The following is a 144,179-nucleotide window of genomic DNA, read 5'->3' on the forward strand; positions in this document are numbered from 1 at the left end:
TCATTATTTTGGGTAGGGCCGTGAAATTTGCTAAAACGGCTCCTCCCTAATTCTAAGCAATTAACTGTACATTTATTGAGGGCCCCGAAATCTATACATTTCATTAAGCGAGGCTCATCTCATTTATTTTAAATGGACAAATCTTAAAGCGACTACATTTTTTCTATAAAAATTAGTCTCTAAAATAAAGAAAGAAAAATCCTAATTAATTACTAGCTTTTATAATTTTAAGAAAACATGACATGCTAATTGCTTGGTTAATACAAATATTGATGAAAAAAAAAATTTTATTCTTAATTTCGAAAATTATAAATTAAATAAAAATTCAACAACTAATATTCAAAATAAACAAATATAGCTAGATTAAAACTCAGCATTGTTATTTTTTTAAAAAAATATTATTGAGATTAATTATTCACAATCATTTGAAACTAAATTTAACCATAATTACTAAAGCTTATTAGAAAGTTTATTAGACTTAAACGTTCTTCTAATCTTGCTTAAGCTCAAGTCATGCCTTAATGCCTAATTTACGATGTTTAATTTAAATTCATGTTTTAACTAAATTTAGCTACTTGTTCATGATCAACCTACAATCTTGAAGCCTTCATAGTTAGTGAATTAACCTGTTTTGCCGAACTGATTTATTACAGACTAACTTATGATATTATTTTCTTATTCCAGCTATTATTTAGTAATTCATGAAATAGCTTAAATACAATCAACAAAAGAAACAAAGAAAAAAAACGAAATTAAAACTTCAAATTTTCATTCTTCATATGTATTCATGCTTCATATTTCGGATTACAATAACCAGCTTTTCAGTTGTGTACCTGATATTGGAAGCAAAAGAAAATGAATATGAGAATCAGCAGCAGCAGTAAAATCAGTACAACACAGCAACAATAGCCCAGCAACAGTAACAAACCAGTGGAGTAGTAATCCAAAAAAAAACAAAATCTTCCAGCTTTGATGAAACAACAATTAATTCTGATTTCAAACAACAAAAGAAAGCAGAATATTTTTTTTTAGTTTTTATTTTTATTTTTTGAAAGCTTAAATATTTTTCGGAATTTTCTATCTCTTAAATGTTCAGCCCTTTTCTCTCTCTTATTTTCAGATTTGTTTCTTTCTCTCGTATCTGTGTATTTTTTTCTATCTCTCCCTCTATCCATTCTGATTTCAAGACTTTTTATAACCCATCCCATAAACCTTTCAATTAATTAAAATCCATACTTTTCTCTACCCAACCCATTATCTTTCCACTCATCCCCATTACATTAAATAAACATATCACACCACCCCATTTCATTTTGTCCCCCATGCTTCATTTAAAATAATGCAAGATTCCCCTTTAAATTAAATCTTGTCCCCCCTTTATATTAAATAATCATATCACAACCCACCCCATTTCATTTTGTCCCCCATGCTTCAAATAAACAATTACAAAATGTACAATTCCTAAACTACCCCTTCCGACCTTACTGAAATTACCAAACTACCCCTGAACGTATTACAAATTTACCAAACTACCCATCAGCTATAACACATCAATTAATCAAACCTAACCAAAATATAGACAATATGATCAATTTCTAACAATGTTCAAACAACAATATGAACACGGATGAACATCATAACAACAATATCGCATGAACATGATTTTAACAACATTTCAACAACAAATCACATGAACACAAATTGAAACCAAGAACAACTAAAATTTGATTGAACAATATTTTTAGCAACAAACAAACCTATTTTCGGATTCAACAACAACAACAAACAAGTATATTCAGATTTCTAAATTCAATAATATTGAACTTAAAATCAACTCTAACAACATTGCAACCAACAATTCCTATATTAAACTTAAACAAGATTATGAGACAAACTCAAGAAATAATCATAAATGATAAACAATAAACAAGAAAATCAAACTATACAAATTTCGGATTCAAGAACAATCAAACAAAGTATGGACATGAATTAAGTTTACAAAAACAACATGACGGATTCAAATGATTAAACCAACATACTTCCCTATTACAACTAAATTCTTTTAGGCAAATAACAAAACAAAACCTAAGAAGAAACAATTATGGAATTTAAACTTGAACTTAACAATATTAACAATTTCTGGAAAATACATAAAATACATGAAACAAATTGAAGAAACAATTAATTAAACTTCAATTTGTATCTAACCAACATTAAACTAACAACATTTACCTAAACAATAAATAAGAACAATGAAACAAACATGAAACAAACTGAAAAATTAATTAATCAAAGTTCCATTTGAATCTGCAAATTAAATTAACAAAACATATGAACAAACTAGAAAATTATTTTAACGACGAACAAACAAAACAAGAATCGAACATTTATCGATTTTTACTTCGAGAAATATAAAAACGAAATATGGACAAAAATAAAACTCAAAACCAACTAACCAGAGATGAATCAACGACGAACTTGATTGTAAACAAATCTGTCCGGGCCTTAACTCAACGAAAGACCTTCGAACTTTGATGAGACGAAGAAGATGAAGCAACAGCGGAAACGTGAAGCAGCAACAGCTAATCGACGCCGAACAGCTGCAGCAGTGGCGTGTCGAGCTCAAACTCGAAGAAGATGAAGTGAAGCAGCAGTGGGAACGTGAAGCAGACGCAGCTCGACGTTGAGGCGACGTAATGGCAGCCATGGCTGCCTGCGTCGTTGAGGCAGCAGCTGGACGAGCTGGAAAGGCAGCAGCAACGGTGGCGCAGGCAGGTTGTTTGGTCGCCGCTGGTTCTCGTCGACTGTGGTCGGAGCTCGCGATTATGGTCGCGCTGGTTGGGGTTCGACGACGACGATGATGGAGCTGTTTGACTGGAGGGGGAAGCAGCTGGTCGATAGTTGTTGTTTGGTTGATGGGCTGGACGCGATGGCGAGGTGGGGGAGGGTGGAAGCCATGGCAGCCTGAGCTCGACGAAGAGGACGCGAGGAGTCGTTTGGACGTGAGAATGGAGGGGAATGGGAGAGGGAAGCCATGGTTGGAAGGTTTGGAGCTTTTGGGGAAGAAGAAACAAAGGTGGGGGGGGGGGGGCGGACAACTTAGTATATTTTTAGGGTTTTCTTTTTTTTTTTTTTTTTGTTTTGTAAAAATGAAAAAAATAAAAATGAAGAGGGGGAGTTGGGTTGTTGTTACTGGACTGGGTCGATCCAGTTCGAAATGGACTGGGTTGTTTGGGAAGATTGGGTCATTTTTTGGGCCTGTGGCTTGAAATCGAAGAAGAGGCCCAATTCCGACTTTCTTTATATTTTTGCTCTCTTTTCTTCTTTTATTTTTCTAAAACTAAATTATAAAAATACTTAACTTATTATTAAGAACTAAATTAAGTTATAAAAGCGCAAATTAACTCCCAATAACAATTAACGCACAATTAAGTAATAATTAAGCATAAAATTGTATATTTGGACATTAAATGCTAAAAATGCAAACGATGCCTATTTTTGTAATTTTTATTTTTTGTAAAACAAATTTAATTACTAACAATTGTAGAATTAAATCCTACATGCAAAAAATGCGACATATTTTTTGTATTTTTATTAATTTAACAATTAAACATGCACAGACAAATACAAATAATTATTCAAAATATCACAAAATATCACAAAAATTGCAAACCAAGAAAAATTACTTTATTTTTGAATTTTTTGGGAGTAATTCTCATCTTGGGCAAAAATCACGTGCTTACAATAACAATACGCTAGTTGCGTTAGGCACGTCTTTAATAATTTATCTTCCGTAATTTGGGTGCACATTTATGTGACCCAAATCCAAATCTCAACCAAGTCGAGATATGTCAAACAACCACGGGTGCATTGATGTAACGTGGTTCGAGGTATGTTTCCACGACGTTTCAAGTCATATAAAAATAACAGTAAATGATAAAAGCGGTTGAAAGATAAAATTTGCACATAAGTTCATATTGTATTTAAAATCAGATGAATAAGCCAAATATAACAGTTGAGCGACCGTGCTAGAACCACGGAACTCGGGAATGCCTAACACCTTCTCCCGGGTTAACAGAATTCCTTATCCGGATTTCTGGTACGCAGACTATAATATAGAGTCATTCTTTTCCTCGATTCGGGATTAAAATTGGTGACTTGGGACACCCTAAATCTCCCAAGTGGCGACTCTGAAATAAATAAATCAATCCCGTTTCGATTGTCCTTTAATTGGAAAAAACTCCCTTGCGCCCTCGCGGGTGCGGAAAAAGGAGGTGTGACAGCTCTGGCGACTCTGCTGGGGATGAAACACCCAGAACCACTAGTTCAGGGTTAAGAATTCGAGCTTAGAATAATTGTTATTAGTTGGCTATATTTATTATCTGATTATTACATGTTTTGAGCCTAATGTGCTAAATGCTGCTTTTACCGCTTTGATATTATTTGAACTGTATATAAACTATGCCGAAACCTTTCTCTTCTTACCTCCGGGGATGTGCTTACTGGTTGAGACTCCCTATTCTGTTAGTGTCATACCCTGAATAAAAGAGGCTCGGAAAGTTTCTAAGCCGGCTGGCCTTTTGGTTCCCGGAAAGGAGCTCCTTCCTCAGCTCGAGTTGTCCGCTCGGGTACACCATCTAGAACACCGACCCAGGTTTTTGAACCTAGTATAACAAAGCCACATGCCGGATCCCTAGTAGGAACGTTTATTTGCATCATGTACATTTGACTTAGGGGACTCAACATAGGGGTTGGGTCTGTCTAGGACAAGCAACCTGAAAATAATAGACCATCTTTCGGCATGCTATATGCTACATGTTGTATTTAGTCAAGGGCGAATGGGTCATTTGGTCATTTCCAGCATGGTGTTATTTTAATCAAAGCATGAAGAACATTTGTGGAATCCAAGAAGCCTTGGAATTCCCTATGTTCAAAATAATTCTGATGGATAAAATATATATGTATACATATAGAAAGAAACATTGGAAATTCAAAAAAAAAAAGATTGTGTATGTTTTCATCATCCACAAACTAGACAATAGTGGGAAAAAGGAGAAAATAACAGTGTAGAGATGTGGCTACTTATTGTTAGAAAAAAGAAACCAATGTCCGAGTAGTATCGAAACTCTGCCGAAATTTTGAGAAAATGAAAAAAAATGTCTTATTAGTTTGTTATATTAAAAGCAAAGGAAAATAGAGAAAAAAATCATCATTGTTCTGTCTTGTTTTTTTTCAAAAAATATAGAAAAGAAAATAGTTTGTTTTGCCACGAAAATGAAAATGAAAAAAAGTCTGGTTTTTAAAATGTTTTATTTTATTTTATTTTGTTTGTCTATGAAAATGCCAAAAATAAAAATAAAAAGAGTCGGACGTTGAATGTGATTTTATTATTTGTTCCAAAATAAGTATATATATAATCCAAAAAAAAAATTTCAAAAGAAAATTCAAAATTCAAAAAGATAAAATAGATAAATAAAAAATCCGAAAATATTTTGATTCTTCTTTAGAAAATTCAAAATTCAAAAAAATACTTTTTTAAAGCATTTCTTTTATTAAAGGTAAAAATTCCAAAAAAAATTCTTTTTCTTTGGAATAAGAAAAACAAATGAAAAAAAGAAGGAATGTTTTACGTTAGTTAGTTTGTTTGTTATGAATGAAAATAATAATTTGTTTGTTTGCTATAAAAAAAAGAATAGAAAATGGAAAAGGGTCTTCTCAAAAATAGTTTATTGGCCCGAACTACGCGGGTTTGATTCTCACCGGATGTGAGATACGTAGGCAACCCTCATCGGGTCCAACCCCACCTTTTGCTAAACTAACCAAAAACAAATAAATAAAAACATGTCAAAATTTTAATTTTTGTCATAAGTAAGTCGGGTGATGCTGTTTTGTCAAAAATAGTCGAATGTTCTCGAAAAGGGACGCCGGAAGGCTGACTTTGCACAAACGGCCACTTTTGGGTCATATTTAAGATTTGGTCCAGTTGACCCACACAGCCTTAAAAATCTTCGTCCCCGAGACGTTGAAAGGCCGTGTTTGCAATATTGAGTTTTCTAAATTTGAAAAACGATAAAAAGAGTCATGAATAAGTCAGGTGATGTTGTTTTGTCATAAATAGCCGAATGTTCCCGAAAGGGATGCCGGAAGGCTGACTTTGCATAAACAGCCACCTTTGGGTCATTTTGAGATATGGACCCACACAGCCTTAAAAATCTTCGTCCCCGAGGCGCTGAAGGGCCGTGTTTGAAATACCAGGTTTCTTATAATTTGAAAAAAAAAACAAAGAGTCGGCGGTCAGGTGAATACCGTTTGAATTTTTGTCATAATAAGCCGAGCCAGCTTCGGCCGCGTCTTAAACCGTTCTTGCCGAAATAGCCTTAGAGTATCTTTCAATTGTCAAAAGGTTATTTTCGTAAAAGAATGGACAAGTTTGTAAAGTGTCAAAATAATCCTCTCCGGCCTCAAAATTCATGTGCAGTTTGACAGGGGCCACATTTGCAAAAATAACCGTTTGGTTGCATTTGTCGAACAGAGGGAGCTAACCTTTTGTTTTTGATTTTGTAAATATTTTGACTAGAATATATGGGTTGTTTGATTTTTAAGTTTGTTGGTCATCTTTCAAACCCTTAAAACCCAATTTGTTTTATTATGAAAACTGATAAAGAAAATGTTCCATTGCTTTTACCTTTCATTTGGTCACGAACTACGCTCGGTCTGATTCACGCGGGGATGTGATACGTAGGCAATCCACATAAGATTCTATCGCCATTAATAAAGAAAAAGAAAATACAAAATAGGATAAAATACAGGGGTTCCCAAAGTACTTTAAAGGGGCAAATAAGCAAGCCGGGATGACACATGTTGTTCGAAGCAAAGCATGTTAGAAATGGTTAACTGCCTAGGAACATTGCATCCTCAATGTGTTGTTATCAAACCTGTTAAACTCTAACGCTAACAAGTTTGTTGTTTTCCGACATCCAAACAGTTAGTTGTTAAAGAATTCTGGCAACACACCCTTACCAAACTAGATCCAAAGGACCGATAGCAACAAGCATGACTACTTCAGAGAATAGTACCGATGAAGAAAGGCCGATGAGCCAGTTGTTAAAGGAAGCGATGGAAAAAATAGAAAGGATGGGATTAGAGATGAATGCAATGCAACTAGCTCTAGCCAAAGCACAAAAGACCCCTGAGCCACTAGGGCATATGCCGGAATACCCTCACTCTGGCCCTTCAATTAGCCTCCCGAATCACCGTTGTCTTCAGGAGAGAAGCCCCCATGATTCCCAAGCTCCACCGCCCCATCAACCTCTCCCAATACCAAATGTCCCCACTTTTATGGGACCCACATCAGCCACCCTGCAAAGATCAAACAGCGAGCCATTGCTTCAGGCTCCCGATACGCAATATTATCCCCCTGAGCCTACATCCCATGCCCCCAAACCACATGCCTACAATCCACATTTGGAGGCACCGACAGAAATTGAAAAGCCGGTTAAAGCCCCAGAAAAAGATGAGGTATTGAGGAAATTCAAAAGCCTGGAGCAGTCCTTCAGGAACCTGCATGGATTGGGCAACCAGGTCAGCATGGCCTACAAAGATCTATGCCCTTTCCCGGATGTCCAACTCCCGGCTGGGTTCAAGATGCCTAAGTTTGATCTATATGAAGGGCACGGTGATCCCATGGCGCATTTGCGGGGATTCTGTAGCAAAATGAGAGGGGCAGGCGGCAAGGATGAGCTGCTGATAGCTTATTTCGGCCAAAGTCTAAGCGGATCGGCATTAGAATGGTATACCAGGCAGGATTCCAGGAGATGGTACACTTGGGATGATCTGGTGCAGGCTTTCGCAGGTCATTTCCAATACAATCTCGAGATAGTCCCTGACCGTCTCACGTTGTTGAGGACCGGGAAGAAGCCTGGGGAAAGTTTTCGCGAGTACGGGTTCCGCTGGAGAGAGCAAGCGGCCAGAGTCGATCCTCCTATGAGAAAAGGTGAAATGGTGGACTACTTCTTACATACCTTGGAGCCAACTTACTTTGGTCATCTAGTGACGACAGTTGGTAAATCTTTCAACAAAGTAGTAAAAATGGGCGGTATGATCGAAGAGGGACTCAGGTCCAACAAAATCTTGAGCTATTCGGCAATTAAAGCAACCACTCAGGCCATCCAGAGCGGTACTGAGGGGGTACTTGGGAAGAAGAAGAAAGAAGATGTCACGACTGTTGAGTCTGGAGCCTGGTTCGGATCTAGAGGCCCGTCACCCTACTATAACCAACCACGACCCTACCACAAAAATTACCCCCGCACTCCATATAGCCCTCCACGACATTATTACTCACTGCCAGATCCCCATTTTTCCGTTCATCATGCACAAACCTATACCCACTCTCCAGCACACGCACAATGGCATGCGCCGGCTCCCCAAAATACATACCCACCTCCACCAAACATATATCCACTTCCGAGGGCCTATAGAAATCCTCCAGGGTCAGGTTTCCGGGGGAATCAAGCTTTTAAGAATGAGAGGAAGCAGAAATATACTCCGCTGGGAGAATCCTATACTACCGTGTTCCACAAATTGAGGCAGTTAGGCCTATTGAATCCTATTGAGCCCAAATTACCAAATCCTCTTCCTGAAAATCTTGACCCTTCAGCAAGTTGTGAATATTGTTCGGGGGCTCCCGGACACGATACTGAGAGATGTTGGAAGTTGAAGAATGCCGTGCAAGAGCTTATTGACACAAATAGGATCGAGGTTCAGGTCCCAGAGCGGTCAAACGTTAATTAGAGTCCGCTACTAGTGCACCATGAGATCCACATGATCGAACTAAGGCACAAGGAGTTTAAGCATCCCTCGCAAACGGTAATGATGATCCCGGCCGATGCTTCTGACCCAAAAGCATGCTCGACCATTGGATGGCTACTCCTCTTCCTATCCGAAGGGAGTCTTGGTAGTGGGCTCTGATTTTTCTTTCTTGTTTTGGATTATTGCAGAGTTGTAATCCAGTTTTGTTTTAGTGTGAAACTCTGTTATCCTTTATTTTTATAAAGCGAAAGCTTTTCTCTTCTTATTTTGTTTTTAAGTCTGTTTTCTTCCTTTTCTCTTTCTAAACAATGCTCTTTATACTGAATCCAATAACATATCATGCATAACGGATCTTCAACTTAGTCTAAAAATCAATCTGATTCCGAACTGATTAAAACAAAAGGTCAATCACGATGACAAATCGGGATACGATGATAATAAAGCATTCAAAGAGACAAACAGAGAGTTAAGCTAGTTGGAAGAGAAATCCAAGCCCAACTTAAATGACGCATAAGACGTCAATTTAGGGGATGCAGACGATATCAGGAAATTTGAAAAAGGACAGCAAGTGTTGAAACGGATCCTCCCACATCAGGCCAAAGCAAAATGGCAAATTTGTCCCGAATTGGCAGTGGCCGTCTATTGTGACCAAGATGTTATCCAGTTACGCTTTATGTCAGACAGATGTCGAGGGAAGATGCATCGACATGGCTATTAATTGTTGTTTGTTTGTTTGTTTATACTTGGCATTTATCGGAGAATGAAATGACGGAGGCAATTTTTTCTTCTATCCAAACATTTTAACCTTTGCTTCCCCGTTTGAGCCTTATTTATTCTTTCACACCCCTCTTTTGGAATCAGTAATGAAAATAAGAAAAAGAGAAGAAAAATATAATGATAATAAAAACAAAAGAAAAGTCAAAAAAAAAAGGGAGTTGTGAACTACGTTTGACCTGATTCCTCAAAAAGGATACGTAGGCGCCTCACGGCTCGGTCATAGTGTAACCAAAAAATAAGAATCCCCAAGCGAGAAACTAGGGCAGAAGTTATGTTTGTAATGTTGGGAAAGAAGTTCGATTCCAAGAGTTGTAATGGTTTTTACCCATCAGAATTATTTTGAACCCTTTTTGATGCCCTCTTTTTCTTTTTAGCCATAAACAAAAAAACCCATGTTGATGTCCAAAAAAGACCTCCCGATCAGAATTCAAGGAAAGACAAGTCAGGCAAATAAAAGTAGAGAAAGTCGGCAACGAATTGATAACCTAAAGAATCCCCAGCAAAGAGTCATATCGACACCATAAGGCGACGAGAATTGAGAGAAATGAGAGAGTCTCATCAGTGAAAACCCCTCGAAGGGCACTATGAGGCGACAAGGATATAAAGGGGGTTTAGCAAGACAAGATTGGCAAAAATGATCCGTATCCAGCGAAAGTTAGGCTTCTGCGCATCCCCCGCAAAGTAAGGCCGTCAGAAAAATTGATTGATATAAATAGACTGAGTTGGTTAATCCGGAAATGCATGACATGATCATTGGGATTGATTGTACCATTCAGATAAGTTCTTTTCTTTTTCTTTCCCCAACATTTATTCAGAAAGACTTTTTCTTTTATCCTTTTAAAGTCATCACTTTTCATTTTTGGGATTAAAGTGTTTTTCTCCAGTAGTTTGTTTTTAGAAGGATTTTGTTTTTCAGAGCTTACTACTAATTGCCAAAATGCTGCGAAGCAAAAGGCGAACAGGACATGCCAAAGATAAGGCAATGAAACGGAAAAGACATTTGTTGCAAGACCGAATGATGAGTTGGTCTAAATGTCAAGGGGGTATAATGAAAAAGGGGTCGAGATGCAAGAGCATCCTCGGCCGATCATCGACCAAATTCCAAAAAGGTCGGACAATGCGGAGCAAGGAAAGAAGAGGGGGAAAACCACCCCCATCGAGAATGTGATCACCAGCAGGGACATGATCCCCAGCAGTAATATCATCCCCCAATAAATAGTACCGTCCCCAGCAAGTTCTGATAGTGTACTGGAACACCGAGCAAAAAAAAAAAAAAAAAAGACCAAACAAACAAACATCCCCAGTAGGAGTGGCACGACCACCCACCATGTTTTTTAACTAACAAAATCTTTCTTTGATTTGAAGCAGGGAAAAGAAATGTTACAGATGACGGAAGGACATGCCATAAAGAAGATCATCAAACCGGGGCAGAAAATTTTCTTATCGCGAAAATTTTCTCAAAAATCAGGTACCCACTAATTTTGAAGGCAACGCAGGAAAGAACAAGGCAATGATGGAAGGCAACGCAGGTCTGGATAAAGTGATATCCCGAGCAATTTTCGGAGGAATGAGACACTAATCTTGAGGAAAGAAGTCTGAAGGGAGATGATTCAAGTAAGAGGAAAAATGACTGAGGAGGCAGGAAAGAATAATGCAAACAGAATGTTATACTTTAAGGAATGTTGAAGTTGGGAGCCCGCCCATATAACAGAGAAATACATTTTAGTACTACTTCCAGAGTTGAAGTTGGGAGCCCGCCCATAATAACAGAGGAATACATTCAGTCTTTACTTTCAAGCGTTGAAGTTGGGAGCCCGCCCATAATAACAGAGGAATACATTCAGTCTTTATATTTCCAGAGTTGAAGTTGGGAGCCCGCCCATAATAACAGAGGAATACATTCAGTCTTTACTTTCAAGCGTTGAAGTTGGGAGCCCGCCCATAATAACAGAGGAATACATTCAGTCTTTATATTTCCAGAGTTGAAGTTGGGAGCCCGCCCATAATAACAGAGGAATACATTCAGTCTTTATATTTCCAGAGTTGAAGTTGGGAGCCCGCCCATAATAACAGAGGCATACATTCAGTCTTTTCATTTCAAGTGTTGAAATTGGGAGCCCGCCCATAATAACAGAGGAATACATTCAGTCTTTACTTTCAAGTGTTGAAGTTGGGAGCCCGCCCATAATAACAGAGGAATACATTCAGTCTTTACTTTCAAGCGTTGAAGTTGGGAGCCCGCCCATAATAACAGAGGAATACATTCAGTCTTTATATTTCCAGAGTTGAAGTTGGGAGCCCGCCCATAATAACAGAGGAATACATTCAGTCTTTACTTTCAAGCGTTGAAGTTGGGAGCCCGCCCATAATAACAGAGGAATACATTCAGTCTTTATATTTCCAGAGTTGAAGTTGGGAGCCCGCCCATAATAACAGAGGAATACATTCAGTCTTTATATTTCCAGAGTTGAAGTTGGCAGCCCGCCCATAATAACAGAGACATACATTCAGTCTTTTCATTTCAAGTGTTGAAATTGGGAGCCCGCCCATAATAACAGAGGAATACATTCAGTCTTTACTTTCAAGTGTTGAAGTTGGGAGCCCGCCCATAATAACAGAGGAATACATTCAGTCTTTACTTTCAAGCGTTGAAGTTGGGAGCCCGCCCATAATAACAGAGGAATACATTCAGTCTTTATATTTCCAGAGTTGAAGTTGGGAGCCCGCCCATAATAACAGAGGCATACATTCAGTCTTTTCATTTCAAGTGTTGAAATTGGGAGCCCGCCCAGATAACAGAGGAATACATTAAGTCTTTACTTTTCACATGTTGAAGTTGGGAGCCCGCCCATATAACAGAGGCATACATTCAGTCTTTACTTTTCAAGCGTTGAAGCCAGGCGCCCACCTGTATAACGAGAGGAATACTTTTCAGTCTTATACTGCAGATTTTGGAAATCAGTAACCCCACCGTAAGGTAGAAGACTACAACAAAAATCCCCAGCATTCAACCAAGTTATAAATAGCAGAAGCTCGCCTCAAGAATGCGAGTCAACAGGCTGAGATGGTCAACAAAAGCTGGTCACAAAAACAAACAAAAAAAACAAGAAAAGAAAAAAAAAGAAGAGGAAAAAACAAATCCAAAGCACGGAAGTGGAGAATAGATGTGGTCTGCTCAAGAACTAGCACCTACAACTAGCAAGTATCAAGGTTCAAATCCAAAGTCTGTATGAAGCACCATTCAAGAGTCAAGATCAAGTTTCAGAAGACTTAAAGATAAGAATCCTTGTAACTAGTAGCTGATAGGCTTAGTTAGTCTTTTTTAATTATCATTTTGATGTAATGACAGGACCGCAGACCGGAACCTCAACGGAACGGCACCTAGATCGGCTCTTCACCTCGGTACACTTCTACCATCTCTCTCTCATTTCCGAACTACACGTGGCCTGATTCCTGTAAAACCAAGGATATGTAGGCAGCTCAGATACCAGGGCTCGGTCATATTCCCTCCCTTTCCTTAGTGTAGTCCGTCCAAGTAATGGTCGGGTCAAAAACATGTCTAGTCATTCTTTGTCGGAAAACTCTTCGTGTTTTCAGTCAAAGAGGGGCAGCTGTAGACACCTGATTTTTGACCCTCCCCGAGAATTTTCACATTTTTAGCGTGAATATGTGAAATTGAGTCTAATATAGCCATTTTAACTATTTTTACTTTATTTTGTTGCAAGAAAGAAAAAATCACAAAAAATACATATATATATTTTAGTGTATGTATTTCTCATAAACTTGAAAAAATACAAAAATTGTACTTTATTTTGGTACTTTATATAAATTCGAAAATTACAAAAAATAATTCTATTAATGTTTTGTAGTCATTTTAATTTTTGAAAAATACAAAAATACTATTTTATATTTTATTTTTATATAAAAACGAAAATTACAAAAAAAATAGTTTTATTAATATTTTGTAGCTATTTTAAATCATGAAAAATATACTTAAAAGATATAGTTTTGTTTAAATATTAGTCTTATTTTTGGTAGTTATTTTCCTTGCATAAGACTAGTTAAGCAACGTCGTGTCCTTAATCGGGTCCGAGAAAAAGAATAATATTCGGGTTCAAAATTACCCGCTTTTAGGCCTAATTTTCGGACCTAGCCCATAACAATCCGAGTCCGCCACACGTGGGGAACACGGACGGAATCCCATACACGGGGAACCCCACCACGCGTGGGGAACACAAGCCTCGAACCCCACCACGCGTGGGGCTCATTTTTCGGGACAAATGGGCATTATACACAGACAAAACATTTTGGAAAGAGGAGGATTTTTGAAATTTTGGACTGGGAAATTTCTTGGAAAAACTGGTGCACTGTTCACCATCTTCTTCAAAGAAGACACCAACGAAACCCTACCACCAAGACTCCAAACGACCACCTCCATCGACGCGTTAACCACTGCTCGTCGCCACCACCAAACGACCACCCCGTCTCCTCCCAAACTCCCTCGCGACCACTCCGTCACCTTCCCTGGCACCCCTACTGTCGCAGCCAAACCTACTCCAAAACCTTGACTCCCTCGTATTTAAACGACCCCTTCACGCTTCATCTTCCTCACAGCTTCAACCAGTTCCCTCCGTCGTCGTCACTGCCCATCGATCACTACCCAAAAACCAACCAGTCCGTCACCTTCTCCATCACCCTACCATCGCGAAACCTCCACTCCCTCACGCCGGAAACCCCAGCTCTCGACCTCGACGACCATCCAAACTACCAGCCTCCGTCGACCCACTGTCGCAACCAAACAGGTCTGTCACCTTCCCCAGCACCACGACCAACAGCAACAACCAGCTCCCTCCATCGTCTCACACAGCCCACGACCATCACTTCTCCTCCTAGCTCCATCGTTGCACCCCCCCCCCCCCCCCCCCCCCCCCCCCCCCGTCGTCAAACGCCACCGCCCTCACGTCCAAGAACCAGAAAAAACCTACCCGTCGCCACTGCCCAAACGACCCCTCCCTCCTTGCCACGACTGACCAAAAAAAACACACGCACACGCCAGTTGAAACTTAACCGAAAACATTCGAAAAGTAGCCCAGAAGTTCTGTCCGGGGCGAGGTCGTTGAGGTCGTCTTTGGTTCACCGAGGTCCGATACGTCGAGGTCCGGTACGTCGAGGTTGGTCGTTGAGGTCGATGTAGAGGTTTGGTCCATGGCTCTATGCGTTTATGTTTGTTCAGGTTAGTAAACCTCAATGTATTAGACAAAGAAATGCTATTTTAAATGTTCGAAGATGCAATATAGAAATTGGTATGATAATTTTCTGCTTATGTTTCACCGTATGCATTTTGGTTCATCTTTGTGTTATGTTATTATTGTTTACTTGATGTCATTTGATTTAGTTGTATTAGGAGTTCTAGGACACAGTTTGACGTTGATTCGTTTTTCCCTTCGTTTTCTTAGTTTATTTGGACAAAATTAGTATTAGTACCTGTTGTTACTACGCCCGAAACACTCATTCGCTTAACTTCTTTTATTAAACTTTTGACAAGTTATGAGATTTTAGTTGTAAAGAAGCGGTAAGTTTTAGTATGGTTAAAGGAGTAAAAATGACATCCTTTCAAAATAAAAATAATAATAAATAAAAAAAAACGAGACTAGCTTCGCCAAAATAAAAATGTGCAGATTGCGGAGCCCTCACAAAATATATGTATTAAATGCTTATATTTCGGGACGTGCCGTTTAGCAAAATTCACGGCCCTACCCAATATAATAATGCACTAGTTGCTTTAGGTGCGTCTTTAATAATGTTATCTCCCTAAACTCGGGTGCACATTGATGCGACCCAAATCCAAATCTCAACGAAATCGAAATGTGTCTCTAATCACGGGTACATTGACTGTGACGTGGTATGAGATGCATTTCCATGACGTTGTAAATCCTTTTAATAATGAAGGAGACGAGCCTCGACAAACAAAAAATGCACAAGTCGCGGGGCCCTCTAAATGTATATATATTAAAACACTTAGAATTCGGGACATGCCATTTAGCGAATTTTACGGCCTTCCCCAAAATAACAATACGCTAGTTGCGTTAGGCACGTCTTTAATAATTTATCTTCCGTAATTTGGGTGCACATTTATGTGACCCAAATCCAAATCTCAACCAAGTCGAGATATGTCAAACAACCACGGGTGCATTGATGTAACGTGGTTCGAGCTATGTTTCCACGACGTTTCAAGTCATATAAAAATAACAGTAAATGATAAAAGCGGTTGAAAGATAAAATTTGCACATAAGTTCATATTGTATTTAAAATCAGATGAATAGGCCAAATATAACAGTTGAGCGACCGTGCTAGAACCACGGAACTCGGGAATGCCTAACACCTTCTCCCGGGTTAACAGAATTCCTTATCCGGATTTCTGGTACGGAGACTATAATATAGAGTCATTCTTTTCCTCGATTCGGGATTAAAATTGGTGACTTGGTACACCCTAAATCTCCCAAGTGGCGACTCTGAAATAAATAAATCAATCCCGTTTCGATTGTCCTTTAATTGGAAAAAACTCCCTTGCGCCCTCGCGGGTGCGGAAAAAGGAGGTGTGACAACACTAACTGACCAAATACTGACTATTGGCCTGGAAATGAATCAATTACACTTCGATGAGATGAAGTGATACATGACTTTAATTAGCACGCTACAACCACTGATATGTATTCCAATTGAAAGTTACTAGCCATTCCAATTATGCTTGACATTTAGCAGAAATCAAAACCAAGCAAACACTGGTTTTAACAAAGCCAAAACAGATATGAACCCTTTTTGCTGTAGTACTCTAACAGGTCCATTCTAGACTTAAACTCATATAGGCTAATTGGCTAAAGATCATAATTCAGCCATTATTACAAATCAAAACTGAAACAGAAAATGTCAAACGTAACAAAGAAACTAAGCTAATTGTAAAGTCTAATAATTTTCAGAAATATAGGAAACAACATTTGATAAACATAGATTGCAACTTAATCAAATAAACTCGTGTTCTTCCATTTCATATGCCAAAGGGCTGAGTAATACCTGATCACAACAGCAAAAACCAACAAGAAAAATGAGCTGGGAGTATACAGAAACAGCAGCAGTAGTAAGCTCAGAAATGACCAATAAAACCAGCTTTGAACCCAACTTTAAACCAGCAGAAATAACCACTGATACCCAGCAATAAAAAAAACGACCAAAACTTGAACCAAACTTGGAAAACCAACCAAACTCAAATCATTTTAGCATTGATGGTTTAGTGATTGTTTCAGAAATGAGAGCCTCAAGAATTATGGAAATCTTTAATGAAACAGTAATTTGCAGTGTTCTTCCAGTTGTTCTGATTTCTCTTGTATTTTCAGCCTTTTAGGCATCTTCCTTTTTTTTTCAATGCAAAAAATGATGCCTTTATAGGCAAGAAAGTAGGGCAACCTAATTAATCAACAGATTTGCACTTCGACCCCTTTTGAATTTTTCTTTTTGCTTAAATACCCTTAGCTTAAAACTCAGATTTTCAGATTAGCCCCCCACCCCAGCTTCCTAGAAGCTTCCTTTTCAGTTACAAGAGATTCCCCCACCTAAATTTCCTATACTAACCCCCTAAAACCCTGTTATTATCCTCTATATACCAGGCAGGACCAGGGTCCAATTGACCCGAATTAGTGAGTCTGAGCAGACCCAAATCAATCTCCTCTTGGGCTAAACAATCTTTGTGACCCAATTAATATGCAGAAAAACTCAGAAAACCAGATGTTCAAATTTAGAAGCCTAATGACTCGGAGCCAAATTAAGCCCAAAACGAGCATGCAAAATTCAAACTACCCAGACTAAGAAACAATTGATAATCAAGCACACCCTAAATCTAGCATGCGGACACAGATGATAAAAATAAAATAAGAAAAGTAAAATAAAATAAAAAATGAAACCAAACAGAAAATCAAAACAAAAAAATGAGAAGGAGTAGAAGAAGATGGGGAAAAGGAACACAAAATAACAGGGTAAAGAAAGAATACCTAGGAATTTCGGATGAACAAGAAATATGGAAGAATGCCTTAAATTCTTCAATTTCCGGATTTTTCGGCCAAATTGATATTAATCGTGTGTTCTTATAAAGAACACACGATAAAAATCAAATTAGGCTTGAAATTCCTTCATAACCCGATTTGGAGTTTCTAAGGTTCGTCTTTTGATATAAGATTCGAGGAGATTCAGGGGGATTTGAAACAAACGGAGTGGGGATTTGAGATTAGGGGAGTGAGGTGGTTATAGGGTGTGATTTTGGGTGGGATTGGGGTAGGCGCCGCCACCAGAGGCTGGGGATTTGGGGGCTGCTCAGCTAGGGTTTTCTTCCAAAACCAGATTCGAGCCGTTCTAGGTTGATTCGAGGGTGGGGATTTGTAGATTCGGAAAGAGGAGAAGGAGGGAGGTGTTTGGTGTAAGTTTGGTGGCGATTCACGGTGGCGCCGCCGGGGGAAGGCGGTGGAGTTTTGAGGCGGCTCAGCTAGGGTTAGGTCTGGGCCTTCTAATAGACGGGGGTGTTTGGGACGACGAAATGAGGGGGTAGGGCGTTAGTATATATATATATTAAATGACCCAGGCTTCTCGTCCGTTCGATCAAGAGACCTCGACGGTCCTGATCTGATGCCCATGAAACGACGTCGTTTCGCTTAGTTGGGGGGATGGAACGGGTAGAGGCGGGTTTTGGCCGGGTTTCTGCGTGATTGGGGTGGGTAGGCTGATGATGTAGGTTTGGGCTGGGGATTGGGATTGATTTTGGCCCAAATTTCCTTTTCATTATTTCCTTTTTTTCCAATTCCTTTTTCTTTTTTAACAAAATCTTTTTCTTTTTCCTAAATTGAAATTAAAACTTAAATTGAATCCTAAACCAAATTATCCTACCACATTAAATTAATTAACCGTAATAATTGTTACTACCAATAATTAAAAATTAAATTAAAGGAAAAAAACTACCAAAATTCGACATTAAAATTAAAAGTGCAAAATAAACTATTTTTGTGATTTTTCCATTTTTTATAAAACAATTGATTTGTCTATTAATGCTAAAATGTAAAACTAAATCCTAAATGCAAATGCAACATGTTTTTTGTATTTTCTCATCAATTAAAATGCACAAACAAAATGCAAACAATTAACAGAAAATGCCACAAAATCCGACAAAATTGCAAACACTGACATAAATTATTTTGTTTTGAATTTATTGGAGTAATACATATAAGGAAAAAATCACGTGCTCACAATGGTTATCATAATACAACTTTAGCGTCGATGCATCGAGTATTGTATCAGTCATTGGACGGATCAAAGATACTAGATCGCCCAAACCCCTACAACCCGACCCGACTCAAAGAAACTCTAATCAAATATGCAAATACCATGGAACCCATGGTCACAAAACCGAAGACTGCAGGCAATTAAGGGATGAGGTAGCTTGTTTATTCAAAGAAGGTCATCTTCGAGAGTTCTTGAGTGACCGAGCTAAAAATCCTTTCAGAGACAGGGATGCAAACAAGAAAAACAAACAGGAGGAACCGCAACACGTGATTCATATGATCGTTGGTGGGGTCGATATTCCTTAGGGCCCAATATTTGAACGCACCAAAGTTACAATCACAAGGGAAAAACGTACTTGGGACTACTTACCAGAAAATACCTTAGATAAGGCAACAATTACAATCTTTTTAAGTACCGTTTCAAGCTAAAGCCTTCACATTTTCACCCGCCGTTTTAACCAAACATATAATTTTCAATTCCAAATGCCTCAAGTTTCAACTACAATGGCACTCAAGACAGAAAAAATTAACAAAGGAGAAGAAGTTTAATGGAGAAGATGATCTAAAGGTAGAAAGCTTTTCTTTTCCCACTTTTTCATCTTAACGTAGAAAGTTTACTATGGCAACTTGGCTAAATAATGTTTTGCCATTGAAGTATTCATCATTTCTATTATGCATAACAAAACTTATCAATTCTAATTTATTCGAGAACATATTGTTACTTTTAAATTCAAATCCCTATATATAATATGTATCTTCTATAGCTAAATAAATTGTTTCATGGCTTGACCAGTCACTATAAGACGTTTTGATACTAATTACATAAGTGTGACGATACTGTCATTTTATATCATGTATGGGTTTGAGTCATGAAGATAGAGTTTGGGTGCCAATTAAAGTGGTTGGTCTATTAAGTACTATTATAAGGTTTTATACCAGACATTTTATAAATCATCAAACTTGGTTCTCTACTAATTGTTCAGTTTACTGCTTTGATAGGGGTTTAGAACAAGTACTTCAAAATAAGGAAACGAGTACTTTCAAGATCTTTAGAAACATGAAAAAAATTGTCTGGATGGGTAACTAAGACGGGGAATCCATAGAACTTGCTTTTAATCAGAAGAAGATAGAAGCAAAGAAGAATTGGCGTAGACAACTTGAGTTTGGGACCATTAATACTTTTATTATAGTTTGATTAGCATACATCCAAAATTTCCTAATTTGACTGATCATTGTCTATTTTTTATGCTTTGCAGCTTGATACCGATCGCTTTTTATACACTCAATCTGTAAACCAAGAATTTATTCTTTTTCAATGGATGACATTCAAAGGTCAATTTCATCAATGCTTGATGGTTTGAAACCAGATCAAAAGAAGATTATGTTTTGTGCCTTTAAAGAGGAACTTTGTTAATTTATATCAACATATTGTACAGTAGAAATGGCCTTTTTCAAATAGTATTAATACATTTGTTTAAGAATCAGAATATGGTCAATCATCCAAGATTGTATTTTCTTATAAATGCTTTCCTCATTAACTATTTTTTAATGGATACATATGTTCCCTTATGACTTGAATGCTTGAAAATTCAGTTGATTTACATGTGCATAAAATAATAGCATTTGCATGCTCCTTTGTATCTACCATATTTTCTTATAAAAAATTATATTTAATATTCACCGCGCAATGCGCGGGTACAAATAGGCGAATAAGAATTAATTAAAGCATGTCAGTTACACCATTGTGACATAGCACATTAAATGTTTTATTTTAATCTAAAAGGTAATAAAGCTTGCAATAACATACAATACATTACTCCTACTAATCTCACTAACAAGACCTGACATGAGAGTACATGTCGTGATGAGTAAGAAGAGCGCTCGAAATTAATATGAAGATGTTACTGATTAAATTTTTTTTCTAGGAGTTCATACCCCAACAAACAAGAGATAATAATTATTAAGCATCTTAAAGATCTCTATCCCTGGTACACTCTGGAGGAAGGGTAGGGTACCTTTTCCTATCTGTACAATAGTTATAGATGGTGTATTTTTGGCGAACCCATTGAAGTCTTCTATGTTGAGGGCCATCTAATTCTTGGAAAGCCTTTTGTAGGGTGTGCATTCGTATCGGTTTATCGATAAATCGAATCGATTATTTGTTATCGGTTAATCGATTTATCGATTTTGATTTCGAAATTTTCCTTATCGAGTTATCGATTTCGATTTTGTCCTCTTCGGTTATCGGTTTATCGATAAACTGATAAGATATACTTAAAAAAAATTTTTTACCATTATTCTATAATACCCTTTCCTTTACCCTAAGTCCCTAACCCTATTATTTCATCTACCACATTTAAGGAATGATCATATTTAAAGCTCAAGGGAATGAAGTTCAAATTAATGGAAAATAGAATTAGCCGTGACGATGTATTTTTTTTATACCGTTGGAGTGTTGATGACATACATTTGATCCTCTTAGTTTAGTTTCGTTGCATGTGCTTGTTGACACAATTTTTATGTTATAAACGGTGTTCGTCTTATTTTAGCTTCTTTTTGTCCATATTAGTTAGACGCGTTTATAGCGATATACTTTCCGTGAAATCCCACAAATTTTCTTATTGGTGTAATCGATAACCGAATCGATAAGCCCCAAAAATCGTAAATCGAAATTGAAAAAATTAAAACCATATTGAAACGATAACGATAAGCATATGTACATATCGATAACCGATAAGTAATTATCGATAAGGGTCAAAATCGAATCGATAAATCGAATGTACACCCCTAGCCTTTTGATCCCACCATTTCATGCCATTTGTATTACAAACTTGCACTTCTTGTGGGGTAACTGCCTCACAGCCATCTATGTGGAATGAAGTGTAGGAAGCAGTGAATGGTGCTTTTGACCAATCCGTTTTCTCTAATCCTCCTCTTGTAGCCCAGTCGTCAGCATTCCACAGGCTTGAATAGATCTTCATCGGCTGATTGAATGGGAATTCCACACCTGTCTTTCGAATTCTTGAATACTCGTCGTCCACAAAAATCCTGCAATCCACAACCTAGATTAGCGGTTGAAATTTAAAAATAGCCAGATTTACAAGTGATCATTCAAAAATAATCGAAATTTAGCTATTTTTCATGTAAAGATAAATTTGAATAAAAACACTGTTTAAAATCCGAAAAATACTCCATCATAATATACTGGAATTCCAGTATAATTTACTGGACTTCTAGCATAATATAATGGAGTTCCAGTATAATATACCGGTCCAGCATAATATGCTGGAAGTTCATACACAAGTGCATTGATCTCCCGTATATTACGCTGGAACTTTTCGTGTTGCAGCAAAATAGTGACTATTTTTCAATGACTTTGCAAACGCTGATTATTTTTGAATGACCAATCCGAAAATTGGCTAGCCCGTCCTATTTTAACTAGATTAGCTGGTGATACAAGGCTCAATTGCAAAAATAAACTTTTTTGGTTAAACCTTCTTTAAGATTAAAATAGTTACTCCCTTCTGTCCAAATAAGTGATTTTTTGGGCCTTTTTTTTGTGGTCCAAAATAAGTGATTTTTTCAGATTTCAAAAATGAATTAACTATTTTTTTCCTGCATTGCCTCTAGAGTAAATAGTGTTGGAGTGTGTGTTAGGAGTGGTTATATGAAGAGATAGTAAAGGTTAATATGGTTAATTTCATTACTAATTAATATTAAAAAATAAATTTTTTTAATCTGTGTGAAAACAACTAAAAATTCACTTATTTTGGACCGGAGGGATTACATCATATTTCAAGTTCATTTTAGGCACGAGATACTAAAAAGCAAAAAAGAAACACTCTATCCATATATCTGAAGTATGAGAATCTGACCATTGATTTCTTAATTACTGCTATTTAAAAACTATTCTAAAATTATATCCTACAGTTAGAAAGGGAAACAATTCGAATCCTGTTTTTTTTTTCTTTTCTTGGAGGTCCGAATGAAGTAATCAGTTCCTCTTTTATTTGCTCAAAATACTTAGATATAACTAAACTACAAGAAAAGGAGGATACAGCGATACTTAATTAGTCATCTTTCTATTTTAAAAAGAATCTGACCATTGTCTCTGTTTTGTATATTTAGAAATGTAATCCCAGGAAGGTAAAGGAAGTTACACAATCTGAAAGGTGTTCCAGAGAACGGAATATGAATGGAAGTCGTTGGTTGGATCAAACCAGAGATAGATCCTCTGCTCCCTGTCTCCTTTACCTCCTGTAAATACATTGGTCTGTAATATGTATGGCTCACCTGTCCTGTTCCCTAGGAATTCAAAATCTATCTCATCGTGTTCTGCGTTGTTTGATGACAGCTGAATATATATATATATATATAACCAACATATATCACTTTCTTCTTTTTTATTTAATTAATGACTAGACTCAATGTGATTTTTAAAATCTCACGTATATAATATAATACTTGCATAAAATGCAGAGACAACACCAGCAGAATCACCTCCAACAAGCTTCATTTTCATACTAAAGTGCCCAAATAGATATGATTTCTTTGATTGAAATCCAGCTCCTTCAATCATACAAACCCCCGGAACGAAGTCAGTAAACTAGGCAGGCATATATAAGTAATATATATATATATATATATATATATATATATATATATATATGGCATTTAATTAATTAATTACCTGAAGATTTGTCAAGAAGAAGCTCAGCTGTGGTGCCACCCACACCATTGAGGTACTTGATATGGTGACTGGACCAACTGGGTTCATAGTTGTTCCAAAAAGGCACATCCAGTGCCTTCCTCGGCGCCCCACAACTGCCCAGTATTGACAAATTTATCAAAACAAACCAACTAAAAATCCCTTCATACCCATTATCCTAGCTCTCTGTGATGTATGTCTATTTTGTACTGTTAATGGATGAGGGAAGTTAAAGGGATACTATACTAGTTCATTATTTATAGGGGATTTCGAGTGTTGAAAAAGAACACTGGTCATGTGTGTCAACAGAACGTTGAAGCAAGTGAGATATTGTCAGATTTTTCGGTGCTATGTTTAGACTTCCAACTGTATAGTATAACTGTCCAAGCGCAAGGCTTTTGTCTGGTGCACATTGGGCGAGTAATGCACATGTTTTCAACCAAACGAAATTAAGAGTAATTTAGCCTCACTTAAATCTCTAGCGAGTGGAACACAAGCTCTCATCAACCGACAGACATATTATTGACGCACCTAGCTAGGAATAGAACTAAACCATGTGTGTGGATCGCTTTTCTGCCTAAATTTTGACCGCTGCTACGGCTCCCTATGTGCTGTGTTACACAAGGACCAGTAGGGTGCCCGCCGCGCAAAATCATTTTCTCTGTTAACTTCTTGCCGCGTTCTTGGTTTGTTTTATTCATTATTAGGCTATTTCGATAGCATTACTATTGGAATTGATACATTAATATCTTCCGTTCACCTGTTATGCTAAAATATAAAACATAAAGTAACAATATAAATTTAAGATTTTGACTAATATAAAATATATTTATTTTAAAGCAATAATATCGGGTACCTAGTATTACATATTATTGACATGATGATTTAAATATATTAAAATATATCATTCAATATAAATTAAGAATCTACTATTATAAATCACTATATCAAAGAAGAGATCTATTTATAATAGAGAGAATATTCTAAATAGGAATAGGAGAAAGAGAATAAAAAACAACAAAAATAAAAAAGAGAAAAAGGTATGGTAGAGAAAAATTAAATTAATAAGGGATAAATTAAAAAATATAAATTTATTGAAAGAATATTTTTGTCTTGAATAAATTAATTTTCTGCTTTTGCTTCTTGGAAGAAGCAAGAATTTCTAGCTTTTCCCCAAAAGCAGAAAAACTGTTTCTGCTGCTGCTCAAAAGCACTTTTTTTTATCCTCGCCAAACATGTAAAAATTTTCAATAGATATTTTTTTGAGCAAAAAAAGTACTTTTAACCTTCAAGAAGCTTGGCCAAACAGGCTCTAAAATTACTTCTAAGATATTTTTCCGGCTTAACTTTACCCTTATGATTAACGGTCAACACCAGATAAAAATAATATTATTTGATTTTCTTGTGGCATTTTATTACTGATCGTTGATCTTTACATAAATAGCCGATCATATTAATTATTTATTTTTCTAGCCATATACATAAATTATACATGATTATACACATGTAATACATAAATTATGCAGGCTATTTATAGTTTAAGTGGTAGAGTAGACGGCTATTTGGATTACTTCTTCTTAAATAAATTAGTGAACACACCCCAATACTTGATTTTCTGACTTACCCGACCCAAACACTAACACAATATTTGTGCTTCTTCTTCTTTCGCTTCTAATTAGAGTTCTTCCCAACAATTTATTTAACAAACACCAAATAAAAAATAGCACGTAGTAGCAAAAAAAGCTAAGCACTATTAATTTCCCCCAGCAACATACCATGGGCTTACCCGCAAAACTGAGCAAAAGGGTAGCTCGGTGCACTAAGCTCCCGCTATGCGCGGGGTTCAGGGAAGGGCCGGACCACAAGGGCCTAGCGTGCGCAGTCTTACCCTGCATTTCTGCAAGAAGCTGTTTTCATGGCTCGAATCTGTGACCTTCTGGTCACATGGCAGCAACTTTACCAGTTACGCCAAGGCTCCCCTTCTACCAGCAAAACTAAGTGAATGAGCAAATAAATAAATACATAAATAAATAAATCCTATTTCTCATTGACGTCTCATTCTATGAGCTCACTTTCAAAAGAAATATTAATATTTTCCGTCAAAACTATATCAAAGAATAATTGCAATTTTGAGGCTCAAATTTGGGCTGCTAATTAGGCAAAGTGAAAGAGACCACGCCATGACTGCAAAGGTACCGATTGTCAAATCACATATCAACTATGCCCGAAAAGTTTTTACCTCAGATAAGAAAATTTTATCACTGTCCTTAAGAAATGATCGCATAAGTTTAAAGAATTTTAGGATGTTTTAAGTTAGGCTCTGTTTGACCAAAAAGTACGAAACTCTTTGTTAAACTAATTAAATAAAAGATAAAGGGCTAATCCTAGTTAAAGATAATAATCTTGGACCTAAAACGGGCTTATGCGGATAACGCGGGGACCATGTTATATTGATTTAATGCAATACACATTAAATGTTGCGGTTATTAATAGAGTGAGAACAATAATAAACAATAAATACAATAAATGACACTAAATATAAATAATGAGGAAGATTCACTCAAAATTGAATGAAGTAGAAGATTCCTTCCTCTAACAATAAGAAATGACAAGAATGTAAGAGAATATGAGACACATTCTTGAATTTGGTGGAAATGACAATAGATAATCTAAAGAGATTGAATCTCTCTAAGAAAGTAGTTCTTTGTATTTATCTAGAGTGCTTACTTTTCAAAAGTATTTTTATCATGTGGAATATTACATACCTTTTACTTTATCTCTCATACTATTTATATGGGATATTTCAAAGAACCCTAAAAGATACAACAAAAGAAATATTCAATAGAATATTCCCTTTGAAGGTTCCAAAGCTATACTAGTCATTACTTCTGTCCTTGTTGCTCGACCTCGACCCTGATGAACCACTCAACGGCTTATTTTGTTGACCGCTGATCGACCTCAGCCAAACTGCCCATGGTAAGGCACAAATTTCACGATAATCACCTCTTTGTGTCTGAATTTTTTCGGTCGAATTTTGACCCATACGGCTCATGAATAAGAATGAGGTCCAAGTACTACTACTAATGATAATGATTTGCTGTCAACTGGAAGCTCTCAGATTTGTATCAATAGCATTGAGTTCTCTGGCATTTGTTATGGCTGCAAATGACTGAAATTCAAGTTGCCCCACAAAGGTACATGCAACAAAACTCGAATGCTCGTTTTCAATTAGCTCAGCAAATACAAAAAGTCGGGTTAAGAAGAGAGATGTTGGGTCTTTTAATTACAATCAGGTACGGGTCTTTTATAAGAGATGGATCTTTCCATATGGGTGGGTCTAACTTAATGGGGTCAGAATTTAAAATGGACCAGTAATAAAATGCTACGTGATAATTAAGTACGTAATATTTTATTTGGTGTTGACCGTTAGTCATAATGGTAAAGTTGAACCGAAAATATAATGTTGGGGCAATTTTAGTTTAATAGATGGATGGAAAGTATTATTATACCAATTCCAATAGTTTAGGGGTAATTTTGATCATTTTTACGTTTATTTTATGTAACAGTATATTACTGGGTATGACTAATTTTATGTTATTGCGAGACGGGGGTAAATTGGATTTCTATAGACTAGCTATTTCTAGCTTCTATAGTGGTCTTGGCATTTTAAAATTATATTATATTGATACTGAATAAACATATCAAACAGAGGTAGGTAGTATAAGTACTTTAAAAAAGTTAGTTAACTCTAAAAGTTAGGCTGTTACTCCTATGAAATGGACAGTATTCCATTCTCAACGCAAACACTTCTTAGAGATTAGACGACAAAAAGAAAAGTGAATGTTATTATCTAAGACAATGCTGATCAGTGATAGCTTGTAGTGACAACTTACTCATTGATGATCATCTCAGCAATTCGCAATTGTTATTCATCCTAATTGATCACGTTGCATGAATTGTAACCTCGCATATGATTCCATTATACAAACATATAATTTCATTCCGTTGATAACTAGATTATTTTTCAGATAGCATTACATATAAACAACGTTGTTAAGAGTGAAGTTTAAAAGAAATAAAGATCTTTGGAACATAACAAAAGTATTATTACTAACTTGTAGTTAGGGGTATACATAGGCAGGGTTGGTTCGGATTTTACAATAATCAAATCAAATCAATTGTGTCGGGTTATTAAATCTAAAGACCAAACCAAACCAATAAAACTCGGGTTTTTCAATCTCGATTTTTCTCGGATTTTCGGGTTATTCAGGCTTTCTCGGGTTTTTTTCCCGGTAAAATCTTCGTAGAACAAAACATATAATGTATGCTCAAAATATTTCTTTAATCCTAGTAAGATACAACTATATAAAGTATTTTCTAAGAAAATAATACGAAATATGAGATGTGTCATGGCATTATCCTAAAATATTTAACAATAAAGACAATAAAATTATGTAATATAAATATTGCTAATTAAAAGGCCATAATAAAAATAAATATAATCTAAAAGTACTAAGTCATGCTAAAATAAATAGACTAATAAGGGAGTATTAATTACATGACTAAACGCTAAAGAAAAATAAAAATAGGTTATGCATTTTTTCTAAACTATTGCGAAACAAAAAATAGATATTCAATATATTCCCGTTCGTAATATTGAATTGAATGTCTTTTGTTAGCATTAGTATTGATTTGATTTTGGTTTGGACTTTTGTTAGCATTATTTAATTAACTAATATTAATGACTATAAAACTTATTAAAACATTCAAAAGTTCTAAGTCCAACCATGAAATAATATCTTAAAAGATAAAATTATGAAATTTTTATAAATTACATCACAATAAGTATAATATATTTAAAATTTCTATATATGTAATGTCGGGTTGGTTTGGTTTCGGTTTGACTTTCTTTAGTTAAAACCAAACCAAACCAATTATGGTTGGGGTTTTTTTCCTAACACCGAACTAAATCAAACCAAACCATAGTCGGGTTTTTTTTTTCCGATTTAACTCGGATTATCGGGTTGGTACGGTTGTCGGTTTTCTTTGTACACCCCTATTTGTAGTAATAATTTTAAATATTTCATGACATTTATATGGATGAAATGTGAGAATAAAATCAAAGAGCTTGTCGATACAGAAATTAAAGATTCATTCTTTTAAAAAAAAAATCATAAAATAGAAAAGATGAAACAGTAATCTAAGAAATATTTATAAGAGAATATATAGTAATTGAAAACGTAAATGGGAAAGAAAGATTTAAAACAGAATATAGAACATCAAAGCTTTGGAAGTTGTTGTCTTCTTACATCGTAATAATACAAATAGGCAATTCCCCTAGCCCATGTTACGTTAGGGAAGATGAGATAATTTGATTGATGATATGTTGGCTAGCATCTGTCCTTTTTTAGATATGTGTCGTCCGTCTATTCACGCCCGTGAAACTAGGGCGAGACATGCTGAAATTTGACCTACTTAATCCGCCGAGCCAATTTTATTTTAACTAACTGAAGATCTAAACTGATCATAATTATCTCGAAATTTATTACAAAATCATTATTAGTTTGTAGTTGGAATACTGAGTCTTAATTCATCATTAGTTTGTAGTCTAAAAGCCACAAGCAAAGTTAAGTGCCTCCATTGAAAATTTGAATGCATAAGTCTATGGGGCATTTCCCTCATATAAATAATAATATATTTAAAAGAAGGGGGAGTAAGAAAAAGACTGTTACTGTCGGAATAAATCAACGGAGCTTGCATTCTGAGTCTAATAAATCCGTCTCTAGCCGCGTACGTCCTCACCTGCGCACTCAATATCTGTGTCAAAATTGCTTTCGTATTTGGTCGCTCTCATTCAACTTATACCCATTTTTTTTAAAGTTTTAACTTGTACCCACTTTTTAAATAATTTCAGTCCTCTTTCTCCTCCTCCTCCTCCTCCTCCTCCTCCTCCTCCTCCTTCTTCTTCCTACTGTTACTGTTGGTGCTGCTATGAAACTTCAGTTCATGGGATGATTGTCATAAGTATGTTTATCAGATTATTTAAAAACAAATTATAAATAATTACGTAAGTTAGTAGACAATAATTTGTAAATATTTTCATGTACGGGAAGTTTAAGGTCACACTTAGTGATTCTTTTCATGATAATTCTGTTCTTTTCTCGTTTATTGTTTCCAAAATTTATGATTTAGATACTGTTGGCAATATGATTATTTATCTAGTATGTTAGAAAGCTTTTTCAAAAACTTCAGCTTATTTAGTGCTGAAGTTTTATAAATGAACTAAATAACTTCAGCATCTTCTATTGAAGTTTTTGAAAAAGCTTAATGACAAAACTAATGAATCTAGGACAAAAAAACTTCAGCTTATTTAGTGCAATTACAAACAAAAACTTCAGCAAATAGAGAACAAAACATCAGCTATTATGCTTAAGTTCAGCAATTACAAACAAAAACTTCAGCATATAGAGAACAAAACTTCAGCTACTATGCTTAAGTTCAGTAATTACAAACAAAAACTTCACCACACTTGGTTTAGCACACTTGTTACTTCAGGCCCGTCTACTAGAATGCTGAAGTTTTGCGTGATTGTTTTTGCTACTTCAGCCCCGTATGCTGAAGTTATGCGAAAAAGTGGGTACGCTTGTATTTTTTTTTTGCAAAGTGGGCACAAGTTAAAACGTGACCCAAAAAACGGGTATAGATGCAAATACCAAATATCTATCATATAGTATAACAGGCCCAAACAAACTAAGTACCTCAAAAAAGAGATTTTTACATTGTAGGGCTCTTATAAAATAGTATTTATATTAATGTTATCATATTTGAATTATTTCAATAATAGCACATTTTATTACAAATACAACATATATAAATAAAGTACTAGTATTTAATAACATATTTATTTTCTAACTCTTCCTAAAAACAAGGGATTATATTTAAAAATAACGGCTGAGAAGATTTCTCTTCTCTCCTTGGGAGAAGTTTCATGTCTTCCCTTATTTCAGTAGAAGTTCTTCCCATCACTTATCAATTTAACTTTACTTTTTTGAAAATTATGCTCAAATACTATTGTTACTTTCTCACAATCTTCGGCAAGTTGCACTCTTCTAAGAAATTACCAACGCAAGATTTAAACCAAATATTTCTTTCTCCTCGTACTTTTTATTCTTTAATGATATATAATTTGGTGTATTATACATAGTATCACCTGCCACACGACCAAGTGTTCGAGAATAAATTTCTTTCTAATATGTTGTCATTGCTAATCGGTATGGCAGATTTTTCCAAATATTTGATACAACATGTCTGTTTTAAAATATGACATATTAAATAGAAATATTTATAAAGACTTATACCTATAATATACCAAAAATATTGCATAACAACATTTGAATTAAAAACATACCTTATTTATACTATGTTTATAATGAAATTATACCTCCAAAGTATATTTATACAAAGGGGATTTCTGTTAGTTCTTTTCAATATTTTATTTTTATGTTGGACAGTTTTATTTTTTTCAGCAAAATATACATTTAATATATTTATAATATATTATATTGTAAAAGTTTTCTATAATTTTAATATTCGTTCAATAAAATTGTTTACCCTAAAAATTAGATAACAATTAAACTTATATGTGGTTTTAAGGATATGGGATTTTACCTAATACCAATTAATAAACGTAAAGATAAGTGATGCAAATTGACAATAATATAAAGCAAACCAGCATTTGGACAGAGCCCTCGAGCTTGGACACCCTCAAACTAGTTATGCAAGAACAGTTAAAATACAACGAGCTAATAAACAAGAGAATATAAATTAAAGAGAGAATATTATATTGCTTTGATCTATGTGAATGTAAGGTGTCTACAAATAATGGGGACTCCTCTTTATATAGTAGAGGAGTCCTAATTATGGTATACTCTAATTACATAGGTAAATCCCATGATTAGCCTAAACAACCGCTCTTGATCTGATCTGTTCCGAGATTTTCGATGTGATCTTCGACCGATTACGGATATCTCGTCTTTTCATTATTGCGTTTCGTTCGAAGTCCGTCATATATGGTCTTGATTGATGTTGGCCTCGATCTCGACGAGCACCTCGATTCTTGAGCTTGATACTTCATCTTCGTGCTCTGACCTGATCCATTACGAGACTGATCCTCGACGTGATTCCCTGGTATCGATTAAATGGCAAAATCAAGCAAGCCCTATTTTAACCGTATACAGATAGTCCTCTCGTTTCTTGGAGTGTAATGAGAAGAAACGAACTGGGCCTTTGATTTTATACCTCGGCCAGTTATGATGTCACCCTTGTGACGTAAGTGACCGAAGCATTAAGTTGGTACAGTTCCCAAGATCATTAATGAGTGCCAGTTGATGGTCGCCAATTAGTGCCTTTGAATCGTCGCCGTGAATCCTTAAATAGGTCTTCTTCTCACTTCTTTAAACTTTACTTTGAATTTTTCTTGCACTAATCTTCAAAATCCTTCTGAGTTTTTCAAGTTTTTCTGCAAATCTTCAAATTTTTCGTATCTTATCAAGCCACTCCGTTCTTGCACAGTTTCTAGGCCTCGTTACCAACCTTTCTTCAAACTACAAATCTCATCTTCTTCTTTCTCTAAATCCATATAAAAATGGCAAAAACATCTAAAACCGTTCCTCAAAAGGAAAAAGCTTCTTCATCGTGACCGGCCAGCGATAAAACACCAGTGGAGCTGCGCCCTAAGGAATGTGTTCCCGAGATGGGGTGTGATCTCTCTTCCGACTTTAACATCGAGAAAAATTCTTCTGTCCCTGGCCAGTGTGAGCCAATGTCTAGGTACATGTGCTCGATAACTGAGAGCGACCTCGAGCAGGTTAAGGAAGACTACCATTGGAAGAAAAAAGAGGTGGTGATTCTGTCTCCCGAGGAAGATATTACTACCCACATGGAAGGGTTTCTTAAATGTTTACACTTATCCTTTCACGTTGGGCCCCGTCGATCCCATTATCATTATCATCGACTTCTGTCGCCAATACCAAATAACCCTAGGCCAGATCCACCCTTCCTTTTGGCGGATTGTCATTTTGCTTTGATTTTTTTGCGAGCAAAAAATAAGGAACGCCTTTCACCCTCGACCACCTCATCAGGTTGTATAGGCCCCGTCTTTTTGAGGTGGGTTGATAAAGCTTTAGCGTCGGGCCACCAAAGTGTTGTTCTCGAGCATAAACGAGGACAAGGATCGAGTATGGATGGGTCGGTTCGTTCGAGTGAAAACTTCTGACCTAATTCCGGCCGAAAAGATGCCATTTCCCGAGAAATGGAATATGGAGCGTAAGTTTGATTCCTTCTTCAGTTTTTATTTACTGTTTTGTTCCCTTCACTTCTTTTTTGCCGACACCCTTTTCTGTGATGTAGCGGTCGCTTGAATGCCTGGTGTGATTCCGGACCTCGAGATGAACCGGACTAAGGCGGCTAACTGCCATGTTAATCTTTGTACAGCGTTAATGTTGTCTACGACTTTGATGTCTTCGATTGCCTTGATTTTATCGAGGTTGATCTCGATTCCCCGATTTGACACCATAAAGACGAGGTACTTGCCCGAACCGACCCCGAATGCATATTTCTTCGGGTTGAGTTTTGTTGTATTTTCTTAATATGTTGAAAGTTTCCTTAAATGTGCCAAATGGTCCTCTGCGCGCAGGGACTTAACTAACATAATATCAATATAAACCTCCATTAATTTACCTATTTGTCTTCGAACATTCGGTTTACTAGGCGTTGAAAAGTAGCACCAACATTTTTTTAGTCCAAACAACATTACATTATAGCAATAAGATTGTACCCGGAATTTGATTGTACCCAAAATAGGCATCGAGGAAGCTAAAGATCTCGTAGTCGATCGTGGAATCGATCATGCGATCGATGTTCGGTAGAGGAATAAAGTCTTTAGGACATGCTTTGTTTAAATCTTTATAATCTACGCACTTTCTAAGTTTGTTCCCCTTCTTGGGGACTACGACTACATTTGCTATCCATTCGGGATATTTTACCTCCCGAATGGACCCTATTTTCAGAAGTTTGGTTACATCATCCTCGATGACTGCATGCTTAACCTCGGATTGTGACTTTCTCTTTTGCTTTACCGGTCTGAACTTTGCGTCCAAGCTCAATCGATGAGTGGTAATTTTTGGCGGGATCCCTGTCACGTCAAGGTGGGACTAAGCAAAACAATCCACATTTTTAATAAGGAATTTAATAAGTTTTTCCCTGAGCTTGGGGGTAAACCCCATGCCCAGGTATACCTTTCGATCAGGTAGATGCTCAATCAGTATGACTTGTTCCAACTCTTCAACAGTTGACTTCGTGGCATCAGAATCATCGGGGATTACAAAGGTTTGAGGTATCATATAATCATCATCCTCGATAATTTCCTGCTGTTGGTCGACGTCGACGACTGTGGTTGCTATTTGACTTCCTGCTTTTCCTTTGATTCTGGTCCCTTTGTTGATGTTAGCGTTGATATTGGTATTACCTCATTAATTGCAAACATTTCTTTGGCTGTTGGTTATTTGCCATACACCATTTTGATTCCTTCCGGTGTCGAGAATTTCAAGACTTGATGAAGCGTTGAAGGTATTGCCCTAATATTGTGAATCTAAGGTCTTCCGAGCAGCGCGTTGTATCTCATATCACCTTCGATTATATTGACCTTTGTTTCCTGGATAGTTCTAAACATGTATACTAGCAAAATAATTTCCCCTTTGGTGGTTTTACTTGCCATGTTGAAGCCGTTGAGTACTCGAGCTGCGCGTACAATCTGATCCTGAAGGCCAGGCTGCTCTACGACCCTTGATCAAATAATATTCGTTGAGCTACCTAGACCAAACAACACACGTTTAACTTGAATTTTGTTCATAAGGATAGATATTACCAGTGCGTCGTTGTGAGGTTGTTCGATCCCTTCTGCATTCTCATCGTTGAAAGTCTCCTTATTATTAGGAATTGTAACTATAATTAAATGTGACTTTTAAAATTTGATAATAATTGTTTGATTATTCTTAACGAAAAAAATCTTAAATTCCAATTCTAGTGAATACATGAAATAACTGCCGAACATGGGAGGCAGTTCGTATCCTTTTTTTGTGAATTCGTTGGATGATTTTTTTTTTTTGGGCCTATTTTCTAGTTCTATTTTCAAATTTTAAATTTCAAATTAACTCCAACTTTATTGGAAATGTGTCTTAAAAAATGACACTTGTTGAATTGTAGTTATGCCACTTGACATCATTACATTCTTTTGCTTCTCATTTTATATAAAGATAGATTTCTTATCTTATACTCCATCCGTTCACTTTTACTTGACATGTTTTGACTTTTCACGCTCTTTAAAAAATAATAAATGAAGTGCATAATTTGTCATGATACTCATATTAATTGATGCATATTTTATTGGATTTGAGAAAATGATTTGAAATGAGTAATAAATATTGTGGGTATAACATAATTTTTTTTTTTCTTGATATGCGTAAAGTGCCAAATAAAAATAAAAATTTATTTTTAATATACATGCCAAGTAAAAGTGAATGGAGGGAGTATATAAGAGCATTCACAGTTCTTTGGCGGAAACTATTGAATGAATTTTAAACCACTCAAAACTTAGATGCTACAAAAATTTAATAAGTTAAAAAGGTAGTAAAATAACTGAAACCTCAAATTCCGCCAATAAAAGAGTAACACTTGTCTAAAATGGCATTACAGAGAACGTATTTGATCTCTGTTCTTTTTTCCCCCTTCTAGTAATTAGTTTCAATGAATACTAACCATTATGTTAACGAAACAAATATAGTATTGAAACTCTGGCTTGACTTAAATGGGGCAGAATGGAGCACTACTATAATATATGAGTTTGCCAGAATTCTTTTTACATTAATCGTGAAGGCGTGCCACACTAGCGAGCCTTCTTTTGTAATATTAACACCCAAGCCTGACGGACCGTTAAATATAATTTGAGAAGAAGGCGTGCTGACTAATCGCATCTTCAGTGTTGTTTACCCTCAAAATCGGATAACAATTGAATTTATACGCAGTTTTAAGGATATATGATGTAACTTGATACAAATTAAGAAAACAGATTAATATTGAAATTAATAATAAGAAAATGAATGCGAACCATACAAATTGAACAACCTTAGCCTTTGAGTTTGATCACCCTCGAGCCAAGAAATGCCTCAACTGATATTAGAACAGAATAATAAGATGACTAGAAATAAACAGTGTATTGCTTTTTGGCGTGTATTACAATGTGTTTTATGAATGATCAAACCTCACTTTATATAGTAGGGGTGTCATACTCTTGATACAATTCTATACAAGGTAAAAAATCTCATGATTTGCTAAGTAATCGGCCTTTCCTTGATACGTGCCGAGATTTTCGTCATGATCTCCAACCAATCGCGGATATTCCGGCCTTCCGTTATTTGGCTCGGCAAGTTTTCCTCGATCTTGTTCGGTCTCAAACTTGTTAGTCCTGGGGTCACGAGCTCGGCGATCTAATTTCGCGCCTTGGTTTGATATAACCCGAGCTCGAGCTTTGACCTGTCGTGTTTCAGCCTCGATTGGTCACTCAATAGGTGAATCCGATTTTGATCGTATACAAATAGTCCCTTCGTTTTTCGGAGAGAAGATGACGAGAAATGATATGAACTTCCGAGCCTTGCTTCGATAAACCATGACGCAAGCGACAAAAAGTAACTGAAACATCCCATCGGTCCAGTCTCCAAGGCATTAAATGTATGTAAGTTGTTGGTCAGCCATTACGGGTTTTGAACCGTCGTTTGCAAACTATAAATACTTAACCCTTCCATTATTTAGAACCTTTACATTCAAAAGTTTGTTCTTGTGTTTTTAAGAAAAAATTTATCACCTTCTTCCTCTTATTTTCTGGTTCAAGTTTTGAAACCTTTTCCTTTGCAGTTTTCTGAAAATTTCTATAAAGGTATGAAGTGACGCTCTACATCCAGTTATCATAGCCTTTTGTAAAAGGTATGAAGTGACGCTCGGGCTGATCCATCCTTCATTTTGGAGGATTGTTATTCTGATTCGTTTCTTTGTGAGCAAGCTCAACAAGTGCCCCTTCGCCATCGACCATCTTATGCGTCTGTACAGTCCCCAGCTCTACTGAGGGGGATTGATAAAGCTTGCCCGTCGGGCTATTAAGGCCCCATTTTTGAGCATATATGAAGACCAAGACCGAGGATGATTGGGTCGGTTCATTCGAGTGAAAACCTCGGATCTAATCCTGGCTGAGGAAACGCCATTCCCCGATAAATGGAATGTGAAACGTAAGTATTGACTTTACTTTTAAGATTTTACTCATTACCTTTCCCTTTCCTTTTACCTAATCGATATCTCGCGGTACAACTGTCGCTTGGATACCGGATGCAGTTCCTCGACTCAAGGAGCGGGTCGAGGGCATCGTATCACTGAAGCCCTACTCCGAGCGCGCATGCCATGAACTTTCAAAGGTCCGGTGGGAGGCCCGTTCTCACAGTAAAATTCATGGAGAATACCGTGGAACTTTCACTTGATGGTAGTCAGGTCTCAAATCAGGCTTGGAGAATACCGTGGAAACCTGAAGCTGCTCATATAAATCATCAATCTGAGATAATGAGTACTTATTCTTGTAGACATGTGATTTTTGACCCTCCCCAAAAATTTTCATATTTTAGCACGTAAATATTTAATTTAGGCCTAATATAGCTATTTCAACTATTTTTGACTTCTTTCCTTTATTTTCGTCATAAAAATGGAAAATTACAAAAAAATATGTTAGCTTACGTATCTTTCATAAATTTAAATAAAAAATATACAAAAAATAGTACCTTATTTTTATCCTTACATAATCTTGAAAATACAAAAAATATATAATAGTTTCATGTCAGCTTTTGCATTATGTAATATTTTTATCTTATTTTAAAAGGAGTCGATTAAGGTGTTGGATCATAATTTTAAGAGTTTTAGAACCTAGTTCTTGGCCCAATTCGGATTAGACCATTAAGCCTAGGGACCCTTCTAGACTCTTCTTTGGAATAAAAATAAACAAAAAATACCCTAGGGACCTAATACACAAAAGACCTAGGGACTAGTTGACAAAATATACAAAATATAGACCTAGACCTAGGGAATATAGAGGAGGGGCGAGAAAATCTGAAGGGGGGGGGGGAACCTAAGGAAAAAAGATCCGAAAGATATCCTAAAGCTAGAGCGCCGCTTTTAGAGAACCCCACCCCCTCGATCGAGTATCTTCTTCTTCTTATGCCATTTTCAATGGTTTCGTCTGAAGCAAAGAGCAACAACTCCATGAGCTACTGTTCTTGAACAAAATTGAGACCCTAAGCATCAACTTCCTTTTATCCAAAAAGAAAAAATAAAAGACCTGAGCAGCTAGAAACGGGAGGGATCGAAAATTTTCACCAGTTTCTTCATCTCGTAACTCCGACGACCCTCCATTGAGACCGGCGAAAGCCGAGTTCGAACCCAGCAGTAAACTCACCTACAAAACCATCTGAAACAACAGCTCAAAGCAGCACGAAACACACACAAAATTAGCCAAGGTTTTGAGTCGAGCCCGTCGAGGTCGCCCGTTTGGTGTTCCAGTCAAAGGTTTTGTTTTCAATTTCCAGTAACCTATATTGCCGAGGTATTTACCTGGAGTTTCTTTTCCGTTTGTTCAATCAACTACTGAAGAAAATCATTGCTTATTGAGGTGCACTTTTATTTGATATTTTTCTTAGCATGCTTTGCTTGTATGTATGAGTGTGTTCATGTCATGATTCATTCATTGTCTTTATATGTTGGGTCATATTGATTTACTGCCTTCCTAGTGGTGTATTAAAATTCAGAATTTTGTTTTGTTTGCTTGTTTCTTTTGTTTTGATGAAGTAGTTTGTAAAACACTTGTTGAATTTTTATGATTAATTTGGAAGATGAAAGATCTGTAGACGAATTCTAATATCGGCCGTACGAATTGCATGATTTTGTTAGCTATAAGGGGCTGTAGGCTTGGTTTGGATCCTTAGAAGAATTGATGTTCAAGTTTAAGTAAAAGGGTTGCATAATAATCCCACAGTTTAGTTCAGCGCTAGTTGCTTTAGGCACGTTACAATAAAATTATCATAGCTACGGGTACGGTTCCCGTGACGTAGTTGTGATACATAATCCCAAATTCGGGGGTACATTTCATGTAACCCGATTATAACAACTTCGAATAATGAGACCCTGTGAAATAATTTGAGGCGTGTTGTGCCAAATAAAATCTTAAAATGTATGACTCTGACTTAATTAGTATTTTAAAGTCCTTAGAATTTGAGGCGTGCCATGTAGCTAATTTTTATGGCCCCCGCAAAGTTGCTAACGCGTAGTTGCTCTAAGCGCGTCATTTTAATAAAACTACCTTCCTAAATTCGGGTGCGCATTTATGCGACCCAAATCCAAATCTCAACAATATTAAAATATGTCAAAGACCACAGGTGCATTTAGGGAGAGCTAATGTTTGTTGGGTATTTTGGTTTGACACTGCTTCACACCCCCAAAAAAAAAAGAAGGGAGCTACGTCTGAGTTAAACTTGGAGGTGGAAGTCTTCTTTCCTTTCTCGACGGTGAAGTAAGACCAAGCTTATGAGCTTATTATCCTAGGTCGGAACAAGTTGATAGGACCCCCTTTTTTACGTCCCCATGTTCCCCCCGTGTGGTGTCATGGGGGCGAAAAAGGAAAGAGAGGGATGGGGTTTCTCTCGCTTTTGGCATAGAGGGCCCCCAGTGGGAGGCTCGCTATGTGACGTGGTTCAAGACGTGGTTTAATAACGTTGCAATCTTCCTAAAAATAAATAAAAGCGGTTAAAAACTAAAATTTGCACATAGGTTCATAATTGTTTAAAATCGGATAATTAAGCCGAATATAATAGTTGAGCGATCGTGCTAAAACCACGGAACTCGGGAGTGCCTAACCTTATCTCTGGTTAACAGAATTCCTTACCCGAATTTCTGGTTCGCGGACTATTAAACAGAGTTAATCTTTTCCTCGATTCAGGATTTGAACCGGTGACTTGGGACACCATAAATTATCCCAAGTGGCGACTCTGAATTTTAAATAAAATAATCCCGTTTCGATTGTCACTTTAAGTTGGAAAAACTCTCTTATACACCCTTCTAGGGATGTAGGTAAAAAGGAGGTGTGACAGCTCTAGCGACTCTATTGGGGAGCAAACCCAGAATCTCTGGTTCAGGGTTCAAGAATTCGAGCTTAAATGAATTGTTACATTTGGTTTTATCTGTTATCTGATTTTATTACATGTTTGAGCCTAATGTGCTAAATGTTGCTTTTTTACCACCTGGATATTATCTGAACTGTATATATAAACTACTACGAAACCCCCTTTTCTCTCTCTTAAGGAGTGCACGCTGGTCGTGACTTCTTTCTGTTAGTGTCATATCCCAAATAGAACGAGGTTCGGACAAATTGCAAAGCCGGATGATCTTTTGGTTACCGGTACGCAGCCCCCCCCGGCTCGAGTTGTCCGCTCGGGTAAGCCAGGTCTAGAACAAATAAACTCAGGTTCTAAACCTAGTATAACAAGACCTCATGTCGGATCCCTAGTAGGAACACTTGTTTGCATCATGTGCATTTTGACTTTGGGGACTCAACACAGGGGTTGGGTCCGTCTAGGACAGGTGTACCCAAAATAACAGACCATCTTGATGCATCCTATGTGCTACATGTTGCATTTCTTCGAGGGTAAAAGGGTCATTTGGTGGACTAATGATAGTTGAGGGCAAATGAAAAAAAAATGAAAATAAAAAAAAAAGAGAAAAAAAGAGAGGGTGAAGTGTGAGGAGAGTGGGGCTCAATTATGTTTTCTGTCACATTTTTTGTTAAGGAAAAAGAGCTTGAAAATTCAAAAAAAAAAGATTTTGCACCTTTTCATCGTTTTTTGAAAATCAAAAATCAAAAAAAAAAGAAAAAGAAAATCCAAAAAAAAATGTTGCATATTTCATCATTTTCAAGGAAAAGACAAAATATATATATTTTCTCTAAATTAGTCGTTTTTGTTTAATTCTCGCCTGTATCCAAATTGCCCGATCTACGCATACCCGATTCTCGTCTTTCGGGGCGTGATACGTAGGCAACCCACATAGGGTCCGGTCTTCCTAGTAAATCTTAGGTTCTTGGCTTTGTGGAATCTTAGCCAAATTTTGCACTTCTAACCACTTTTTGGCCAAATAAGTCATTTTGCAAAAATAGCCTCAATCATGGCTTGCATGTGTCTAGTAGGGAATGTTATTGTCTCACATAGTGTTGGTTTAAGTTTTCTCACACAGGTGTGGATCCACTTACCGGAGTTTGAGCATGACAGATACCCCAGGACCACCGCATTGAGGAGTTGCTTAAGGAGATTTTTTTATATTTGTTATTTTTATTTTATTTTTATGTTTGGAGTATGTTTTCTTTACGTCGTCTTTTACTTTCTAGTTTTGTACAGCAATGTCGAGTTTTTTGTTATTGTACTTTAATTTTGTATTTGAAAAGGTGTGGTGTAACTCAAAATCCAAAAAAGATATTTTGCGTTTTTATATTTCCGTTAGAATTTTCTTTAGAAATACTACTCCTAGAAATCAAGAAGAAAAAAAGAGAAAGTTTAAGGTGGTTTTATTTTAGGAAGTTAGTATCTAGAATTTTTTTTTTATAAAAAAAATTGCTTTTATACTTCCCTTAGTATATTAGGACCAAAATTAAAAAAAGAAAAAGAAAAAAAGAGAATTTTCTTTTAGTACCTCTTTAAAAGTTTTCTTTAAGACATTAATTCCATAATCCAAAAAGATTTTCTTTTGAGGTGTTTCTTTGGGAAATAAATGAAAGATGAAAAAAAATTCTTTTTTTTTTCATTAGAACTTTAGGATACTGTATACTTTATCTTTTGTTTATCATTAGAATTTTTTCTTTAGGCAATCAAAATTGAAATCCAAAAACATTCTGTTTTATCTTTTTCATTGCTTGCTTCGAAATCTTACGTCAGAATATCAAATGAAAATTCAAAATATTTTCTGTGGTTTATTCTTCCGATCTTCTTCCTAAAAAAAAGAATCAAAAAATATTTTTTTCTCTTCTAGGGTTTTTTCCTTAATAATTTCCCATAGAGTGTTCATTTCAAAAAAAAGAAAAAAAAGCAAAAAATATATGCTCATTAAGCTTGAGTTTGCAATAGGTTATAGAACATTAAGTCTAGAAAATTCAAAAACAAAAAAAGAGATTTGTTTCTTTTATTTCCCTTTTCTCGTCAGAGTCATTAAGGTAAAAAGAAGAGAATGTTAGTTTGTTTACTTTATTCCCGATCTTCCAGAACTACACAAAGATCTGATTCATGCGGCGTCATGATACGTAAGCAACCTACATAGGGTTCGGTCGAATCATTTTTTTTATTAAAAGAAAAAAAGGAAAAAGAAAAAAGAAAAGAAAAAAAGAGGTGGAATTGTAGGATGTGAGATATGAGAGAAAAAAAGAGTGATGATTAAAAAAAGAGAAAGGAAGGAAAATGGGCAAGCCAGCAAGTGCTAGAAAAGCAAAGAAAAGAGAGGTTGAAATGAACAAATTGGGATGATGCCAACTGACCTTTGTACCCTCGAAGTCATTTTAGAACTGATAACTGTGGCTAGGTGCATTGCACATGAAGTGAGATTATCTTATGTTAAATGCCCTAACGCTAACGTGATGGTTTCATTTTGTTATATTCATACCAGAAGGGTGGTTGGTTTGTGGTTTTTAAAGTGGTAACTCTTCTCTACAACACAAAGTCAAAAGGCAATGACAGACAACAACAGAACTGAGTTGGTTGATACCGGTGCCTGAAAGCAGCTAGTTGAACAGGATAATGGGTTGGCTGAAGAGGTAAAGATGGTGTGATAGCTCTGGCGACTCTGTTGGGGACAACACATGGCAGACATGTATAAGGCTTGGATGACTGGGAAGGCACCACCTTCGCTACCACCTAGCTTCCTAAATGTTGCCCTTACCCAAATACCGGTCACAGTGCCAGATGATCTCCCATACTCTCCAAATCCACCCGCTTATCATGGCTTTCCCCAACCACCCTAGTAGCTCAATCACTCATCTTCCAATTACCTTTCCCAAAAATTGCCCTCGGTCTTATCCACCATCCCCAACAATGAACACCCACTCAAAGCTCACGATGCCCAATATTACCCCTCAGAGGTTGCCCACAAGGTTCCCAACTCATACAAGCAGGGCCCGCGGGATGAGCTTCATGGTGAAAATGAAAAGTTCACAAGAATAAAAGGGCGAGATGGGATACTCAGGAGGCTGAAAGGCATAGAACAATTCTTAAAGAACAAATAAGTAAGGGGAGACCAGGGTAGCATGGCTTACAAATAACTGTCTGTATCCCCTGGCGTTCGCCTACCTGCAGGGTTTGAAGTGCCAAAATTTAACTTGTATGATGGGTGTGGGGATCCTGTAGCCCACCTGAAGGTTTATTGTAGTGAAATGAGAAGTGTTGGCGAGAAAGATAATTTGTTGATGGCGTACTTCAGTGAGAGCATGAATGAGGCAGCTTTGGACTGGCATGCTCGTCAAGATGTCGGTAAGTGGCCTACATTGGGTGACATGGCTCAAGATTTTGTTCAAAACTTTCAATACAAATCAGGCGTTACCCCAGACCGATCCTCCATATCTAGAATGGGAAAGAAGCCAGAGGAAAACTTTAGAGAGTTTGGGCTCAGATGGAGGGAGCAGGCTGCTCGAGTCAATACCCAGATTGGTAAAGAAGAAATGGTTGAGCTTTTCCTACAAGCCCAGGGGCCCACCTACTTCAGTCATTTGATCCCGGCCCTGGGGAAGCCTTTCAATGATGTGTTAAAAATGGGGGAGCTAGTAGAAGAGGGAATCAAGTCAGGCAAAATCATGAGTTGTTCGAAAAACATTCAGAACATCCCAGTAAGCTTGGGTGGACGAAAGAAAAACAGAAAAGATGATCCAATGGGCTTTCCCGATCAACACTTCCAGCCTCGACATCGTCCCCGTGGATATCCTTATGCACCAGATGAGCCTCCCCAATTCCACTTCTCTCCACAGAACTCCCAAAGTCGTATATCACTCTCCTAGTACCCAGCTCCACAAAATGCCTATCTACCCCCACGAGTCTACCGAAACCCCCGGGATCAGGTTTCCGGCCCAATCAAGCATTTAAGAACGAGAGGTTGTGGAAGAAGAAAACCTTCACTCCATTGGGAGAGTCATATGCCAGTCTATTCCAGAGGCTACGGAAATTGGACACGTTGAAGTCGATCCAAATAAAAATGCCAAACCCCCTTCCAAAGAAGTTTGGTTTTTCTCAAAGGTGCGCATATTGCTCAGATGCCCCGGGGCATGACATAGAGAAGTGTTGGAATATGAAGAATGCAATTCAGAAGCTTATTGATGCAGGCGACATTGTCGTGCAAAATCCAGACGCAGCAGACACTAGCCAAAGTCCGTCACCTGTGCATAATGAGACGCATATGGTGGGTATGATTTATTTTTAAAAGGAATGTGAGAATTTTTCTGGGATCCTAGGAAGTCCACGTGCTACTAAGCTTTCAACGCTATCAGGGGTTGATCTTAAGAACGAGCCGGCAAAAGGAACCCAAAAGCAATTTGTTAAGAACAATGTGATGAAGACTTGTGAAATTCCTAGTATTGTTGATGCAGAAGTTAGTGGCTAAGATGTTGAGTTGGAGGATTGGAAAGACGCTCTTTTCTTGGTTAGCCAGGGAGGAGCTTTGGTGGCTTAGTTTGTTGTCATTTCTGTTGTTCGGGTTATATAAGGGTTGTAATCCGGATATTGTCTTGTGACTCAAACCCTTCTATCCTTTTATTCTGTCTAGTTCCTTTAGTCGTAGTATCTCATTTAGCGATGTCTAGGTTTGTTCCAGGGTTGTATCCCATCTTGTTTTACTTGTTTTGTTATTCGAACCGTTTCACCGTTTGTCTAATACAATGTCCTATCTTTTGTTATTTCCAGTCATTTTCTTTGTTTAGTTCTTTTCTATCCTTTCATTTTGTCTTTTGTCTAAAATGCTGGTTCTAGTGACATGACATGCATGCAAAATTCTAGGCCTGGTCTTAAAGTCAGTTTAGTTATGAAGCAATGGAATAATTTTGAAGATGATAGGGACATTTAAGGGAAATAAGTAAAGGCATTTTGAGATCACTTAAAGCCCGAACCATGTGAAATTGGGGCAGGTAGAACATAAAGAAACCCTATTGAAATGGATCATGCCGCATCGGGTGGAAGCTAAAGGCAAGTTTGCCAAATCGACAGGGGCCGTTCGTGGTAAGGAGAGTGAGAGTATTGTCCAAGGGTGCTTTGTATTCAGCAGATGTAGAAGGCGAATGTGTGGAGATGGTTATCAAGGCTGGCGCAATCAAAAGATGTTACGTATGTTTTTCTTGATTTGTTTAATTGTGTTGTTTGTACTTGGCATGTTTTGAAGATTGTAATGACGAAGGCATTTTGTTCTACTATCTAAACACCTTATCCTCCGTTACCTCTTTGACCCGTGTTTATTTTCTTTCATACCCCTCTTTCGGAATCAATAGCAAAGATCAGAAACACAAGCGTGAAAGATAAGTAAAGAAAAAGGAGAAAAGAAAAGAACGAAAAGGGAGAGAAGAAAAATGAAAATACAAAAAAGGAAAAAAAAGAATGAAAAGAAAAAAAGAAGAAAAACAACAAAAAGAGAAAAAGAAAGCAAAAAAGAGAAAGAAAAGAAAGAGAAAAGAGAAAATCACAACAACAAAGTAATTCCTATGTCATGAACTACGTTCGACCTGATTCCTTTTAAGGATACATAGGCATCCTTACAGTTCGGTCTCATCAAAAAAAAATCCAAAAGTCCCCAAGCAAGAAACTGGGGCAGAAGTTGTGGTAAGAAATCTGATTCCGAAAGTTGTGATTTTGAACCCATGTGAATTGTTTTGAGCCTTTGATATCCTTCCTTTTTAACCCTATCCAAAAGCCCACGTTACGGTCCAAAGAAAGACCTTCCGATCAGTCTTCGAGAGATGCCAAGTCAAGCAAGGAGAGGTAATCCATATCAGGGGCAACACTCTCGTCCAAGCAGAAAAATAATGAAAATGAGAGAGTCTTATTGGTGAAAACCTCACGGGCAGCGAAAGGTGATGGAAAGCTGAGAGAAATAAAAAATGAAAGAGTCTTATTGGTGAAAACCCTCACGGGCACTGTAAGGCGACGGTAAGTTGAGAGAAAGAACAAAATGAGAGAGGCTTGATGGTGAAAACCCTTCGAGCACTATAAGTCGAATAAAGATTGTGAATCAAATTGGATAATTGGAGCATTGAAGCCCAGTTTCATGGTTTAGGGGGTATAACAGGAGTTGAACATTAAACTTGCTCAACAGAATACGCTACATGTGCATGTCATGGTCATTAGAGTTGGTATCCACATCTGATAGGTTTCTACTTTGTAGTTTTCTTGTTAGGGATCATTTCTTTCCTTTGTCCTTTACTCTGTTCCTTTTGTCTTGTTTACTTCCTCTTCTTGAGTCTGTTCGGTCAAAATAAGTGAGAAATGACTTCAAAATTTGCCACCAGCTTTCCAATTTCACAAAATGGGATCTGGCCAGCACATCAAAGTGGCATAAGTCAGAAAAAAACAACAAGTGCACTGAGTTGGTAACAATCAACATGCTTTGGGGCCCATGAGAAATACAAAGGTTTGGTATATTTCAATTCGTGAATAATACAATAGATAGAGGATGTTGGGTGAACAGGTCAAAGGTATTCTCTGTGATGAGATCAACAAAGAAAGTGTTTAACTAGTGACAAGCGAGGTCTGCCAAGCAGAAATCAAAGTTATCATGACAAGTGAGGGAACAATAGACTTCAAGGCCAAGGCCAGTGATTTAAGTCAGGAAAGAACATCATGTGCACTAAGTGGATGACAATTAACGTGCTTTGGAATTCATGAGAAACACAAAGGTGCAGTATACGTCAACACAAGAGCACGATGCGACAGATGGAGGGTGTTAGGTGGACGGATCAAAGGTATTTTCGGTGAAACACAAAGGTTGGTAAATGTCAGTTCATGAAGCAATGCAACAGATAGAGGGTATTGGGCCTGAACGGAGAAGAGGTATTTTCTGTGATAATGATGACAGAGAAAGTGGTTAGTAAGGTCTTCGGTTGGAAGTCAAAGTTATCATGGGAAGTGGAGGAGCAATCGCCCTCAAATTCAAAGCCACAAACCAACCACCATATTTTAAACTAACAAGATTTTTCTTTGATTGAAACAGGGGCAGGAAATTTCGGTTGTTCCGGAGAAACCCTCCGTGGAGAAAGGCAGGCACCAAACATGCTTGATTTTGATTTTCAGGACCCTCCTAGAAAATGAGACCTAATTTAAAATTCAAAACAATTATGAGTAGTAGGATCTAGCATAAGTGCGCCCCAAAGGAACATAAGTAGCTGCAAAGTTTGCATGTTTGAGATAGGATTCAATTAGGAGCTTTCAGGACCCTCCTAGATAATGGGACTTATCTTAAAGATTTCCATTGGATAACAAGGTTTAGAGTAAGTTCTGTTGTAGGGTAATATAATTGAGCTAAAAATTGTCACTCTTAGGATAAGACTTGACTTGTGATCTTCAGGACCCTCCTGGATGATGGGATGTAGCTTTAAGACCCTCTTACATAACACGATTTAGCGAAAGTCACACCTTTAGAAGATATAAATTAGATTTATAATGGTCGTTTAATTGAGAATTGTCAGGACCCACCTGGATAATGGGATGTAGCTTTTAAATTCTCACGAATATTTTGTAGCATTGTTCAGTTTAACGCTCACATATGAGCCCAGCCACCAAACTGGGGCAGAAAGTTTTCTTTGTTTTGTCTATTTTGTTGAAGTCAGGAGCCCTCCTGGAGAGCAGTGAATACATTTCAAGTCAGCAGTCAGGAGCCCGCCTGGAGAGCAGGGAATACATTCAAGTTAACAGTCAGGAGCCCGCCTGGAGAGCAGGGAATACATTCAAGTTTAGCAGTCAGGAGCCCGCCTGGAGGTCAGGAGCCCGCCTGGAGAGCAGGGAATACATTCAAATCAGCAGTCAGGAGCCCGCCTGAAGAGTAGGGAATTCATTTCAAGTCAGTAATTAGGAGCCCGCCTGGAGAACAAGGGAGTACAATTCAAGTTTTAGCTTTCAAGTTCTTATTGATATTTGGTAATATGATCCGTTTTACACTTACATGTGTGACCAGATACCCAAACTGGGGCAGAAAAATTTTCTTTATTTTTGTCTATTTTGTTGAAGTCAGGAGACCACCTGGAGAGCAGGGAATACATTTCAAGTCAGCAGTCAGGATCCCTCTTGGAGAGCAGGGAATACATTTCAAGTCAGCAGTCAGGAGCCCGCCTGGAGAGCAGGGAATACATTCAAGTTAACAGTCAAGAGCCCGCCTGGAGAGCAGGGAATACATTCAAGTTCAGCAGTCAGGAGCCCGCCTAGAGGTCAGGAGCCCGCCTGGAGAGCAGGGAATACATTCAAGTCAGCAGTCAGGAGCCCACCTGAAGAGCAGGGAATACATTTCAAGTCAGCAATCAGGAGCCCGCCTGGAGAACAAGGGAGTACAATTCAAGTTTTAGCTTTCAAGTTCTTATTGATATTTGGTAATATGATCCGTTTTACACTTACATGTGTGACCAGATACCCAAACTGGGGCAGAAAAATTTTCTTTGTTTTTGTCTATTTGTTGAAATCAGGAGCCCACCCGGAGAGCAGGGAATACATTTCAAGTCAGCAGTCAGGAGCCCGCCTGGAGAGCAGGGAATACATTTCAAGTCAGCAGTCAGGAGCTCACCTGGAGAGCAGGGAATACATTTCAAGTCAGCAGTCAGGAGCCCGCCTGGAGATCAGGGAATACATTTCAAGTTTAGCAATCAGGAGCTCGCCTGGAGAGCAGGGAATACATTTCAAGTTCAGCAGTCAGGAGCCCACCTGAAGAGCAGGGAATACATTTCAAGTCAGCAATCAGGAGCCCACCTAGAGAACAAGGGAGTACAATTCAAGTTTTAGCTTTCAAGTTCTTATTGATATTTGGTAATGTGATTCGTTTTACACTTACATATGTGCCCAGATACCCAAACGGGGGCAAAAAAGTTTCTTTGTTTTTGTCTATTTTATTGAAGTCATGAGCCCGCCTGGAGAGCAGAGAATACATTCAAGTTTAGCAATCAGGAGCCCGCTTGGAAAGCATGGGAATATAATTCAAGTTTAGCAGTCAGGAGCCCACCTGGAGAGCAAATACAGTTCGAGTTCAACAATCAGGCGTCCACCTGAAGAAAAGGAAAAGCATCTCAGATTGCAATTCAAGTCAGCAACCAAAGAATCTCGCGGCAAGAATGCGAGTCAACAGTCCGAGGTGATCAATAGAAGTTAGTCACAATAAAGAAAAAGAGAGAAAGGCAAGAAATGAATCCAAATGCAGAAGTTGATGGAAGATGTGAACTGCTTAAGACATGGTGGAAGTCATAAGGACTACATGTCCGGTCTTGATCCAAAGAGCTGTAGAAGAACGAGCTAGCACCTGCAGCTAACAAGCGCCAAGGTTCAAATCTAAAGTCTACATGAAGAACCATTCAAGACTCAAGATCAAGCTTCAGCAGACTTATAGATAGGAATCTTGTAATTCGTAGTTGACAGGCTTAGCTAGTCTTTTTCATCTTTTGATTTTTGATGTAATAACAGGACTGCGGACCGGAACCTCGGCGGAACGGCACCTTGACCGGCTCTTCACCTCGGCATACTCCATCATCTCACTCACCTCTGAACTACACGTGGCCTGATTCCTTTATAGCCAAGGATATGTAGGCAGCTCATATACCAGGGCTCGGTCACATTCCCATTTTTTCCTAGTTTTGGTCTCTTTAAATAAGGGTCGGGTCAAAATACCTATCTAGTCGTTCTTCGTTTGAAAATGCTTCGCGTTTCCAGTCAAAGAGGGGCAGCTGTAGACATGTGATTTTTGACCCTCCCCAAGATTTTTCATATTTTAGCACGTAAATATTTAATTTAGGCCTAATATAGCTATTTCAACTATTTTTGACTACTTTCCTTTATTTTCGTCATAAAAATGAAAAATTACAAAAAATATGTTAGCTTACGTATCTTTCATAAATTTAAATAAAAAATATACAAAAAATAGTACCTTATTTTTATCCTTACATAATCTTGAAAATACAAAAAATATATAATAGTTTCATGTCAGCTTTTGCATTATGTAGTATTTTTATCTTATTTTAAAAGGAGTCGTAAGGTGTTGGATCATAATTTTAAGAGTTTTAGAACTCAGTTCTTGGCCCAATTCGGATTAGTCCATTAACCCTAGGGACCCTTCTAGACTCTTCTTTGGAATAAAAACAAACAAAAAAGACCCTAGGGACCTAATACACAAAAGACCTAGGGACTAGTTGGCAAAATATACAAAATATAGACCTAGACCTAGGGAATATAGAGGAGGGGCGAGAAAATCTGAAGGGGGGGGGGAACCTAAGGAAAAAAGATCCGAAAGATATCCTAAAGCTAGAGCGCCGCTTTCAGAGAACCCCACCCCCTCGATCGAGTATCTTCTTCTTCTTATGCCATTTTCAATGGTTTCGTCTGAAGCAAAGAGCAACGACTCCATGAGCTACTGTTCTTGAACAAAATTGAGACCCTAGCATCAGCTTCCTCTTATCCAAAAAGAAAAAATAAAAGACCTGAGCAGCTAGAAACGGAAGGGATCGAAAATTTCCAACAGTTTCTTCATCTCATAACTCCGACGACCCTCCATTGAGTCCGGTGAAAGCCGAGTTCGAACCCAGTGGTAAACTCAGCTACAAAACCATCTGAAACAACAGCTCAAAGCAGCACGAAACACACACAAAATTAGCCAAGGTTTTGAGTCGAGCCCATCGAGGTCGCCCGTTTGGTGTTCCAGTCGAAGGTTTTGCTTTCAATTTCCAGTAACCTGTATTGCCGAGGTATTTACCTGGAGTTTCTTTTCCGTTTGTGCAATCAACTACTGAAGAAAATCATTGCTTATTGAAGTGCACTTTTATTTGATATTTTTCTTAGCATGCTTTGCTTGTATGTATGAGTGTGTTCATGTCATGATTCATTCATTGTGTTTATATGTTGGGTCGTATTGATTTACTGCCTTCCTAGTGGTGTATTAAAATTCAGAATTTTATTTGTTTGCTTGTTTCTTTTGTTTTGATGAAGCAGTTTGTAAAATACTTGTTGAATTTTTATGATTAATTAGGAAGATGAAAGATCTGTTAAGACGAAATCTAATATCGGCCGTATGAATTGCATGATTTTGTTAGCTTTAAGGGGCTGTAGGCTTGGTTTGGATCCTTAAAAGAATTGATGTTCAAGTTTAAGTAAAAGGGTTGCATAATAATCCCACAGTTTAGTTCAACGCTAGTTGCTTTAGGCACGTTACAATAAAATTATCATAGCTACAAGTACGGTTCCCGTGACGTAGTTGTGATACATAATCCCAAATTCGGGGGTGCATTTCATGTAACTCGATTATAAAAACTTCAAATAATGAGACTCTGTGAAATAATTTGAGGCGTGCCGTGCCAAATAAAATCTTAAAATGCATGGCCCTCGCTTAATTAGTATTTTAAAGTCCTTAGAATTCGAGGCGTGTCATTTAGCTAATTTTTATGGCCCCCGCAAAGTTGCTAAAGCGTAGTTGCTCTAGGTGCGTCATTTTAATAAAACTACCTTCCTAAATTCGGGTGCGCATTTATGCAACCCAAATGCAAATCTCAACAATATTAAAATATGTCAAAGACCACGGGTGCATTTATGTGACGTGTTTTAATAACGTTGCAATCTTCCTAAAAATGAATAAAAGCGGTTAAAAACTAAAATTTGCACATAGGTTCATAATTGTTTAAAATCGGATAATTAAGCTGAATATAACAGTTGAGTGACCGTGCTAGAACCACGGAACTCGGGAGTGCCTAACACCTTCTCTCGGGTTAACAGAATTCCTTACCCAGATTTTTGGTTCGCGGACTGCTAAACAGAATCAATTTTTTTCTCGATTGGGGATTTGAACCGGTGGCTTGGGACACCATAAATTATCCCAAGTGGCGACTCTGAATTTTAAATAAAATAATCCCATTTCGATTGTCACTTTAAGTTGGAAAAACTCCCTTATACACCCTTCGAGGAGTGTTGGTAAAAAGAAGGTGTGACAATTCTTGATAGTAACCTAGTTCAACTGTTGATAATCAATGCACATCCTCGTAGAACTATCCTTCTTCTTCACAAAAAACATCGGTGCACCCCAAAGAGAAACACTCGATCTAATGAATCCTTTATTAAATAAATTTTGCAATTGCTCTTTCAATTCCTTCAACTCGGTTGGAGCCATATAGTATAGTGTGATAGAAATAGGCTAAGTGCCCGGAACCAAGTGAATACAAAATTCAATATCTATAATGAGTGACATGCCCAGTAAATCCGTCGGAATCATCTCCGAAAACTCTCTCACAACTGGTACTAAATCTACAGAAGGAACCTCCGCACTATAATCTCGAATGTAAGCCAAATACGCTAAACACCCTTTCTCAACCATACGTCGAGCCTTCAAAAATGAAACTACCCTACTCGTAGAATGGCCAAGGCCCCTCTCCACTCTTCTCTAGGCAACCCCAGCATAGGTAAAGTCATATTCTTGGTGTGATAATCCAAGATAGCATGATACAGGGATAAATGCCCCAACTGCAAACACTCTTGGGGTCTGATATCTATGAGTCATCTACTCGGGATTACGAGTAGCGGGATTCTGAGCTCCTCCCCCGGCCTAAGAAATAGCTGGTGCCATAGAAAGCACCCTTTCTAGAACCATGCTCTTCATAACGTCAACCATGCAGACCAAAGCGTTCTAAAGCACTAGGCTAATGATGAACCCCTCTAGGACCCAAGCTAGCCCTACCGGCTCAACCTAGATTGGAATCTGCTCATCCTCTAGAGCTATCTGAGGCTTTATTGACGTTGTTCTAGCACAAGCATGAGTAGCTGCAGGTGTTGTTGCACGTTCCCTAGGCTAGGTTCTACGTCTGCCTCTGCCCCCTCGTGGCGGCTATAACTTGGGGCTCCGGCTCCTGATCGGCTACGGCTAACACATATTTTCTCACTATTTGTAAGAGAATAAGAGAATGGAGATTGAAACTCAGGATAGAACAAAGTTACACGATATAGAAAGAAAGAAAGTGAAGTTTCCTAAAAGTCTGATAGCCTCTCGAAGATAAGTACATACATCTCTGTACCGATCCTCAAGACTCTATGAAGCTTGCTCATGACTCGTGAAACCTAGTGCTTTGATACCAACTTTTCACTATCCAAAATCCCAACAAGACATCGTGATGACGCCTAACACTACTTGCTAGGCAAGTCAACACTCAACCACAACAAGAGATATAAAACTAACATATAACAGCATGTGAATGAGAGTAAAATCCCTACAATTCACAATGAGTCTAAACCAAACGACCATCAAAGTAACCTCCCAAGATTTGGTATCACTCAGTACATGAACATCTAAAGATTTACTAAATGCATAGTCTGAAAGAAATATAATATCATTTGATACAATTAAATAGTAATAGAAATTACAAAAATGTGACTTAAAGGCCTTTAGACGAGAATGCAACACTACCTTGAGTCTCCTTGTAGTCCAAGCTATGCTCCCTTTTGAATGTCGCTAGGGCCAATGCCCAAATATGCACAAAAAGTATAAAAGTATAGTATGAGTATAACTGACCCCATGTACATAGTCAATGTCGAGCCTAATCCCGATAACGTAGTGATGAGGATAAGACAAGACACCTACCCTATAAATCGTGCATTTAAATAACAAGAGATAGAACAAGTAAGATAACATGTGGAATTAACCAGTTAGATAGCAAGTGAGATGACAAGTAAGATAACAAGTAAGATGGCAAGAAATATAACAAGTGAAACGACAAATGAGATAACAAGTGAAATAACAAGTAAGATGGCAAGTGAAGAAGTGCAAGGACTAGTGAAGAAACGACAAAGAGAAATAACGACCATATTTTCTCAAATAACACAACCAAATCTTTCGTAACAACTCAAATTCGGGAGAATAACAAGGCACCCATGAAGCAACATAGACAAGTCCTCAATCCTCATAGTAAAAGCAAAGAATAAAAGAGCATGTAAAATAGCATGGTAACCTTCTTCGTGCATTTCTCTCTCAACCTCACAATTACGGAAACACCGTTTTGCATATTTACTCTTTCTCACAAGGACAGAAACACCTTTCGTGCAATAATGATAATATCAAGAAACATGAAACCACCATTCGTCCATAATCACTCTTCCTCACAAGACCCTTCTTGCAATTTAATCTTCTTCACCAAGCATAAATATATAAAACAATACCAAGCAAGGTGGGAAGCACCAACAACACCAAGAATAGTGATTAAATATAACACACTACATGGTAACCATCACTTTTACACAAATAGCCAAGACAACATTTCAAGAATTTTAACGCCCAATATCTCAACAAACTCAACATAGCTAATAACAAGAATAAGAACAACCAATGAGTTCCATAATCTATTTAGAGCATGGAAGACATAATGCATAAAGCAACATAACATAAATAAAGCTATTCTACCTGCATACTTAACACATAATAAATGTATATTCACTCGTCACCTTGCATATGCGCCACCCCCAACACATGTAGCACGTAGCAAATAGACCTAATTACATCCTAATTTTCTCAAATCAAGGTATACCAAGATACTTACCTTTTTCGGATAAAGTCAACTTTCCAATATGGCCTTGCCTTTAAAACAAGCCTCCAAACCGCTCGAATCTAGTCAACCAATATTTAGATAAGTCAAAACAAGCTTTGGGAACTACCATAGTATAAAAAGAGTTCGATCTTTAATATAATTGGAAAAGTTAACAAAAGTCAATCCAGGCCTACTTGGTCGAATCGAAATCAAGAATAAATTTCTATTACCCATTCATCCCGGAGTCCAAATATATAATTTATTTTGAGATCCGACCTTAAATCGAGGTTTAAATCTCTAAAATAAAAAATCTATATTCTACCCAAAATCCTATTTCAACTGTATGAAATCCTAGATATAGGGGTGAAAATCTATGGGGAATAATAGAAATTAATAAAAAATAAGTTAATGTTACTAACCTATGAAGTTGGGAAAAAAAAAATCCTCTCCAAAATCACCTCCTTACATAGTTTAGGAAATTCAGAAATTCCTTATTTTTATCGTAGCTGCGGATATCGCAATTATGAACTAGCTTGCAAATGAGAACCATTGGTCGCATTACGAAGAGGGCTTGAGCCATAGAGTCACAAATGTGACACTTGCTTCTCAATTGCGAGCATCGCAACGCAATCCGAGCTTCGCAATTACGAAGTTGACCTCCCCTTCCCAAACTTCGCAAATACGAGGTGTTGTTCGCAATTGCGAATCTCGGATTTGCTAGCAGCTCATCCCAATTGCGATGACTATAGCGCCAACAATGGAAACTTAGCAAAATCAACACAAAACTAATTCGAAACTCACGTGAGCCCCTCGATCTCCATTCCAAACATCCATACAAGTATATAAACCTCACACAAACTCGCTCGTAAGCTCAAAATATCAAAATAACATCTACAATCAAGAATCAAGCATCAAAACTCAAAGATGCAAATTCCAACTTTCAACAATAAGTGTCGAAACGGCCTCAGGTCACCCGGAACCCAAACCAAACATACGTACAAGTCCAAAATAATCATAGAAACCTATATAAATAGTTAAATATTAATCCGAGGTTGTTAGAGTATTGATCGTGGTTAATTCTAACAACTTTAAAGTTGAGAAATCAAGATTTCATTGTAAAAACACATTTAATATTTTCAAAAATTAAAACGAACCATGCACACAAGTCATAAGTCATCAAATGAAGTTATTTAAGGTCTGAAATCACGAAATGGGTTAGAACTCAAAACGATCTATCAAGTCGTTACAAAGCTGAGAGAAATTTGGGCCAAAAAAAAATTCTGATGAAGAAAAAATGGACAAAAATGTAATTTTACGACGAAGCTTCGGCGATTTTCCGTCGGAGCAGTGGTGGTTGGCAGCAAAGATAGATGGTGGCCGTTGGGTGGGAAGGGGACAATAACAACTTGCGTTTGTGTGAGGGAGAAGACAAAATCCTTAATTTTGTGAGAGTTGTTGAAGATTGTATATGTTTTGTGAAGAAACTATTGTTGGGTTTTGAAAATAGAATAGTATTACTACTAATTACGGTAATTAGGGTCCTATTTTTAGCATATATATATATATATATATATATATATATATATATAGGAAACTAACCAAAGTGCATTGGCACCTACTCATTCCAGCTACACTATCCGTTGATGTAGTTCATACTTCCAGACCTCCTGCTTCTAAAGCTTCAATTGAAAGAGAAACCAACAAATCAATTAACTTCAACAAATGGCCACATGCTCAAGGTTGCCCATGGCATCCTCAGTTCCATGCTCTTCATCGCCACTTAAACACCGAAGTTTTAGCACACTATGTGCAGGCAATAGCAAAAATAGTACCAAAATTCCAATGCCTCCAATGAACCCTAAGGATCCCTTCCTGAAGAAGCTCGCCTCAGTTGCTGCCAGTAATCCATAAGCACTATTCAATCGGTCCCCAAATTCTGATACGCCACCCTACTTAGACATTTATGTCTCCCCTAAGCTTATGGCTACTGCCTGAAATTGAGTATGTTTTGAATCGGTAGGGATTCTGTTTGTAAATTGATAAATCTGTTGCATTTTCAACTCTGATGGTCTGCTTCTCCAATTGCTTTCCAGCACTGCCATTAATGTTTATTATTTGACTTTATTGTTTTGCCTTTATCTTTAACTACTCAAGTTTTGACTCCTCTAAAGGTAGATTGTTTTGTTTTCTGATTGGTGCAGTTTGGTTTGTCATTTTGTTTCTTGAATTAGGCGGAGAGGTCAGTTTCATACAACGAGCACAGGCCAAGGAGGCCTCCACCAGACTTGCCCTCATTATTGCTCCATGGTAGAATAGTTTACATTGGTATGCCGGTATGTTCATCATGTTTTTTTTTCTCAGCTGCTATGTGGTTATTTCTTATTTTCTGCAAAAATTATGCATTAGGTAATTGAAAATAAGGCTGATTTTCATCTTCGTCCATCAAACTACTTATCTAAGGTTCTTCTTGTGTTAGTTGGACAGTAATTCTGACAGCTATACTGGTGTCAAACTAAATATACTTTCTGGGATGAATCCCTCACCCCCCCCCCCCCAATCAAAAGGAAAAATAAATAGAGAGACACAAACACATTCTACTTCCTGTAAGAACTAGCATGATCAGATTTACAATATTTGAAACACACTATTTTGACTTGAAACAGTAGAAGTCATTAACGAATTAAAGATGTAGCTAGTATTATCAAAGGCGAAAAGCGCGAAAAAGCTCTAGGTTCTGTCGGGGCTTTAAGCACAAAGCACAAATAAAACGTGAGTTTTAATGAAGAAAGACGTGAATGGAGAAAAACTACAAATATATATGTGTAGTCCAAGACTAATATCTATAAGTATGAATACCAAATATATGGACAAAGAAATTGAAGAAAATTTACAAGATATGAATACCAAATATATGGACAAAGAAATTGAAGAAAATTTACAATAAAGTGAAATATCAATTGTGTAGTATCGCGTCTTCTGGATTACGCTCGTTAGCAAGGAAAAGTATGTCTTAGAGACTTGATGATAACACTGAAGCGCCCGTTAAGCGAGGTGAAGCGCTCAGCATGTTTTGAGCCTCGCTTCAGGGCTTAAGTGCGCTTGAAGTGCGTCTATGATGACACTAGATGCAGCTGATAATCTCATCATGCAATGTCTTGAGAGGATATTTAGGCAAACTTATCTCTAGGTATAACATCAATAGCTGATACAATAGCCTTTGGCACTATGGTCTTCCTAAGATGATTTATGAACTAATGCCTCTTCTCAATTCTTTGGCTGTCGGAGAAATGAAACAAACTTTTGAAGCACTGGAAAAGGGCTAACATGTATGTGGAAGCTTTTGAAGTCTTTTTTAATAGTTCTTTAGATTTATTAAGTAGAGTGATCTCTCTTTTTACTGTAATTGCAAACATCTTAACTCTAAATTCTGAAGTTGCAACAGCCTTCTACAAAAGTGGTTTCTGTTAAATGTTGGTAATGAGATTTTTGTTTCTTTTACACTACGAAAACTGGATGCAAGAAATCGACATTCTCTAACTTAATCATTTCCTTTCTTTTCTGTATAATAGCTTTTCAATATGATTTTTAATGAATGACATCTTAAAAGTTTTGACACGAAGAAAAGCTTTAAAGGAAGGAGATTTCTATAATGGTCCAGTATACCTAAGGGTTACATTGAAATATAAGAAGCTAGAGGGAAAGATGTTGTAATTTTGAATTGGGAAGAATCCAACTTTGAAGCAAGAATTTGCAAGAGTTGGAGCCTATCCGTTTACCCACAATCTCCTGTTCTGGATGATACGTGTTTGCTTGTAGATGTATGTTGCTCCAACACTTAAAAAAGAAAAGTTAGAGAAAAAAGGAAACAAGATGGTTAAGTGTCAGAAATTCACATAGTTGAAGGATTAATGACAGTTTGTGGAAAATAATCAACGAAACTACAGCTAGACCTCTCTATAACAACATCTCTGTATAACAACCATTCACTATACAACCCAAGTTTTCTCGGAAATTATTTTTTAAGTTATATTTTATCTCTCTGTTAGTTTGATAGTTAAATAGTAGTAAATAATCCTAATCCCATATGTATTAGGAGTAGGACATATATTATATATATAGGGCTCATTGTATCATTGTAATTATTAATCAATAATAGTTTCTCCCGTACATTCTCACATGGTATCAGAGCATTAGTGAGAAAACATCGCTGTGCGTCATTCTAGCGTTAACCGAGAAGAAAGAACTTAGTCATCGTGCAATTTTTCCGGTGACCTAAGGCCTGTCTACGTGCAAGTCACTTTCTGTCGGTGTTGTGCAAAAACCAACACCACCACGAGGTAGATCACTCCTCGGCGACCAACCCGTTAAAATTTCTCCGGCAGAAAAGCTGCCACGCGCCTCCATGCGCCGGCAACAGAAATTTTCCGGCAAAGGTTCTGACCCACGCTCGGGCGCGTGGGCCACTTTTCGGCCATTTTTTCGCGAAACTCCTTCAGGATAGCTTGCTCTCCTCATAATTCCGAGCCTACCCATCTAGTTCAAATCAAATTCTGACCACTTTTATATTTTTCCGGCGTGAACAACGATTTTTCCGGTGTGAACAGTAATTCCCAAAAAGAATTTGCTTTATTCCTGGCGTAAACATTACAATGGCATTCATATCACAAGCCTTTGACTCACAATCCACTGGATCCAATGCAATTCATATGGTTTCTATACCGGATTATATGGAGTTCCTTCAGTATAAAACATGTAAACAAACATCTTCAGGATAGCTTCCGTTGTTCAAATAGATAGTAGCGTGACTTGTGTCTCCCAATCTTCAACCTCTGAGTCTTGGGTCATTGATTCCGGTGCATCTGATCATATTTTTGGTAACAAATCTCTTTTCACTAGTATTTCATATTCTCAATCTCTTCCAATAGTCACAATGGCCAATGGGTCTTAAGCCATGGAAATTGCAATAGGTCAAGTAAGTTCACTTCCTTCCTTACCTTTAGACTCAGCTCTTTATGTTCCTGGTAGTCCTTTTAATCTCATAGCCATTAGTCGCTTAGCCAAATTACTTAAATCTGCTGTTTTATTTCTTGATAACCTTGTTTTTATACAGGAACGAGGTACAGGGCGGATCATTGGTACCAGACGTGAATCAGATGGATTTTATTACCTTATCCTTGCAAAATCACATGGATTCACATCTTGTCTTCCTCCAATAACTTGTCCCGTTACTGATTCACCAAATTTATTACATAAACGGTTAGGACATCTCAGTTTGTCAAAACTTCAGAAAATGGTACCTGGCTTATCTCACTTGTCCACTCTAGAGTGTGAGTCATGTCAGCTTGGTAAGCATACCCGCTCCCATTTCCCGCGGCGTCTTGATAATCGAGTAGAGTCACCTTTTACTTTAGTCCATTCAGATGTTTGGGGTCCTAGTCGGGTCAGTTCTACCTTGGGATTCCGCTACTTTGTCAGTTTCATTGATGATTATTCCAGGTGCACTTGTATATTTTTGATGAAAATTGAGTTATTTTTTATTTTCCAGACCATTCACGCTGAAATTCAAAATCAATTTGGGGTTTCTATCTGCACATTTCGTAGTGATAATGCCCTAGAGTATTTGTCTTCCCCATTTCAACAGTTTATGAACTCACATGAGATTATTCATCAAACATCTTGTCCGTACACATCCCAACAAAATAGGGTAGCTGAAAGAAAGAATATACATCTTATTGAAATTGCTCGTACCCTACTCATACAATCTCATGTTCCGCTGCGTTTTTGGGGGGTGCAGTTCTTACATCTTGTTATCTTATTAATCGTATGCCATCTTCAGCTATCCAAAATCAAGTTCCATTCTCTGTCCTGTTTCCCCACTTACCTTTGTTCTCTCTTTCACCCCGTGCCTTTGGGAGTACGTGCTTTGTTCATGACCTTACTCCAGGAAAAGATAAATTAGCTCCTCGTGCTCTTAAATGCATATTTCTGGGTTACAGAGAATGCAAAAAGGATATCGATGTTATTCTCCTGACCTTCAGCGATTTCTTATGTCTGCTGATGTTACCTTCTTTGAAACCCAATCATACTTCACAGGTCTAGTTAATCAGTTAGATATTTTTGAGGTGCTACTACTTCCTTCTTTTGGAGATTCAGTCCCTATCTCCCTTTCATCTTCCTCCATAGCTCCACCACCTACAGTTCCAGTTGCAGCTGCACCACTTATAGCTTCAGTGCCACCACCGAGTCCAGTGCCACCACCTAGTCCAGTTCCACCAACTATAGCTCCAGTGCCACCGCCTAGTCCAGTTCAACCTTCTATAGTTCCACCACTCCTAACTTATCATCGTCGTCCGCGCCCAGCATCAGGCCCAGCTGATTCACGTCCTGCACCTGACCCTGCTAATACTGCGGACTTGTCTCCTCTTAATCAACCGATTGCACTACGAAAAGGTATACGGTCCACACTTAATCCTAATCCTCATTATGTCGGTTTAAGTTACGATCGTCTGTCATCATGCCATTGTGCATTTATGTCATCTTTGTTCTCTGTTTCCATCCCTAAGTCTATAGGTGAAGCACCGTCTCATCTCGGATGGCGGCAGGCTATGATTGACGAGATGTCTGCTTTACATGCGAGTGGTACTTGGGAGCTTGTTACTCTTCCTTCGGGGAAATCGATTGTTGGTTGTCGTTGGGTGTATGCAGTCAAAGTTGGTCTAGATGGCCAGGTTGATCGACTTAAGGCTCGTCTTGTTGCCAAAGGTATACTTAGATATTTGGACTCGATTACAGTGATACTTTCTCTCCCGTGGCTAAAATTACATCAGTCCGCCTTTTTCTATCCATGGCTACTGTTCGCCATTGGCCTCTCTATCAGTTGGACATTAAGAATGCTTTTCTTCACGGTGACCTTGAGGATGAGGTTTATATGGAGCAACCACCTGGTTTTGTTGCTCAAGGGGAGTCTAGTGGCCTTGTATGTCGGTTGCGCCGGTCCCTCTATGGTCTAAAGCAGTCTCCTCGAGCCTGGTTTGGTAAGTTCAGCATAGTTATTCAGGAGTTTGGCATGACTCGTAGTTAAGCTGATCACTCTGTATTTTATCGACATTCTGCTTCAAATCTCTGTATTTATCTGGTCGTTTATGTTGACGATATTGTTATTACCGGCAATGATCAGGATGGTATTAGTAAGTTGAAGCAACATCTCTTTCAGCACTTTCAGACTAAGGATCTGGGCAGATTAAAGTATTTTCTGGGTATTGAGGTTGCTCAGTGTAGCTCAGGTATTGTGATCTCACAACGGAAGTATGCCTTAGATATTCTTGAGGAGACAGGAATGACAGGTTGTAAACCTGTTGACACTCCGATGAATTCGAATTCTAAACTTATGCCAGGACAGGGGGAGCCTCTTAGCGATCCTGCAAGATATAAGCGGTTGGTTGGTAAATTAAATTACCTCACAGTAACTATACCTGACATTTCCTTTCCTGTGAGTGTAGTGAGTCTGTTTATGGATTCTCCCTATGATAGTCATTGGGATGCAATTGTCCGCATTCTTCGGTATATAAAATCAGCTCCAGGCAAAGGCTTATTGTTTGAGGATCGAGGCCATGAGCAGATCCTTGGATACTCAGATGCTGATTGAGCAGGATCACCTTCTGATAGACATTCTATGTTTGGATATTGTGTCTTAGTAGGAGGAAATTTGGTGTCTTGGAAGAGCAAGAAACAGAATGTGGTTGCTCGGTCTAGTGCAGAAGCAGAATATCGAGAAATGGCTATGGCGATATGTGAGCTAATTTGGATCAAACAGTTGCTCAAGGAGTTGAAATTTGGTGAGATTAGTCAGATGGGACTTGTGTGTGATAATCAAGTTGCTCTTCATATTGCGTCAAATCCAGTGTTCCATGAGAGAACTAAACACATCGAGATTGACTGTCACTTTGTTAGAGAAAAGATACTCTCTGTGAGCACGTGATTTTTGCCCTATATATGAATAATTCCCAAAAATTCAAACAAAATAATTTTTGTGCATTTTGGTATCATTTTCTGATATTGGTTGCGTTTTATTTGTGCATGTTAATTCATAAAAAATATGCATTTGCATTTAGGATATAATTTCATACTTTTAGGATCAATTAGGGGTTGGTTTATTTTAGAACCAAGCATGAAAAATTACAAAAAAAAATAGTTCATTTTTGCATTTTTATTGTTTTAATCGTGAATTTGTCGAAAAATAGGTTTAAAATAATTTCATAATTTAATTAGTGTAGCTTTGGAATATTAGGATTTTATTTTAATTTTTAATTTTTGCATATTTATAAATAAAGGGGCCTTTAATACAAAGCCACAATTGGGCTCTTTCAATTGAATTCCACCACAACCCAAAACAATGTCATCCGCCCAGGCCCAATGTCACCCCATCCGGACCCAACCCTCTTTCAACCAAACGACGCCGTTTGGCGTTGTTAAATCTGAGCCCTTAATCATGTTAATCCAACGGCCCATAACCCTTCCCCATTTGACATAAAACTGTCCGAATAAACCTCTAACCCTAGAGACATCAGATCTTCTTCCTCGTACCAATCTCCATCCCCGCCGGAACCTCGACGCCGGCAAACGATTTCCATGCCAAAAAGCCCCAAATTAACACCATAGATCCCCCATGAATCCCTCTTTCCATTCCTACCATTGGTTTCCCTCGAATATTGCCGGAGCTCGTCGAATCTCCGATTGAAGTTTTCCAGCCAAGTCGCAAACTCATCCAAACCGGCCCAAAATCACACCACACCATCCCCAGACTTCCCTCAACCCAAATCCATGACCATCTTCCTTCGAATCTCGGTGAAGCGGCTCGAATTTCAGATCTAGAATTTCTGGCCAAAACCCTAACCCAAAATCTTTGTGATTTTGGACCGTAATATCCTTAACCATGTGTTCTCTTGTAAAAACACATGGTTAGGGATGTTATGTGTCAAAAATCTGGAAAGATTCGGATGTCAGCAACTGGCCAGAGTTTCTCGTGCTTCAGTGAGCTTTCTTGTTTCTTTTTACTTGCATGGTCGAAGTTTTAGTTATAGTTTTGATTTCAGTAAGTGTTCTGTTAATTTTACTATTTATTATTGTGTATTAGTATAGTTTAAATTTTCTTTGTTCCTTGTTCTATCTGTTTTAATCAGTGAAACATCTTCGCATTTTTAGTTTTGTTTTAGTTTGATGCATGTGTCATTTGTTAGTTAATCATAGTTTTAATTTCAGAATCGGCATAATTGATTAGTTTGGATTCGATACCATTCTGTCCATTAAATGTTAGCTAGATGTTTAGATTAATTTCAATTTCTTTTTAGTTCTGAATTTGATGTTCGAATGGTCGATTGTGAGTTTATTGGTTAAAAGTTAGTTTATTTTCATTTAATGTTGACTATTAGCTTAAACTTTGCTTTGATTGATCCTGGTCTCCTGGTTTTTCTAAGTTGTTTGGGTTTGGGTGATTGAATAATTGGGATTGGTTAGTTCAATTGGTTAATTTTTGAGTTCTAATTAATCAGTCCTAGTTAGTTTTGAATTAATTTAGATTGGTTATAGCTGTTGAGAATGTAGGTAGAATCAGTAACTTTGAGAAGCTTTCAGGGGTAGTTTAGGCATGGAAAAGGGTAATTCTGATAAGAATAGTAATTTTAAAGTAGGGGTAAGGGTAGTATAGGTATTGTGGGGGTAGAAGAGCATCCTAGGGCCTTCTAGAAGGGTACTTTAGTGTAGGTGTTAGCACAATAGAGGGATTTACTTGTTGAGCAAGTCAAAAATAAAGGGACTAAACTGAAAATAAGGAGGGACTAAAAAGAAACCCAAAATCTGATTGACCCTCTTGTATCACCTATAAAAGGGCATCAAGTGCCTTGAGGAAGGGGATTGAATTTTCAGCCCAAAAATCCCCACCAAAAGCTCTCCTCCTTGCTTTCAATTTCAGCTAGCATTTCAATTCCAATACTTAAGAAAAAACATCAAAAAATGGAAAAATCAAAAACAGTTTTACTATTTCATCACTAGTGTTAGTGATTCTCAGTCCTTCCTTGGGCATTCCTCATTCCAGCTCAAGGTTCTATTTCTAAAAGTGTTCGGGAGTGATTATGACTGATTCAAGTGAGTTTGGGGCCTATTAGCTTGGACTTCAGTTGAGATTTAGGTCCAGTAGGATTTCAGAGGCATCTAGGCTCAGCTGTGAGGGCTAGGAGTGCATTTTAAGTGTGTGTTGGACTGATCTGTTGAGTCTGCTTATATTTCTGATTTTTGAAAATCATTTCCTGGCCTGTTCTGTGATGATATACTGCTGAGTTTTGTTGTTGTTGCTGTTCAAAGTAGCTGACTTCTTTTCTTCTCATATTTTCCCTTATCCAGGTACACAATTGTATCTCTGATGACTGTGAGCTAAAGTGTGCAGAAACGAATTTATGTGAAGAGTGAATTTACTTGCAGAATTGAGTTCTGATTTAACTAATTTCCAGATCTACGTATTCAGTTTTTAGTTCATGGATATTGTTTAAGTTTTGCTTGCTTTTGTGTTAAATGGACTATATAAACTGTTATGTTTCGGATTCATGTGATTACTATAAAGTGAGCACTAGTGTTAGTTGATTACATGATAGGTTGATAGCAATGTTGGCGTGAATTAATTCAGAAGTAGTTAGTCTGCTTTGTGTTGTTGAAATGGTGTCTACAGCTTGGTTCTCACCTTAATGATATCTGAGGACTCACTGGAATACCAGTAGATAAATTAGTCTGTGCATAAAACTGGAATTCAATTGACTAATATCCCTTTAATTCGAGTAGATGCGTATTGTTTCCCCTCTGCTATAATTATTGAACACTTAAAATAATTTAGGGGTAATTTCAGTGGGCGTTTGGCTGAACTAAATCGAGGCTTCGCTGGGCTCAGCGATAAGCCATCTCAGGCTGTCACACGGACTGCCTTCATGAGTTTGGGCTTCCTAGGGGATTCGATCCCAGGTGCTGTTATCTGTCACCTGGGCTTTCCTTTCTCCTGCCTGACCGAATTTTTGGGCCGTTTCTGAAGCCCATCAGTAGTCCAGCTCATTGTTGAGGTTGGACTACTGAATTTTAGTGCATAATCTCAGTTCGGTTTTCACGTAATTAAGTTTTCTTTCTTCTTTTAGGGACAATTGATCAATAGAAAATTGTAGTGACTCTCAATTGGGCCTTTTTAATAAAATGTTGAGACGAACCTCGCCAAACAAAATCATGTATGCGGGGCCCTCAACTTGGAAAGGTTGTTGAGTAAATTCCACAGCCTTCCCCAAAATAATAATACGTTAGAATATTTAGGCACGATTTAATTAAATCACTTTCTTAAATTCGGGTGCGTATTGATGCGGCCCAAATCTAAATCTCGACGAAGTCGAAATGTGTTGACAACCGCGGGTGCATTGATTGCGACGTGGTTCGAAACGCGTTTTCACGACGTCGTAATTCTTTTAAAATAAATAATGATAAAAAGTGGTTTATGAATAAAAGGCACATAAGTTAGGAGGTATTAAAATCAGATAAAATCAAATGCAACAGTTGAGCGACCGTGCTAGAACCACGGAACCCGGGAATGCCTAACACCTTCTCCCGGGTTAACAGAATTCTTTACTCGGATTTCTGGTTCGCAGACTGTTAACAGAGTCATATGTTTCCTCGGGTCGGGATGCAACCGGTGACTTGGGACACCATTATTCTCTCAAGTGGCGACTCTGAATAATTAATAATTAAATCCCGTTCTGATTGTCCTTTAAGTTGGAAAAAACTCCCTTATACTCCCTTCCGCGAGGTGTAGGTAAAAAGGAGGTGTGACAGCTCTGGCGACTCTGCTGGGGACCGAACCCAGAATCTCTGGTTCAGGGTTCAGAATTCGAGCTTAGATAAATTGTTGTATTTGGTTGTATCTGATTTTCCTACATGCTTTGTGCTGAATGTGCTAAATGTTACCGCTTTGATATTATCTAAACTATATATAAACTGTGCCAACACCCTTCTCTCTTCACCTTTGGGGATGTGCTTACTGGGTGAGACTCCCTATTCTGTTAGTGTCATACCTTGAAATAAGAAAGAGGCCGGACAAGTTACGAAGCCGGATGGCCTTTTGGTTCCCGGTAAGTTGCCCCCCCCTCGACTTGAGTTGTCCGCTCGGGTACACAGTCTAGAACACCGACTCAGGTTTTGAAAATAGGATAATGTGACTTCATGCCGGATCCCTAGTAGGAACGATTATTTGCATCATGCTGCATTTGACTTAGGGGACTCAACACAGGGGTTGGGTCCGTCTAGGGCTAGCAACCTGAAATGAAAGGACCATCCTGATACATCCTACTTGCTCTGTACATATGTTTGTTTCGAACCTACATGCTGACCGGTTTCTGAAACTGGGGAACGTTGAAAAATCGAAAAAAAAGAGAAAAAGAGAGAAATAACAGTTAGGGAGTTAATTGATTATTTTGGAAAAATCAATGACCAAGTACTGTTGAAACTTTGCCGAAATTTTGAGAAAACGAAAAAAAAAAAGAAAATAGGAAAAAGAGTCTTATTTTTGGACAGTTGTTTGTTGAAAAAATGGAAAAGAGTCTTTATTTTAGTTTGGAAAATAGGTTGTTTTATTGTTTGTTAAAAAAAAAAGTCGTTATTTTGTCTTGTTTTCAAAAAATAGAAAAGGAAAATAGTTTGTCTTGCCATGAAAAAATGAAAATAAAAAAGAGTCTTGTTTTAAAATGGTTCGGTTAATTTGCCCGAACTACGCCGGTTTGATTCTCACAGGGTGTGGGATACGTAGGCAACCCTCATCGGGTCCAACCTTTCCTTTGCAAAAATAGCCAAAAAATGTCAAAATTTTTATTTCCTCGTAAATAAGTTGGGTGATGCCGTTTTGTCAAAAATAGCCAAATGTTCCCAAACGGAACGCCAAAAATAGCCAAATGTTCCCAAACGGAACGCCGGAAGGCTTCCCTTGCATAAATAGCCACCTTTGGTCATGTTTTTATTTTTTTACCCTCACAGCCTTAAGTTTTCGTCCTCGAGGCGTTGAAAGGCCGTGTTGCAATACCGGGTCTTTTATCTTAAAAAAAAAAAGTAAAGAGTTGTAAATAAGTCAAGTAAGGCCGTCTTGTCATAAATAGTCGAATGTCCCCAAGAGGAACACTGGAAGGCTGACTTTGCAAAACGGCCATCTTGGTCAATTTTTGATTTTTGACCGGTTGACTTTCGCAGCCTTAAAATCTTTGTTCCCGAAGTGCTGAAAGGCCGCGTTTGAGAATCGAGTTCTTCATTTTTAAAATCTGAAAATATATAGGTAATTTTATTTTGAGTCGAAAATATAGATAGTTTTTTTTAGTCGAATAAAAGTTTTTCTTTTGCTTAATCGCCTTAATAAATGTGCAGGATGAGCACGATGCTGAATGAACCTTTTTCAATAATGACCAAAATTCCTTTTGAGTTGCGATTATGGTGGAATGATTTAGGCAAAGAAGGGCAAGACGAAGTGAAAAAGTATTTGAAAGATCTCCCAGATTTATTAGACATTCAACCTCGGGGGGATATTATCAGGGCATTGGTCGTTTATTGGGATTCGGCACATAACGTATTTCATTTTTCGGACTTTGAGCTCACCCCGACATTGGAAGAAATAGCGGGGTACATCGGAAGTGATCAAGCTCCGTTGCGGTTCAAATACTTAATTGCTCCCAGGGCCATTACCGTGCACCGGTTTTTGGATTCCTTGAAAATACCCCGAACAGTTCATCATCCAGATTTTGCAAAGGGTTTCTGCATTTTTCACTTCATATATGATAGATATGGCCACGTGGGCGGGTTCAATAATCCAGACTTTAAGCTATGCAGTAGAAGTAACCGACAAAAATGGGAGGAACACAGACGGGTGGCTTTTATGATAGCCTTTTTGGGCCTCATAGTATTTCCAAGGAAAGATGGAGATATTGATTTGAAAGTAGCTGGGGTCGTCAGTACCTTGCAAACCATGGGGAAAAGCACTTTAGCACCTATGATGGTGGCTGACATCTTCTGGGCTCTCACTGCTTGCAAAGCTGGGGGAAATTTTTTTGAGGGATGTAACTTGTTGTTACAAATGTGGATGACTGAGCATTTGTGCCCCCGCTCTCAGCTCTTGAGTTATGGTTCGTTTGAGAAAACTTGTATAGGAGAATTTTACACAAGAATCAGAGGGGCTAGTCTACCTGAAGGAGTCACGGCTTGGACATCATTACTTCGGACCCTCACTGCCAGCCAGATACAGTGGGTGCTTGGATGTTTGCCTGTCGAAGAAGTCATATATATGCCAGCAGCCCGGCCACATTTTCTGTTGATGGGACTCAAAAGCATCAAGCCCTATGTACCATATCGGGTTTTGAGGTAACTCGGGAGGTATCAAGTAGTACCGAGAGATGAAGATCTGAGTACCCAAGTGGTCGAAATTAGTCCTGACGGTCGGTTCCCCGAAGAAGAGGTTCGCCAAATCTGGAGTGAGTGTCAACATTTGATGGTGAACACTTGTGTGTCAGATAGGGCTACAAGTGAAGTTGCTCCGGGGTATCATGATTGGTTCAGAGGTGACGTGGCATGTGGGAGACCGGATAAAAGACCTCATCTCGAAGATTTCGCCGAGTCGTCCCAAGAGCAGTGGGACTGGTTAGCAAAGGAAGAAGGCTATCGAGTTGAGATTGGTAAACTGAAGCAGCAAGTTGAGAGTCTAAAATTCGAGAACAATGCACAGGTTGTCGTGGATCAAGGTGAGAAGAACAGACTGGCTCGAGAAAACGAAGCGCTTAGGGCCTAAATCCGGCAATTGAGGATAACTGTCGATAAGCAACCAAGGAGCCGATCGGATGAGCAACTGATAAAAAGGCTGGAAAATAAAGTCAGGGAATGGAGGGATGAATTAGAAAAATCTGAGAATATCATGGCAGAGCTTAAAGCGCAATGGGCTACAAGAACAGAGGAGCGTCGCCAATACTTGAATCAATTGAAAAGGGACCATGAGAAAATTGTTGCCGATTTAAAGAGAAAAGTGGTTGCCCTTGAGGGTAAAACGGTTAGACAGGCTAGAGATTTTGGAATTGAAAGTGGACATTGTTACGACTTGTTGGCCCAAATGGAGGTAGAAGTGCAGCAGTTGCAAGATCAACACCTACAGGATTCTCGAGCTTTAAAGACGTGCAGCGATCAGAGCCATTTTCAGGAGATGTCGGGTTTGTGAACACATGACCCATACTACTTTTGTCTCCGCAGTAATGATCTATGTGAAACGAACCATGAATGAATTAGATCAGTTTGAAAGGGATTTGGATCCTAGGCCCGCGGCGAGGCCGAACGACGCCCCGCAGACACCTAAGTTTGAAGCACTAAAGTATGCATAGGCCATGTCTTTAGTTTTCTACCTTTTGAGTCCGTCTTTTGTCTGTCCGTTATCTTTTCAAGTCAAGTATGTTTGCAGTCTTAGAGTCTGTGTTTGCTTTTAATTTGCGTCTGTTAGTTTCATTCCGAAAAATGTTTAGTTTGTAATAGTTTGTTTTAGTAATGAAAATTGAAAATTTCAAAAATAATTCTTATTTCCACCCTTTATTTTTGCATTTATTTTTCACGAACTACGCTTAGTCTGATTCGTGCGGGGTCACGATACGTAGGCAATCTCCATAGGATTCGACCGTAATCGTAACAACAAAACGTAAGAAAGAGAGAGAGATAAAAAGAAGGGAGCGAAAAAAAGAGAAAGAAAGAAGAGAGCGGAAAAACAAAAAGAGAAAGAGAAAGCAAGAAATGAGCGGAAACACAAAAGAGAAAGAATAGAAGAAAGAAAAGAGCACAAGAGAGGGATATGGTGAGAAATGTGAAACAAAGGTAAAAAGAAACAAGGAACGAAGTGCCGGGATGACGCATGCGATCGAGCAAACACATAATAGAAATGATTAACTGTATAGGTGCATTCATACCAACATGCGGTTGTCAAATCTATTAAGACTTAATCGCTAACAAAGTGGTTGTCTAAATGTGTGAGTTCAGGCAGGTGGTTAGTTGATTGGCAATTCTGGCAACTCACCCGTAAAACACCCGTTCGAAAGATAAAGTAAACACGACAGGACAGGACTCGAAAATCAGCATCGTAGACCCTTCAAATGAAGTTGAGGTAACAAATGTGGGTGCTATGAAAGAAGAGATGAGGAAACTAAAAGCGCAAATGGCCGAAATGCATCGGGCATGGTCTCAGGGACATCCGACACCACTATACCCCGCTAATCCATCTTACATCCCACCTATGGCTCAGGCTCAGGAGCCCACCACTCCCCACGCATATTCAGCCTTCCCCTATCACGCCCAGGGCTATGGTACCACTTCATACGCTCCCCCAGCTCCACCCCCCAAACAGAACCCTCCCCCACCCATGGTTCCAGTCTTTGTGGCACCTCCCCTAGCCCCATTACATAGATCGTCCAGTGAGCCGCTATTCCAAGCTCACGACACCCAATATTACCCTCACGAACCCACTTTCAAAGTGCTTGAGCCATATACCTATTCTTCCCATTTTGAAATCTCGGGAGAAGTTGAGAAACCGATTAAGAATGCAGAACAGGAGGAAGTGATTCGTAAAGTCAAAAGCCTGGAGCAATCCTTCAGGAACATGCACGGTTTAGGCAACCAAGTCAGCGTTGCGTACAAAGATTTGTGCCCTTTCCCTGATGTTCAGTTGCCTACAAGGTTTAAAATGCCGAAGTTTGACTTGTATGAGGGGCACAGTGACCCAGTAGCCCATCTACGTGGCTTTTGTAGCAAAATGAGAGGTGTTGGGGGGAAGGACGAATTGTTGATAGCCTATTTTGGTCAAAGCTTGAGCGAGTCCGCGCTAGAATGGTACACGAGACAAGACCTCGGCCGATGGTATACATGGGATGATTTGGCACAAGCATTCATTGGCCATTTTTAGTATAACCTTGAGATAGTCCCCGATCGTCTGTCATTGTTGAAGCTGGAAAAGAAGCCTGGGGAAAGTTTTTGAGAGTTTGGTTTCCGCTGGAGGGAACAAGCAGCAAGGGTTGATCCTCCGATGAGGGAGAGTGAGATGGTAGATTACTTCTTGCAAACATTGGAGCCTACCTATTTTGGTCATCTAGTGACATCTGTCGGAAAGTCGTTTAATGAAGTGGTAAAGATGGGAGCCATGATTGAAGAGGGATTGAAGTCTAACAAGATTTTGAGCTACTCGGCATTGAAAGCAACCACCCAAGCCATCCAAAGCGGTACTGGTGGTTTGCTTGGAAAGAAGAAGAAGGAAGAAATTGCTACGGTTGAAACTAGTACTTGGTCCAGGCCCAATAACCCTCCACCCTACTACAACCAACCCAGACCCCACCACCCAAATTACCAGTATACCCCATATGGACCACCACAACATTACTATCCACCACCAGAACCACACTTTTCTATCCACCACGCCCAGACATACACGCAGCCTCCGATGCACTCGCAATGGCGTGCACCGACTCCCCAAAACACACATCCACACCCACAAAACACCTATCCACCCCCATGACAAACAGACTAGGAACCGGCTTCCGCCCAAACCAAGCTTTTAGAAGTGAGAAGGCCCCAAACAGAAAAATATTTACTCCACTGGGAGAATCTTACACCACTCTCTTCCATAGATTGAAATAGTTGAGAATTTTGACCCCAATTGAGTCCAAAGCACCAAACCCCCTTCCCAAAAACCTGGACCATTCTGTTAGTTGCGAGTATTGCTCAGGGATGCCGGGGCATGATACTGAAAAATGTTAGAAATTGAAAAACGTGGTACAAGAACTCATTGATAATCACCGTATTGAAGTACAGGCTCTAGAGGCTCCAAACATCAATCAAAACCCGTTACCAGCGCATTATAAATCCAATATGATCGAACTGATACATAAGGGGACAGACCCTAAAAAACCCTTGCAGACGGTCATGATGATCCATTCTACGGAAGCCAAGGTCAAAGAAAAGACAGTTAGCGCGAGGCCAGTGGTTCAGCTAAAAGCGATAACAGATAAGCCAGTGTCGGTAATGGGAAAAAGACCATTTGTTGCTGCAAAGAAGCCAGAGCCAGTCAAGTTAGTGGTACCAGGGTCATCATCTGCACCCGTGGTTGTTGTGAAAGGGGCCTACATAGAACCAGTTGTCATAAAGCCGGTAGTCCAATTACCCGTGGTTGATAGAAAAGCCGTGCCGTGGAAATATGACAAGGTAGTGGTGACATACAAAGGAAAGGAAATTGAGGAAGAAAGTTGTGAAACACAAGGATTAACTCGGTCGGGACGTTGTTTTGCTCCCGAAGAGTTGAGAAAGGCTAGGGGCGCTAAGGACAATCCAGTGCTAGTCAAGAAGGCTGTGACGGAAGAAGAGGCAGAGGAATTTCTAAAAAAGATAAAAGTGCAAGATTATTCCATTGTTGAACAATTGAGAAAAACACCGGCCCAGATCTCGTTGTTGTCATTATTGATCCATTCTGACGAGCATTGCCGAGCTTTGATGAAGATATTGAATGAAGCTCATGTTCCCGACAAAATTTCAGTGAACCATCTGCAGACAATTGCCAACAAAATCTTTGAGGTAAACATGGTAACATTTTCTGATGATGAATTGCCTGTGGAAGGCACAGAACACAATAAAGCTCTCTACTTGACGGTCAAGTGTGAAGATTCAATGGTTACTCGGGCGTTGATCGATAACGGGTCAAGTGCTAATATTTGTACGTAGTCCACACTGAACAAGTTGAAGATTGATGATGATAGAATCCGCAAAAATAGTATTTGTGTTCGAGGGTTCGGCGGAGGGGGAACAAACACAGTGGGGATATTATACTCGAGTTGAATATTGGCCCAGTCGAGTTCACTATGGAATTTCAGGTGTTGGATGCTGCAGTGTCCTATAATCTTTTGTTGGGTTGACCATGGATCAACGCGGCCAAAGCAGTGCCTTCCACACTACACCAAATGGTCAAGTTCGAGTGGGACAGACAAGAAATCGTGTTATATGGGGAAGATCCCACATGCGCCATGAATGATGCAATTGTGCCCTTTATAGAAACTGAAGATGATAAGGGACCATGGGTTTATCAGGTCTTCAACACGGTCCCGGTAAACAGAGTGCCCGAGGGTAAAAGCATTCCATGTCCCAAGGTGGCAGCTGCGACCGTCATGGTAGTATCAGAAATGCTGAGTAATGGGTTCGTGCTAGGAAAAGGTCTGGGAGCTGAGCTTCAGGACATTGTTCAACCTGTTTCTCTACCCAAAAATCTAGACACCTTCGGACTAGGGTTCAAACCAACAGCAGCAGATGTTAGAAGAGCTCGTAAGTTGAAAAAGAAAGCTTGGGTTCTTCCCAAACCGATTCCACGCTTGTCCAAGTCCTTCGTCAGGCCGGGTGGAAAGAAGCAGTCATTGGCAAAGGTGTCGGGTCCACTGATTAGTGCAGAGGGGAACTTGGATAAGGTGTTCGAGAGGGTATTTGATGAAGTGAACATGGTTGAGGCCGGGGAAAGGTCAAGCAAAGCAGATATACAGTACATCGGACCACATGCTAACATCAACAATTGGGAAGCTACTCCTGTTCCAATTCAGAGGGAGTCGTGGTAGTGGGTTTTGTTTTCCTTTTGTCACCTGGATTATTCTAGGATTTGTAATTCAGTTGCTATGTTCCGTCCGTTTGGATGAGTTAAAACCCTGTTATCTTTACATTCAGTGAAATGCAATTTTCTTCTTTCTTCATTCCTAATTTTGTTTACATTTTTTCTTTTTGTACAGTTCTTTTTATGCTGATATCAATGATATGACATGCATGAGGAATATTCGGCCCAGTTTAAAAGCCAGTCTAGCTCAGAAATAATAATACAAGAAATCGAGTGTGATGATGGGGTGGATTGTAACGACGACGAGGCTTATGAGGAAATTAGTAAAGAATTAAGTCACTTTGAAGAAAAACCCAAACCTAACCTAAATGACACAGAAGCAGTTAATCTAGGGGACCAAAACAATGTGCGGGAAACTAAAGTAAGTGTTCATCTAGAGCCACAACTCAAGGAGGAGATAATTAAAGTATTGCATGAGTACAAAGATGTTTTTGCATGGTCGTATGATGATATGCCAGGTCTAAGCACTGATTTGGTGGTTCACAAATTGCCCACTGACCCGACATTCCCTCCTGTCAAACAAAAACTAAGAAAGTTCAAAACAGAGATAAGTGTAAAGATTAAAGAAGAGGTTACCAAGCAGTTCGATGCAAAAGTCATTTGGGTCACTCGGTATCCCACTTGGTTAGCCAATGTTGTGCCTGTGCTGAAGAAAGATGGCAAGACCAGGGTGTGTGTTGACCATCGAGATCTCAACAAGGCAAGCCCAAAAGATAATTTCCCATTGCTGAACATCCATATTTTGATCGATAATTGTGCCAAGCATGAGATTAGTTCTTTTGTGGATTGTTATGCGGGTTATCATCAGATTTTAATGGACGAAGAAGATGCAGAAAAGACGACATTCATCACGTCGTGGGGAACGTGCTGTTATCGGGTCATGCCGTTTGGTTTGAAAAATGCTAAGGCAACTTATATGAGGGCAATGACAACAATATTCCATGATATGATACACAAAGAAATCGAGGTGTACGTGGATGATGTGATCGTGAAGTCTAGAAAGTAGTCCGACCATGTCAGAGATTTGAGAAAGTTCTTTCAAAGGCTTCGCAGGTACAATCTTAAGCTCAATCCTGCAAAATGTGCTTTCGGGGTTCCATCTAGGAAGTTGTTGGGGTTTATAGTCAGCCGGCGGGGTATTGAATTAGACCCGTCGAAGCTCAAAGCTATTCAGGAATTGCCACCTCCAAGAAACAAAACTGAGGTGATGAGTTTGTTAGGAAGATTGAACTATATCAGTAGGTTCATTGCTCAGCTCACGACAACTTGTGAGCCGATTTTCAAATTGTTGAAGAAAGACGTTGCGGTCAAATGGACTGATGAATGCAAGGAGGCTTTTGATAAGATAAAGGGGTATTTGTCGAACCCACCCGTGTTGGTCCCGCCAGAACCAGGGAGGCCTTTGATTCTATATCTGACGGTTTTGGATAACTTATTCGGCTGTGTACTAGGGCAGCATGATGTTACGGGTAGAAAGGAGCAAGCTATCTACTATCTCAGCAAGAAGTTCACATCTTACGAGGTTAAGTATACTCATCTGGAGAGGACATGTTGCGCCCTAACTTGGGTGGCACAGAAGTTGAAACATTATTTGTCATCCTACACTACTTACCTCATATCTCACTTGGACCCGTTGAAGTATATTTTTCATAAGCCTATGCCTACAGGGAGACTTGCAAGGTGGCAGATCCTATGTGACACGGACTGCAATGAAAGCACATGCATTAGCTGATCATTTGGCTGAGAACCCCGCCGATGAAGATTATGAACCTTTGAAAATTTATTTCCCTAATGAAGAGGTGATGCACATTGACGAATTGGAACAAGTTGAGAAGCCGGGATGGAAACTTTTCTTTGATGAGGCTGCAAATATGAAAGGCGTGGGAATAGAAGTAGTACTTATTTCTGAAACAGGTCAGCATTATCCTGTTACAGCTCGGCTTCGTTTCTACTGTACGAACAACATGGCAGAATATGAGGCGTGTATATTGGGATTGAGATTAGCTATAGATATGGGTGTACGGGAAATCTTGGTCATGGGTGACTTGGACCTACTAGTACACCAAATTCAAGGAGAATGGGAAACACGGGATTTAAAGCTTATACCGTACCGGCAATGTCTGCATGAGCTTTGTCAGTGTTTCAGGCTATAGAGTTCAGGCACAATCCAAGGATTCATAATGAGGTTGCCGACGCGTTGGCTACTTTGGCGTCGATGTTGCATCATCCAGACAAGGCTTATGTTGATCCGTTGCAGATTCAGGTCCGGGATCAGCATGCTTACTGTAATATGATAGAAGAGGAAATCGACGGCGAGCCGTGGTTCCATGATATCAAAGAGTACATCAGGACGTGAGTATATCTGGTACATGCCACCGGTGATCAGAAAAGAATGATTCAGCGATTGGCAAGCGGGTTTTTCTTTAGTGGAGGAGTGTTGTACAAAAGAACTCCAGACCTCGGTTTGTTGAGATGCATGGACGCAAGACAGGCCACATCTATCATGACTAAGGTACATTTCGGAGTTTGTGGACCGCATATGAGTAGGTACGTTCTGGCAAAAAAGATTCTCCGAGCAGGTTATTATTGGCTCACTATGGAGCGGGATTGTATCAGTTTTGTGCGTAAATGTGATCAGTGCCAAGTGCATGGAGATTTGATTCATTCTTCACCATCAGAACTACATACGATGTCTGCACCATGGCCTTTTGTTGCATGGGGCATGGATGTTATTGGGCCAATTGATCCAGCAACATCAAATGGACACAGGTTTATTCTGGTAGCTATAGACTATTTTACCAAATGGGTGGAAGCTAAGACATTCAAGTCTGTGACTAAGAAAGCTGTGGTCGACTTCATGCACTCAAATATCATCTGTCGGTTTGGGATTCCGAAGGTAATCATCACGGATAATGGGGCTAATCTTAATAGTCATTTGTTGAAGGAGACATGTGAGCAGTTTAAGATTACCCATAGGCATTCTACTCCATACCGTCCCAAGGCAAATGGGGCGGTTGAAGCAGCCAATAAGAATATAAAGAAAATACTCCGGAATATGGTTGAAGGGTCTAGACAGTGGCATGAGAAGTTACCTTTTGCATTGTTAGGGTACCGCACCACCGTTCGTACCTCGGTGGGGGAGACTCCTTATTCATTTGTGTATGGCACCGAGGCAGTAATACCTGCAGAGGTGGAAATCCCGTCTCTGCGAATCGTTGCGGAGGCTGAGATCGATAATGATGAATGGGTGAAAAGCCGCCTTGAGCAGTAGTTTGATTGACGAGAAGAGATTGGCATTAGTGTGTCATGGTCAACTGTACCAACGAAGAATGGCAAGAGCATATAACAAGAAAGTGCGTCCAAGGAAATTCGAAGTCGGACAGTTAGTACTGAGGCGGATTTTGCCTCATTGGGCTGAAGCAAAAGGAAAATTTTCCCCAAACTGGCAGGGACCATTTGTAGTAACCAGAGTGTTGTCTAACGGGGCATTGTATTTGACAGATGTAGAAGGAAAATGTATAGAAATGGCCATCAATTTCGATGCAGTCAAGAGATATTATGTATGATTTCTTTATTTCTGAATGTATCTGTTTGTATTTGGCATATCTTAAAGATTGAAATGACGAAGGCATTTTGTCCTGCTATCCAAACACTTTTATCCCTTGTCATCCCCTTTGAGCCTTACTTATCTTTCATACCCCTCTTTCGAAATCAATGACACTATCAAGGAACAAAGGTGCCGAACATAAAAGAAAGAAAAGAAAAGCAAAGGAAAAAGAAAAGAAAATAAAAAAAGAAAGAAGAAGGGAAAAGAAGAAAAAAAGTGAAGGAAAAGAGAAAGAGAAGGAAAAGAAGAAGAAAAGAAAGAAAAGGAAAGAAAAAAACACACAACAACAAAGGTAACTATGATACAGTGAACTACGTTTGACTTGATCCCGAAAGGGTACGTAGACAGCCTTACTCCGAGGTTCAGTCGTACCAAAATAAAATCCAAATATCCCCAAACAAGAAACTGGGGCAGAAGTTGTGATTGTTGTGAAAAGTTGGATTCCGAAAGTTGTAATTTGAACCCATTTGAATTTTTTTGAGCCTTTTATACTTTTCTTTCTAACCCAATCCAAAAGCCTATATTACGGTCCAAAGAAAGACCTTCTGATCATTTTTTTAGAAATGCCAAGTCGAGCAGGTAGCGGTAATTCGTGGCAGTGGCAACACTCTGGTTCAAGCAAGAAGAACAAAATATAAAAATGAGAGAGTCTTATGGGTGAAAACCCTCACGGGCATCGTAAGGCGACGGGAGCTGAGAGAAAATAAAACGAGAGAGTCTTAGTGGTGAAAACCTTCACGGGCACCTCAAGGAGAAAGTGAGTTGAGAAATGGCAAACTGAGAAAGGTCTGTTGATGGAAACCATTTCGTGGTACTGCAGGAAAACAAGGTTAAGGTCTGGGTAATTCAAACAATTGATGGAAGTCCTGGGCAATGAGGTATGGCAACTGAGAGTTGTTTAGTTGGATCGGTTGGGCCAATTAATCCAAATGCATGTCATGACCTTTGGGGCCAGCTGTTCCGGTCAGATAAGTTTCTTTTCTTTACTTCATTTTTAGTAGTCATCCGGTTTTGGATTCTTCTTATCCTTAACCCATAAAACCATTGCATTTCATTTTTTGGGGGCTTTTGTTTGTCTAAATGTTCTAATGTCAGTTATGTTCAAAAGCAAGTGGGAAAGGATTTCAAGGCTCACTACCAGCTGCCGGAATTGTAAAGCACAACGTGGTCAGAGCATGTAAAAAACAACATGATGTCAAGTGAAATATGGGAAGTCGCAGGAAGTTTCATCGGTGGAAGAATTGGGAAATGTTTCGGGAAAGGTAAAGGTTCAGATAAAGGGTTGGTATGGAACAACAGCACGGGTACAAAACATTCGGTTTGTCAGAGGGTGGGGAATTCGAAAGTCAGTCGAAAAGTCAGGCGATTCAGGGTCAGTTCAAGGAAGTCAGTCAACACAAAGCAAGGCAATTGAAGGATTTTTCAGCAAGAATGCCATCAACTTACCACCGTTTTAAACTAACGAAATTTCCTTTGATTGAAACAGGGGCAGAAAAGTTAGTTGTCGAGGAGGAATTCTCCGTGAGGGAAGAGCAGGTATTAACCCAGTTTAATCGCAAGTGTGGCATGGTTAAAATACAAGAAAATGAAGAGTAGCATAGAGAGATGTAAGTTGTTTCAGGTCTGCGTTTTAGAGAAAATTGCACTGTGTTGGGGTGGGGAGCCCGCCCATATAACAGAGAAATACATCTCAGTCTGTAACTTTTAAAGCATGCAAGTTTTAGTTTTCAACCCTTGTTAGTAGGTGGTAACAAGCCCTAGCTTCCCCAAACTGGGGCAGAAAGTTTTCTTGGTTCGTTTATTTTTGTGAAATTAGGAACCCGCCTGGATAATAGAGGAATACATTTCAAGCTCAAAAATCAGGAGTCCGCCTGGAGAATAGAGACGTACAATTCAAATCTTTAGCAATCAGGAGCCCGCCTGAATAACAGAGGTGATACAATTCAAATTTTAGTTTTCAATCATTTTCTTGTCTAATTTGAAATCAGGAGTCCGCCTGGAGAACAGAGACATTCAGTTTCAAAATTCAGAAGTCATGAGTCCGCCTGGAGAACAGAGACATACAATTCAAATTTTAAGCAATCAGGAGCCCGCCTGAAGAACAGAGGTACTACAATTCAAATTTTAGTTTTCAATCAACTTCTTTTGTCTATTTTGAAGTCAGGAGCCCACCTGGAGAACAGAGGAATACATTCAAGTTATGAAGTCAGGAGCCCGCCTGGATAGTAGAGGAATACTTTCAATTTCAAGGTCAGCAGTCAGGAGCCCGCCTGGATAACCGAGGAATACATTCAAGTTCAATTTTATTCAAGTTCAGCAGTTTGGAGAGAAAGAATAACATCTCAGTTCACAATTTGAAGTAACAATAGTGAGTTTCACAACAAGACAACAGGGCAACAAGGAAGTTCAAGATGCAAGTTTGAAGACTTTAGATAGGACTTTTTTTTTGAAATTCATAGTTTATAGTTTAGTCCAGCTTATTTTATTTTGCCACGGTGTAATAAGGAAGGTTAGTGAGCAGTAGCAGCAGCAGCAGCAATCGCAGTGAAACCACAGCTCCCGGTAGTCCCAGCTACCGAACACTCCCGAACTACACTGACCTGATTCTTGTTTAGCCCAGGATATGTAGGCAACCTCTGAAACAGGGTGCGGTCAAAACTTTTCAAAATGCTTCACAACGGAATATTTGAATGGGCAAAAATCGCTCGTATTTGCTCACTTATCTTTGCGCGAAAATTTTTCATGTTTCCGAGCAAAGAGAGGCAGCTGTGAGCACGTGATTTTTGCCCTATATATGAATAATTCCCAAAAATTCAAACAAAATAATTTTTGTGCATTTTGGTATCATTTTCTGATATTGGTTGCGTTTTATTTGTGCATGATAATTCATACAAAATATGCATTTGCATTTAGGATATAATTTCATACTTTTAGGATCAATTAGGGGTTGGTTTATTTTAGAACCAAGCATGAAAAATTACAAAAAAAAATAGTTCATTTTTGCATTTTTATTGTTTTAATCGTGAATTTGTCGAAAAATAGGTTTAAAATAATTTCATAATTTAATTAGTGTAGCTTTGGAATATTAGGATTTTATTTTAATTTTTAATTTTTGCATATTTATAAATAAAGGGGTCTTTAATACAAAGCCACAATTGGGCTCTTTCAATTGAATTCCACCACAACCCAAAACAATGTCATCCGCCCAGGCCCAATGTCACCCCATCCGGACCCAACCCTATTTCAACCAAACGACGCCGTTTGGCGTTGTTAAATCTGAGCCCTTAATCATGTTAATCCAACGACCCATAACCCTTCCCCATTTGACATAAAACTGTCCGAATAAACCTCTAACCCTAGAGACATCAGACCTTCTTCCTCGTACCAATCTCCAGCCCCGCCGGAACCTCGACGCCGGCAAACGATTTCCATGCCAAAAAGCCCCAAATTAACACCATAGATCCCCCATGAATCCCTCTTTCCATTCCTACCATTGGTTTCCCTCGAATATTGCCGGAGCTCATCGAATCTCCGATTGAAGTTTTCCGGCCAAGTAGCAAACTCATCCAAACCGGCCCAAAATCACACCACACCATCCCCAGACTTCCCTCAACCCAAATCCATGACCATCTTCCTTTGAATCTCGGTGAAGCGGCTCGAATTTCAGATCTAAGAATTTCTGGACAAAACCCTAACCCAAAATCTTTGTGATTTTGGACCGTAATATCCTTAACCATGTGTTCTCTTGTAAAAACACATGCTTAGGGATGTTATGTGTCAAAAATCTGGAAAGATTCGGACGCCAGCAACTGGCCGGAGTTTCTCGTGCTTCAGTGAGCTTTCTTGTTTCTTTTTACTTGCATGATCGAAGTTTTAGTTATAGTTTTGATTTCAGTAAGTGTTCTGTTAATTTTACTATTTATTATTGTGTATTAGTATAGTTTAAATTTTCTTTGTTCCTTGTTCCATCTGTTTTAATCAGTGAAGCATCTTCGCATTTTTAGTTTTGTTTTAGTTTGATGCATGTGTCATTTGTTAGTTAATCATAGTTTTAATTTCAGAATCGGCATAATTGATTAGTTTGGATTTGATACCATTCTGTCCATTAAATGTTAGCTAGATGTTTAGATTAATTTCAATTTCTTTTTAGTTCTGAATTTGATGTTCGAATGGTCGATTGTGAGTTTATTAGTTAAAAGTTAGTTTATTTTCATTTAATGTTGACTATTAGCTTAAGCTTTGCTTTGATTGATCCTAGTCTCCTGGTTTTTCTAAGTTGTTTGGGTTTGGGTGATTGAATAATTGGGATTGGTTAGTTCAATTGGTTAATTTCTGAGTTCTAATTAATCAGTCCTAGTTAGTTTTGAATTAATTTAGATTGGTTATAGCTGTTGAGAATGTAGGTAGAATCAGTAACTTTGAGAAGCTTTCAGGGGTAGTTTAGGCATGGAAAAGGGTAATTCTGATAAGAATAGTAATTTTAAAGTAGGGGTAAGGGTAGTATAGGTATTATGGGGGTAGAAGAGCATCCTAGGGCCTTCTAGAAAGGTACTTTAGTGTAGGTGTTAGCACAATAGACGGATTTACTTGTTGAGCAAGTCAAAAATAAAGGGACTAAACTGAAAATAAGGGAGGGACTTAAAAGAAACCCAAAATCTGATTGACCCTCTTGTATCACCTATAAAAGGGCATCAAGTGCCTTGAGGAAGGGGATTGAATTTTCAGCCCAAAAATCCCCACCAAAAACTCTCCTCCTTGCTTTCAATTTCAGCTAGCATTTCAATTCCGATACTTAAGAAAAAACATCAAAAAATGGAAAAATCAAAAACAGTTTTACTATTTCATCACTAGTGTTAGTGATTCTCAGTCCTTCCTTGGGCATTCCTCATTCCAGCTCGAGGTTCTATTTCTAAAAGTGTTCGGGAGTGATTAATGACTGATTCAAGTGAGTTTGGGGCCTATTAGCTTGGACTTCAGTTGAGATTTAGGTCCAGCAGGATTTCAGAGGCATCTAGGCTCAGCTGTGAGGGCTAGGAGTGCATTTCAAGTGTGTGTTGGACTGATCTGTTGAGTCTGCTTATATTTCTGATTTTTGAAAATCATTTCCTGGCCTGTTCTGTGATGATATACTGCTGAGTTTTGTTGTTGTTGCTGTTCAAAGTAGCTGACTTCTTTTCTTCTCATATTTTCTCTTATCCAGGTACACAATTGTATCTCTGATGACTGTGAGCTAAAGTGTGCAGAAACGAATTTATGTGAAGAGTGAATTTACTTGCAGAATTGAGTTCTGATTTAGCTAATTTCCAGATCTACGTATTCAGTGTTTAGTTCATGAATATTGTTTAAGTTTTGCCTGCTTTTGTGCTAAATGGACTATATAAACTGTTATGTTTTAGATTCATGTGATTACTATAAAGTGAGCACTAGTGTTAGTTGATTACATGATAGGTTGATAGCAATGTTGGCGGGAATTAATTCAGAAGTAGTTAGTCTGCTTTGTGTTGTTGAAATCGTGTCTACAGCTTGGTTCTCACCTTAATGATATCTGAGGACTCACTGGAATACCAGTAGATAAATTAGTATGTGCATAAAACTGGAATTCAATTGACTAATATCCTTTTAATTCGAGTAGATGCGTATTGTTTCCCCTTTGCTATAATTATTGAACACTTAAAATAATTTAGGGGTAATTTCAGTGGGCGTTTGGCTGAACTAAATCGAGGCTTCGCTGGGCTCAGCGATAAGCCATCTCAGGCTGTCACACGGACTGCCGTCATGAGTTTGGGCTTCCTAAGGGATTCGATCCCAGGTGCTGTTATTTGTCACCTGGGCTTCACTTTCTCCTGCCTGACCGAAGTTTTGGGCCGTTTCTGAAGCCCATCAGTGGTCCAGCTCATTATTGAGGTTGGACTACCGAATTTTAGTGCATAATCTCAGTTCAGTTTTCACATAATTAAGTTTTCTTTCTTCTTTTAGGGACAATTGATCAATAGAAAATTGTAGTCACTCTCAAATGGGCCTTTTTAATAAAATGTTGAGACGAACCTCGCCAAACAAAATCATGTATGCGGGGCCCTCAATGAATTGTTATTAAAATAATTAAACTTGGAAAGGTTGTTTAGTAAATTCCACAGCCTTCCCCAAAATAATAATACGTTAGAATCTTTAGACACGATTTAATTAAATCACTTTCTTAAATTCGGGTGCGCATTGATGCGGCCCAAATCCAAATCTCGACGAAGTCGAAATGTGTTGACAACCGCAGGTGCATTGATTGCGACGTGGTTCGAAACGCGTTTTCACGACATCGCAATTCTTTTAAAATAACTAATGATAAAAGTGGTTTACGAATAAAAGACACATAAGCTAGCAGGTATTAAAATCAGATAAAATCAAATGCAACAGTTGAGCGACCGTGCTAGAACCACGGAACCCGGAAATGCCTAACACCTTCTCCCGGATTAACAGAATTCCTTACTCGGATTTCAGGTTCGCAGACTATTAACAGAGTCATATGTTTCCTCGGGTCGGGATGCAACCGGTGACTTGGGATACCATTAATCTCTCAAGTGGTGACTCTGAATAATTAATAATTAAATCCCGTTCCGATTGTCCTTTAAGTTGGAAAAAACTCCCTTATACTCCCTTCCGCGGGGTGTAGGTAAAAAGGATGTGTGATACTCTCGGGAGATATTGCTACAAAATTTGTGAAGTAGAATGATCAGTTTGTTGATATTTTCACCTAGTCCTCACTGGTCCTCGTATTAGTTATATACTCCCTCCGTTTCAATTTATGTGAACCCATTTGACTGGGCACAGAGTTTAAGAAAAGAGAGAAGGCTTTTGAACTTGTGGTGTTAAATGAAACATATATATTTTGTGTGGCTATAAATCATTGCATAAAGGTAAATCGTTTTCAAATAGGGAAAGAGGTCATTCTTTTTGGCACGGATTAAAAAGGAAATAGGTTCATGTAAATTGAAACGGAGGGAGTATGTAACAAGCTCGGTACATATGATTTATATGCACCAGCTTGAGGGGAGTGATAGTTTGATAGTTAAATAGTAGTAAATAACCTTAATCCCATATGTATTAGGAGTATGACATGTATTATATATATATAGGGCTCATTCTATCATTGTAATTATTAATCAATAATAGTTTCTCCCGTGCATTCGCAGACTGTCTATAACAACTTTTCACCTATAACAGCAACATTCATATTTATAGCAGAACGCTCTTTGCAAAATTACTCCTCATCAAAGCCATATATTATCTATAAGATTACTAATAATAGTTCTAACAATATGCATATAATCTTTTCATTAAACAAAGTTTCTATCTTGCATAATACATAAGATTTAAAGATCTGCATATGATATTATTTCATTGGACAAATGCCAAAAAATATTTATATAGAAGATTCAACTGTTATGCACTTAGATTGCCTTCAAAGGGAAGCTATCAGATATCCTTTTGCTGAAAGTTTGGACATAAAATTTTGTCAATTCAAGCGTCGTATCACTACTAAGAGAATTGAATTTACAAGATATTACAATTCCAAAGTTTTTTCATCAATCTCGAAAGATTTATTTTTAGCAGCTTTAAAATGTGTGCCTTAGAATTAATAGTTTGTACATTTGGTTATAGATTTATTAATAATATATTATTTTTAAATATTTAATTAGTGAGATTTTACTTTTGAATACTTTTCTTTATCTTTTATGTGTAACATTAAAAAAGGAAAAAATAATTTTTGAATACTTTTTATTTATAACAACGAAAAAATATCTAAACGTCAAATGTTGTTATATAACAACCATTTACTATAAAAGCCAAAAAATATCGGAACAACTGGATTAAGTAGTCAAAGGAACAATAACTCTTCTTTTCATTTTTTGTATTTTTTCAGATGAAAAGTGGATAACGGTTATTTTATGAAGTAAGAGTAAGTCAAGACTATGCTTGCATTATTATCTTAGAAATTGATTTGGCAAATTAAGTCTTTAAAGTTGGATTATTCACATAGATGCACGTAGTATCTGTATATACCCAGTGTAAAGCATTAGGCAAATTCGACACTTTTAGATGCAATTGTATTCTACACCAGCATCAGAGGCTGTTTAACATAGCATTTATACTTTCAACAACATTGGACTGCTCTGTTCTTTTTTGAAAAATGGTAAGTGTGTACTATTGGATCATGTACTAAGCATGGTCAAGTTGCTTTATTTTACTGTTTCTTGAGCCGAAGGTCTATCAGAAATAATCTCTACCTTTATATAGGGGTGGGCATCGGTCGGTTCGGTTCGGTTATGAGTATTATCGGTTTTGCCTATCGGTTATCGGTTTACAAATATCATAACCCGATAATCAAACCAATAAGATATTGGTTATCGGTTAACGATCATTATCGGTTCGGTTATCGGTTTACCCGATAAGATAAAACAACTAAAACAGTTTCTCAATGTATAAAACTGGTTCGGTATAAAACTGTTTTGCTAAAACAGTTTTATAAGATTTGCAATGTATACAATAGTTTCGGTAAAATCAGTGTTCTTAAGATCTTCTTTGTTCAAACGACTAGCAGTAACTCTTTGTACATTGATAGCTACTTTTTTACTCTAGTACAGAATTATGTATATAGATTAAAATGTTTATTAGTTATGAAATACAAATTTTATAACAACTGACACAAGATAACTTTGTAACAACTCAACAATTAAAGCACACGACAAATCTCACTTCAACTTTCAAACAAACTAAGTAAAATCTAGAGCGAGAATGCTTTCAAACAAACTAAGAAAAAGATGAAGACGAAGCAACTAAAAACTTACACGGAGAATCAAGATGAAGCTGAAGAATGTGGCTGAGAAATACGACTGAAGAGTGAAGTGAAGATGCGACTTAAGAATCTGATGGATCTGAGAAATGAAGTGAAGATGCGACTAAAGAGTGAAAGAAAGAAGCTGAGAAATGCGACTGACGTCGGCCTGAGTCTTGACGGGCTGACTGGTGAGGGCGTGAGGCGGAGAAACTGAGAAAGATAGGGAAATCAAAGAGTGAACTATGAATTATGAAACCCTAATATGTATATACTTAAGGGTAAACTAGTAAATTAGTTAATCCTTGTGTATGGCAATTTATTCCAGTAGTTTGGTGGACACAATTTATTGTGTGTCATGCATAAAGCAAAATTAATGATTAGTTTCTTCGCAGTTGGTGCCAACAGTCAAAGAGCTCGTGGTTGCAGAGTTGATGTACCTACAATGGATGGATCCTAAAGAGCCAATTTATTTATACGTTAATTCTACTGGTACTACCCGTGATGATGGTGAAACAGTTAGTCTTCGATAACTGTGGGCTATGTTTATTCTCTCTCTCTCAGTTTGGGGGACGGTTATGATGTAATGCAGTTGTATGCAATTTTTTTCATTAAGGGATCGTTTGGTAGGGTGCATAAGAATAATGCTGAATAAGGTGTATTAGTAATGCTGGTATTAGTTATGCTTGCATTAGTTATGCTGACATATTTCTTATCCATTGTTTGGTTTGATGTATTAAAACATTGCACAATTTCTAAAAGAATTGTTTGTTTACAAAAATGCCCTCAAAACTAGTTCACACTCTAACTTTTTAAAAGAAACATATGTTGAGAAATATTTTTATATGAAAAATTTTACAAAAAAATTATTTGATTTGTCTACCTATATTGTAAAATAAAATTAAATATTTATTTATAAAAAAAGAAAATATGCTAAGTATTTATTTACTAGGGGTATAATTTTATTTCTCACTATTTGGATTATTTTGAACTTGCATTAATATACTAACTAGAACATTTTAATCAAGCATAAATTTTGAAGGACAATTTTATCTTTAACTAAGCTAATACATGCATTAACTCATTGCATTACTAATACCATTGTTTTCTATGCATTAGTTATGCATAGGATAATATCAAATAGGATGTATAACTAATGCTTGCATAATTAATGCATAGGTTCAAAATGTGTACCAAACAATGTATTATTAATACACAAAGCTAATGCATGCATTATTTTATCTAATGCATCCTACCAAACGACCCCTAATTGTTTTACAAGTCTCTGTGTGTTACCTGGGTTCTGATATGATAAGGTGGTTTTATCTAACTCTTTCACCAACTTAAAAATATGGGAAATGTTTGTTCTATTTATCCTGGAGAATGATCAACGAATAAAGGTAAGTTCTATAGAGTGGTAGTCTAAACGACTATGCCGTATGTGGTAGAATGTTTGTCTGTCAAGAACTCCCATGTCCATAAGATGAAAGTATCATAAATGCAGATGTTGAGATGGATGTGTGGGCATACCATGAGAGACAAAATTAGAAATGAAGATATTTGGGACAAGGTGGGAGCGGCCCCATGGAGGTAAGATGCGGGAAACGAGGCTGAGATGGTATAGTCATGTGAAGAGGAGATGCATAGATGCCTCGGTGAGGAGGTGTGAGAGGCTGGCCATGATGGGGCTTAAGAGAGGTAGAGGTAAGCCTAAGAAATATAGGGAATATGTGATTAGGTAGGATATGACGCAACTTCCGCTTAGTGAAGATATGATTCTTGATAAGGGGTGTGGAGGTTGAGAATTAGGGTAGAAGGATAGTAGGTTGTCGTGTGTGTCTCCTTTCCATTAAAGTATAGCCTTGTATTTTTTGTTTTTTTCCTTATTTGCAGTTTTTCATTCACTGTATGTTGTTGCCTTCGCTTCGGGTATTACCATTTTATCTTGCTCTTATTATTGCTTGTTGTTCTGCTTCTTTCATCTTTACTTGTGTCGGGGTAGGGGTAAGGCTGCATACACTCTACCTTTCTCAGACCTCACTTTGTGGGATTACACTGGTTTTTTTTTGTTATAGTTAATACTCAATGAATCAATGTTGTATAAAAGACAATCTTTTTTTCATGTTCTAAGCCCGGTGGATCAAAAACTAAATTAAACACCTATTTATCATAATCGGGGAAGATATGCAACAGATGACTGAAGTAGACCTCATTAAGATGGGCTAGGATTTTGGCTTATCAATGATTTTGGGCTCTCCAGCCTTCTGTTGCTTATTTCTTTAATAATAACTACTTTAACTTGTTCTTGTGAATAGAAAATTAGTAGATTCGGTTTTTGAACATGAGGCAAAAGAATTGGTCTGAAAAAAGTAGGAACATTCAGAACAGTTTTCATGATCTTCAATCATGAATTCTTTGAAAGAAAAATAGATGTTGGAAGTAATAGAGTTAGCCCATGCATTTTATTTTCTGTCATTTAGTCTGAAGTCAAAATCCTTTATAACAATAGGAAGAATAAATAATTATAAGGAAAGGGACTAACAACCCCCTAAACTTGCATCATATTTTAAAGCCGGTATATCAACTTACGTTTTTCCCATTTTGACACTACTACTTGACAAAATAAGTTTTACTAAATACCTCTATCAGGGTGCGAGTTTCAATTGCTTGACAAAAACAACAGGTCAAATGTTATGGCCTTTTATCTTTTGACATGTGTAATTTGTGGGTTCCATCTTCTTTTATTATCAATTTACTAAATTTTAATTTATTTTTCTATTTCTTCAGAGCAATTCCTCACTCCACCACACCTCCGCCACCAACACCACCACACCATCGCCAGTCAAGCATAAATAGCCAAATTCAAGCATAATAGAAACCCACACCCTCTAAGCCTTCTTCTTCTCCACCACTTTCACTAACGCCCATTTTGATTTCTAGTCAAAATTATCATTTTCATCGCCAACTACATTTTCAGGCACTAAGAAATCTGCTTGGGCAACGAAGGGGAGTGAAGAACCTTATTGGTCCCGATCCAATCTTCTGATTTGACCAATCACCCGATCTTCTCCATTCATAGACCATCTTTAACCCACCAGCTTCAACTCTCCTTTTTAATCTTAAAAAAAGCTTTGCTTATTTTTTCAACAAAAACCACCATTGTTTCCTTCCCATGACACCCATTAAACCCCACCTTCAATATTTCTTTTGATAAGGTAATGTTTTATTAAATAAGTAGCAAGATGGTACTAGAAAGTTACAAGACACTGCTAGGAATAGCCATACAATTAGTGACAACATTTTCCTAACAACTCCAGGAAGTCCAAGTAATGATAAATACTATCAACAAGACTGCCTTTACACCAAAGAAACAAATTTGCAAACATTTGTCTTTAACTCTAAAAATCTGAACTCTTTGCCCCTCAAAACAAGCTCTATTCTTCTCTAGCCAAATAGTCCAGAAGACGCACAAGGGAATGGTTCTCCAAATTTGCTTCAAGTCTTTATGTGTCCTCTGATGCTGCCAACTCTCCAATAGAGCCCTAACACTTTGAGGCATGACCCATGAGATCCAATAAGATCCCGCATATGAAAAAGAACTCCCAGCATTGTCTAGTATATCTGCAATGCAAAAGGTGGTTCACAGTCTCCACTTCTTTCTCACATAGATAACACCTATTACAAAGTGAAAAACCTCTTCTCTGAAGATTGTTCTGAGTGAGACAAGCTCCCCAAGCAGCAGTCCAACCTATGGGTGTTTAACGGGTGGGCCGGGCTGGGTTGGGTAGGGAAATTTAGTACCCATACGGGTTATGGTCCGGGCCGGTTACGGGTTGGGACATACCGGATTTAACGGGTTCGGGTTCATCCGGGTAAAAATTGAACCATAAGGGTTACGGGTTCATGGGGCCGGGCCGGGTTAGTGTTATTTTTTTTTGTATTTTGTATAACTATTGTAAGTTATATTAATATAAAGTAAAAATATAAAGAATACAATGAAGATGGGAAAAAAATTGCACTTATAAAGTGCTACATTTATTTCAAAATCAAACTTACAAATTGAAAGGTTTACATATAACAACAAATAAATTAACCAAAAAAGAGTAAATTCAAAGGTTTTGCATTGCTTTAATAAGTTCTTCATAATCAATATAAACTGAGTGACCTTCTTCTGGAGTGTTAAATTCGGATGGGTTACCATGTGTTAATATATCTTCAAGTTCCTCGTCTTATGGGCTATCAACATCTTCACGTCCTTGATTTCTTCGTTCCGATCTAATCCAATCTCTGAAACATACTAAAACATCCAAAGCATTACTTCCCAATGAGTGATGGGTGTCTCCAAGTTGTTGTCTTGCTTGGCTAAATGCACTCTCTGATGCAATAGTTGAAATTGGCACATTCAACACGTCCCGAGCCATAGAGAAAAGAACAGGAAATTGCTTTCCATTCTCATGCCACCATCCCAACGGTGAAAATTCCTTTGTGCGAGGCTCTTTTTGCTTCTGCAAGTAGAATTGAAGTTCATCAATGTTCCTGCTACTGGTTTGAGTGTTAGAAAATGTAGAAAAAATATTAAAACTATCAAGGCCTTCTTCATCATCCACAGTAGCAGAAGTGGTACAATGCATAGTTGGATTAACATTGCCTACATTAAGAGCAGCATCATCAATTACATTTGCATAATAATTATATAATTGTTGTAAATATTCATTTAGCTTGTTCATACAAGTATATAAATCTGGGGTTTCAGTTGGTCCAATCTCCATATAAGTATATAAAGCATTCATTAATTGGTGACAATCAGACATCTTAATAGAAGGATTTAAAACAGCACCAATTAAGTAAATCGGAGGAATTGGAAAGAAATATTTTTTGAATTTTGCTTGCATTTTTTCAACAACGTCCCTATATTTTTCTTTCTTCTTAAATTCAAAGAGTAAAAAAGAAATTTCATCTATATGTACTAAAGCATAGTAACAATAGAGTAATATGCTCCAGAAAACTCAACAGTAGCTGTATAAAATTTATGTAAAAATTTAACATCATTAATGACCTCCCAAGTAGTAGTTATTAACATACGATTTGGATCAGTACAATGCGCATTAGCAACTTCAGTTATTGGGAATCTATATTTGTAGCAACATTTTAAAAATATATATGTATAATTCCATCTAGTAACAATTTCGTCTGGCATGAATCTAGGTTGAAGGTTATACTGGATACACTTATTCTTAAATTCCTTTATTCTAGATTGTCTATTATTTCCTTGAATAACACCAACTGCTCTTCTAACATGAGTAATCTCAGTTGAAAATAAATCAAGGCCACTTTTAACAATTAAATTATAAACATGATATGCACACCTAACATGAAAAATTTCATCAAGAGGTGGTTTCAAATGCAGTTTTAATATTGAAATTGCGGCATTATTGTTAGAAGCATTATCAAAGACATACACAATACTTTTTGCTTGAGATTATAAAATTCAACAACTTCACAAATAGTACTACTTATAAACGCAACAGTATGACTCTGATCTTCATCATATTTAAAAGCGATAATACATTTTTGCATACAAGTAGTATCATCTATCCAATGACATGTAATTGTCAAATAATCATTTCCATTAACAGCATGGCCAATATCAGAAGTTAGAGAAACTCTACAAGGAAGGTGGCTAAACAAATAACGTATGTATGTTTGATATTGTCCATGAAGTCTAAAGATATCAGATCTACAAGTACTTCTAGGGATACCTTTAAATAAAGGATTGTAAATCCTTTGAATATACATAATAAGATATGATGAAGAAGCAAAAGAAAAAGGTAGACAACCCAAAACAATCATTTTTGCTAACTCCTCACGATCCTTCATTTTATCATATTTCACAAGACCTCCAGTAGTAGGGTTTAGAATTGATTGATTCCCATCTCCATCAGATCCCAATTCTATAGGATGCTCAATTCTCATATGTCTACTAAGTGTCCCAATCCCCCTAATTGTCCTCCAGTCTTATGTTTAAAAGTATCATTACAAAGTTTGCATTTAACTCTATCACTATTCGGTATGTCTTCAAAAAATTTCCAAACCTTACTTTTTTTTCTATGATTACTAGTCGGGGCCACATGTGTTCTACTACTAGCACCACGACCACCACCCCTGCTACCAGCTCCAACAGTACTAGGTGTAAATGGTATCTCATCTTCCATTTCTAATTCATTATCTTCTATACTGAAATCTTCATGGAATTGTTCATAATCTATATTATTATCAGGTAATGTTTCAGAAATATTTGGAGAGGTATTTAAATTACTACCAGATGCTGAAGCTGAAGTACTACCTCTTTTTTTTATTTCCCCGATTAGTAACCTTGTTACAAACTCTTTTTGCAGCATTAAACATATTGTAAAAAATTAACTAGTAGCAACAAATAAATATGCAAATAAAATAGTAAATAAGAGAAAGAGTTGGAGGAAGTACACCGAATTCGGCAATAAATTGAGTACTTGATGATTTCGCAACTCCAATGTTACCACGAAAAAACGTCAATTGTTCCAATTTTGAAGTTTAATTGTTCAAACTTCAAATAATAAATACTATGATAAATTAAATTCCAAAAAAAAAAAGAGCCAAATAGTTGATTGCACTTTAATGGGTGAAGATTGAAGAATGAGAGCATATGGGAATTGAGATTGAGAATTGAGAGATGAGTGAAGAAATGAGGGGGGGGGGTATTTATAGTTTTTCAAAGGGGGGTTAATTTAAAAAAAAAACCTAAAAATGGGCTAAATATAAAATTCAGCCGTTGGGCAACAATCATTTTGTGAAATGGACCATTGCCAACGGTCAAAAATCTGAGCCCACATTTAAAAAAAATATTGTTACCGTTAAACCGGTCTGGGCCGGTCCGGTCCGGGACGGTTAACTGGATGAACAGTATTGTTCATTGACTGGGTTTGACCGGTTCATTAACCGGTGGTTCAAAAGTGAACGGTACAAACCGCCCTACCCCTATAACCCAGCCCCACTGGCCCCCTTCTACTGGTCTGGGCCGGTTCCGGTTTTAATCGGTCTAGGCCGGTTCGGAAATGGATGACCCGACCCGTTAGACACCTTTAGTCCAACCAAAACATGCAGCTTTAACATGGGCTTTGTTCCTCCGGATCACTTTCCATGGCCAATTTATTTCCCATGACTTGTTCTCTTCCTTGAAAAGGAGCTTTGGCGTAACTGGTAATGTTGTTACCATATGACCAAGAGGTCATGGATTCAAGCCGTGAAAACAAACTCTTGCAGAAATACAGGGTAAGACTACATACAATAGACCTTTGTGGTCCCTTCCCCAGACCTCGCGCATAGTGGGAGCTTAGTACATTGGGCTGCCCTTTTGACTTGTTCTCTTCCTTAGCGAGTTGTAAGAAATACTGACTGGAAATTCAAGTATTATGATTATTTCGGGACCCTTACTGGGAAGTTCAAACTATTTAGCTTGAGCTTTCTTGGTTGAGTTGTGTTGCAATGGTTAAGATGTTCAAGATCACTTATCAAAAAAAGTGATCTTTTTTTATAAGATCACTTTTTGGGAATAAATTGATCCCCAGTTATATAGTCTTTTATGGCGATCTATTGATTCCAAGTTGATGTCTTTGTTTCATCCGTTCTAGACATGTAATTTAGTTTGGGAAAAGGCTAGCACTTTATATAGTAACTGTTAGTTAGTTAGTTGTTATGTAAATAAGCATGGTCCTACATGGAATAGAAGTAGTGTAGGTCTTGTGTATTGCTACAAACAGGGCTTCTTGTATTATAGTTAATATACATCAATAATATTTTCCCATGTATTATTTCTCACATGGTATCAGAGCGGCAATGAGAAACATCCGGGACAGAAACAAAAAAAAAAATAGTCACCGAGTGTTTTTCGATGACCGATCTGCGTTATCTCACGTTTGATGAGTGTTGAGCACAAACCAACACCACCATTAGACTCAGAAAACTCCATCGACCAAACCTCATTCAGATTCTCCAGCAGCAGACGGCTCACGCGTCTCCATGCGCCGGTCAAATATGTGATTCCGGCGGTGTGTATGTCCTTTGCGCCGGTGCGTGCATGCTTTTCCGGCTAGTTTTTGGCCGAGCTTCTTCAAGACAGCTTGTTCACAAGGCAATTCTGACCCTACTCATCTAGGTTACACCTAATTTCGATGACCTTTTTGTTTTCCGGCGACATGTTGTAGATTCCGACGACTACGACTGTTTCCAGTTTCCAGCGGCTACAGTGTCCTTTTTCTATTGCTTTTTGACTATTTTTGTAACCTCTTAATTATTTGGTCCAATAATGTATTTGGGAGTTGATATATTTGGTTTTAAAAACACGGGTTCTGAAAATTCAAGTTTCATGATTACTTCAGAGCCCTTAATGGGAAGTTCAAACTATTTATTTTGGGCTTCCTCTATTGAATTATGGTGCAAGGGTCAAGATGTTCAAGTTCACTTAACCAAATAGGCTAGTGAAGGAGATGAAAAGGCCAAAACACTTTGGGAAAAGATTGATGCTCAAATATGTAGTATCTTGTGGCGGTCCAGTGGTCCCAAGCTGATGCCCTTGTTTCGTCCATTCCAGACATGTCATTTAGTTTGGCAAAGGCTCACACTTTATACAATAATGACATATCTCGTTTTAATGATGTGATATCGCGGATGACAAACTTGAAGAAACAGGAATTGGATATGTCTACTTACTTGGGACAAGTACATGCAATCATGGAGGAATTTGAGAAGCTAATGCCAGTTTCTACTAGTATTGAAAAGCAACAAGAGCAACGACAGAAAATATTTCTAGCTCTTATACTCGCTGGACTTCCTAATGACCTTGATTCAGTATATGACCAGATTCTGTCTAGTCCGACTGTGCTTACAGTTGATGAATTATTTTCTTGATTACTTCGCCATGCTGCAGCACCTATGTCACCTTGTGATCTCATCCCAGACACTTGACTCCTCTGTTCTCGCATTCCAGACAGTGAAAAATCAGGCATCTCAAACTATGGAGAATATACAATGAGGAGGTTGTTTGGAAGATCTCGACCTAAGTGTTCTTACTGTAATAAATTTGGACACTCATGAAGTGTGCTATTCTTTACATGGTCGACCGCCCAAAAATGTTAATGTTGCTCAGACCGAGCCTATAGGTAACTTGAGATTTTCTTTATCTGAAGGGGAATATAATGAGTTCCTTCAGTATCGAGCAAGTAAGCAGACATCTCCACAAGTTGCCTCGGCTGCTCAGACTGATATTTTTGTTGTTTGGTAATTCTTTTGTTTGCTTATATGGAGCAACCATATGGTTTTGTTGGTTAGGGGGAGTCAAGTAGCCTTGTATGTCGATTGCGCTATGGTCTATAATAGTCTATTCGAGCCTGGTTTGGTAAGTTTAATACAGTTATTCAGGAGTACGACATGACTCATAGTGAAGCTGAGCACTCTGTATTTTATATGTATTTTGCTTCAAATCTCTGTATTTATTTGGTGGTTTACGTTGTCGATATTACTATTACCGGCAATGATTAGGAGGGTATTACTAAGTTGAAGCAACATCTCTTTCAGCACTTTCAAACTAGGATCTGGGTAGATTAAAGTATTTTCTAGGTAGTCGCTCAGTGTAGGTCACGTATTGTGATCTCACATTGGAAGTATGCCTTAGACATTTTCAAGGTGACAACAATGACTAGCTCTAGACCCGTTAACACTCTTATGGAGTCAAATTCTAAGCTTCTGCCAAGATGGGGGAAGCCGCTTTGCGATCCTGCATGATATAGGTGGCTGGTTGGTAAGTTAAATTACCTCACAGTAATTAGACCTTGCATTTCCTTTCCTGTGAGTGTTGTGGGTCAGTTTATGGATTCTCCGTATGATAGTCATTGGGATGCAGATGTTTCCATTCTTTGGTTTATAAAATTAGCCTCACGCAAAGGATTATTGTTCAGGGATCAAGGTCATGAGCTGATTGTTAGATACTCAGTTGCTGATTGAGCAAGATTACCTTCTAATGGATTTTGTGTTTTAGTAGGAGGTAATTTGGTATCTTGGAAGAGTAAGAAACAGAATGTAGTTGCTCGATCTAGTAGAGAAGCAGAATATCGAGCAATGACTATGACAGTATGTGAGCTAGTTTGGATTAAACAGTTGCTAAAAGAGTTGAAATTTGGTGAAATCAGCCAGATGGAACTTGTGTGTGATAATCAAGTTGCCCTTCATATTACATAATTGAGCATTAACTTTCTCCCAGAGTGATTTGGCCTTTTCTTCTCCATCACTAGTCTTCTTGGCTTGGTGATTTTGAACACCTTGACCCTTGCACCACAACTCAACTGAAGAAGCCTAGGCTAAGTAGTTTGAACTTCCCATTGAGGGTTCCGAAGTAATCATCAAACATGAATTTTCAGAACCCGTGCTTTTAGAACCAAAAACATCAAAGTCCAAAGACACTATTGGACTAAATAGCACTGACAATCAAGAACAATAAAAAGCTCCCAAAAACAGTGAAGAAAAAATACCGTCTCTCGCCGTAAACTGAACAGTCGCCGGAAAATAAAAGATAATCGGAATTTGATGTAACTTGGATGGATAGACTCAGAATAGCCTCGCGAATATGCTATCCAAAAGAAGTTTCGTCAGAAAATGGCAGGAGGGCAGCTCACATGCCAGCGCCCGAGGAGATCTCAGCGGAATTTTTCTTCTTCAGGCCGGCGTGTGTGGGCGCGTGGGGGGTTATTTTCCGGCGGGGTTTGCTGGGGTTTGGTCGTCGGAGGGTGTAGGAACTTGTGGTGGTATTGGTTTTAGCACAACACTGAGGAAAACCTAGGTAACACAATAACAATCCTAGAAGTCGCCGGAAATTGACGCGAGGCGATTGTCTGGTGGAGTTTTCTTTCTCAGATGTTTCTCACCAACACTTTGATACCAAGTGAGAAGTATAGCACGAAAAAGTTTTATTAATTATATCTAAAGTGTTGTACAATGCCCTATTTATATACATTGATTACATACTAATAGGTATCTACTTCCCGATATGGGACAATATACATTACTAACTATTTAACAATAGTTATATAAATAAGTATAGTCCCACTTGAAATAGGAGTAAAGTATGTATTGTATAGTTATAAATGTAGCTCATTGTGTTATAGTTAACAAATCAATAATATAGTTTTCCCATTATTTCTCACAACTAATATGTGAACCAAATGACCCCTTAGCTTTTAATTCGAACTTACTTGCAATAGTGATTTGTTGTTCTCCTTAGTCTCTAGGTGTCTTTATGCTGTATATGGGATATTTGAGCTTGTTTTCCTTTATTATTTTTGTGGCACCTGTAATGTTGATTTCTTGTGCAGATACACACTGTTGCAGTTGGCTGCTATAGGTCAGGCATGCTTCTTACTCGCAGCTGGTTCTAAGGGAAAAAGGTTTATGATGCCACATGCCAAAGGTTTCTTTTTAGTGGTTCTTTGATTGTAATTTGAGGGCATTTGATTGTCTTTCCTTTTCAAAGTTTTTATGATGTTTTGATGTTTGGCTAATGTTCTGTTCCAGCCATGATTCAACAGCCCCGTGTGCCGTCTTCTGGGTTAATGCCAGCGAGTGATGTTTTCATCCGAGCAAAGGAGGTTAGTATGATTTCTTCTTTAATCTTTACTTATCTTTCATTTCACCTACCAAAACATTTCTGTATGGCAGCGACTGATAGTAAGTTATTGTTATTTTTTTGTTTGCTTTAAAAAAAAACGATTGGTAGTTTTCACTAACACTCTTATGAAGTTATAATCTATTGGCATATGCCCGCAAAATTATGATGACAGTAATATCAGTTTTATGTTTGTGTTGTTTAGTTGGAGTTGACCTCATCCTTTCAATGACCTGAATTAAATGTTATTTTATGCTGACACACAGTTTTTCAAGTTTATAAGCCCTACTTGTTCGGCTTATAAATGTTATTCTCAGTTGCGACTTTGCCCTATTATTGTACTCATCTTAGTTATGGAGTATTCCTTCTCTTGGTATTTTGATATTTTAATGTCATGCATGAGTGCTTGTACACAAACCACACAAACACACACACCTACACGTGTATGTGTCTGTGATATATGTGTGTGTATACGTGCAAATTTTGTAACTTTTATGCTCTTAGAACAAAGTGCGACAAGATATTTTCTCTGTATAATTAAACAGTACATTAAAGATTAAAATGTTTTAAGTTACCAATTCAAAATCTTTTACTAAGTTTGAGAACCCATTATTTTACACGAGGAGGTGCCATCATTAACAAAGGCACCTTAAATCCTAAGATGCAACTTCTTTTAGAATTTTTCTAGTGCTGCACAACACAAGTAGAATAATGGGTCAACCTTCCGAATAAAATTTCTAAATTAAGTTGCATCTTGGATTTAAGGTGTTTTGGTTAACGATGGTACCATATACAAGATAGACACAATTATTGGCGAGATGGTAGGCAATTGTCCAAGGATTTATCTGCACTCACACAAGATAAATCCTCATCAAAGTGTGAATTGTCCCTGGATGAGTCATCTCAAGATGTCTTATTTGGGATTCCAGATCCTCCTTTTGTTCCTTCTATGCACTAAATATGTTTTTTTTGGTTACACAGATCCTTCATTTTCCTTGATTGTCCACGTCGAACGAGTGTGACAAGGGTGTATGTTTTTATCTGTGAATAGCATTCTCCTACCGATATGTACCCATCAACGAGCATAGGTTATAAGGGGATCAGAGCCAATCCCAATACACTTATTGGAGGACCCATTGGCGTGCATCCAGTAGAAATTGAACATACGAGTTCACCTGGTCCGAATAAAGACCAAAGATCTTGAGCGACCAATCCGGAAGAACAACTTAAGAGATAAAGAAGTATCATAATTTCTTTATGCTCATTTGAAAATGCTTTCCATTCTATCGTATTGGATAGGCTGACTAAAAGTTCTTTGTAGGTTATCATAAACAGGGACACACTAGTCAAACTTTTGGCCAAACACACCAAAAATATGAGTATGATGCATCAGTAACATTTCTTGCTTGTTTTTCATTTGTATATCAAGCAGAAGGCATTAAAGAACTCATAAACAATTTCATCTCGCCAGTCAGAAGAAATTGTTGCTAATGTGATGAGAAGACCGTTTTACATAGATGCTACCAGAGCTAAAAAATTTGGCGTCATTGATAGGGTAGTTACTTCTTGTGATCATGCATTATCTCATATCTCAACTGTCTTTACTCAAGGTTAGATCTCTTGTTTTTCCATTCAGTCATGGTCTAAAATGTTCGTCAGATAGCTATTCTGTGTTAATATTTGTGTTTGGGTTTCAGATTCTTTAGCGTGGTCAGGAGCAGATCATGGCTGATGTTTCCGCACCAGAGGACTGGGACAAGAATGCGGGCATTAAAGTTGCTGATGCTATTTAAGTTCTTCCAGCATATGGTCATGTGGTAGTTTCATCTTTTTCTCTCTTTTGTCTGTGGTTGGGATAGGTAAAGAGAACGATATATATATTATCCAAAAAAGAGGACTATATGAACTAGAACTAAGGGACAAGGGATGCAATTTACCTAAAGATAAAACTTAGCAGAGAAGGCGGGATTACGTGACTCAAATGCCGGAAACCTGGAAATAAAACCAATGGTAAAATTGTTTCGTTTTCTCTTTTGCTGTCAAAAATTGAACTTGCTGGCTTGTACTGTTATAATTAAAAGATTAGAATTTGCAGTGATGCTTGAACCTATTGTAGTAACTGAAATCTTCTGTCAAGTGTGGGTTGGTGTGTTTCCTTCATCTTCTGCAAAGGTGGTAGTAAAATTGGCTAGGAAATTGGACTCTTAACAAAACCACCTAGAGGGAGGGTCTTTCCTAGCACTAAAGAATACCTTATTCTTATGGAAATCCATTAAAAATTCATCCGTGCAAATTAAGGTCCGGGGAAAATTTATTCTTCTAGTGCTTTATTTTCAATCCACCTAAACCAAGGAAATTTCTGTTATCAAGCCCCCTCCATATTCTCTTTAGCCAGGATTTATCCATTACTACCTTGTTTCTTTGACTTAAATGTCATAGATGACATTAAATGTTTGTCCTGTTTTTGCACCTATCAAAACCCTAAGTCCTACTTGTTTAAGGATGCAAATTGATTGACATGGTAGTAACTATGATTTGGATGTTGACACCGAAATCTTTGTTCTTGAAATGAGAAACAAGGGATGATGTGTACAAATGTTGTGAATGAATTCTTTTTCGCTATTTCATTCCATATAAGGTGTGAACACTCTCAATCCCAACCTAGTTGCGCTCAGCTATATGAATCCTCTGCATCTTTCCACCCTAACCAGGCTCATTTCACTATGTGAAGCGTACTCTTGAATTTTTTCTTTTCAAAATTTATTTGTTCGGGAATCATTTAGATTATTTACTTTGATGGTGCTAATGAGTTAATTTCACCCTTTTGTGTGTGTTCACGGCCACAATTTTCTGTGTTAGGTAATCATACACAGCAATCAGCAGAATCTGAGTTGATGTGTTGCAGAGACTTCATAAGCACTCGGTATATCAAGCTTGTGGCTGGTTTAAAAGCTGGAGAGGGTAAAATTATTCATATTTTTACATCAAGAGTGAATTACCTGTTCTAATTACCCAAAAGAAAACCATCTAGCTTTGAGCATGATTCAAAATGGAGACACTGGCTGTATCACTTCAAGGTTATAAACTGTCATGGGGTACTTCTATAGTAACCAAGATAGTCGACTAGGAATTGCTAGTGGCTTGGACACAGAATGTTAGTGTTACAAATCTGGATGTCAACTTCCGCAGCTCTCTATAAATTTGTCATTGCTGCTATAAAGTGAAGATCGATGTAAAAGGACAAGTTTGTCCTCTGAGCAATGTGAACGGGTAATCAATCATATGGAGATAACCTTGATTGGACCTTTTTTCTGTGACTTCATTTTATAGTTCTTCGATTATTTAGTAAAACATTCATTGTTTTTGAAAATTGCTACTGAAAATTGTTGCTCCATGATTGTTACTATTTGATGTTACTCTTCTCCACTTTACTGGAAATGATTGTTACTATCTGATGCTACTTTTTCTCCTCTTTTTCCTTATTGTCTTTTGTCTCCCTCTTCTTTGTCCCCCCCCCCCTCCTCCTCTTCTTCTTAGATCTATCGGAAACAGTCTTTCTACCTCTCGAGGTAGGGATAAGGTCTGTGTACACACCACCTTCCCCAAACCCCACCTGTGGGATTATACTGGGTATGTTGTTGTTGTTGATGTCTTTTTTAAGAGTCTTTGCTGTGGTTCACTTCCTTTAATTTCTATTTTCCATATAACTGTTATGGGATTGATTTTGCCGTTAAAGTAAAATGGCAAGAAAAATTGAAAGCGTTGGTTCATTTCGTTAAGGGGTGAAAATTATTTCCATCCCAGTTTTTGCTTAAAAATTAATTTTCTCCTTCAACATTGAATAATTAACATTTTCCTCATCTCAAAATCAGGTCATTGGCCGATACTTATAGAATAGTAATTTTTTTCCACCATAATGTGTGTATTCCTAGTTTTCGAGAGATGTCACGTCACCTTCCTTTTATATATATATATATATATATAAGGAAGGTGACGTGACATCTCTCGAAAACTAGGAATATCATTTATCTTTTACTTGTCTTTTTTTGAGTTTTTCCTCCTATTTTTACCATGTAACTCATTAATTAACAAACAAAAGCCAAACGTTTCAATCAAAGGGCACGCCCAATAACTAACAAATTAAGGGTGTGTTTGGTATAACGGAAAATGTTTTCCAAGAAAATATTTTTTGGAAAATAAGTAGTAATTTTATTTATTTTGCGGTGTTTGGTACGCAAATTAAGGAAAATAACTTCTCAAGAGTATTCATAAATAGTTTAGATATAATAAACATGAAACATAAACTTTCGAACCAACAACCTTCTGAACCGCTAAAGTTTCAAAACCGCGAACTTTCGAACCCGTAAACTTTATAATTTCTAAACTTGTAAACTTCCAAACATATAAACCTTCGAACTCATAACTTTGGAACTTGTAAAATTTCGTAACCTGTATAAAATAAATTTTTTCCGGGTCGGGGGGAGGGGGCAGGGAAGGGAGTGTGTGCAGAAAAAAAAAAACCAAAAATTTGAAATTACAAAAAAAAAGTAAAAAATAAAAATTTGCACCGGGTGGGGGTGGGTAGTGCAGAAAAACAAAAAAGAAAATTTGAAAATTACCGAAAAAAGTAAAAAAAAATATTTTGTGCGGGGGGGGGGGGGGGTGTTGCAGAAAAACAAAAAATCAAAAATTTGAAATTACAAAAAAAAGGAATTTTTTGGGGGGGGGGGGGGGTGCAGGGCGGACGGTGACGGTAAAAAAACTGAAATTTGAAAAAAAACTTTTTAGAGAGAGGAGGTGGGGTGGGTAGACGTGGGGTGAGGTTGGGTTGGTGGGTGTGGGGGGTGTGTGGTGGGTTGGTTAGGGTGGGATGGAGAAGGTTGAGAATGAGTTTTGGAAAATATTTTTCCTTTTCTTGATAAGGAAAATATTTTTTTCCAATTGGAGGAAAATGAGTTGATAAAGAAAATATTTAAGGCAACCAAATATAAAAAATTAGAATACATTTTCCGAAAATTATTTTTCTTCGTACCAAACACAACCTAAAAGCCAATTGTTTTACTGAAAAGGCATGTCCTCTTATTCCACAAACCTAACGGTTTCTTCTATTTTGATAATGACTGAAGCAATTTTCCTGATAAAGACAACCAAAGACCCTGAGTACTTTACATTAAGGAAAGAAAAAAGGATCTTAAAGTACCGAAAGAGAGAGTGAGAGAGTGAGACTCTTTGGTCTGTAATATTTCGGATATGTCTCAAAGTTCGTCACTTCCGCTGATGTTTCTGCCAAAAAAAGTTTTCAGTTGTTAGTTTTTTTGCCCAACAAACTTCGGTTTTATTTCTTTTGAAATAACACATAATTTTCATGAACTTCATCGAAGGGTTTTAGATTAACCTGATTGGTGAAGATTTTCATTTTCTTTTCCTTTTTGAAAGAATTCGTATTTGGAATGAATTGTAGCATGCACGTCATCTTGTTTCTATCCTTGAAAAATAAAATACTTTCTGTCCAATCTAAGACCGTAACATTATTATCCAGAGACGTTCATATGCATTCATATTTATTAGTGAGACTTATATTGTTGATGCAGAAGAAACACGTTTATATTTGTATAAGGGTAAAACCGGGGCTAATGAGCACCCCGATTCCCTGGTGGGTCAAATGAAGCAAGGACATAACTACATATAATCAGAATCGAAGCTGGAAATTTCTCTTACTATAGCCCGTCTGGCCAAGCTGCAAAAATCAGCTTATTTTGAGAAGTGCTTTTTTCAAAAGTGCTTTTCTCAAAAGTACTTTTGGTGAGAAGCAGTTTGTGTTTGACTAATTAGTTTGAAAAGTACTTCTGAGCAGCAATTAGTGTTTGGCCAAGTTTTAAAAAACTGCTTCTAAGTATATTTTCTCAAAAGTGCTTCTCAAAAAAGTGCTTTTGGAGAGAAACTACTTTTTTCTGTTTCTCCTCAAAAATACTTTTTTTCCTTCCAAAAGCTTGACCAAACACCTCAATTTTTGGCCAAAAATGCTTTTGGCAAAAAAAAAAGCACTTTTGGCCAAACAAGCTAAAAGACCCGAATGGAGTGCTCGCCACCGGCCCAACAAGACAACACCCCTCGAATCTGGTACGAGCTCCGAGACCTTGGAAAGCACTACAAACGGTTGCACACGACTAACAGAGGGTCGTGATATCCGCATCCAATCGGGTATCATGGCCCAGATCTCGCCCGATGTCGGTAGCGTATCAGTAATTGATGTACAAGGAGGATTTTTACCTTTTTAGGAATTATACTACTGGTAAATCTCCCCTACTATATAAAAGAGAAGTTTCTTATTCAATGGAAACACTGTAACACACATATCAAGGCAATACAAACTTGTTTCTGTACTTTCTAGTTATTGAAAGGTTCTTATTTTAATTATAGTTCTTCATATGCATTTGGCTCTGAATCGAGGGTCCGGTCGAAGGCAGAGCTATTGTTAAGCTTAAATCCGAGTTCGGACTCAACGTCATAACTGGTTTGGTTATCCACACTACCTTTAATTCATTTATCTAACATTTTTGATAATTTATATTGAATCAATCCACATATCATTAAAATCGCGTATAAATTCAATTGTTATTGTAACGACCCGGCCGGTCGTTTGAAGAATTAACGCCCTGATTCCCTATTAACTGTTTTTCCCGTGTTTGTTTCTGCTATTTCGATTTGCCGGGATGATTTATTTTGAATTTCGGAGTGTTTTGGGACACTTAGTCCCTAAAAGAGAGCTTAAGCTTCAGAATTTGGACCGTAGTCAGAGCAGTGTGAAGACGGCCTCGGAATGGGATTCTGCCGGTTCCGTTAGCTCCGTTGTGTGATTTCGGGCTTAGGGGCGTGTTCAGATTGTGTTTTGGAGGTCCGTAGCTTATTCAGGCTTGAAATGCCGAAAGTTGAATTTTTAAAGTTTCCGATTCAATAGTGAGATTTTGATATCGGGGTCAGAATGGAATTTCAAAAACTGGAGTAACTCCGTAGTATTGAATGTGACGTGCGTGCAAAATTTCAGGTCATTCGGACGAGGTTTGATAGACTTTTTGATCGAAAGCAAAATTTGAGAGTTTTTGGAGTTCTTAGGCTTGAATCCAATGTTAATTTGGTGTTTTGATATTGTTTTGAGCGTTCTGAAGGTTGGAACAAGTTTGAATGATGTTTTAGGATTGGTTAGCATGTTTGGTTGAGGTCCCGAGGGCCTCAGATGTATTTCTGATGCTCAATGGGTCATTTTTGGATTTAGAGAAGTAGCAGATTTTCTGTTGTTGTGTTGTAGAGAAAACCTTCGTCACGTTCGCGAGGGGGTTCTCACGTTTGCGTAGAGCATCTGGGTGAAGTAGCTGAATCGTGCTTCGCATTCGCGATGATGCCCTGCGTTCGCGAAGGTATGGGCCCTTTGGTCTTCGCGTTCGCGACATGGTCCTCACGTTTGCGTAGGGTCCGCCAGTGTAAGCTACGCATTCGTGAGTGGACCCTCGCGTTCGCGAAAGAGGAAATACTGGCCAGTGATTTTATGCATCGCGTTCGCGATAATGGTCTCGCGTTCGCGAAGAAGGAATTACCTGGGCAGATTATAAAGTTTTAAAATCGAGGGTTTAACCATTTTTATCAAAACTAGAGTTTGGGAGCTCGAATTTGAACGAGATTTTGAGGGATTTTTAGAGATATCAATTGAGTAATGATTCCTAACTCCTTTTTAATTATAACCCATTAATTTAAATGTGAATTCATCATCTAATTTCGGATTTGGAGTGTGAAATTTGGAAAAAATTTGGAAAAGTTCTTAGGCCTAATTTTGGGGTTTTGATTAAGATTTTGGCATCGGATTTGGATAATTTTGGTATGGTTAGACTCGTGAGTGAATGTAGGTTCATAATCCGTAACTTTTACCCGATTCCGAGACGTGGGCCCGAGGGACTTTTTGGGCAATTTTCTTAATTTTGCGTATTAGCTTCGAATTAATTAGTGGAATTATTTACTTGAAGTTATATTTACATTATGCAATTGATTTGAATAGATTTGGGCCATTTGGAGTCGAGTATTCGTGGCAAGAGCGTGGTTTCGGGTTCACTTTTGAGCTGACTCGAGGTAAGTGGCTTGCCTAACCTTGTGTGGGAGAACTGTCGCGCCCCCTTTTTCCTTCCGAGGAAATCGAGTTTATGACATTTTGGTATGGGACAACTTACTCCTTTTGGGAAAGGGGGTTTGCGGTTTTGAAGAGTCGCCACCTAACGATTTTAAGGTGCGTTAGGGCACCTATAGGGTTTATTTATAACTACATTTGGTAACCAAAGATAGGGTAAGAGCTTGGAATTATCCTAAGGGGAAGGTGTTAGGCACCCCTCAGGATCCACTAGTGTGGTTCCCGGCCAGACAGTTTTTTGTGAATTTGTACAAGTAGCAAATAAACAAGTATGACTTGAATAGTAGGGATTTAAATTTAAGAACACGGATGTTTGAAAAAACAATTAATGAGAAGCAAGATTTTGAAAAGAATTACAAACTAAGCACGTTTATGAGTGTAAAGGGGTGTCCTAGGTTTGTATGTGATATGGATCACATCAATGCAATAACCGGTATGACACTCCTCAAAGAGGGGCTACACGTGGTATTAGTGCACCGGTCATCATATCCATATCTACCATTTCCCCGTCCCGTGAAGGTAACTAAAGCGAGGGTTGGTCTCGACCCCTATTAGATGTTGTTACCCGTTCCTTCCTATCAGTCTCGGAGGAATTTATGACTCCTATCCTATAAGAAGGAGGTTCTAGGAAGACCCTCAGGTTTAAAGGCAAAATACTAAGGCGACATACAATGATAAGTAGGACTTCAATTAAGGGGAGCAGGGAAGACAAACGAAAGGCTAAAATATACCTCCACAGGTAATGTACATAGACAGCATGACTCATACACAATTAAAGTCTGAATTTAAATCTTATGCATGGTATTTAAATGATAACAACAGAACCAGATTTATTATATGACTCAGAAAAGAAGTCCGAATCAGGCTTGCCTACTGATTTTAACATGCTGATAGTTAAACAAAGGCAGTTCTAGTTTTATTTAAGTTATTACCTAAGGCTTGCCTAAGCGTAATATGCAGAAATTATTTAGAATTATTAAAACAATTTGGAGATGATTTTTACCTAAGAGCATGCTGTTCTAGTTGATACGAATGCCTAGATTATTACCAATTTTATTCAGAAAACATCACAATGTGAGATCATTTTATTACCCATTCATGAATCAGTAATTAACTAGGCGTCTTAATGCAAATAGGATCCTAGAACATGATATCTAATGCAAATGGCACGATTGTTAAAAAAAACAGAATCCCTAAGGCATGATTTCTAAATGCACTCAAGAATTGCAGACTTATTGAAGTAAGACTTTTGAAAGTACAAGAGTAACAACTTTTATACCAATGTTATTATCGCCGTAGGAGCAGAATTTCTAAGTGATAGACATAAAACATGTATTAGTAACGGATGAGATGCTGAAGCGGGAAACATAGGACCTAAGAGCATGATTTCTAATGGATGTATGGACCCTAAGCATGATTTCTATTGCATAATTAGGAATATAAACCTAACAACATATTTTCTACCCCCTTAACAACTATAGCATGCATATTTACCCCATCTCTTTTCACTAGCCACCCCTATACTTGTTTACAAATTATTACAGACCATGTGAATGAATTATACAAGTAGAAGTGAAAAATAAAAAGTTATACTATAGGAAGACTGATTAGGACTTCCTCCTTGAGTTATGTAATCAATCACCCCAAATGCCAAGATGGTTCCATAGTCTTTCTAATATCCGGGTGTGCCAGAGTTCCCTAAGGACCTTAAGGGATCCTGGGTAGTGCTCACACTCAGATTTCATAACCAAGACAGAGTAAGTGCAGTGTGGAAAGGCCAGCTTTTATGTGTCCAAGTTTATAAGGAGCTCAAGGGTCCCAAGGCAAGGCTCACACAAAAGGGGCAGAACCTAATAGTCTAGGAGTAGAGTAGGAGTGCTTGACATAGATTTAAAAGAAGGTTGAATTGGAAAACAGTTTTGAAATAGCATGTTTGAAATAAGTTTGCAAAACAGCAGAACAATTTTGAAAAAGAGAAGGGAATAGGAGCAACAATAACTTAGAACAAGCGAGCACACACATAAAACAAGTGCAAAAAATAGTATAGTTTCAGAAGTTACAAATAAGGAAGTAGGGGTTGGGGATACAGAGGGCCCAAATTAGGAACACATAAACATGGCTGAGAAGAGATGCATATAGACCAGCAAGTGCAAAGAACAAGTAGGGACTGATTGTCCTTTAGAACACAAACAATTACTTCAGAGAGTTAACAAGGGAATCATGCTTAGAATTGTAATAAGACATCAGGACAGGGTATTGGAGTAGTCATGCAGGGGTTTATTACACATAATTAGTCATGACTTAGTGTTAATAAAGTACACTGGGGGACATACTAGTTGAGAGACATAAACAGGAACTCAAGTAGATATGTTGATTATATTTGAACAAGAGAGGGCAGAACTTAAGCATGCTGAGTAAAGCAGTGAACAAGAAGTGCAATTAAACAACATGAGCCATTAAGTCAGTGCAGAAAAAGATAGGGATTGTCAAACAATGGAGCACATAGAGTTGAGTTTCAGAATTGAACTAGGAACATACCAGTTAAGGAAGCAAAGTGCAGAAAAGTAAAGCAAGTAGAGTTCCACAGTCTAGCTTTTGCTTTCAGCCGACTAGACAAGCAGTAGCACAAGTAGTAGAGAAAGAAAAGAGAGTTTGAGTGTGTATGTGTGTGTTCTGAACTAATTGTTCGTGTCCTATGCTAAAGAGAGGGTAGAGTATTTATAGTTTGAGAACAGGCAGGAAAATATGGTAATAAGTACTGACTTAGCATAATTATAGAAATAATACGAATCAGAATCAATTAAAGACCCGGACTCCCTTCAATTAGGGAGTCATAATACAAACGGATACAAATTGTATCAAGTAGGAAAATAACTGATTTTATCATAATAGGAGTAGTAAAAGCATGTAATAAGGACTAAGTACGGAATATTTTCAAGTAAGGAAAGTATACTAACAACATATTGTGCACATAAATAAGGTAGAGCACAATTTCAATTCTGAAAGTCAGTTCAAAGAATCACGGATGAGATGAAAAATCACAGGGAATCAACGCTAACGAAGGAAAGTATCACAAAAAATAAGGAAGAAAGCACAAGAGCATATAGAACACACATGAAACCTAGATGTTCATGATAGTCATGCAAACACATCGCAAACAGACTCAAACTTCAAATCGAACCCAGAAGTGTTAGGGTTTCTTGACAAAAATGAATCGAGCAAAAAGGAAAGACTCAGGTGATGTTTAAACATGATAAAAATCAAAGTAATTGCTAAAATCAGAAAGACATCGTTTTTGCAAAAAGGGTTTTGGAAACCCTAGTCTGGAAAATGAAGAAATCGTTTGAAATCGAAGAAATATTTTGAGGAAAACAAGTGAAAACCTTAAAAAAACATAGATCCATCACAGATCTAAAAAGATCGGAGGATTTATAGCTAGGTTTTTCAGAAAATAGCAGAGACGAGGAAAAAATTGGTTAAAAACTCATGGATACACCTAGATATAAGACAGATCTAAAGAAAAGGCGAAAAATCTCAAGAGTTAGGGTTTCATAGAAGATGAGAAAACCTTAGAACGTTACCGGTTTAGCCGGAAAAGTCATGGATCCTACTCGAACAACCATGGATGGCCGGGAAATGGCATGAAAGACCATGGATAAAAGTTAAACCGGATCTGGAATAGATCTCTTCGAGATCTTTCCATGAAATCACAAAAACGAGCAACCACGATACGTAGGAGACAAGTATACGTCTCAAACAGCCATAAGAATCCATGGATTGAGTGAGCATCGAAAGGATTAGGGCTGGTTTAGGTGGTGGCGGATAGGGTTAGGTTTAGGTCTCAGAGAGAATTGGGGAGGAAAGAGATTCAAAGGCGGCTCAAATGAAAAATGGGGTAGGGTTTTGGGGGGTCGTTGGGTTAAAAAAGGTAAGAAACAATGTGGATCGTTGATCTGGGAGATCAACAGTCGAGATTAGAGAGGGTAGTGGGGTTCTGGGTTTGGGCATGGGTAGAAAGGGTGTGGGTCTGGTTTTAATTGAAATGGGCTGGGAATTGGGGTCCTGACTTGGGCTACAATTGAAAGTCAATTTGGCTATTCCCTATTTGATTTATAACAATAGAAAATAGTTTCTGAAAAATAATTTAAAGTGCTAAAATAATTTATAATACATAATAACAATTTAAAAATACAGGATCCAATTTTATGCGTATAAAACATAATTAAATCTTAAACGGGCTAATATTGCAATTATGCAATTTAGCTTTAAAAATATTAATGTAATTATAAAAATACGTAAAAATTATCTTAGCCATATTTTGGCATAAATATAGAAATACAATAGATGAATTATCAAAACAATAATTTTGGAAATAATTATTGGGGATTTTATGGATAAAAAGGGAGAAAATAAATCAATTTAAACCTTTAAAATTATGAAAAAAATGATAAAACCCTTGGACATGCTTATATATGCATATATATGCTATTTTGAAGGTATATTGCATGTTGAAAATATATAGAGAAAAATTGGGTATCAACAGCTGCTCCTCTTTACCCGGGAAGGATGAAAGAGTTGTCGGGTAAAGATATGATGGTCAATTTTGACCGAGCAAAAAGGTTTGAAGAGGTTAGACCGTACCCTGGCTTCTGAGCTGCCTACATATCCCTGGTTATGCAAGAATCAGGTCGTATGTAGTTCAAGATCCACCGGCGGACTATACCGATGGGGCCGTTTTAAGAATGGACGCAACACCTAGGGCTTGGTGAGCGAAAGGTTTATGGGAATGGTTTGGAGAACTGGATGAGGGAATTGGAGCGGGATCGCTCCTACTGGGATAGATGTTGCTCGCTGGTTTACCTGCAATTAGAAACAATACAAACATATATTGTGCATAAATTTAAACATGATGCAAATTCCCTTTAGACCATGAGTGTTGTCTTCGGATAATGAGGGTGATGTCCTTAAACCATGATGTCCTGGACCATGAAGCGTATGATAAGGAATTCGCAGGCCATGAAATGATGTTCTCGAGCTATGAGGATGGTGCCTCCGAACCATGACGTCTTTGAATAATGATATGCAAAAGATTGAAAGAGGTCCTCAGGCCATGACATGGAGTTCTCGGGCTATGAAGATGGTGCCTCCGAACGATGACGCCTTTAGATGAGTTGGTAATATTTCAACACATGAAGGATGCAGTTGTATGATGTGGACAAGACAGAGCTTAGTCTTGCGAATTAAAGGGCAGAGCTTAGCCTCAGAAGGCAGAATGATAGCCTTATGCAAAGATGTGAATGCAGATGGAGGTAGAGCTTAACCTCGGAAGGCAAAATGGTAGCCTTATGCAAATCGGAAGGCAAAATAGTAGCCTTATGCAGGTCGGAAGATAGAATGGTAGCCTTATGCAGGTCGGAAGGCAGAATGGTAGCCTTATGCAAATTGGAAGGCAGAATGGTAGCCTTATGCAATGCAGATGGAGACAACATTTAGTCTCGAAAGGTAGAATGGCAGCCTTGTGCAAGATTGGAAGGAATAATAGTAGCCTTATGCAATGCAGATGAAGATGGAGACAACCTTTAGTCTCGGAAGGCAGAATGGTAGCCTTATGCAGGAATGCAGATGGAGGCAACATTTAGTCTCGAAAGGCAGAATGGTAGCCTTATGCAAGAAATAAGATAACAACTGACAGTGGAGTTTTCTTAGCTGATAGCAGATTGCGGCATTGTGATTACTGGGAGCATTGTGACATACGGAACATCACTGGTGTGTGTTGATACCAAGTGTTGGCAAGTACAACGGCTTTGAGAATCGTATTCTTGAACAATGTTTGTTCTATGGGCGTACAATGTGTTTAATGATTTCGCAGTCCTAGTGCCTGCATCCAAAGAAAAATCATGAGTTTTGTAAGGGGGAAGGTTAGTTCGTATCCCCGCTGGCTTTGCTTGACTCGTTCAGCTTTGATCTGGTGATACCGTCTGTGTCATTGGGGTAGCGTTGCAAAACAAAGAAGTTTCAATAATAAACATGTATGATTTTGTAAAAGTATGACATAAGTGTATAGTTAAAAATAGCTTTTAGATGAACTGACGACGGTGACGTAGTTCCCGACATTGAAACCTCTCTTGCTATGGAATTTTGAGGGTCCTCCTCAAAATTCTGCCCCAGTTTGATATTTCTGACTGCTGCTCGTGCGGCGATCGGCTGAAATTACTTCGGAATTTTGAGGGTTCTCCTTAAAATTCTGTCCCAGTTTCCAATTGTGGGGGAAAATGAAATTTTATTGAATTGTGACCGAACCCATAGGGTTGCCTACGTATCCCCTCCTAAATAGCAATCAAGTCAGGCATAGTTCAATTTACATCATATAAGGAAAGCATAAAGATTACACATAGTAACGCTTGACTGCATCTGAATTAATCGGCTTTGGCCAGACTTCTCTGTCCATTTCTGCAAGTATGAGGGCTCCTCCTGTCAAAACCCGGTGAACCATGTATGGACACTACCAATTGGGAGAGAACTTCCCTTTGGCTTCATCTTGATGTGGAAAAAATTTCTTTAACACCAGCTGCCCCGGTGTGAACTGTCTTGGCTTGATTCTTTTGTTGAAGGCTTTGGACATTCTGTTATGATAGAGTTGACCATGGCAGACTGTGTTCATTCTCTTTTCATCTATAAGGGCTAGTTGCTCATAACGATCTTTACCCACTCTGCGTCGTCGAGCTCAACTTCTTGTATGATCCTTATGGAAGGAATTTCTACTTCAGCGGGAATGACAACCTATGTACCGTAAACCAGCATATAGGGGGATGCCCCGATTGATGTGCGGACTGTGGTGCGATACACCAGTAGAGCAAATGATAACTTCTCGTGCCACTATTTATGCTTCTCTAACATTTTCCTCAATATCTTCTTGATATTCTTTTTGGCGGCCTCTACAGCTCCGTTCATCTGAGGCCTGTAGGCTGTGGAATTCTTGTGTTTGATTTTGAAGGTTTCATACATAGCTTTTATCAAGTCGTTGTTGAGGTTGGAGCCATTATCAGTAATGATTGACTTTGGAATTCTGAATTGACAAACAATGCGGTCGCGGATAAAGTCTGCCACAACTTTCTTAGGCACTGCTCTGTAAGATGCTGCTTCGACCCATTTGGTGAAATAGACGATGGATAATAGGATAAATATGTGTCCGTTGGTAGCAGCAGGCTCGATTGGTCCAATAACGTCCATCCCCCAGGCGGCGAACAACCACAGTGAGCTTGTTGTGTTAAGCTCGCTTGGAGGTACCTTTATCATGTCAGCATGTACCTAACAACGGTGGCATTTTCGGACATACTGGATGGAGTCCATCTCCATAGTCATCCAAAAGTAACCAGCCAAGAGTATCTTCTTTGCTAAGACAAAACCATTCATATGTGGACCGCAAGTCCCAGCATGAATTTCCTCTAGCAGCCTGGATGCTTCCTTTGCGCCGACACATCTTAATAGTCCCAAATCACGAGTCCTCCTATACATGATTCCTCCGCTGTGAAAGAAGTTGTTGGACAATCTCCGAAGTGTGCGTTTCTGAGTAGAATTAGCAAGCTCCGGGTACTCTCTTTTTGCCAAATATTCCTTAACATCATGAAACCAAGGTTTTTCATTTGCTTCCTTTTCCACATGGGCACAGTAAGCTGGCTGATTATGGATTTTCACGGGAATGGGATCATTGAAATTCTTGTCTGGATACTGTATCATAGATGATAGGGTAGCAAATGCATCAACAAACTCATTCTAGATTCTAGGAACATGTTAGAATTCCATCTTCGTGAACCTCTTTCTCAGTTCCTGTACATGATGCAGATACGGGAGTATCTTGGAGTTCTTGGTCGCCCATTCTTCTCGTACCTGATGTATAAGTAAGTTTGAATCTGCAATCACTAGCAGCTCTTGAATGTTCATGTCAATGTCCATTTTGAGTCCTAAGATGCAGGCTTCATACTCGGCCATATTGTTGGTGCAGGTGAACCTAAGTTTGGTAGACACCGGATAATGCTGACCGGTTTTTGATATTAGGACTGCTCCTATGCCATCTTCTTTGAAGTTTGATGCTCCATCGAAGAACATTCTCCAACCGTCATAGGATTCTGCAATGTCTTCTCCTATGAATGATACCTCTTCATCGGGAAAATACGTTTTCAGGGGTTCGTATCCTCCATCCACGAGGTTTTCATCTAGGTGGTCTACCAGTGCCTGTCCCTTGACCGCTTTCTAAGTTACGTAAACAATGTCAAACACACTCAACAAGATCTGCCACTTGGCTAGCTTGCCTGTGGGCATGGGCTTCTGAAATATATACTTCAAAGGATCCATCCTCGATATGATATATGTAGTATAGGCACAGAAGTAATGTCTCAACTTCTGAGCTACCCAAGTCAAAGCACAACAAGTGCGCTCCAATAGAGAATACCGGGCCTCGTACAGGGTGAACTTCTTACTAAGATAATAAATGGCTTGCTCCTTCCTCCCCATTTCATCATGTTGCCCCAGAACGCAGCCAAAAGCTCCATCTATCACTACAAGGTAGAGTAATAGGGTCTACTGGCTTGGGCGGGACTAAGACTAGTGGTGTTGACAAGTACTCCTTGATTTTGTCGAAGGCCTTTTGGCAATCCTCGGTCCATTTGGTAGCAGCGTCCTTCTTTAACATCTTAAAGATTGGCTCACAGATAACTGTAGATTGTGTTATGAATCGGCTGATGTAGTTAAGCCTTCCTAAGAAACTCATCACATCATTCTTGTTCTTGGGCGGTGGTAGTTCTTGAATGGCTTTGACTTTCGATGGATCCAGTTTTATTCCTCGGCGGCTCACATAGAACCCAAGCAATTTCCCAGCAGGAACTCCAAATGCTCACTTTGCGGGGTTTAGTTTCAGGTTGTATCTCCGCAGTCTATTGAAGAACTTCCTCAGATCTTCTACGTTGTTAGTGTCCTTCTTGGATTTGATAAAAACATCATCCATGTATACCTCTATCTCCTTATGTATCATATCATGAAAGATAGTAGTCATGGCCCTCATGTAGGTGGCCCATGCATTCTTCAGGCCGAATGTCATCATCTTGTAATAGTACACTCCCCACGGCATAATGAAAGCCGTTTTCTCAACATCTTCCTCATCCATCCAGATCTGATGATAACCAGCGAAGCAATCTACGAATGACTGTAGCTTATTCTTGGTGCAACTGTCAATCAGGATGTGTATATTTGGCAAAAGGGAAGTCGTCTTGCGGACTGGCCTGATTGAGGTCCCGGTAGTCGACACAGACTCTGACCTTCCCATCCTTCTTTGGTACTGTCACAATGTTGGCTAACCATGTCGGGTATTCTACTACCCTGAGGTCCTTAGCTTTGATCTGCTTGGTGACTTCTTCCTTGATTTTCAAACTCATATTAGGCTTGAACTTTCTGAGCTTTTGCTTTACTGATGGACACATTGGATCGGTTGGCAGTTTGTGAGCCACAATAGACGTACTCAGCCCAGTCATGTCATCATACGACCTGGCGAATATGTCCTCATATTCCTTTAGAAATTCTGTGTATTCTTTCTTCTCTGATGGCGATAGGTGAATGTTGATTCGTGTTTCCTTGATGTTTTCTGCATCTCCCAGATTGACAATCTCGGTCTCGTCCAGTTTGGACTTAGGTCTGTTCTCAACTTCTTTGATAATCTCATCAGGTATGTCATCTTCCTCTAAATCAATGTCCGTTTGTTGCATTGTCTCATTGCATGTCACAGTTATTAGTTCATCAAGATAAGTAATAGTAATGTTGTATTAGTAAAGCATAGAGAGAAACGATAGCAATAAATATTAATTCATAAGAAAAATCAGAAATGCTTTTGATAAATTGAATAATTGTTTTGAACATTGAAGATCTTATTGCGGGAATTGAAAAAATGCGAAAAGAAAGTCATTTAGTAAATAAAACAGTGAATAATGTTTGTTTTAGCCTTGCTACCCCGAGGCTCGTCGGGCTTTGGTTGTCCTGATTGTCCAATTCTTGAGATGTGCCCCTCTGCTCACAGCCTGTATGGAAGGGCCTTCCTCCCCTTCCTCCTCGAGAATAACGCAACAGTCCATATCATTGTCATCTAGAAACAAGTTCTTCACTACTGAGAGTGCTTCTTCTTTGTCTGACCCATAAATAATGTCGGCCTGTTGGAAGGTCTGCTCCAGATGTGGTATTGGCTGCTCTAGTGGATAGTAAGGACTGGGCCATGGTGGCGACCAGTTATTGAATTCTTCCCAGGTGTATTCATATCCCAAGCCGAAGGTAGTGCCATATTTCTTAAGTTTTATGGGTTCGGAGATTCCTTGGAGGTTCTTGCCGAGCCCTTTTCCAGGTTTGTACCCACTCCAGCTCAGTATACTCTCAATTTTGCTATCCCACCATTTGTCTTTGTTGATAGAATTGACCCGCTCAAGGTGATGGTAAGTTTCTCCGCCCAGCTTCTTTCTTCCATCGATCGCCGGAATGGTCTGGCGATTGTATATAGGTTTGCTACCGTCGCCACGAATGATCACTTCCTGGTGATTCCATTCGAACTTTACTGCCTGATGCAGCGTTGATGCTACGGCCCCAACAACATGAATCCATGGCCGTCCCAGCAGCAAGTTTTAAGACGCCGGTACATCTATTACTTGGAAATCGACCTCGAACCAGGTTGGTCGTATCTGCAAGCATAGACTAATCTCACCAATGGTGGACCTCTGAGAACCATCAAAGGCTTTCACATTGATTGCTCCATCCTTTATCTCATGCAGCCCTTTACCCAACTTCTTAAGTGTTATCAGCGGACAAATGTTAAGACTGGAACCTCCATCGATCAGGATTCTGGTGATGAAATAGTCTTCGCATTGCACGGTGATGTGCAGTGCTTTGTTGTGCCCCAGCCCTTCAGGCGGCAGCTCGTCCTCATGAAAGGTGATCTTGTGGCTTTCCAGAACTTGTCCTACCATATTAGCCACTTCCCCGCTAGTGATGTTACTTGGTACGTACGCTTCATTTAGCACCTTTAACAAAGCATTCTTGTGCGTCTCAGAATTTTGCAGCAAAGAGAGAATGGATATTTGTGTTGGCATCTTGTTTAACTGTTCGATGACCAAATATTCCTTGGCTTGTATTTTCCTCCAAAGGTTGTCCGGACCTGTCTCAATGAGGGGCGGCCAATTGGAGGCCTGCTTGCTCAATTCAGCTGGATGTTCAGGGGTATAAACTCTACCAGTTCTTGTCATATCCTGTGTTGTGATAGTTTCTTCAATCTTGACCTTGCCCTTCCTTCTTGCCTCGGCTATATAGTCCCATGGTACAACATTATAAAATGATGGTATGGTAGACATCGCCACTGGGATCGGCGCGACTATCCTCACTTCGAATGGAACATATGCCTTGGGTGGCAAGACTGCAACCTCAAATGGTGCGGGTGCATTTACCGGAGACTCAAATTCAACCTCAATTGATACTGGTGTCTTTGCGGATGGTGTTGCTTCAAACTTAAGAGGTACATACATATTCACCTCAACGTCCTCAGATGGTTAGATCTGGACTATGATTGGATTGAGAGTAATTGTTGGTTTCTTTGGGTCATCACCTTCTGCGATCAACCCAATTGACCCCTCGGGATCCCAGTCATCTTCAACTTCAATCATGTGGATACCTCCACCCTTATAGTCTGGTAGAGGGTTATTACGGACGTTTGGAGCGGGCTCCTTTACCACAATGATCTTGTTATTAATCAAAGACTGTATCTTGTCTTTTAAGGAGCGGCAGTCATCGATGGTGTGCCCTTTCTTGCCGGAGTGGTATGCACAGGATTTGTTTGGGTTAACCCACTAAGAATCATTCTCAGGGGTTGCAGCAAGGATGGGGGTGACGTAACTAGCAGCTTTGAGTCTCTCATACAACTGGTCAATGGGTTCAGCGATGGCTGTATATTATTTTGGAGGTCTGGGATCAAAATTTGGTCGAGGTCTAGGGAAGTTTTGGTGTGCAAGGGGTGATTGATAATAGGAGGGTTGAGCATTATAAGTTTGGTAGACATGAGCAGGTTGGGAGTATCTAGGAAAAGTAGGTTGGTATGTAGGAGGTGGAGATGATTGATAAGTTGGTGGCGGAGCTTGGTATGAGGGTGAGGGTGCTTGGTAATTTGGGGTTGGTTGGTATGTGAGTGGAGGTGTTGGGTAAGTTTGGTATTTGAGGGGAGATTTGGTCCTCTGTGCAACTATCACGGCCCCTACATCCCTTTTCTTGGACACACCACCGGACTGTAAAGCATTATTTGTAGCTTGTAAGGCTCCGAAGTTTGTAACCATACCACTTTTAATACCTTCTTCAATTCTTTCACCCAGTGTGATAATGTCGGAGAACTTGTGGTTCCCAATCATCATCAGCCATTCATAGTACTGCGCGTCCTGAGCCCGGACAAATAACTTTTTCATTTGCTCCTCTTCTAAGGCGGGTCTGACCTTAGCAGCTTCAGACCTCCAGCGAGTAGCAAACTCGCGAAATGTCTTTGTGGGCTTTTTCTTCAAATTCTAAATATAGAACATATCTAGTGCGTTCTCTGTATTAAACCTGAATCTGTCCATAAAGTCAAATGCCATGCCTACCCAACTTGACCACTTCTTGGGATCTTGGCTGATGTACCAAGATAATGCATCTCCCTTCAAACTCCTCATGAATAACTTCATGTGAATCCTTTCATCCTTCCCTACTCCAACCTGCTTGTCGCAATATGTCCTCAAATGGACCCTTGGATCACACGTACCATCAAACATTTCGAACTTAGGGAGGTTTGTACCCCTCAGGCAGTTCGACATCAGGCTGTATGCAAAGATCCTCATAGTTCAGCCCCTCGATTCCTTTGCTTCCTTCAACGCCCTGAATCCGGCTGGTCAGTTTCTTAAGTTCCTTAGCCAAGTTCCTGATAAGCACATCCTTTTCATCAGACTCAGGTGTGCATGAGATAGGTTGGGTGGAGTGTGATATAGTCTCCGTGTAGATAGAAGTGTTATGGTGGCCTGGTGTATGGGTGTGGAAATGGTCGTTTGTGGAATTCTGAGGTTCTGGGATGAGTAGTGGAGTGTTGTTTGAACCTGATCGAGCTCTTCCTGGAATTTCAACAGTTTCTGTTCAAGTTGTGACACATTCTCGTCAGGAACCCGAATACCCTGGCCATCAGTGGCCTCTACCCGTTCAACTGTGTTCTCCTTCCTGATGTTGTTTAAATCTTCCATCTTGCCTTTGTTCTTGCCTTTAATGGGACTAAGAGGAGGATTGGGTGGAGGACCTTGATCTTGTAAAATAAGATGATGATGCCAGAGTGCACGAACTAATCTTTGGGGAGGGGAATAATAAAATAAAAACAAAAGGTAACCAAGTCAGTGAGGATTATAAGAAATATTATAATATTTAAACACATAGTGCGGGAATGTAAAGCGTGTCCTAATTTGGGAACCTCTCTGTGCCCGAGGTAGGCCTAGCGATAAATTGATTTGGAGAACTTAGAATGCTAAATGCCTCATTTTATTGATAAAGATAGGCGAATCCCAAAGCGACACTAAATAAGCAAGAAATAGAAGTCAACTAATGGCCATTGGCATTATTACATTCATAAAGCGAAAAAGTAATTCCTATCTATTTGGTCCCAGAAGGACCTTCATCAGGTTGAATGCTCTCGTTGATCAAATCCTTCAGCTCGCGTAGGTTCACTAGTAAAAATGCCTTTGCCAAATGTTTTCCTTCATTCACCTTAGCGTTCTGGCAATTGGTGACTCTCTTCCTCACATTTCCTTCCAATTCCAACAGGCTATATTCCAAATATTCCAGTTTGTCACTAGATTCGGTGGCCCTCTCTTTCCATTCATTGATTTGGTCATTTAACGGAAGATTCCTCCACCAGTCTAGCAAGAGTGAGGGTATGCTAACCATACCAAAGTTGGGGACTTCGTGCCTCATATTTCTGCAAGACAAATAAGGTTAGGCCCTTACCCCCACCAGACTCGACTATTTATCATCAACAATTAGCATGAAACATTCAGTTCTCCAAATAAATGCACAGAACGTGATGATGTTTGTTTAGGTTTAGAGAAACCCAGTAGACTTTTTGGACAAGGCTATCTTAAAGGATCATTATGTGGACGACATAACTGACCCGGCTAGGTTTTACCATGATGCATGCACAATTTAAACAGAGTGAGATTTCTATGGTATTTTAGACGGGTACCCTTGAGCAGACAACTCAAGGGGGAAGGCACGAAACTGTCGACTGCACCATTGATCGACTAGTTTTACCGCAAATACGCCTTTTTGAATTTAGGGGGTAATGATATAGGAAGTGTGCAACCACTCATCAAGCGTTGCTATAGTATTTGTTTGGCACGAGTGGAGTATGATGTTAAGCATGATTATACAATAATTAAAAGCATGTTGGCATGTATTTCCACATTAAGAAAGCGATAAATACAACAGTTTCATAATTTAAAGCAGTTATAAAGGAAGAAAATAAGAAAGATATGTCTGAAAAAGAAATTAAATGCTTAAAGGAATTAAACAAGTAATTGCACATAGGAGAGGGGTACAAATTCACAAAAACGGTATGAAATGGTAAAAGCCTAAATATCCCCAGCAGAGTCGCCATGCTGTCGTGCCCCTTTTTTCCTTTTGTGAAAATTGGGTTTATGACATTTTGGTATGAGACAACTTACTCCTTTTGGGAAAAGGGGCTTGCGGTTTTGAAGAGTCGCTACCTAACGATTTTAAGGTGCATTAGGGCACCTATAGGGTTTATTTATAACTACGTTTGGTAACCAAAGATAGGGTAAGGGCTTGAAATTATCTTAAGGGGAAGGTGTTAGGCACCCATCAGGATCCACTAGTGTGGTTTCCGGACAGACAGTTTTTTGTGAATTTGTACAAGTAGCAAATAAAAAAGTATGGCTCGAATAGGAAGGGATTTAAATTTAAGAACATAGATGATTGAAAAGATTTACAAACTAAGCATGTTTATGAGTGTAAAGGGGTGTCCTAGGTTTGTCTGTAATATGGATCACATCAATGCAATACCTGATATGATACTCCTCAAAGAGGGGTTACATGTGATATTAGCGCACCGGTCATCATATCCATATCTACCCTTTCCCGCCCCGTGAAGGTAACTAAAGCGAGGGTTGGTCTTGACCCCTATTGCCCGTCCTATCCTATCAGTTTCGGAGGAATTTATGACTCCTATCCTATAAGAAGGAGGTTCTAGGCAGACCCTCGGGTTTAAAGGCAAAATACTAAGGCGACATACAATGACAAGTTGGACTTCAATTAAAGGGAGCATGGAAGACAAACGAAAGGCTCAAATATACCTCCACAGGTAATGTACATAGACAACATGACTCATACACAGTTAAAGTCTGAATTTAAATCCTATGCATGGTATCTAATTGATAACAACATAACCAGATTTATTACATGACTCAGAAAAGAAGTCTGAATCAGGCTTGCCTACTGATTTTAACATGCTGACAGTTAAACAAAGGCAGTTCTGGTTTTATTTAAGTTATTACATAAGGCTTGCCTAAGCGTAACATGCAACAATTATTTAGAATTATTAAAACAGTTTGGAGATGGTTTTTACCTAAGAGCATGTTGTTCTAGTTGATACGAATGCGGATATTATTACCAATTTTATTCAGAAAATATCACAATGTGAGATCATTTTATTGCCCGTTCATGAATCAGTAATTAACTAGGCGTCTTAATGCAAATAGGATCCAAGAACATGATATCTAATACACATGGCAGGAATGTTAAAAAAAATCCCTAAGGCATGATTTCTAAATGCACTCAAGAATTGCAGACTTATTGAAGTAAGACTTCTGAAAGTACAAGAGTAATAACTTTTATGCCAATGTTGTTATCGTCCTAGGCGCAGGATTTCTAAGCGATAGAGATAAAACATGGATTAGTAACGGATGAGATGTTGAAGCAGGAAACATAGGACCTAAGAGCATGATTTTTAATGCATATATGAACCCTAAACATGATTTCTATTGCGCAATTAGGAATATAAACCTAACAACATGTTTTCTACCCCCTTAACAACAATAGCATGCATATTTACCCTATCGTTTTTCACTAGCCACCCCTATACTTGTTTACAAATTATTACAGACCATGTGAATGAATTACACAAGTAGAAGTGAAAAATAAGAAGTTACACTATAGGAATCCTGATTAGGACTTCCTCCCTGAGTTATGTAATCAATCACCCCAAATGCCAAGATGGTTCTATAGTCTTTCCAATATCCGGGTGTGTCAGAGTTCTCTAAGGACCTCAAGGGATCACGAATAGTGCTCACACCCAGATTTTATAACCAAAACAGAGTAAGTACAGTGTGGAAAGGCTAACTTTTATGTGTCCAAGTTTAGAGGGAGCTCAAGGGTCCCAAGGCAAGGCTCACACAAAAGGGGCAGAACCTAGTAGTCTAGGAGTAGGGTAGGAGTGCTTGACATAGATTTAAAAGAAGGTTGAATTGGAAAACAGTTTTGAAACAGCATGTTTGAAATAAGTTTGCAAAACAGCAGAACATTTTTGAAAAGGATAAGGGAATAGGAGCAACAATAACTTAGAACAAGCCAGCACACACACAAAACAAGTTCAAAGAATAGTACAGTTTCAGAAGTTACAAACAGGGAAGTAGGGGCTGGGGACACAGAGGGCCCAAATCAAAAACATATAAACATGGCTGAGAAGAGATGCATATAGACCAGCAAGTGCAAAGAACAAGTAGGGACTGATTGGCCTTTAGAACAAAAACAATTACTTCAGAGAGTTAACACGGGAATCATGCATAGAATTGTAATAAGACATAGGAACAGGGTATGGGAGTAGTCATGTAGGGGTCTATTTCACATAACTAGCCATGACTTAGTGTTAATCAAGTACACTGGGGGACATACTAGTTGAGAGACATAAACAAGAACTCAAGTAGACATGCTGATTACATTTGAACAAGAGAGGGCAGAACTTAAGCATGCAGAGTAAAGCAGTGAACAAGAAGTGCAATTAAACATCATGAGCCATTAAGTCAGTGCAGAAAAAGACAAAGATTGACAAACAATGGAGCACATAGAGTTGAGTTTCAGAATTGAACTAGGAACATACCAGTTAAGGAAGCAAAGTGTAGAAAAGTAAAGCAAGTAGAGTTCCACGATCTAGCTTTGGATTTCAGCTAGCTAGACAAGTAGTAGCATAAGTAGTAGAGAAAGAAAAGAGAGTTTGAGTGTGTATGTGTGTGTTCTGAACTAATTGTTCGTGTCCTATGCTATAGAGAGGGTAGAGTATTTATAGTTTGAGAACGGGCAGGAAAATAAGGTAATAAGTACTGACTTAGCATAATTATAGAAATAATACGAATCAGAATCAATTAAAGACCCGGACTCCCTTCAATTAGGGAGTGATAGTTCAAATGGGTACACATTGTATCAAGTAGGAAAAGAACTAATTTTATCATAATAGGAGTAGTAAAAGCATGTAGCATGTAATAAGGACTAAGTATAGAATATTTTCAAGTAAGGAAAGTATACTAATAGCATATTGTGCACATAAATAAGGTAGAGCACAATTTCAATTCTGAAAGTCAGTTCAAAGAATCACGGATGAGATGGAAAATCACAGGGAATCAGCACTAACTAAGGAAAGTATCACAAAAAATAAGGAATAAATTTCAAAAAATCAGTACAGAATTATAAGGAAAATACATAAAATCACAGATGTAGGTTTAAGGAGATTACGCAAAATTAGCATAAATTATGTGAACAATCAATAAAACAAATAGTCGGACCTATTAAACGATAAATAACATTTGTTTGGACAAAATCAAAGAAACCTTAAGAACAAATTAGAGCAGGAAGCACAAGAGCATATAGAACACACATGAAACCTAGAATGTTCATGATAGTCATGCAAACACATCGCAAACAGACTCAAACTTCGAATCGAACCCAGAAGTGTTAGGGTTTCTTGACAAAAATGAATCGAGCAAAAAGGAAAGACTCAGGTGATGTTTAAACATGCTAAAAATCAAAGTAATTTCTAAAATCAGAAAGACATCGTTTTTGCAAAAAGGGGTTTGGAAACCCTAGTCTGGAAAATGAAGAAATCGTTTGAAATCGGAGAAATATTTTGAGAAAAACAGGTGAAAACCTTAAAAACCCATAGATCCATCGCAAATCTAAAACAATCGGAGGATTTATAGCTAGGTTTTTCAGAAAATAGCAGAGACGACGAAAAAATTAGTTAAAAACTCATGGATACACCTAGATCTAAGACAGATCTAAAGAAAAGATGAAAAATCTCAAGAGTTAAGGTTTCAGAGAACCCAGAGAAGATGAGAAAACCTTAGAACGTTACCGGTTTTAGCCGGAAAAGTCATGGATCCTACTCGAACAGCCATGGATGGCCGGGAAATGGCATGAAAGACCATGGATAAAAGTTAAACCGAATCTGGAATAGATATCTTCGAGATCCTTCCATGAAATCACAAAAACGAGCAACCAGGATACGTAGGAGACAAGTATACGTCTCAAACAGCCATGTGAATCCATGGATTGAGTGAGGATCGAAATGATTAGGGCTGGTTTGGGTGGTGGCGGCTAGGGTTAGGTTTAGGTCTCAAAGAGAATTAAGGAGGAAAGGGATTCAAAGGCGGCTCCAATGAAAAATGGGGTAGGGTATTGGGGGCCGTTGGGTTAAAAAAGATAAGAAACAATGTGGACCGTTGATTTGGGAGATCAACGGTCGCGATTAGAGAGGGTAGGTGGGGTTCCGAGTTTGGGAATGGGTAGAAAGGGTGCGGGTCGGGTTATTGAAATTGGGCTGGGAATTGGGGTCCTGACTTGGCCTACAATTGAAAGTCAATTTGGCTATATTTTAAATAATCACTTTTTCCCTATTTGATTTATAAAAATAGTAAATAGTTTCTGAAAAATAATTTAAAGTGCTAAAATAATTTATAATACATAATTAAAAATTAAAAAATACAGGATCCAATTTTATGCGTATAAAAGATAATTAAATCTTAAAAGGGATAATATTGTAATTATGCAATTTAGCTTTAAAAATACTAAATCTAATTATAAAAATATGTAAAAATTACCTTAGCCATATTTTGGCATAAATATAGAAATACAATAGATGAATTATCAAAACAATAATTTTGAAAATAATTATTGGGGATTTTATGGATAAAAAGGGAGAAAATAAATCAATTTAAACCTTTAAAATTATGGAAAAATGATAAAAACCCTTGGACATGCTTATATATGCATATATATGCTATTTTGAAGGTATACTGCATATTGAAAATATATAGGGAAAAATTGGGTACCAACAGAAACTCCCCTTATGATTTGGTATTGTTGATATATGAAATGCCTTGTACGTGAGGTGACGAGTGCGTGCATGTGCTAATTGTTGAGAATCCTGTTTTCATTAAGCAACTATAACTGTGTTTATCTTCTTTGTTGTACATTACTACAATTTAAGCCTACTGTTAGTTTAGGGAAGCATGTCTAAGTGACTTAATTGCTTTACTTGTTCAAACTACTTTATTTAAATTCTGTGCAGCATGCTAGGTTAGAAATACTTGTTTTACCTTGATATAAAATTGGATTAAACTGAATATTTTTCGTGTTACTGCTGTGTGTTTACTTTGGGACTATAGGACGGTATCCCGGGAGATCCCCCTGTTTGTTTACTTTGGGACTACGTATCGGTATTCTGGTAGATCCCCCTACAGATTTATATTTGGGACTACGGGATGGCACCGGTAAATCCCATGTACTGGATATTTACTTTGGGACTACGGATTGGTATTCCGGAAGTTTTCCCTGCATCTTTATGATTCGGACTATGGGACGGTATCTCGGGAGATCCTCTAGACATTTACATTTGGGACTACGGGACGATATCCCGGGAGATCCCCTGTTGCTATTTCTGTGTACTGAGTTAGATTGCTTCTATGTTTTTATTTGTTATAGACTGTTAGCAAGTATTCTATATTGTTTTACCTTGTTTTTCATCTATAATCAGTAGGGCTCTGACTTTCCTCGTCACTACTCGACTGAGATTAGGCTTGGCACTTACTGAGTACCGATGTGGTGTACTCATGCCCTTCCTGTGCATGTTTTTCATGTGCAGATCCAGGTTCTTCGGCTCAGCCCTACCATCCTTGAGGCGAGGCTGTGAGCACGTGATTTTTGTTTACACGAAAATTACTCCAAAAGAAATCAAAAAATAAAACAAATGGGTTTGTTGTACAATTTTTGGAGTTTATGTGGCACTTTTGGCAGTTATTTGTAGTTTTGTTTGTGATTGTTTAGTTTTGTCGAACAAAATACAAAAAATATATGTCGCATGTGAGTTTAGGATGTCATTCTACTATTAGGAATTAATCAAACTATAATTTGGTTTTAAAAGGAAAAATCACAAAAATATGCATCTTTTATTCTATTTGTTGTCATCAAGTGATTTTATTTTAATTAAATGTTTAATGTGAGTGATAATTGTTGTTTGAGTATTAATTAATATTTGTATGGTTTTATTTTGATTTTTACAATTTAGTTAGGAATTTTATTTAAATCAAAAAATTAAAAGAAGGAAAATAAATGAGTTAAATCGGAATTGGGCCATTAAATTGGACCCAAAATCAGGCCCAAAAGCACTGCTTTGCCCGGTCCAGATCAGTTGGCCTCAGGGACATCCAAACGACGTCGTTTTGATCATGCCTGATCTGGGCCGTTGATCTCAGAATGTTCAACGACCAAGATCACATCTCCATACCCACGTTTAAACCCGACCCGTTCAACCCCGGACCAACCCAACCTCTTTTAGTTGGAACGACACCGTTCCTCATTTAGTGAAAGATCCTGGCCTTCGATCTCACTTCATCCAACGGCTAGGATCTAACCACCCACTACGTATATAAACCCTAAACCTTACCCCACGCCCTCATCCGAACACCCCCCTTTTCATCGTCCCAAACCCAAACCCCAAACCCAGACCACCCAAACCCTAGCCGCCCCTGTGCACTCTCACCGTAAACCCGGAGGCAACAACGCCGGTGACCACCAAAGTAACACCCCTGGTACACCTCACCACCCTGAACATGGATCTGTTATCCCCTTGCCTCGAATCATCCCACATCGCCTCGAATCTTCGTTTAAAGGTTCGAGCAAAACCCCGATCTACACCAACCCACCTTAGTTTCACACCAGCCATTACCCTAGCCTCACTCGTGACTAAACCAAGCTTGGTTTGGTCCGAATCTACCCACAAATCCCAAAACCCCAAATCTGAAGATTCGAACCCTAGAGCACAAGAATTTTTTGAGTCCGTTTAGATTTAAACGGAAGGTTGGGGTCTAATAGACCCTAATCGAAGTGTTCTCGGTCGAGAACACCTCGATTAAGATTTGTTCGACCTCAAATGGGCAAATCCAGCTCGGGCTTGGGTCATCTGTGTTTAAGCTTTTCAGAGTAAGTTCACTTTCCCTTTTGTTGCTTGTCTTAGTTTAGTTTAATTTGTCGGCATGTTTAATTAGTTTGTTTGTTTATTTCTGGGATTCTGTTGTCAGTTGTTCTCCATCTCCATAAGACCTTTTATTCGGTCGATTGTTATTCTGCTTATGTTTGAATACGTATAGTGATATACATATTTCAATTCGATTAATATCGTCGAATCAATAATGCATGTGGTTTCCCTGTGTCGTGCAAAATTGTCAAAGACAGTTGATGCCCTATTTGTGTTGTTGTTTGATCGACTGTTTGTTTCTATGTTATAATTAGTATAGTCGATTCGATATATGTCATCAACTAGTTTCAGTTTTGGAATGGTATTTATCTGACTCATATGGTTGATTTGTTTACTAAGGTCTTTGAGAATTGATTGCACTGTGTTTAGCCTTTTAAGTTGAATCAGAAACCACTATAGGATTGGTTATAGCTGTAATTTTAATGAAATCTCAGAATATAAGTGGACTACCAGTTTGAATATGGGTTGAACCATTAGAGTAGTCTATAGTGCAAATACACCCTGGCTGACATCTTTACAGATGAGAAGTCAGGCGTAAGGTGAGTTCAATAATAAAAGCTGAGGATGCACATGAGAATGGTAGTGGAACCTGTTGTACAACAGGGTATTCACTGCTTTTCTGAATTTCAGCAGTTAAAATAGGAAAAACCCCATGCCTAGACAATCCTAAGTGGAGATGACAACCTTTAAGGCTTATTTTAAACCCTAGGCAGCCTGTCTTTAGGGGGAAGTTATTTCTTCTATAAAAGGAGGAAAAGAGGGAAACTCCGGGGGGATCAAAAAAAATGATAGAGAGGGGAGAGTTCTGAAAGGAGACATTAAGGGTTCAGAGGAGTAAGAAGGAGAAAGAAAAAGAAATTAGAATAGTTGAAAAGAGTTTTGAAAAGGGGGGGCAAGAGTTGAAAGGGAGAGAAAAGAAATCAGAAGATAGGAAAGAAATCAGAAAAACAGAAAAGGGGAAGGGGTTGAGAGCTAAAGAGAAAAGCACTGTTTCATTGCTTTTTCTTCTGAGTTTGTTTCCAATTTCTAAACTAAATTTCAATTTCAACATCTCTAAAAAGAACAAAAAGCCTAAGTTTGGAATAGGCAATCATGTCCAGTGTTTGAAGTTTTGAAGTTGTCGGACTCATTTGAACATAGTAGATTCTTCTCTGCGATCTGTTTGTTTCTGGGTCGTATTTCAATTTCCTGGGTTTTGACTGTTTGTTGTTGGTATGTTTATTATTATTTTCTGCTTGATCTTTCTGAAATTGCAACTGGATTCTGGGTTATTGCTTTGTTTTAATCTACTGGCTGATGTTGGCTATTTGCTGTTGCTTATCCTTGCTGCTTTGGCTGACACTTCCTTTCTCTTCATTTTGTGTTACGATTTCAGGTACACAGTTTAAGCTCACCCTAATGTAACTCTGAACTTGAAAGAAATTAAGCCACATTCTTAATCTGAGCATGTCTACACACTTGTAGTTATGGACATTCAACTGATTTGTAGTTGTTCAATACTTAGTTTGTTAGGAAGTGGTTTTTGTTATGAACTTTTGGTATCAGTGACCTACTATGGACTGAAAACTGATTCTTAGTTTAAATTCATGCTAGATGTTGTAGTTAAACTTAGAATAGGAAACCAATATTCACTTGTCTCTACATTTATAGCTCATGTATATTCAGCTATTGAACATCAAAGGGTAATTGAAAAAGGCAAATGGTTCTGGAAGCTGTAATTCCTACGTGTAACGACATATTAGTAATGAATGGAAGTTGATACATCAGTTTTGTTTTTTTTGTTAAAATCTCAATGCCAGCTTCAATATTATCTCCTAGTCATTTTCTTACCCTCAATAACATTATGAAACCCGTAAACAGATAATTAGGAAGGAAGTTTTGTACGTACAAACAATCAGTATTTGTTAATTTGAATAGGCACGCATTACCCTTTCTGGATGATTACTAAATGCATGACGTAAGTACTTAACATATCTTCATTTCCTGTAAGTTAGAATTCCATTTGGGCTGGGTTTAAAGGTTTGTGACTGACTATCTTTTGTACATATTTTGAGCGCGAATTTTATGTTTACGTTCGTCTTGATCTAATGACTAAGAAGTTATACCCTTTTTAAACTTGCAATTAAGTAGGCTTCCTCATCTAAGAGACAAACATAATAGAAAATGTAGTCGCTGTAGGTTTTATCCTCTCAAAAAATGAGACGAGCCTCGCCAAATAAAACAATACAAATTGCGGGGCCCTCAATAACTGGCACAATAAAATACTTAGAACTTGGGATGGACTGTTTAGTGAATTTCACTGCCTTCCCCAAAGACAATAAACGCGTTAGACTCTTTAGGCGCGACTTAATTAAATTACATTCTTAAATTCGGGTGCGCATTTATGTGACCCAAATTCAAATCTCAACGGAGTCGAAATGTGTTAACAACTACGGGTGCATTGATTGTGACGTGGTTCGAGATGCATTTTCACGACGTTGCAATTCTATAAAATAAATGATAATAATAAAAGCGGTTTAAACTTAATAAAAGCACATAAGTCACAACATGTATTTAAATCAGATATTTAGCCATTATAACAATTTAAGCGACCGTGCTAGAACCACGGGATTCGAGGGTGCCTAACACCTTCCCTCGGGTCAACAGAATTCCTTACTTAGAATTTCTGGTTCGCAGACTTCATTTGGAAAGTCGAAAATTTCCTCGATTTGGGATTCAAGATAAACCGGTGACTTGGGACACCAAAAGCCAAACATTTCCCAAGTGGCGACTCTGAAATAAATAAATAATCTCATTTCGAATATTGTCACTTAAATTGGAAAAACTCCCTCGCGCATTTTACCCTTCGGGTCAGGGCGCGCAAAAAGGAGGTGTGACAGCTCTGGCGACTCTGCTGGGGATTTCAATCCAGAACCTCTGGTTCAGGGTTCAAGAATTCGAGCTTAGAATAATTGTTATATTTGGCTTTATTATCTGATCTTTATTACATGTTTTGGCATAACGTGCTAAATGTTGTCTTTTACCGCTTTGATATTATCTGAACTGTATATAAACTGCGCTGAAACCCTTCTCTTCTTACCTCCGGGGAGAAGCTCGCTGGTCGAGACTCCCTATTCTGTTAGTGTCAATACCTGAAATAAGAAAGAGGTCGGACAAGTTACAAAACCGGACGATCTTGCGGGTCCCCGGTACGTAGCCCCCTCCTCGACTCGAGTTGTCCGCTTGGGTACACAGTCTAGAACATATACCCAGGTTATAAACCTAGTATAACGAAACCTCATGTCGGATTCCTAGTAGGAACGCTTATTTGCATCATGTTGCATTTGACATAGGGGACTCAACACAGGGGTTGGGTCCGTCTAAGACAGGCAACCTGAAATGAAAAGACCATCCTGCTGCATCCCGTTTGTTTTGCGCTTTTATTTGCTTCAGATCTGTATGCTGACCGGTTTCTTAAAAAACTTTAAAAAAAAAAGAAAAGATGAAAACAAAGTTTGTCTTTTAGTTTGATTTATAAAAAAAACATAGATAATAAAAACATTCCTTTTAATCACTCTCAAAATCCAAAAAATATATATATATTTATTTAAAAGTAAAAAAGAAAAAAAGGGAAAATTCAAAATTCAAAAAAAATGCTGTTTCTTTTGTAGTATCCCTTTTATAAATTTAGACTAATAGTCCAAATACTTCCTTAAAAGATTTTTCTTTAGTCTTCATCTCTTTTCAAAATAAAAAAAAACAAAATATAAAAGCCAGAAAAATATTTTTCTCCTTTTCTTTAAAAGATTGTATTCATAAGGGGTTTAGTTTATTTACTCTACGCCTGATCGGCCCGAACTACGCCGGTTTGATTCTCACAGGGTATGAGATACATAGGAAACCCTCATCGGGTCCAACCTCCCCTTTATCAGAAATAGCCAAAATGTCAGAATTTTAATTTATGAGTCGGGTGATGCCATTTTTTCAAGAATAGCCGAATGTTCCCAAAAGGGACGTCGGAAGGCTGACTTTGCATAAACAGCCATTTTTGGTCATTTTGACCAAATTGCCCAATGGCCTTAGGATCCTCGTCCCCCAGGCTCTGCGAGGCCATGTTCCCAATGTCGGGTCACCGTTCTGGAAAAAAAAGAGTCATAAATAAATCAAGTGATGTTGTTGTCAAAAACAGCCGAATGTTCCCGAAAGGGACGGCGGAAGGCTGACTTTGCATAAACTGCCACTTTCGATCATCTTTTAAAGTTTTGATCGATTAACCCTCACAACCTTAAAATCTTCATCCCCGAAGTACTGAAAGGCCGTGTTCGAAAATCGGATCTTTTTTCTAAAATATAGTCAAATCATTTTTAGTCAAATCATTTTTGCTTAAATCACCTTAATAAATGTGCAGGGTGGGCACAATGCAAAATGAACACTTTTTAACAGCAAATGTCCCGAACTACGCAAGATCTGATCCACGCGGCATCGTGATACGTAGGCAATCCTCATCGGATCCGGTCTCATTTTTTAACTGTAAATAATGAAAACAATAATAATAGGAAATAATAAAATAAAATAAAATAAAAATGATAAATAAAGGGAAGCCTAAAGAGAAGCCGGAATGACGCATGTCTTCGTTGCAAACATGTAGAAATTCACTTAACAGTATAGGTGCATCATGCCCCAATGTGAGATTACCTATCTGTTATTTGTTTTGAACTAACTGTTTGTTTGCTGCTGAGTCCTTCAGGTTTTTAGAAAAGGTGGTTGGTTTGGTGGAGGTCTGGCCTCACATTCATACTTCACGAGGTCGAAAGGGAGTGTTCAGTTACCCGTTGTTAAGTCGAGAGGGAGTATTCACACTTACTTCACAAGATCGAAGGGAAGTATAGAGATGTCTTCGGAAATTCCTTTGCCGACAATTCCCGTCTCCGAGGAGAGTTCAATCTCGGCCGTCCTGACGCCCGAGTCAGCAACTGCTGAGGAAAACAGAATCCTGCGGCTCCGCATGTTGGAGATGTTGGATGACTGGAATAACGGAAAAGAGCCACCGAGTGTAATCCCTGGGTTCCCTGAGTTGTTCTCCAGGACAAGTGGGACTTCCAACATCCCCATAAGTTATCCAACTACCCCATTCGGGTACCCGCCCATTTCAACCCACTCTGCTGGATCACCCTCTGAGTTTTGCCCCTGGATGTCAACGACGGATGTAGCTACAAGCATATTCACCGCACCGCCCTATCCAATCGTGGCACAACCCACTACACACAGGCCCAATTTTGACTCTTCCTCATTCACATTCCAAGCCCCATCCTTCTCATTGGAACCAACTCGGTTCACCACCAGCACTCATCCTCAACAACCTCAATACGAGTTTGTACCTGGGCAAGACCAGAACCCTAAAGCTGCTGAACAAGATGAGATGGCAAAAAGAATGAGGAGCCTCGAGCAGAGTTTGAAAAACATGCAAGGTTTAAGCGGGCAGAAAAGTGTTTCCTATACCGATCTATGCATATTCCCTCACGTGCACCTACCCGTGGGTTTCAAAACCCCAAAGTTTGAGAAATATGATGGGCATGGCGATCCCATTGCTCACCTCAAGAAGTATTGCAACCAATTGCGGGGAGCCGGCGGCAAAGAAGAATTGTTGATGGCATACTTCGGGGAAAGTCTGGTAGGAATCGCCTCAGAGTGGTATATGGACCAGGACATATCTCGATGGCATATATGGGATGATCTCGCCAGAGATTTTGTGAGACAATTTCAATATAATATTGACATCGCACCGGACAGAAATGCTTTGTCAAACTTGAAGAAGAAACCCCCGGAGAGTTTCAGAGAATATGCTATTAAATGGCGCGAGCAAGCATCAAGGGTAAAACCTCCCATGGACGAGATAGAAATGGTCAGTACTTTCCTCCAGGCTCAAGAATTAGACTACTTCCAAAACATGATGTCAGCCATGGGAAAGCCTTTCGCGGAAGCGATTAAGATCGGGGAGATGGTGGAGAATGGCTTGAAAACGGGTAGAATTTTGAGTCAGGCAGCCATAAGGGCAACCTCCCAAGCCATCCAAAGCGGGTCCAGGGGAATGGCAAGAGGGAAGAAAAAGGAAGAGACGTCCATGGCGGCATCAGAAGCAGGAGAATATCATAACCCCAGGCCCTGTTTTTCAGAAAGAACCCCGCAACATTATTTCCCCCACCAAAATGTGACCTATGCTCCTCAGCCCTACATGGTCATGAATACCCAGCCTTATGTCCAGCCGCCGCAGCAAGCCAATCGGGGCCAAGCTCCACCTCCTAGAAGTCAGCCTCCTTACCGAAACCGCTACAATCCTCGACCTTCCCAGAATAACTTCCGTCCTTGGGAACCACCCGGGAGACCCAACTATACACCAATCGGTGAACCCTACTCCACCCTATTCCTTAAGCTTGTCCAGATGAATTTACTGTAGCCCATACCCCCAAACGGGCAAAACCTGGAATCACCATCATATCAGCGGGGTTTCAGGTGTGCATACCATTCAGGGATAGAAGGACACGATACAAACAACTGTTGGACATTGAAACAAGCGGTAGAGAATTTGTTAGAGCAAGTAAAAATTGTGTTGAAAGACGAGGATGTCCCAAATGTTACCAATAATCCGCTGCCTGCCCACAACAACGGGCCGATAATTGGGATGATTTGTGAAGACAAGGAATTTGATCTGGCGCTTAAGGCCATAATTGTTATTACTAATACAGAAAGGAAGCCCAAGGCAACCCTAAAGCAAGAAAAGGGGAAAGTTGATGTATCCAAACAGGCCTATGTGTTATGGGGACAATCAAACCACCTCGGTTGAATGAGCCAGTAGTTATTATACGCATACCACAGAAGCCAAAGTACAGTAAAGAGGAAGATGATGAGGTGTTCACGGTTGAAGAAAGTGAGGGAATATGTGAGGCAATGAGGAAAATGCTATGCGAAACACACATGGTCCAGCCAGGAGAGGGCACTAGCACCGCCGAGATATCATACATGGGACCCAGCGCCGAGCTTCAAAACTGGAAGGCTACGCCATTCTTGATCAAGCGGGAGTCCTAGTAGACCCGTCCTGCCACTTTTTCTGCATCACGAGCTATCCTGGGGTGTAACTCAGATGTTTTCTATTCCTGTTTTTAATTACCTGAATGTCAACCCTGTTATCTTCCCAATTCAAAAAAAAATGAAATCATATTTCATCGTTCACCTTCTTTATTCTTCAGAGTTTTGCTACGTTTTCTTTTTAGTACTCTTCGATTCTGATAATGCAGCTTTAAATAACATGACATGCTTGCGGACTTCATGCCCAGATCCCAAGAACTCCGTCAGACTTCAAATAATGAGTCAAAATTTGAAATATAGAGAGTTTGAGGAAATTAAATAGGAACAACTAAAGAAAATTGGTTCATGGTTTGGGAAATGTCCGTCACTGAAGCAGAGCTTGAGGACAATGAGCGGGTTTAGACTCGTATGGAATGTTAACCTTAATGACTGTAGTTTGTCACGAACAATTTTACTAACAAAGAATGGCCCGCGCCTACAAATTTGAAGCAGGGTAACTGTGTTAAGGTATATTCATCCTCATCACCAGGAAGCACAAGGAAAGTTTGCTCATAATCGGAAGGGTCCATACATCATTGGAAAATATTGCCAAGAGAAGCATTTGTATCTGAGCGACAACGAAAGAAATGACGCCGACACCGCTACGAAAGCAGATGCAGTACTATGTCTAGATCGCTCCGGCGATGTCTTTGCACAATTTGAGATGACGAAGGCTTTCATTCTCGCTACCCAAACACTATCAACCTTTTGCAAACCCATTTGAGCTTGTTACTTTTCTTTGATTACCCTCTTTGGAACTTGAAAGTATTATTGAAAATAAAATGAAAAAAAAATGAAAAATGAAAAAAAAAAGAATTGGAAAAATAAGAAAATATATATACAAAAAAAACTGATCCGCATGAACTACGTCCGACTTGATTCCGAAAGGATACGTAGGCAACCTCTCCATGGGGTTCAGTCACACCAAAATAAAAATCCAAGAAGTTCCCCAAAAGTGAAACTGGGGCAGAAGTTATAATGGTTTGGCAATGATCCCGCCCAAAAGGTTCCAAAGTTGTAGTTCAATCCAAACTCTTTTCACCCCAAACCTCGTCCAAGTCCTTTTAATCAATTGGCAAAGACAGGAAAGCGGAAAACGTCATTGTTGGAATCTGATAGAAGTCAAATTGAAAGAAATGAAATGAGAGAGTCTTATCGGTGAAAACCTTTGGGCACCATGAGGCGACAAGAGTAGAGAAATAAAAATGAGAGAGGTCTACTAGCGAAAACCCGCAAAGGGCGTTGTCGGCCGAAAAGAGGATACTTCATCACTAAAAGTCCTGGAAAGGTTCTCTGGTTTGGAAACACGGATCAATAGGTTCATGAAAAGCTGGAGTTTGATGCGGATCGGGCATCCAGTCCAAAAAGCATGTCATGTCAGTTTGAAGCCAGCATGCTCTCCAGATAAGTCCTTCTTTTCCCCCGAAAGGGACGCTTCTCTTTAAACTCATATGATTTCCTTTTGCATAAGTTTTCTTTGAATCCTTTTCGGTCTAACTCTGATTCCGTAACAATTACAAAGAAAAGGTGGCAGGACCGGTTTCACAGGGCCCCGCCTGGCAAGAGCCAAAGAAAATACACGGCCTCAGTGGTGCGTCAGTCCCATCCCGACTGACCATGGTGGTTGATTGTTTCCAGAGTAAAGATGTTCGAAAGAAAAGAAAGTCAAAGGCAAAGTTCCTAAAGGGAGAATAAAGTGAAAGGACAGAGCCCACACGGGCGAGTCATCATAGACCCTAAGGTTGAACCCGGTCAGTGTGAAAGAGATTCACCCTCAAGATCAACAAGCAGCACAGTTCTCAATGGAAATAGGGACGGGATCAAGCGATGGAGATGATCAAGGCCACAAAACCAGCCACCGTTTCATCTAATAAATTGTTCTTTGTTGAAACAGGTCTTACTCCAGGCAACCGTGCAAGAAGCAGGTATAGCCCGAAAGAAGTGAAATGCGCGAGCGTTGAACCAGCTTTGCAGCGGGAGATCAACCAAAAGTAAGTTTCCCCAAAATTCTTTCATGCATTTTGATAAATAAAAAGAAATATAATCAAAAAAAAAGACAGGAAATAAAAATGAAAATCCCCAAAAGAAAAACAAATCATGGTAGCGTAGGACCTTATTCCCCAACTATCCCGGTATAAACCGCGGATCTCCTTGGCATAACCCAATGAGCTTTTTCTATGAAAATCCCGGCATAACCCGTGGACCTTTTCTGGCATAACCCGATGGCTTCCCCGGCATAACCCGAGGACTCTTACCTTTTCCGGCATAACCCGATGAATCTTCCCGGCATAACCCATGGACCTTTTCCGGCATAACCCGATGACTTCCCCGGCATAACCCGATGAATCTTTCCGGCATAACCCGATGACTTCCCCGGCATAACCAGATGAATCTTCCTGGCATAACCCGATGACTTCCCCGGCATAACCCGACGAATCTTCCCGGCATAACCCGTGGACCTTTTCTGGCATAACCCGATGACTTCCCCGGCATAACCCGAGGACTCTTACCTTTTCTGGCATAACCCGATGAATCTTCCCGGCATAACCCGTGGACCTTTTCCGGCATAACCCGATGACTTCCCCGGGATAACCTGATGAATCTTCCCGGCATAACCCGATGACTTTTCCGGCATAACCCGATGAATCTTCCCGGCATAACCCGTTGGACCTTTTCCGGCATAACCCGATGACCTACCGGCATAACCCGAGAACTCTTTCCCTTTTCCGGCATAACCCGATGAATCTTTCCGGCATAACCCGATGACCTACCGACATAACCCGATGACTTCCCCGGCATGACCCGATGAATCTTCCCGGCATAACCCGAGAACTCTTTCCCTTTTCCGGCATAACCGGATGAATCTTTCCGGCATAACCCGATGACCTACCGGCATAACCTGAGAACTCTTTCCCTTTTCCGGCATAACCCGATGAATCTTCCCGACATAACCCGCGGACCTTTTCCGACATAACCCGGATAGTTTCCAGCATAACCTGGCAATCCTCCCAATTTAGGGCTCCGATCCCTAAGTTGAGCAAGTTTTCTTTAGCCAGCATTAGGGCTCCAATACCTGAGTTGAGCAATTTATTTTTTAGCAGACATTAGGGCTCCAATCCCTGAGTTGAGCAATTTTCTTAAGCCAACATTAGGGCTCCAATCCCTGAGTTGCACATTCCTACCTTTTGCGACATTAGGGCTCCAATCCCTGAGTTGCGCCTTTTAGACTAGAGATTTCCAATCCCCTCATCTATCTTGTAGATTTTTATGGCAATTAACTCACGAAATTTTCCTAGTGAAACTGGGGCAGAAAATTTCGTTCGTTTGTTTTGTTGTCTTAGCAGGTCTGACCCCGAGGCACATGGATCGAGATGACCTACGGTTTGAGTCTCAATCCAGAATAAAGAAAAGAAGAAAAGAACAAAAAGAAGATTGTTCCCAAATATCGGAACAAAACAAAGGGCAGGTCGCTCAAAATTTGATCAAAATTCCCGAGCCCCGCCAATCCTGTTTCACTCAATACTGTAGAAATAAACAAGCGCCTACAACTTGCAAGCATCAAGATTCGGATCGAAGTCTACAAGCAGAATCAGCTAAGACCCAAGATCAAGTTGCAGAAGAATTATAGATAGAAAGCTTGTAACTAACAGTTGACAGGCATAAGTAGTTAGTTCAATTTCAATTTTTCCTTTGGTTGTAATAAGGCGGTCATTAAAGCAACAGTGGCAACAGCAGTAACAGCAAGCATTGCAATCCCATGATAGTCCCAGCTACCAAAGTTTCCCGAACTACATTGACCTGATTCCTGTTTAGCCCAGGATATGTAGGAAATCTTTGAAGCAAAGATTCGGTCAAATCTTTCAAAAAATGTGCTTCACACGGAGTATTCCAATGGACAAAAATCGCTCATATCCGCTCACTTTATCTTTGCACGAAAACTCTTCGTGTTTTCGGACAAAGAGGGGCAGCTGTGAGAACGTGATTTTTGTTTACACGACAATTACTCCAAAAGAAATCAAAAAATAAAACAAATGGTTTTGTTGTACAATTTTTGGAGTTTACGTGGCACTTTTGGCAGTTATTTGTAGTTTTGTTTGTGATTGTTTAGTTTTGTCGAACAAAATACAAAAAATATATGTCGCATGTGAGTTTAGGATGTCATTCTACTATTAGGAATTAATCAAACTATAATTTGGTTTTAAAAGGAAGAATCACAAAAATATGCATCTTTTATTCTATTTGTTATCATCAAGTGATTTTATTTTAATTAAATGTTTAATGTGAGTGATAATTGTTGTTTGAGTATTAATTAATATTTGTATGGTTTTATTTTGATTTTTACAATTTAGTTAGGAATTTTATTTAAATCAAAAAATGAAAAGAAGGAAAAGAAATGAGTTAAATCGGAATTGGGCCATTAAATTGGACCCAAAATCAGGCCCAAAAGCACTGCTTTGCCCGGTCCAGATCAGTTGGCCTCAGGGACATCCAAACGACATCGTTTTGATCATGCCTGATCTGGGCCGTTGATCTCAGAATGATCAACGGTAAAGATCACATCTCCATACCCACGTTTAAACCCGACCCGTTCAACCCCGGACCAACCCAACCTCCTTTAGTTGGAACGACACCGTTCCTCATTTAGTGAAAGATCCTGGACTTCGATCTCACTTCATCCAACGGCTAGGATCTAACCACCCACTACGTATATAAACCCCAAACCTTACCCTACGCCCCCATCCGAACACCCCCCTTTTCATCGTCCCAAACCCCAACCCCAAACCCAGACCACCCAAACCCTAGCCGCCCCTGTGCACTCTCACCGTAAACCCGGCGGCAACAACGCCGGTGACCATCAAAGTAACACCCCTGATACACCTCACCACCCTGAACATGGATCAGTTATCCCCTTGCCTCGAATCATCCCCCATCGCCTCGAATCTTCGTTTGAAGGTTCGAGCAAAACCCCGATCTACACCAACCCACCTCAGTTTCACACCAGCCATTACCCTAGCCTCACTCGTGACTAAACCAAGCTTGGTTTGGTTCGAATCTACCCACAAATCCCAAAACCCCAAATCTGAAGATTCGAACCCTAGAGCACAAGAATTTTTGGAGTTCGTTTAGATTTAAACGGAAGGTTGGGGTCTAATAGACCCTAATCGAAGTGTTCTCGGTCGAGAACACCTCGATTAAGATCTGTTCGACCTCAAATGGGCAAATCCAGCTCGGGCTTGGGTCATCTGTGTTTAATCTTTTCAGAGTAAGTTCACTTTCCCTTTTGTTGCTTGTCTTAGTTTAGTTTAATTAGTTGGTTTGTTTATTTCTGGATTCTGCTGTCAGTTGTTCTCCATCTCCATAAGACCTTTTATTCGGTCGATTGTTATTCTGCTTATGTTTGAATACGTATAGTGATATACATATTTCAATTCGATTAATATCGTCGAATCAATAATGCATGTGGTTTCCCTGTGTCGTGCAAAATTGTCAAAGACAGTTGATGCCCTATTTGTGTTGTTGTTTGATCGACTGTTTGTTTCTATGTTATAATTAGTATAGTCGATTCGATATATGTCGTCAACTAGTTTCAGTTTTGGAATGGTATTTATCTAACTCATATGGTTGATTTGTTTACTGAGGTCTTTGAGAATTGATTACACTGTGTTTAGCCTTTTAAGTTGAATCAGAAACCACTATAGGATTGGTTATAGCTATAATTTTAATGAAATCTCAGAATATAAGTGGACTGCCAGTTTGAATATGGGTTGAACCATTAGAGTAGTCTATAGTGCAAATACACCCTGGCTGACATCTTTACAAATGAGAAGTCAGGCGTAAGGTGAGTTCAATAATAAAAGCTGAGGATGCACATGAGAATGGTAGTGGAACCTGCTGTACAGCAGGGTATCCAATGCTTTTCTGAATTTCAGCAGTTAAAATAGGAAAAACTCCATGCCTAGACAATCCTAAGTGGAGATGACAGCCTTTAAGGCTTATTTTAAACCCTAGGAAGCCTGTCTTTAAGGGGAAGTTCTTTCTTCTATAAAAGGAGGAAAAGAGGGAAAATCCAGGGGGATCAAAAAAAAGATAGAGAGGGGAGAGTTCTGAAAGGAGACATTAAGGGTACAGAGGAGTAAGAAGGAGAAAAAAAAAGAAATTAGAATAGTTGAAAAGCGTTATGAAAAGGGGGGGCAAGAGTTGAAAGGGAGAGAAAAGAAATCAGAAGATAGGAAAGAAATCAGAAAAACAGAAAAGGGGAAGGGGTTGAGAGCTAAAGAGAAAAGCACTGTTTCATTGCTTTTTCTTCTGAGTTTGTTTCCAATTTCTAAACTAAATTTCAATTTCAACATCTCTAAAAAGAACAAAAAGCCTAAGTTTGGAATAGGCAATCCTATCCAGTGTTTGAAGTTTTGAAGTTGTCGGACTCATTTGAACATAGTAGATTCTTCTCTGCGATCTGTTTGTTTCTGGGTCGTATTTCAATTTCCTGGGTTTTGGCTGTTTGTTGTTGGTTTGTTTGTTATTATTTGCTGCTTGATCTTTCTGAAATTGCAACTGGATTCTGGGTTATTGCTTGGTTTTAATCTACTGTCCGTTGTTGGCTATTTGCTGTTGCTTATCCTCGCTGCTTTGGCTAACCCTTCCTTCCTCTTCATTTTGCGTTACGATTTCAGGTACACAGTTTAAGCTCACCCTGATGTAACTCTGAACTTGAATGAAATTAAGCCACATTCTTAATCTGAGCATGTCTAAACACTTGTAGTTATGGACATTCAACTGATTTGTAGTTGTTCAATACTTAGTTTGTTAGGAAGTGGTTTGTGTTATGAACTTTTGGTATCAGTGACCTACTATGGACTGAAAACTGATTCTTAGTTTAAATTCATGCTAGATGTTGTAGTTAAACTTAGAATAGGAAACCAATATTCACTTGTCTCTACATTTATAGCTCATGTATATTCAGCTATTGAACATCAAAGGGTAATTGAAAAAGGCAAATGGTTCTGGAAGCTATAATTCCTACGTGTAACGACATATTAGTAATGAATGGAAGTTGATACATCAGTTTTGTTTTTTTTGTTAAAATCTCAATGCCAGCTTCAATATGATCTCCTAGTCATTTTCTTACCCTCAATAACATTATGAAACCCGTAAGCAGATAATTAGGAAGGAAGTTTTGTACGTACAAACAATCAGTATTTGTTAATTTGAATAGGCACGCATTATCCTTTCTGGATGATTACTAAATGCATGACGTAACTACTTAACATATCTTCATTTCCTGTAAGTTAGAATTCCATTTGGGCTGGGTTTAAAGGTTTGTGACTGACTATCTTTTGTACATATTTTGAGCGCGAATTTTATGTTTACGTTCGTCTTGATCTAATGACTAAGAAGATATACCCTTTTTAAACTTGCAATTAAGTAGGATCTTCCTCATCTAAGAGACAAACATAATAGAAAATGTAGTCGCTGTAGGTTTTATCCTCTCAAAAAATGAGATGAGCCTCGCCAAATAAAACAATACAAATTGCGGGGCCCTCAATAATTGGTCACAATAAAATACTTAGAACTTGGGATGGACTGTTTAGTGAATTACACTGCCTTCCCCAAAGACAATATAACGCGTTAGACTCTTTAGGCGCGACTTAATTAAATTACATTCTTAAATTCGGGTGCGCATTTATGTGACCCAAATTCAAATCTCAACGGAGTCGAAATGTGTTAACAACTACGGGTGCATTGATTGTGACGTGGTTCGAGATGCATTTTCACGACGTTGCAATTCTATAAAATAAATGATAATAATAAAAGCGGTTTAAACTTAATAAAAGCACATAAGTCACAACATGTATTTAAATCAGATATTTAGCCATTATAACAATTTAAGCGACCGTGCTAGAACCACGGGATTCGGGGGTGCCTAACACCTTCCCTCGGGTCAACAGAATTCCTTACTTAGAATTTCTGGTTCGCAGACTTCATTTGGAAAGTCGAAAATTTCCTCGATTTGGGATTCAAGATAAACCGGTGACTTGGGACACCAAAAGCCAAACATTTCCCAAGTGGCGACTCTGAAATAAATAAATAATCCCATTTCGAATATTGTCACTTAAATTGAAAAAACTCTCTCGCGCATTTTACCCTTCGGGTCAGGGCGCGCAAAAAGGAGGTGTGACAGAGGCGATTTTTCAGAAACTTCGAGGTATATCTGTCGTGTCCGCAGACCGAGGAGTCCCTCTCCATTATCTCTTGTAGTTACAGCCTTTTGTATTTACTTTGATTTAGACACTCTGGAGTTAGAGCACTATGTAGTAACCATAGCTTGTGATTTCATGAGATTCCGCGTTTTAGGAGATCTTTTCAGTTGAGAGTGTGTATTTGTATATGCCGAGCGGCATCTTAAACATTTTCATTATGTTTATCCGCAATTTCTATTAGTTTTTATCTGTTGTTTTTTCCTTTCCGCAAATTGTTAGGTTTACCTAGTTGTAGAGACTAGGTGCCGTTACAATAGTTCACGGAGGGCGAACTGGGGTCGTGAGAGTTATCCATTGTTTGGCGTCCACTATGGGGCTAAGGATAATAGTGGTGGTTGATACAAAATTCCATAATACATTCTATTTTATGCTTGTTCTTTAAAGTTTTAATTTTTGGTCAACTTAAAAATGTCAAACTCTCAGTCTTCTCACTTGAACGTTGAGGCTGAGTCTGGCCATCATTGGCAAATACTTGTTGATCCTAACAGTGTCCAAGGTGTCGATCCAATCGACGCCAATTCACAGGTTTATATTGATTTCCACATGCCAACTAATCCCAAAAATAGCGTTCACGGAGGCTCGTGAGCAACAGTCCGAGAAATGCCCGAACGCGAAGGTGATGGGATAAGCTTGTGGCTAATCTTCGAAATATTGCAGGCTCAACAAGCAGTGATAACGCA

General features: G+C 38.5%; 1 protein-coding gene and 1 pseudogene across 1 annotated transcript; one reads left to right on the forward strand and one right to left on the reverse strand.

Annotated features, from left to right (window-relative positions):
* Window positions 1-21,633: 21,633 nt before the first annotated feature.
* Window positions 21,634-24,314, reverse strand: LOC104236243 (probable xyloglucan endotransglucosylase/hydrolase protein). Its single transcript, XM_070159447.1, has 5 exons — window positions 24,234-24,314; window positions 23,596-23,791; window positions 23,374-23,474; window positions 23,066-23,259; window positions 21,634-21,953 (listed from the first exon to the last, which is right to left on the reverse strand). The coding sequence occupies exons 1-5, from the start codon at window positions 24,312-24,314 to the stop codon at window positions 21,647-21,649; spliced, it is 879 nt and encodes a 292-aa protein (XP_070015548.1). The 3' UTR covers window positions 21,634-21,646.
* Window positions 24,315-56,168: 31,854 nt separating this feature from the next.
* On the forward strand, window positions 56,169-101,577 carry LOC104230928 (ATP-dependent Clp protease proteolytic subunit-related protein 3, chloroplastic-like; annotated as a pseudogene).
* Window positions 101,578-144,179: the final 42,602 nt, after the last annotated feature.

The sequence above is a fragment of the Nicotiana sylvestris genome, chromosome 10, assembly GCF_000393655.2.
Source record: "Nicotiana sylvestris chromosome 10, ASM39365v2, whole genome shotgun sequence".
Taxonomy (NCBI): Eukaryota; Viridiplantae; Streptophyta; class Magnoliopsida; order Solanales; family Solanaceae; genus Nicotiana; species Nicotiana sylvestris.

Bases quoted from the DNA above. Each gene is read 5' to 3' on its own strand.
- LOC104236243 (XM_070159447.1), bottom strand. From the start codon at position 24,314: ATGAATAAAACAAACCAAGAACGCGGCAAGAAGTTAACAGAGAAAATG. The intron at 23,475-23,595 runs GTAATTAATTAA...GTATGATTGAAG, and splicing joins TCTTCTTGACAAATCTTCAG to GAGCTGGATTTCAATCAAAG. The intron at 21,954-23,065 runs GTAACTTCCTTT...TGTGGATTGCAG, and splicing joins TGGAACACCTTTCAGATTGT to GATTTTTGTGGACGACGAGT.